This window comes from Nasonia vitripennis (genome assembly GCF_009193385.2).
Source record: "Nasonia vitripennis strain AsymCx chromosome 4 unlocalized genomic scaffold, Nvit_psr_1.1 chr4_random0007, whole genome shotgun sequence".
In the NCBI taxonomy this organism is placed as follows: Eukaryota; Metazoa; Arthropoda; class Insecta; order Hymenoptera; family Pteromalidae; genus Nasonia; species Nasonia vitripennis.
Window position 1 is genome coordinate 1,549,772 of NW_022279643.1, and position 144,179 is coordinate 1,693,950.

The following is a 144,179-nucleotide window of genomic DNA, read 5'->3' on the forward strand; positions in this document are numbered from 1 at the left end:
GCTGTAATTATTTGTTATACTACCTCCGTCTTAAAAAAAGGAATAATAGGTTTCTAACACGAGCACATAGTCGACAAAGTTCGTATTCCGCGATTTTCACCTTTTCTAGCACCCTCTAGATAAGGTTCCTCACCTTCGATTTTAACCAAACTTGCTGTAATTATTTGTTATACAACCTGTAACATTAATCCATCTTAAAAAAGGGATAATAGTTTTCTAACCCGAGCACTTAGTCGACAAATTTCGTATTCCGCGATTATCACCTCTTCGAGCGCCCTCAACTTAAGGTTCCTCACCTTCGATTTAGACGAAACTTGCTGTAATTATTTGTTGTACTACAAGTAATAATATACCGTCTTAAAAAAAGGGATAGGTTTCTTACCCGAGCACTTAGTCGACCAGTTTCAAAATCCGCGATTTTCACCTCTTCGAGTGCCCTCTAGATAAGGTTCCTCACCTTCGATTTTAACCAAACTTGCTGTAATTATTTGTCATACTACCTCCGTCTTAAAAAAAGGGATAACAGGTTTCTAACCCGAGCACTTAGTCGACCAGTTTCAAAATCCGCGATTTTCAATTCTTCGAGTGCCCTCTAGATAAGGTTCCTCACCTTCGATCATGACCAAAGTTGCTGTAATTATTTGTTGTACTACAAGTAATAATAAACCATCGCTAAATCAGGGATAATAGGTGTGTAACTCAAGCACATAGTCGACGAAGATGGAAATCCGCGATTTTCAACTCTTCGAGTGCCCTCTAGATAAGGTTCCTCACCTTCGATTTTAACCAAACTTGCTGTAATTATTTGTTATACTACCTCTGTCTTAAAAAAGGGATAATAGGTGTGTAATCCGAGAACTTAGTCGACAAAGTTCGAAATCCGCGATTTTCACCTCTTCGAGCGCCCTCCAGATAAGGTTCCTCAGCCTCGAATTTAACCAAACTTGCTGTAATTATTTGTTATAGGACCTGTAACAATAATCCATCTAAAAAAAGGGACAATAGGTTTCTAACCCGAGCACTTAGTCGACAATGTTCGTATTCCTCGATTTTCACCTCTTCGAGCGCCCTCTAGATAAGGTTCCTCACCTTCGATCATGACCAAACTTGCTGTAATTATTTGTTCTTCTACCAGTAACAATAATCAGTCTTAAAAAAAGGGATAGGTTTCTTACCCGAGCACTTAGTCGACGAAGATCGAAATCCGCGATTTTCAACTCCTCGAGTGCCCTCTAGATAAGGTTCCTCACCTTCGATCATGACCAAACTTGCTGTAATTATTTGTTGTACTACCTCCGTCTGAAAAAAAGGGATAATAGGTTTCTAACCCGAGCACATAGTCGACGAAGATCGAAATCCGCGATCTTCACCTCTTCGAGTGCCGTCTAGATAAGGTTCCTCACCTTCGATTTTAACCAAACTTGCTGTAATTATTTGTTGTACTACAAATAATAATTAACCATAGGAAAAGAAGCTATAATAGGTGTGTAAGCTGAGAATTTAGTCGACAAAGTTCGAAATCCGCGATTTTCACCTCTTCGAGCGCCCACTAGATAAGGTTCCTCACCTTCGATCACGACAAAACTTGCTGAAATTATTTGTTATACTACCAGTAACAATAATCCGTCGAAAAAAAAGTGATAAAAGGTTTGTTACCCGAGCACTTAGTCGATAAGTTTCAAAATCCTCGATTTTCACCTCTTCGTGCGCCCTCTAGGTAAGGTTCCTCAGCCTCGAATTTAACCAAACTTGCTGTAATTATTTGCTATACTACCAGTAACAATAATCCGTCTAAAAAAAAGTGGTAAAAGGTTTGTAACCCGAGCACTTAGTCGACAAGTTTCAAAATCCGCGATTTTCACCTCTTCGAGCGCCCTCCAGATAAGGTTCCTCAGCCTCGAATTTAACCAAACTTGCTGTAATTATTTGTTATACGACCTGTAACAATAATCCATCTAAAAAAAGGGATAATATGTTTCTAACCCGAGCACTTAGTCGACGAAGATCGAAATCCGCGATTTTCACCTCTTCGAGTGCCCTCTAGATAAGGTTCCTCACCTTCGATCATGACCAAACTTGCTGTAATTATTTGTTGTACTACAAGTAATAATAAACCATCGCTAAATAAGGGATAATAGGTGTGTAACCCGAGCACATAGTCGACGAAGATCGAAATCCGCGATCTTCACCTCTTCGAGTGCCCTCTAGATAAGGTTCCTCACCTTCGATTTTAAACAAACTTGCTGTAATTGGTTGCTATACTACCAGTAACAATAATCCGTCTTAAAAAAGGGATAATAGGTTTCTAACCTGAGCACTTTGTCGACAAAGTTCGTATTCCGCAATTTACACCTTTTCGAGCGCCCTCTAGATAAGGTTCCTCACCTTCGATCATGACCAAACTTGCTGTAATTATTTGTTATACTACCTCCGTCTTAAAAAAAGGAATAATAGGTTTCTAACACGAGCACATAGTCGACAAAGTTCGTATTCCGCGATTTTCACCTTTTCTAGCACCCTCTAGATAAGGTTCCTCACCTTCGATTTTATCCAAACTTGCTGTAATTATTTGCTATACTACCAGTAACAATAATTCGTCTTAAAAAAGGGATAATAGGTTTGTAAGCCGAGCACTTAGTCGACAAGGTTCAAAATCCGCGATTTTCACCTCTTCGAGCGCCCTCTAGTTAAGGTTCCTCACCTTCGCTTTTAACCACACTTGCTGTAATTATTTGTTATACTACCTCCGTCTTAAAAAAAGGAATAATAGGTTTCTAACACGAGCACATAGTCGACAAAGTTCGTATTCCGCGATTTTCACCTTTTCTAGCACCCTCTAGATAAGGTTCCTCACCTTCGATTTTAACCAAACTTGCTGTAATTATTTGTTATACAACCTGTAACATTAATCCATCTTAAAAAAGGGATAATAGTTTTCTAACCCGAGCACTTAGTCGACAAATTTCGTATTCCGCGATTATCACCTCTTCGAGCGCCCTCAACTTAAGGTTCCTCACCTTCGATTTAGACGAAACTTGCTGTAATTATTTGTTGTACTACAAGTAATAATATACCGTCTTAAAAAAAGGGATAGGTTTCTTACCCGAGCACTTAGTCGACCAGTTTCAAAATCCGCGATTTTCACCTCTTCGAGTGCCCTCTAGATAAGGTTCCTCACCTTCGATTTTAACCAAACTTGCTGTAATTATTTGTCATACTACCTCCGTCTTAAAAAAAGGGATAACAGGTTTCTAACCCGAGCACTTAGTCGACCAGTTTCAAAATCCGCGATTTTCAATTCTTCGAGTGCCCTCTAGATAAGGTTCCTCACCTTCGATCATGACCAAAGTTGCTGTAATTATTTGTTGTACTACAAGTAATAATAAACCATCGCTAAATCAGGGATAATAGGTGTGTAATCCGAGAACTTAGTCGACAAAGTTCGAAATCCGCGATTTTCACCTCTTCGAGCGCCCTCCAGATAAGGTTCCTCAGCCTCGAATTTAACCAAACTTGCTGTAATTATTTGTTATAGGACCTGTAACAATAATCCATCTAAAAAAAGGGACAATAGGTTTCTAACCCGAGCACTTAGTCGACAATGTTCGTATTCCTCGATTTTCACCTCTTCGAGCGCCCTCTAGATAAGGTTCCTCACCTTCGATCATGACCAAACTTGCTGTAATTATTTGTTCTTCTACCAGTAACAATAATCAGTCTTAAAAAAAGGGATAGGTTTCTTACCCGAGCACTTAGTCGACGAAGATCGAAATCCGCGATTTTCAACTCCTCGAGTGCCCTCTAGATAAGGTTCCTCACCTTCGATCATGACCAAACTTGCTGTAATTATTTGTTGTACTACCTCCGTCTGAAAAAAAGGGATAATAGGTTTCTAACCCGAGCACATAGTCGACGAAGATCGAAATCCGCGATCTTCACCTCTTCGAGTGCCGTCTAGATAAGGTTCCTCACCTTCGATTTTAACCAAACTTGCTGTAATTATTTGTTGTACTACAAATAATAATTAACCATAGGAAAAGAAGCTATAATAGGTGTGTAAGCTGAGAATTTAGTCGACAAAGTTCGAAATCCGCGATTTTCACCTCTTCGAGCGCCCACTAGATAAGGTTCCTCACCTTCGATCACGACAAAACTTGCTGAAATTATTTGTTATACTACCAGTAACAATAATCCGTCGAAAAAAAAGTGATAAAAGGTTTGTTACCCGAGCACTTAGTCGATAAGTTTCAAAATCCTCGATTTTCACCTCTTCGTGCGCCCTCTAGGTAAGGTTCCTCAGCCTCGAATTTAACCAAACTTGCTGTAATTATTTGCTATACTACCAGTAACAATAATCCGTCTAAAAAAAAGTGGTAAAAGGTTTGTAACCCGAGCACTTAGTCGACAAGTTTCAAAATCCGCGATTTTCACCTCTTCGAGCGCCCTCCAGATAAGGTTCCTCAGCCTCGAATTTAACCAAACTTGCTGTAATTATTTGTTATACGACCTGTAACAATAATCCATCTAAAAAAAGGGATAATAGGTTTCTAACCCGAGCACATAGTCGACGAAGATCGAAATCCGCGATCTTCACCTCTTCGAGTGCCCTCTAGATAAGGTTCCTCACCTTCCATTTTAACCAAGCTTGCAGTAATTATTTGTTGTACTACAAGTAATAATAAACCATCGCAAAATAAGGGATAATAGGTTTGTAACCCGAGCACTGAGTCGAAAAGGTTCAAATACCGCGATCTTCACCTCTTCGAGTGCCGTCTAGATAAGGTTCCTCACCTTCGATTTTAACCAAACTTGTTGTAATTATTTGTTATACTACCTCCGTCTAAAAAAAAGTGGTAAAAGGTTTGTAACCCGAGCACTTAGTCGACAAGTTTCAAAATCCGCGATTTTCACCTCTTCGAGCGCCCTCTAGATAAGGTTCCTCAGCCTCGAATTTAACCAAACTTGCTGTAATTATTTGCTATACTACCAGTAACAATAATCCGTCGAAAAAAAAGTGATAAAAGGTTTGTTACCCGAGCACTTAGTCGATAAGTTTCAAAATCCTCGATTTTCACCTCTTCGTGCGTCCTCTAGGTAAGGTTCCTCAGCCTCGAATTTAACCAAACTTGCTGTAATTATTTGCTATACTACCAGTAACAATAATCCGTCTAAAAAAAAGTGGTAAAAGGTTTGTAACCCGAGCACTTAGTCGACAAGTTTCAAAATCCGCGATTTTCACCTCTTCGAGTGCCCTCTAGATAAGGTTCCTCACCTTCGATCATGACCAAACTTGCTGTAATTATTTGTTGTACTACAAGTAATAATAAACCATCGCTAAATAAGGGATAATAGGTGTGTAACCCGAGCACATAGTCGACGAAGATCGAAATCCGCGATCTTCACCTCTTCGAGTGCCCTCTAGATAAGGTTCCTCACCTTCGATTTTAAACAAACTTGCTGTAATTGGTTGCTATACTACCAGTAACAATAATCCGTCTTAAAAAAGGGATAATAGGTTTCTAACCTGAGCACTTAGTCGACAAAGTTCGTATTCCGCAATTTACACCTTTTCGAGCGCCCTCTAGATAAGGTTCCTCACCTTTCCTCATGACCAAACTTGCTATAATTATTTGTTGTACTACAAGTAATAATATACCATAGCAAAAGAAGGGATAATAGGTTTCTAACCGAGCACTTAGTCGAGAAAGTTCGTATTCCGCGATTTTCACCTATTCGAGCGCCCTCTAGATAAGATTCCTCACCTTCTATTTTAACCGAACTTGCTGTAAGTATTTTTTGTACTACCAGTAGCAATATTCCGTCTTAAAGAAAGGGATAATAGGTGTGTAATCCGAGCACTTAGTCGACAAAGTTCGAAATCCGCGATTTTCACCTCTTCGAGCGCCCTCTTCTTAAGGTTCCTCACCTTCGATTTTAACCAAACTTACTGTAAGGATTTTTTTGTACTACCAGTAACAATATTCCGTCTTAAAAAAAGGGATAGGTTTCTTACCCGAGCACTTAGTCGACAAAGTTCGAAATCCTCGATTTTCACCTCTTCGAACGCCCTCTAGTTAAGGTTCCTCACCTTCGATTTTAACCAAACTTGCTGTCGACAATGTTCGAAATCCGCGATTTTCACCTCTTCGAGCGCCCTCTAGATAATGTTCCTCACCTTTCATCATGACCAAACTTGCTATAATTATTTGTTGTACTACAAGTAATAATAAACCATAGCAAAAGAAGGGATAATAGGTTTCTAACCGAGCACTTAGTCGAGAAAGTTCGTATTCCGCGATTTTCACCTATTCGAGCGCCCTCTAGATAAGATTTACTCACCTTCTATTTTAACCAAACTTGCTGTAAGTATTTTTTATACTACCAGTAGCAATATTCCGTCTTAAAAAAAGGGATAATAGGTTTCTAACCCGAGCACTTAGTTCTAGAGAGATATGGGGGTTATCACCTCTAGAACGGTGGACTCACCTGCGATCGGAACAGGATCCGAAGCGCGCGGGTTTAACATAACATTATGGCTCAAAAAAATCAAATCCGAACCAAAAGGGACTTAAGGGTCGGAACTTGGAATGTTCGCAGTCTATACAGAGCAGGTGCATTTAAAGAACTCGTAAAGGAAGCTGATAGGTACAATCTAGATTTGGTAGCAATACAGGAACCGCGGTGGCCAGATGGCGGAGTACTAGCATCGGGTAACTTCACGTACCTGTATGGGGCCGGGAGTGGGGGATCTCTAGGCACCGGATTTCTCGTAAGCAAAAGCATCATACATTCAGTTAAAAGTTTCAAATCCGTCAATAATAGGCTCTCATACATCATTATCGAAGGTGAATGGTATAGATATGTATTTATTAATGTACACTGTCCTACGGAGGACAAAGAAGAAGAAGCTAAGGATCTCTATTACGAAACTTTAGAGTACTATAGGTAAGGAAAGCCTGCACGAAGCCAGCAATGTTAACGGTATTAGGGTCATAAATTTCGCGGCGGCAAAAGATCTTATAATCAAAACTACGTGTTTTAAGCACAAGAACATACACAAGGCAACGTGGACATCGCCGGACGGGGCCACACAGAACCAAATTGATCATTTCCTCATTGAAAAAAGACGTCATACTAATGTTCTTGACGTAAGGACTTACAGAGGGGCAGATAGCGACTCGGACCACTTCCTAGTAGTAGCCAAATTAAGAGCTAGACTAGTAGCGAATCAAAATAGTAAGCGAGCAAACAAGGTAGAAAGCTTCGATATTAAGAAACTACAAGATAGAACAGAGCGAATTAGGTACCAGATAGAAAGTAATAATAGGTTTCAGGCACTTGAAGAAGCAAACACATCGCCGGAGGGGAATGACGAACCGAATAGCTTATGGGGGGACATCGAAAAAACGGTAAAAGAGGCCGCGAACAAAGTACTGGGTAAAAAGAAAAAGCCAAAGAGCAAACCATGGTTTGACGAAGAGTGCAAACTCTGGTTTGAAAGGCGCAAAAAGGCTAAATTAGATAGCTTACAAAATAGAAGCGATAGGACCGTAGAAGAGTATTCTAACGTAAGGAAACGGACGAGCGCGATCTACAGAAATAAGAAGCGGGAGTATCAAAAGAATCTTATTAGGAGAATAGAAACTAACAGTAAGGAAAATAACCCCCGCGAAATGTACAGAGGGATTAACGCCATCAGAAAGGGTTTTAGGAGTAAAGCGCAATTGATGAAGGACGGAAACGGGGACCTCGTAACAAATGACAACGAATTACTATCGCTGTGGAAAAATTATTTCGATAAATTATTAAACGTGCACGAAAATAGCGAAGAATTAGGGGACGAAATTCACACTGCTGAATCCCACGTGGAGGAACCGAGCTACCAAGAAGTAGAGGCCGCGATTAAAAAACTAAAAAACAACAAAGCCGCGGGAAATGACTCTATACAAGCTGAGTTACTCAAATATGGGGGCGTCGAGCTCACTTTCAAAATCTATAAACTAGTATGTGCCATCTGGAAAAATGAAACAATACCCGATAATTGGAAGGAATCTATCATTATACCGATTTTTAAAAAGGGGGATAAGACAGACTGCAATAACTATAGGGGTATTTCACTTTTAGCAACGTGCTACAAAGTTCTGTCAAACGTAATACAAGCTAGACTCACTCCATTCGCGGAAGATATAGTAGGAGATTATCAGTGCGGATTTCGGCGCAACAGATCGACGAGCGATCAAATGTTTACCATAAGACAGTTGTTAGAGAAAAAGTGGGAATTTTACGAAACCATACACCAACTATTTACAGATTTTAAAAAAGCGTACGACTCTATTAAGAGAAGCAAAATGTATCAAATTCTAGTACTTCTCGGTGTACCGAAAAAACTCGTGAGATTAATTCAAATATGTCTGAACGGAAGCACGGGAAAGGTCCGAGTAGGCGGTAATGTATCAGAACCCTTCATGATACGCGATGGTTTAAAACAAGGGGACGGGCTCTCTAAGGTGCTGTTCAACTTAACGTTAGAGTATGCCGTTAGAAAAATGCAGGTTAGCCATCTGGGCGCAACGCTTAATGGAACAACGCAGATACTAGGCTACGCAGATGATTTGGATATACTGGGGGATTGTAGGGAAATGGTAGCAAGAAACACGGAAATCCTCATAAAACCGGTGGAGTATACAGGGTTAGAAGTGAGTGAATCAAAAACAAAGTACATGATTGTGGATAAGCTGGGCCTCTGCAGAGGGGAGGAAGATCTCAGAGTTGGGAATTTTACTTTTGAAAAGGTTAGCGAATTCAGGTATCTGGGTGACCATAAATGATAGAAACGAGATTAATGTCGAAATAAATAAGAGACTCCATTCGGGTAATGCTTGCTTCTACGCCGTGAGTAATTTACTTAAGTCGAGGCTGTTGTCTAAAAACGTTAAAATAAGAATATACAGGACAATAATACTGCCGGTGGTTCTGTACGGGTGCGAAACGTGGGCTCTCACTAAGCAGGCGGACAACCGTTTTAGGGTATATGAAAATAAAGTCTTGCGAAAAATATACGGGCCGAAGAAAGATGAGGAAACCGGGGAATGGAGGAGACTACACAATGATGAGTTACACAATCTTTACGCGTCACCAAATATTAACAGAATAATAAAATCGCGCAGATTGGGATGGGCAGGGCACGTAGCGAGAATGGGAGACGACCGTATTTTAAACTACTTAAAGACGTCTAAGCGATTCACATGAATATAACTATTTAACTACTTTTTGTCATTAGATATAATTGTTAGATGATATCGAATAAACGAGATTATCAACCGTACTTCCACGACCTTCCTCATCATTGTTAGTAAATCATTGCATGTACACGATACTCATATAGGGAACTTTTGGGGAAACTAGTAGGGAACTATAAGGGAACTATAAGCAACTTCTGGGGACAGAATATGGTTTCTTGATAACATACAATAAACGAGCAACCAGAGCTAATTTCCACGACCTAGGTCAGGATTGGTAAACTACTATAGATAGCATGTAACATCCATCCGATATAATTTTGATATTATATCGAACAATGGGGCGATAAGTTCAAACTTCCACGATCTCAAACATGATCGGTTGAACATTTCATTAAAGCGATTCACAAAAACATAACTATTTAACTACTTTTTGTCATTGGTAATAATTTTCAGATATCAAATAAACTAGATTCTAAACCTAATTTTCACGACCTTTGTTATCATTGGTAGAAAATCATTGCATCTACACGATCATCATGTTAGGAACTATTCAACAATTTTTTGGGAAAGAATTTGATTTTTTGATTATGTTCGAAAATTAGTTTGATATGCGGAGCGAGAGCGAGAAGGTTCGAGAAGCTTATCATCTTAATTTCAAATTCGACAGTTTCCGCTAGCCCGCACGGCACCAATGAGGTTGCCATGGCAACGCGCTCTCGCTCGCTCCTACTCTGTCTCTTTCCGCTTTTTGTGTTGTTCAGTTTTCGTATTGCCGAAGCGCTGTGAGGACTCACCTCACAGTGTCGACCGTTAAACAATATCGTTTGTTAACGCGTCGGTGCTCTAACACTCTTCTAATACTCTTCAATTTTCCATAGTCAATACATTTGTAATCACACTCTTTTCTTTTCAACAAACATCAATAGTTTGACGGTATACATAGTACCTTTTACCTACATACCTTTTCATCTCAAATTTAAAGAGCGTGTTATTATGTTCACATTAATTGTTTTGATCCACAAGTCTCTATCTAATTCGAGAGACTTAAATATTATAAATATTGGTAGCAGAGCGTGTAGCATTGTGGTGAAGAATCGTGAAATCGTGTGTGGAAAGAAGTATCCTTGCGTTGTGCAAGCAGTGTTAGAGTTACTTCGGCAGCCGTTCGACTATTCAAAGTCGCAACGGTCAGAGCGTCCAGATACTTCCTGGAGTTCGCTCTCGCAGTTTGCTGCTTGGGCTAACTGCTTGTTGTTGTCGTGTAGTTTTTAGATGTTTAGACGGTTAGTTTTTTTTTGTTTAGAGGTTTAGATTGTTTTAGATTGTTTTAGAAGATTAGAGGCTAGAGGTTTAGAGGCTAGAGGTCACCGGTTTAGCATTGGACTTGGAGAGAAGCCACGAGATCGCCGTTTGGGGCACATCAAGTGGAAAACAGAAGAAGACGGCCATATTGGCGATCGTTTTTCCCGCATAACGGCTTCAGCGACAGTTAGCTCCCGCCAACTTCGGACAACGCGCGCAGTCCGGGAAATCAGCACGGGAGTCGACGGCGTCGGCAGTGCAGAGGTTTGGTTTTTTTTCTCTCTCGCTCATTCGCTCAAGCTCTGTCTCGCCTTCGCTCACTTGGCGTCGCGAAGCCACGTTGAGGCAGCGACAGTGCGGTGTTTGCTCTAGATTTTTTTTTCTCTCTCTCTCTCTCTCCCTCTCTCTCGCTCTCGTTAGTTTTTTTTTTAATTTTGCAATAATGGCAGATCCGGCTGGTGAATTGGCCAAGCAAAAACGTACGAGCGGGTTTATACTCAACTTTAAGCACAATACTGCAAAATTAGCGGCAACAGCTCGCACGCTGCCGCATATGCGCACGCGATTGAATTTGTTGGATGCATATTGGTCTGAGTATTCTCAGAGAGACCTGATTTTGCAGGCGAAAAAGGCGGCTTTCAAAGGCGAGTCGTATTTTGAAAAATATGAGTATCTTGAGGTTGAGACGGGTTTTGTTGAGGCTAAAGCGGATTTGTTACTATCGAGGAGTTAGAAGTCGCCGCAAATCCACCGGTAATCGCAGGCGCGCAGAATAGTCAGGTCGGACCCGCATCGCCCTTTCAGGGCTCGTCGGAATTCGCGAGTATGCCAAAGTGCCACATCCCTAAATTATCCGGGAAAGCCGAAGAATGTGAGACTTTTAAGGAGCAATTTTCGTCGTTGGTGAGGAACAAGGCCAATATGCCGAATGCAGTCAAGATGCAGTATTTAGTAGATTCGGTTGAGGCTCCTGCAGCGCTCAGAGTGAAGGGTCTCCCATTGACAGGTGCTAGTTTTGAGTTGGCTTGGCAAAAGTTGATGTGCAGGTACGATAACCCTAAGAGACGCATGCATACTTGGAATACACATACATGGAATTGTTGATCGATATGAAACCGGTTAAGCGGAAATCATCGGGAGAGTTGATCGAGTTACTGGATAAGGCGGAAGCCGCGCTTAAAACCTTCAAGGATGTAGGTTGCCCGTGCGCACATTGGGACAGTTGGCTTATCCATATGGTCGAGCGCAAGTTGGATAATGAGACGCGAGAAGGGTGGCGTATTTCGCAAGAGTCGGTAGTAGGTTTTTCGACATTTTCAGCTCTCACAAATTTTCTCGAGACTCGTGCATCCTCGCTTGATCAGGGTGCAGATGGTGATGCGGAGTCGCCTACCAAACAGTCTAGTCAGAAGGGTAATGGTTCGAATCGTTCGTCTCGGCGTGAGTCAGTCTCAGCCAACGCAACGAGCACGTTTTTTGCGAAAGGCAGTCGCAATGCCTCTGTAATATGCAGTTTATGTAGGGGTCCTCATCAGTTTCAAGCCTGTCCAAAATTCAATGGTATGTCCAGTTCTGTTCGCTTTGAATATTGCAAAAGGCAGAGATTGTGCCTTAATTGTTTGAGATCAGGTCATTTTTTGGCTGATTGTCCCTCGCAGAGTCGTTGTTTCAATTGTAATGGCAAACATCACACGAAGCTTCACACAGATCGACGTCAGGGAGGAGACGCTGCGGAATCTACACAGTCAACAGGTCAGAAGGGTTCTTCTAGCGCGCCTGGCAAATCAAGTATGCTGGAGGTCTCAGCAAGTACAACAGTGGTAGGCAGGACCCGGTTGATGGCCACAGCCAAGGTCTTACTTCAATCCGTTAATGGTAATTCGGTGTATGCCAGATGCTTGATTGATCCATGCGCAGAAGTTTCGTTGTCACTCAAAGAGTAGTGCAGTGTCTGTCTGCAAAAGTCAAGCCAGTTTCTGTGTCAATAGTTGGTGTTGGTGCAGGTTCCTCTGCGGTGTCGAAGGGTGAGGTTTTTCTCCAACTTAAGTCCAGATTGAACTCAGATTTTTGCTTGGAATTTTCGGCGTTGGTGTTGAAAGAGGTTACGGAATTATTGCCACGAGAGGAAGTCGAGGTATCCAATTGGGATCACATCAAGGGATTGCAACTTGCCGATCCAGATTTTGCTCGTTCAAGGCGTATAGACTGCGTGCTCAGCGCAGAGGTGTACGCTGCTATCATTCGGCCAGGGCTCAGAGTTGGTGCAACTGATACTCCTGTTGCTCAGGAGATCGTATTTGGGTGGATTTTGACGGGTAGAACGTCTTCTGCTCCTGAGTCTGATAGAGCTCAGAGCGCTCAGGCCTGTCACGTGGAAGTAGAGCCATCAATTTCGAAGTTATTAGAGAGGTTTTGGGAAATGGAGGAGATTTCCACCTCTAAAGTTTTGTCCGAGTAGGATCAGTATTGCGAAGATTATTTCGCAGATACTGTTTATCGGGATTCCAAGGGCAGATTTGTCGTACGCTTACCATTCTCTGAGAAGTTGTCAGAGGTTTCTTTTGCACACACGAGGCAAATTGTTGTGGCATGTTTGCTCCGCTCAGAGAAGCGTCGAGCGCAGGATTAGAGAGTAGATAGTGCCTATAGGAAGTTTATGGAGGAGTATCTAAATTTAGGTCATATGGAGCTTGTAAATAGTTCGCATCGAAGAGATAACACGTTCTATTTTACGCATCACCCAGTGTACTCGGCTGAGGTGGGGCCGGAAGGCAAATTTCGTGTGGTTTTTAATGGCTCTTTTGGAAAAATATCGCTGAACGACATTCTCTTGACTGGTCGCAAATTACAGTCGGATGTCACGATTATTATTTCGATGTGGAGATTTTCAAAGATTGTATTTACGGCTGATATCGTCAAGGAGTTTAGGCAGATCCTCATTCACCCAGATGACGTTGATTGGCAAAGAATAGTCTGGCGATCTGACGTTTCGAAGCCTACCGAAGATTATAGGTTGTTGACGGTTACGTATGGTACGCGCTCCGCTCTATACCTCTCAATTCGAACTCTTCTTCAGCTAGCGAGTGAGGGAAGTGTAGAGTTTCCCTTAGCTGCGTAGGTGCTCAGACACAATATGTATGTAGATGATGCGTTTGTAGGCGCTGACAATGAGTCTGAGGCCATTGAGATTCGGAATCAGCTGATCAAGCTTCTGTCATCAGCATGTATAGAGTTGGGTAAATGGGCGTCAAACAGTTCGGCTATCGTGGAGGATATCCAGGCGGAAAAGCAGAAAGAGTTCGCTGTCGAATGGGATGAGGCTATTTCTGCATTGGGCCTGAAATGGACGCCTTCAGGCGACTCGTTTCGTTTCGAGGTTAAGGTTCCAGTTGCTCCTAAAATTGTGTCAAAGAGATCGATTCTATCACAGATTTCGAAGTTGTTTGATCTACTTGGTTGGCTATCACCTGTAATAGTCAGGGCCAAACTCATGTTACAGGATTTGTGGATTAACGGTGTTGATTGGGATTCTCCTCTCACGGGGGAACTTCTAGAGCAGTGGCAAACGTTGAGGTCTGATCTTCCTGACTTGGCTCAATTGCGAATTCCTCGTTGGTTTGGCTCTTCCTCACAAACATCATGGGAGGTGCATAGATTTTCTGACGCATCGCAGAGGGCTTTCGTCGCTGCAGCGTATATGGTAATATCAGGGCAGAAATCGGCGTTGATTATGTCCAAGACGAAAGTAGCTCCTATTAAGACGGAGAGTTTGCCTCGATTGGAGTTGTGTGGCTCGGTGGCGTTAGTTAGATTGTTGAAGCACCTTTTAGATGGACTTTTATTGAAGCCTGTATCAGTGCACTGCTGGACAGACTCCAAGGTAGTTTTAGATGCGTTGAAGGGCCACCCATCGAGATGGCAGACTTTCGTGGCAAACAGAGTGAGTGAGGTGATCACTACTCTGCCTGGGGTGCAATGGCGTCATGTTAAGTCCGAAGACAATCCAGCCGCTTGCGCAACTCGAGGGTTTTCGTCGGAGCAGCTTCAGCAGTCTTCCCTGTGGTGGGAGGGACCTGAATGGATCAGGAATGATTGGAGGAAGGTAATTGATAGATTTCCCGTGGATGTTTCGCTAGATGTAGTAAATGCACAGGTTGCTGTTGAAAAGAAGGTTGACGAGAATCAAGAATCACAATCGCTGTCTTATTTGGAGAAGTTTTCGAGTTTTCCAAAGATGTTGCGGATTTTGGCTTGTGCTTACAGATGGCGTTCGAATGCGGTCAAGCCCAGAGGAAATCGCTGCACTGGTCATTTTACTGCTGAGGAGATGGAGGCTGCTCGAGTCGGTCTGATTCGTTATGTGCAAAGTCAGCACTACGAGGAGGAATTGCGGCGTCTCAGAAGTAAACAACGGTTGTCATCTCGCAGTCACTTACTGCGACTTGTACCATTTATATGTCCACAGGGTTTTTCTCCGAGTTGGAGGCCGATTACAGCATTCGTTTCTGCAGTACGATGAGAAGCACTCGATTATTCTGCCAGCGTCCAGTATCATAGTCCATAGGTTGATTGAGGAAGTACATCGTCAGACTCTTCATGGAGGCGTTTAGCTGATGCTCAGTTCCCTCAACAGGACGTATTGGATTTCACGTGGGTTAAGAGTTGTACAGGGAGTTTATCGGCGCTGCCATAGATGTATTCGCTACGCTTCCATCATATCGAGTTACTGCTCAGAGAGTTTTCGCATAAACCGGTCTGGACTATGCGGGACCGTTTCCAATATTGTTCTCCAAGGGCAGAGGTGCCAAGTCTACAAAGGGATATATAGCGATCTTTGTGTGTATGGTTGTTCGGGTAATTCACATTGAAGTGGTGTCTGATTTGTCCACTGCTGCGTTTCTAGCTGCGTTTCGCAGATTCACCGATCGGCGTAGACTTTGTAAGATGGTATTCAGCGACAACGGCACCAACTTCAAGGGCGCAGCCATAGAAATTGACAAGTTATTCCAACGGGCTTCATCAGTATCGCAGGAGGTGGCAGCTGCATTGGCGAAGGACGGTATAGTATGGTCTTTTATACCTCCTAGAGCTCCTCATTTCGGAGGACTATGGGAGTCGGCAGTGAGAAGTTTTAAACATCACTTCAAATGTGTCATTGGAGACACGTCATTAACGTTCGAGAAAATGTCGACAGTTGCTTCTCAGATCGAGGCATGCTTAAATAGTCGGCCGCTCTGCCCACTGAGCTCTGAGTCCACTGATTCGGTGGCGCTTACGCCTGGTCACTTTCTTGTGAACGCTCCTCTCAATGTATTACCCGAGCCCTTTGAAGACGTGAATCTAAAATCTCGCACTTGCAGGTGGAAGCTACTCTCGGTTATGAGAAACCATTTCTGGGAGCGATGGCGACTGGAGGTATTGCATCATTTACAGCAGAGAAACAAATGGCTGACTCCTGGACGACAGTCGCAGGACATCAAATCCCCACAACTAGCCGGTTGCCCATTGGTACAATGGCAACTTTATTGTAATATTACATAAAACTAAAATTAACTAGCGGTTTACAAATAATTTTGATCCTTAAAATTCTAACATATTTTAACAATAATTTTTTTTTCACTTAAAAATTCCAACTTATTTACTTTAAAATTTCAAGAATAGTTTTCTTTTATTAATTATTATTGTTTAAAATCATTAAATGCTTTTCTACATATAAAAATTTCGAATTAGCATATGTAAATAAATCTAAGTTTATGCTATTTATATTACTAATTTTATCGTTTTGAAAATTATACGCATTTAAATAACTACTCTTTTCTATGATTAGTAATTTTGGATGTTCTGTACGTATAAATTCTCTATTACAACGCATAATTTTATCCTTAATAGCTAAAGCGAACGTTACTTCATTTGAATTTAGTGCGTAAACAATTTCATGATTAGTATCGCTAAAATATTTAGTTGCTATCCCTTTGAAAAGAATATCAAAAGAGTTTCTAAAACGTTCCCCTTGCGGTAAAACTTCCCAAAACGTGTGTCCTCCTTCCATATCTATACAATGTTTTTCAGAAAATTTATAAACCGTTCCTGAGCTTAATCTTAATTTATCATTTTTTAAACTAACCTTAGCACTATTTTGAATTAACGTTATTTTAATTAAGCCATGAACAAATTTATTCCAGGATCCAAAACTATCAGCGTAAGATGCACCTGAGCAAGAGTTGCCCTCTGCACTTCCAGCAAAATCTATTCCTTTTGTAATTGTTGAATTTACCTTCAAATTTGCTATTGTGTGAATATTATCATACTTAAAAATTCCCGCATCATGAATAAGTTTACATTGTTCATGACTTATTTCATAAATCTATTCCTGCTCTCCATTTTCTGTAGGAATAAGATGTCCGAAGATTCCACAGCTTGATACTGTTCGGTGGATTTCTATTTTACATTGTATTACCGTGACTTCTCGCAATTTAGCGACTTGTATCAGCTCGATGTTGACGCTTGTTGAATTTACTTGTGTATTGTGGAAGTCGCATTCTCCTGAGTCCAGTAGAGAGAATGTTGTTATGTTTGGTGTTGTTGTACCGCAGTCGTATCCTATTATAGCGTGATTGTTTCGAAAAAGCGTAAAATAATCATTTGAATAATCATGTTGTCCATATTCCTAGAAAGAGAAATATTTTAGTATCAAGTATGGCAACGACTCAATTTATTTGTATGAACTGTTTTTGGTTTTCCATTGTAATTGATAGTTACATTACTATTTTCATGTACTTTCAGGATCTCATATGGACCCAAATTATGGTTTTTCTCCAATTTTCCTGGTTTTGGTTCTTTTATTAACCAGACCTTTTCACCAATTTTTCAGTCGATTGGATTTATAAACCGATCATAATATGCTTTTGATTTTAATTTTGAATCTATCAAATTTTCTCGAGCTAATTTTGCCATCTCTTGCATTTTTAATACAAGATTTTCTAAATATCCATTAAACATTGGCAATTGCTCTGATTTTTGTAATGTTTCGCTAGATGGAAGTCTAGCTGCATAACCAAAAACTAGTTCATGTGGTGTGAACTTATGGCTCGTATGAACGCTCGTGTTATAATGAAACTGTGCGAACTCTAACAACTCATCCCATTCGATTTTCTTTGATGTAAAATTTTTTATATATTCGCACAGAGGGTGATGAGCTCTCTCTAAAGAACCATTCGATTGGGATCAAAATGCCGTAGTTGCAATCTTTGTAAACTTGAATCTACGCGCTACTTGTTTTAATAGTTTACTTGTAAAATTTTCCCCTCTATCTGTTAGTACAAGCTTTGGTGACCCAAAAATACATATAAATTTCTTAACTAACGCGTCAGCTACGGATTCCGCCGTTTGATCTGCCATAAATGCTATAATTATAAATTTAGTTAGTTGATCCTGTATTGAAAGTATATATTTATTATTATTTTTAGTAACATTAAACGGACCTACTACATCCATACAGATTTTATCGAAAGTTTTTAAGGGTATATCCGTAATTACCATAGGTTGTTTAATTTTTATTCTTTTTAGCTTATTTCTCTGGCAATCCTTGCATGCATTTACTCTGTTTTGAATATCTACCTTAAGATTTTCCCAATAATACTTATCTTTTATTCTATTATATGTTCTATTTATACCCGAATGTCCTCCTATTTTAGTAGAGTGTAGCATTTCAAATATTTTATCTCTTTGCTTTTCCTCTACATATACTATATTATTTAGACAGATCACAACCTTTATATTTGTACCTTCAAATGTAGTTTTTAAAATTTCTTCAATTTCCTCCCAACTTATAATATTTATTATTTGAAATGCTAAATATTAAATAACATTTTTGCAAAAATATTGTTTTTAATAACTGAAAGAACTTAATGATGTTAGTTTTAACAGTAACTACTGATTCGGCTGTATATAAACATAAAACAAAAATTTTATTTTTACCCTTATTTAATATTTCAATTTCATTATCACTTAAGTTTTTATTCCAATGCATATTTTCCTTTTTTAATAATTCCCCTATATTGTCGTCTAATGACTCTCCTTTATTATTAACTATATGAATAATATTATCATTGCGAAATTGTACCGTATTCTTGGAATATACTATATTTTTCTGCTTATCATGTGGTTTTTCCTCCTCTGGTACACTTTTCTTTCTAGACTTTTGTACCTTGGCCTTTTTGCGTTTTTTTATCTGTAACTTCTTATTATGAAATTTTGATCTTTGTTCATTTGCAAGACCGGTACTGAATATAATGATTCTATGAGTTTATCAAATGCAGTTTGTTGCTCCAATCCCCACGCAGATGGCCTATACTTTTGTAGTAATATGGTTAGTGGCTTGGTAATTTCTACTAAATTTCTAATAAACCTTCTATAATAATTTACAAAACCTAAAAGCTGTCTAACCTTTTTAACGTTATTGGGAATTGGGAATTTCTTTACTGCGTGTATTTTTTTTTTTTCATCTGGTTTTATACCTGCTTCACTAATAACATGCCCTAAAAAACACACTTCTGTCTTGCTAAATTCACATTTTATCATTCGCTCGATTCTTTCGTCGTTTCTTTTACCTCCGTTTTTTAATTTCAAATTCTTTCGCAATATTTCCTTCCGACTCGGTTTTCTGGTTTTATTTTCTTGGTTTTTATTTCAAATTTCAGTTTCTATATTTAAAATTAATTTCTCATCAATATTAAGTTCTTCTACTACTTGAGCCCCTTCTGGTATATAATCGATGTCTATTGATATTTTTTTTCTTCAAAAATTATTGTTTTATCTGCTTTAGATAGTTTTACATTATTTTTCTTCATAATAGTTAATATTTCCTTATAATTCAGCCTTTTGGATTGGGTTGGCGCTTCTTCAGGCGTTACTTGCTCTTGTAATACTGTATTTACCTCAAGTATAACATTTTCTATATTTTTATCATCATTTTTAAAAAATTTTCCAAGTTCCTAGGCTTGTTTTCATTTATCTTTTTTTGTTGTAAACTTTGTAATTCTGATTTGTCATTTATTTCATGGATTTCCGATACTGTGTTTAAAATGGCGAAAACATCATTATTAAATGTGTTTTCTGTGACAATATCATTTTCTAGTAATGGTTCTGCCTCATTTATCTCAGTATTCTGTTTTTCATGTGATTGTTCAGTTTGCTTTAACTCATGCTCTATGTTACTGATTTTGCTAGTCCTACTCTCTTCACAAATCTCTTGATTTGCTTCAACTTGCATTCTGATTTTATCAATATTATTCTCATGATCCGTTTCTTTTAAAATATTTTGTTGTTCTATATTATATGCATCATTGTCGCGAATAATTTCTTTTAAAATTATATTCAGAGTTTCTTTTTGGCTTAACTTCATTCCGGTTTTTGTAATCGGACCTCTCTGTAATTTTAATTTTACATTATTGACCTCTAAGTACCCTTCATCTAAACGTAGTTTACTTCCTCTTAACAATTTAATTCCCAGTATTCCATCATATGGAATCACAAAATTATTAGGTGCTACGTGAAAATCAAAATTTTTACCATTTATCGGTAGTTCTACTATACCTAATGTTTTTATAGAATTATTTGCGATGCCGGATAATAATATTTTTTTATCTAGCAGTTGTGTTCCCATAGGAATTTGATTTTGTTTCATTATATTTATTTGTGCTCCACTATCGACAAGTAAATTGCATAATTTTTAGAATAGGGATTTATTACCTCAACATATTCTAATAAATCATTTAATTTTAAATGATATATTTCTAGTTTGATTTCTTTTTCCTCGAGCAATTGAACCTCCTGCTGATCATGATCTTCATAATTTGCCCTGTTCTGATTCTGAGATGCTGTTATGACTTGTTTTAACCGTGTTTGCTGTATTGCTGAGTGGATTTGTGTTGTAACTTCTCGGCCACTCGGTCCGAGAAGGCTTTATTCGTTTCCCGACTCTACGCTCGGCTGGTTTTGTAATTGGAAACATTCTTCTGTCATATGGTTTGTATTTTTGCAGAGACTGCAAAATTTGCTCGCAAGCATTTCCAATGATTTTACTTCGGTACAATTTTTTATGTTATGACCGCTTTTGTTACAATATGTACAGTTTTCCTCTCTTCTAGCAATATTTTCTAAATTCTTCAATTTTCTACACTTATATACAGGGTGACCACGCATTTCACAATAATCACACTTTATTTGGCTATTATTTGTATTTTGATAATTAGTATTTTGATTGTTATAGTTGCTATATTTTCTAAAGTTATTAGAGTTACTAAAATTTTGATATTTACTATTTGAATTATTAAAACTTTGTTGTTTATTACCTATTTGAGGACAGTTTTTAGCTGAGTGACCTTTTTCGTCACAGACTTCACATTGAATATTCGTTTGAAAAGATTTTGTCTTGTGTTGCGCTACTAATATTTGGACTTGTTCACATTCTATGGCTACATGGTCTTCTGCATTACAAATTGAGCACATTATAAATCTGTTATTTGCAATCGGACTTCTTATTAACGGGCAGTACTTTACTGGATGTCCAAGTTGATTGCATCGCTTGCATATAACCTCTGGGCATGCTTTTATCGTATGGCCCGCGCTATTGCTAACATCTGCCTTTTTTTGTACAGGCAGTTGGATCATGACCACTTTCTTTACACTTCCAACACAATTCATATTCTATTATAAATGCGCATTGAGTCACTGTACATGGGCCACCATAACCTGGCAATGTTGGCAATGATTGCCTTTAATTTTATTCAGTTTACACGCGTCTATAGAATGTCCTTAATTATTGCAAAATTTACAAATCAATTCAATTTTATCCTTGACTTTTTTGCAGTTGTTCGACAAATGCTCCCTTTTTTTAAAATATACACATCCCGAATTATGACAGAATAATGCTTCATGCCCATAACTGTCACAGATTTGACTCGCTTATATAGTAGCATTACTTGTATTGTGATTATGTGAATTGCTATATATATTATTTATTTTATGGCATAAAATTCCTCTTTTATTGAATGTTGATTCTATATCTGGTATATAATTTGGTTCAAAAAGAAAGCTTTGGTAATGGTTTCTGTTAAATTGGTTACTGCTCCCAATTCTATTCTGATTTCTTACTTTAATCCTTCCTTAAAACCTTGAAACGCATCATTATTTATTTTAGTTTCAAACGCGGCCTTTTCTGTTGCTGTGAGACCTTGTACTTCTTTGCTTCCTTAATCTTCAGCACTAACTCTTGCAATCTATTGGCAAAACTAAGAACCGATTCGTCTATTCATATCTTATCATTCCGTAGTTCGCTCTGGTGTTGTATCTTCCTGTGTCAAGTCCTTATTTTCTTTCAAAATTTCTTGAATTTCTAGATTCTGTTTACTTTGCTGATCTGTATCGGGTGTTACTATTTGTTGGCTATCTTCTAGCTTTTTATTATTTATATCAGATAATAGTACTTGCTGAGTATCTTTTATCCATCCGCTGTTTGTCGGCGGCGATCGAATTATTTTCTTACTTTTTGTGAATGGTTTTGGATAGTAGGGATTACTATGTCCTTTGTTAATGCTGGATTTTCACGAACAGCATTTCGAATTAATCTTGGCCTCCGAGTGTTGTTTTTATTTGCTTCTTTCTTATTATCACTCATTTGATAATCTCACTTTTGTTACCTTTTTATTTATTACAAAATCTTATTTAGTCCGAATTTTAGAATTTCAAATCGCTTACAAACAATTCAAACGAAATTTTACTGTCCTACTTATATTGTAACACACGACCTAGAATACCTATGCGCGTAATTAATTTCTTCATATATGTTTTGAATATTCTCGATTGACCTAGTGACACAAGCGCTACCAATTTGAAGCGCTTCTTTCAATCGCCATGCTGACACTGCAACGTCAACACTTTAACTTACTTTTGGGGTATGAATATTTATATATGTAATTTATATTTGTTTAAATTTACAAATGCAACTGTAGTTTGATTAATTTGTTAAAATTTTCCCTCTTTTTTTATATGTAACTTTTCTGTTAAGACTCTATAATTCGATTTGTATCGGAACCAATGTTAAGTCACAATTCCCACCTATAATTGATTATTGAATTTTTACTTACTTGGGTTTAACTGCTTCCAATAGAAAAACACTTGTAGTTGATTGATACTACAGTTAGCATGTGATCTCCATCTATTAAAATGAGATTTTTCACTATATTAAGGCATCTGATATATATATATATATATATATATATATATATATATATATATATAGATGCATGTGTAAATTTATGTCAATAACCCCTCCGCCCCCTCCGCTGGCCCCTCCGCTGACCCCTCCACTAGCCCCTCCGCTCCCCCTCCGCAAGCCCCTCCACACCTCTTCCGCATCCCTTCCGTTGGCCCCTCTTAAATCAATTTTATTAATATTAAAATGATTATTATCAATAAAACTTAGTCAAAAAGATTTCAAAAGTTCCATTTTTTTAATAATGGTATAATCATGTGTTATAATCAAATTAAGAAGATCGACAAAATTTCCTTTATTGGAAAAATGATATAATGATGGGTTAAAGTTTAAATTGAGAGGATAATAACGACAGATTTCCACACCACCCAAGAGGTACTGTGAGAAGCACATTATAATATGGATATACAGTGTGTTTCAGGCGCGTTGATTTTTTTTTTGTTTTTCTTAAATTATTATTTAAAAAATTCGTCAATTATTTTACGTAATTATATGACATGATATAATTATATAAAATAAAGGCTACTATGAACAATAGTTTCATTTAGTAAATAAAATTATACTTTATAATCATTTTAATATTTTTAATTTATGCATTTAATCTTAATAATATCTTGTTAAAAATAATGGATATTAATCAATTTGTTATCAAATCAGTTTTGTATTTAAATTATATTTTTCGCCTTTGAATTACGTAAAATATGATATAATTAATAAAAATTAACTTTTGTTAATTTTTATCAGTTAATTAATTTTACGTATTCATATTGAAAAAAGAAATTTAAATACGTAGTTAATTTGATAATAAATCTTGATTTTTTTCTATATTTTTTAACAGGACGAAATCTCAAATGGAAACTTTTTTTAAGTAAATATGTTAAATAATCTGTGAAGGAAAATTCCTCGAATTAGTTACCGTTATAGATTCACGCTTGTATATATGTGTATACGAATAAACAGAGATGACTACCGTTTACTCGTATTATGATCACGAGACAATACGCGTATAAATGCGTAGCGAGCGACGCGTCGGGCAGTCTGGTCCCGATCAAGCTCCGAGTTAGAAGGTGGAGAACTACGGAAGCCCGTGTTGCGATTATATAGTTAAGGTGGAGATTGCCGCTGCCCGAGGCATCTTCTCACGCTGTATAAGTCTAATAAACTAAACTTATTTCTTGATATCCACTGTGTTATCTGCTCTGCTCCTATAATTTCCTTAATAGGTTATGGGCCCAGGAGCGTAGAGTTATAGCGTGAGTAAAAAGGAAAAAGCCGATTGTGTTGAATTTTATTCTGAGTGATTTCGCGAGTCACGCGAAGACAATCGAGCATGGCGTCATATAACGAATCGCCAGTCCACCTTAACAAACTAGACGGGACAAACTACCAGTTATGGAAGTTTCAAATGCGCGTAACACTCATGGCAAACGGCGTGTTTGATATTGTAAATGGAACCACCAAGAAGCCAGACGACCTGACGACGCCCGATGGCAAGAAATGGGTAAGCGACAATGCCAAAGCTATGTGTATATTGGCGGGCTCGATGATGCCGACCCAGCTAGAAAACTGCATCACTAGTAACAGTTCCCACGAGATGTGGACGAAGGTAAAGCTTATTCACGAACAAAAATCGGCAGCGAATAAGTCAAGTCTGCTCCAGAAGTTTTATGCGTGCCGAATGGAGCCGACTGAGTCCGTAGTGCAGTTTTCCACGAAGATAATAAATATGGCTCGAATGCTAGAAGATCTGGAAGAGAAAATATCAGAGCTGGGAATCGTCTCCAAAATTCTAGGCAGTTTGCCGTCTAAATTCAACAATTTCGTAACGGCATGGGACAGTGTCAACGTCGCGGATCAGACCTTGGACAACCTTCAAGAGCGTCTTATTAAGGAGGAAAGGCGTCTGAGTGAACATGAAGAGGAGACGAGCGCGTTTATCGCAGCGAGGCATCAAATTCCTGGAAATCAAAAGGCAGGTGAGCAAGTTGCCAGAACTTACGACAAAACCAATCAAGGTAGAAAATCAACAACAAGAGTGACTTGCTTTTATTGCAAGAAGGTTGGGCACTATGCCAGAGGCTGTCCGAAGAAGAAGAAATCGTGCAAAGGTAAACAAACAAACGAGCAAAGCCCTGTAGCATTTGTGACGACAATCAATAACGATCGATCGTGGCACGATGGCACGGTAATCCAGCGGGAGATCGTGAAGCTAATGAGAGCCGATAGCGCGGATATTTGGATAACTGATAGTGGAGCCTCTAGACACCTGACATACCGGCGAGACTGGTATCAAGATTTTACGCCATGCAACGGCGATAGTGTCACTTTAGGCGATAATGATGTTTGCAAAATTGAAGGTATCGGAACAATTTTAATTGAGAAATTTATTGACGGTCAATGGGTATCCGGGAAAATCGACAACGTGCTATACGTTCCGCGTTTGCGAAAGAATCTGTTTTCGGTAGGAGTTTGCACCTCAAAAGGATATCGAGTTTGCTTTGGTGGCAAGAGTGTGAAATTTTTCTTCGGAGATACGAAAGTCGCAGAAGGTGTTAAGCAGTCCAACGAAATCTACCGAATGTTGTTCAAGGTCATTAAGCCGCACGAGGCAAATGTATCGACGACTGATCTCCAGCGGTGGCACGAGCGAATCGGCCACGTCAACGAAAGGACACTTCTGGCTATGGCGAAGAAAGGTGTAGTGAGAGGAGTTCATATCAAGAATGAGTCAACTCTCACGTGCGAGTCGTGTAAATTAGGAAAATCGCACCTTCACCCATTCAAGAAAGATCAAGAGCATCGCGAGTGGCAGCCTGGCGAACTACTTCACACTGACGTTTGCAGTCCTATAAATGTAACCTCGCTGGGTGGATCAAGATATTTTCTTACATTTATAGACGATGCTTCTGGTTATAGATTTGTATATTTTCTCAAGCATAAGTCGGACGTGTATGATCGATTCAAGATATTTGAACGGCTCATAAACAACAATTTCGGTCGTCCTATGAAGGTACTTAGAAGCGATAATGGCACCGAGTACTGCAACAGCTCTATGAGAAAGCTGCTTGAAGAAAGAGGTATCAAGCTCGAGACGTCTGCACCCTATACGCCACAACAAAATGGCAAATCGGAACGGGAAAATAGGACAATCGTTGAAAGTGCACGTACCATGCTGTTGAGAGCAAAGGCACCGAAGTTCCTGTGGGCCGAGGCAGTCAGTACGGCTGTATACCTGCTTAATATGACGTCCTCCTGTAGAAATCCTGAGTCTACGCCATTTGAAGTTTGGACGGGTCAGAAACCTGATTTCAGTCACCTTAGAGTGTTTGGATCTCCGGCTTTCGTCCACATACCCAAACAATTCCGCAAGAAGATGGACGAAAAATCGTATAAAGCAATGTTCGTTGGGTATCAAGGAGATTCCAGAAACTGGAGATTTTACAATCCAGCAACGAGAAAGGTGGCTGAATCCAGAGAAGCAGACTTCATCGAGGACCGAGTAGGAGAGGATCTGGCATATCTAGGCGAGCCAGAGGTTTGCGCCATCATGAAACTACGGAGTCAGCCTAACAGTGAAGTAGACGGAGAGAAGCTCATTGAAAAGGACACCTCTATGCATCGTACTGTAGACGAAAACCGGCACTCAGCATCAACTTCGCAGGAAGCAGACGGATATCAGTCTGAGCGTAGACCTTCTCAAGAAGCGGTACAACGAGCAACAGCGTCATCACTCCTGAAGCATACTGTTGGAGAGGCTACAGCACTGGAGTCCTCACCTCCAGAAGAGGACAAACGAAAGCCTCAGGTAGCGAAAGAAGAAGCCATTTCCAAGGGTCGTCAGCTGAGGGATCGGAGCACCATCAAAAAACCAAGCAAGTATGAAGTTAATTTAACTGAATATAGTGATCCCCAGACGTATCGAGAGGCGATCACAGGGCCCAATGCCGTGAAATGGATAGCAGCCATCCAGGAGGAGCTTCAAGCACACGAAAAGAACGGCACCTGGGAGATAGTACCAAGACCTGCTGGTCACGTCTCTATCGACTCTGTGTGGGTTCTCAAATACCAGGAAGCTAAGGCTGGAAAGCAGGATCGCTACAAGGCGCGCCTCTGTGCTCGAAGCTGCAAATAACAGTACGGAAGAGATTATTTTGAGACTTTTTCACCGGTGGTCAGGTATGACACCATACGACTGCTGCTGGCGATTGCTACACATGAGGACTTCGAAATTATCCAATTTGATGTCAAGACGGCCTTCCTATACGGCGTGCTTGAAGAGGAAGTTTACATGAAGATTCCGGAGGGACTTGCTGTAAATAGTGATAAGCGCGAAATGGTGTGTAGACTAAGAAAAGCTTTATATGGTCTAAAACAGGCATCCAGATGTTGGAACACTACCTTTAAGAATTTTATATCTGACTTTGATTTTAAACCCTGTAATTCAGAGAGTTCTGTTTTTGTAAGAGTGAATGATGGCGAGTGTGTTTATATTGTGTTGTTTGTTGACGATGGCCTCGTCATGGCCAAAAGCAGTAAAGTCTTGAATCGTGTGATGGATGCGCTGAGAGAAAAATTCGAAATTACTGTGTGTGAGCCGCGTTTATTTGTTGGAATGCAGATTGAGCGTGATCGAGTGAATCGAACCATGTTCCTTCATCAGACAGATTATACGTTGAAAATTTTGAAACGTTTTAACATGCTGGACGCCAAACCGGTGTGTACGCCCATTGAAAAGGGACTAGATCTGATCTCGATGAAGCAACATGATTCTGAGAGAGAAAAATTACCTTATCGAGAGCTTATAGGCTCGCTCATGTTTTTGTGTACAGTAACGCGTTTCGACATCTCATATGCGGTAAATTTACTGAGTAGATTTTTGGACAGCTACGATGAATCACATTGGGTAGCCGCGAAGCGCATTGTACGTTATTTAAAGGGCACTGTCGGCCATGGAATATTGTTTAGAGCGCAGCGGGAGTATTTGCGAACTGGTCGGATTTTGTGACTCCGATTATGCGGGAGACAAAGAAACGCGAAGATCCACGTCCGGTTACGTTTTTCAGTACTGCGGTGGCCCGATTTCATGGTGTGTGCAAAGGCAAAAATGTATAACACTTAGCAGTACTGAAGCCGAGTACGTCTCGGCTGGCAATGCTACGAGAGAAATTGTATGGTTGCGTAAACTGTTGGGTGATGTTGGATTTCCGTGTACCAAGCCTACTATACTGAATATTGATAATCAAGGTGCAATACAACTTGTAAAAAATCCTGTTTTACACAGACGAACAAAGCACATCGAGGTCCAGCATCATTTCATCAGGGAGAAGTACGAGGATGGAGTGATTGAGCCAAAGTATGTACCGACTGATCAGCAACTCGCTGATATTTTTACCAAGGCGTTGACTCGCGATCACTTTGTAAAATTATGCAAATACGTAGGTTTAAGTTCTGTAACTAATATCTCTGAAAGCGGGAGTGTGAAGGAAAATTCCTCGAATTGGTTACCGTTATAGATTCACGCTTGTATATATGTGTATACGAATAAACAGAGATGACTACCGTTTACTCGTATTATGATCACGAGACAATACGCGTATAAATGCGTAGCGAGCGACGCGTCGGGCAGTCTGGTCCCGATCAAGCTCCGAGTTAGAAGGTGGAGAACTACGGAAGCCCGTGTTGCGATTATATAGTTAAGGTGGAGATTGCCGCTGCCCGAGGCATCTTCTCACGCTGTATAAGTCTAATAAACTAAACTTATTTCTTGATATCCACTGTGTTATCTGCTCTGCTCCTATAATTTCCTTATAATCATTTATTATTTATAAATTAATTAGACATTATTATATCATGTCCTATAATAATATGAAATTAATTCATTATTGTTATTAAACGATCATTTATGTTTCTGTTTTGTTCTGTATTGTGTATATTGATGATTCTTGTAAAATAATTTTAAAAAGAATTATGTATGCATACTAATTTGAATGTCTACAAAATGATTTTAAAATTCGAAATTGAAAAGCAGCAAGAAGTTAATATAAATACATGTCTTTTATTTGAAAAAAATCTAAAAAAAAATTGAATAATAATTTATTCTATGATCGAAAACCCTAAGAATTGACTAAACAGTTTTGATTCAAATATTTAAAATTTCATTCCAAACAATATTTTGTATTGATTCACCTGACTCATTCTGAATACGTATATTATCAGGATTTCGACATCGAGATAATGCAACATATAATTGACCATGCGAAAACAATGGTCGTTTCAAAAAAATTCCTATTGAATCAAAACTTTGGCCTTGTGATTTATTTATCGTTATGGCAAATGCTAATATGATTGGGAATTGTTTTCTAAAAAGAGTAAATGGAAACGAAGATGAATTTTCGGTGTTTAGTGTTATTCTCGGTATAAAAACTTTCTGTCCAATGTTTTCGCCTGTAATTATTTCTGCTTCAATGTTATACTCATATAATTTGGTAATCTTTAAACGAGTGCCATTACATAAACCATCTGTAATACTTAAATTTCTAATTAACATCACTATTGCATTTACTTTCAAATTAAGTTTATGTGGTGGAAGACCTTCTCTGATATTATACAACATTTCAACTGGATGATTTAAATGAATATTTTCCTGTGTTTGATCTACTCCTTTATGTGTTGCATAATCTACACTATAATATGTCTTTGATTCGCCATGTAATAATTTTAGAACTTTGTTATTTAAAATTTTGATGTCTTCATTATGAGGAGCTAAGAACACGCTACTAACGGAAGCACCTAAATTAATATTTTTATAAATTTCATTGCAAACATCGGTAGTTTTCCATTTTTGAGGAATTTCAAATGTATCGACTTTACCTTCTCCTATTTCTAACAAAAAAGAGGAAAATTCTATATTATTCGAACGTATATTTTTATTGAGCTTCAAGATTTTAAAAAAAGGCCACAAAGTTAAATATTTAATTGTTTCTTCTATGATAGAGTTTCGGTATCCATGTTTAATTACTGGAAGAATTTGTCTGAAATCTCCTCCTAATACTATTAATTTTCCCGCAAAAGGAATATCGTTACAACATACATCTTGTAAAGTACGATTAATAATTTCTAAAGCTTTTTTAGGTATCATTGAAGCTTCATCCCAAATTATTAAATCTGCCTCTCTCAATCTTTTTTTGTCAGACTCTAATTTCAAAAAAGCACTTTCAATATTATTTAAATCTAAAGACAATCTGAAGATTCGATGACTTGTCAATCCCCTAGGTAACAAAATAGACGCGATACCAGTCCATGCCATTGATAAAACTTTTTTGTTTAATGACATGTAATAATAAATTATTGTTTTATATAAAAACGTTTTTCCCGAACCTCCAGGTCCATCAATGAAATAAATTTTGTGTTCATTGTCAACTAACTCTTCAAAAATATATATATGCATGTGACCTCCATCTATTAAAATGAGATTTTTCACTATATTAAGGCATCCGATATAATTTTGAGCTTATATCGCACAATGGGGCGATAAGTCCAAACTTCTACGATCTCCAACATAATCGGTAGATTAAAATTTCATTAAAGCGATTCACAAAGACATAACTATTTAACTACTTTTTGTCATTGTAAATAACATTTAGATAATATCAAATAAACGAAATTCCAAAACTTATTCCCACGACCTTCATCATCATTGGTAAAAATTCATTGCATGTACACTATCCTCTTATGAGGAACTATTCAACAACTTATTGGGAAAGAATTTGATTTTTGGATTATATACAATAAACAAGTCACCAGATCCAACTTCCACGACCTAGGTCAGAATTGGTAAACTACTACAGTTAGCATGTGACCTCCATCTATTCAAATGAGATTTTTCACTATATTAAGGATTTCGACATAATTTTGAGATTATATCAAACAATGGGGCGATAAGACCAAACTTCCACCACTTCGAAGATGATCGCTAGATTAACATTTCATTAAAGCGACTCACACAAACATAACGTAATGTTTGAGGTTGTGGAAATGCGGTCTTATCGCCCCTTCATTCGAAATAATTTCAAAATTATATCGGATGTCTTACAAATTTTACAAATGTTTCAAGAAGATGTTTGTACGCATATTCTATCAATAAATTTATCTGAAAAAATATAACTATGAGGAGTAACAATTTGAATGCCACAGATGGCATGACACGTTATGCACCCTTTGATAGTATTGATATTATGGTCTGCGTTATCAAAAACAAATTGAGTATATGCATCATAATGTTTCATATAATTCTTGTTAAAAATATTTACATGAAATTTTGCATAAAATTATATGTAAAGATTTTGAACTTTTACATGTTAAATTTCACATGTATCAATGGAATTGTAAAAGTGTACATCAAATTTTACAATTTCATTGTTACATGTAAAATTTTACATGTAAGTAAAGTTTGAAATCCTTACATATAATTTTATGTAAAATTCCATGATGATATTGTGAACAATATATTGTCGAAATTCACAAAATTTAGGGGCACAAACTAAGGGCATCAGGTAACTGAGATATTAAATTAAATTAAAAGCTCACTGGAGTTCAGGCGCATACAATTATCGTAAAAGTACAAACCAGAATAATCTAATAATTTTTTTTTATCTGAGTAACCACGACATGCGTGTTATCAAATATGGGCCGTTACAGCTAAAGAGACATAGAGCACAACACACAAGATTTGGATTGGTTAGTATATCTATAGATATAAAGCACAAGATCTTGTGTGTTGTGTGTTTGAGCTATATAGATATACTAACCAATGCTAATCTTGGGTGCTGTGCTCTGTGCCTTTTTAGCTGTCACGGCCCTAACTAGACACACGGAAAAACACGTCGGAGGCACATGAGGGAACATAGACACTGATTGTTCCTCCGCAATCCTCGCTGTGCCTTCATTCCTTTTTACGTGTGATAGCCAGTGCTAGGGTCACGATTATTATTTGAGACTCCCAATGATTAACTTCAGGGGGGCACTGCGGTAAAGACGATCTGCGGTGCCTCCTGAAGTTAGTCATTGGGAGCCCCAGCACCAAGTAGCTATGTTCGTGTTGCCGGTGACCGAGCCGTTCGAACATAACAAAATGCAAATCTAAAAATTAAATACAAAACCCCCACACCTTAAATCTATTTACCCGAAGATTTTCTAGATTTTTCTGTTTCTAGATTTTTCTGTTTCTAGATTTTCGCTGCATACAATAAGTCAGGTAGCCTATTTATACGATATAAAAACTGTACATTGGCATAAGAGTAGCACAAAACGTTTGCAATTTAATTGCGGATTCTAAAAATGCCTTAGGTTTTGCAAAATTCACAATGATTATGCGAATAATCATGTTGGTTTAAATGACGACCCCTTCACACTCTCAACGCTAAGCACATGAGTACGCAGCAGACTAGCACAGCAATGTATTCAGCTATGTTGTAGATGCGGCGGCCATGACAGCTGAGATGCGTACTGGCGCCATCTGGCTCCAGCTTGCAGGGCAAACATCCTCATAAAACGATAATATTAAACCAAAATCTCCTAAAACCACCTACACCAGGCGCAGCATGTAAATCTGATTTAAAAAATTATCGGCAATCTATATCGCAATGTAAGCAGAAGCAAGTTCTAAAGCTAAACCTACCTCATCTACAACAAATTGCAAATCTAAAACGTAAATACACTAACTCCTCCTCCAAGCCCCTAAATTAACTTACCCCATGCATAAATAGATAAAAATATTAAACAAAATTATCAAACCGTGAGATTTAGGCAAAAAATTTTGATCAAAAAAGAAATAGATGCTGAGGCAAACTTTACGTTCAATGTACTTGCCTTCTATCGGCTGCCTTTGACGTTAATCTCGATTTATTTTTTAAAACGCATTTGCATTATTTTTAATGAATGCAGATTCAAGGAGGTTGGGAGCCCCAAATAATAATCGTGACCCTAGATAGCCCTTAGTATATCAATATATATTACGGGCCTTCAACTTCAAAATTTATTCGCCAGGTTTGTGACAGTATAATAGAATTTAGCGTGTCTCGAGTTTCAGGGTAAGTGCCATATTTATTAGTAAAACGCATATCCTACTGATATGTAATAGATAATTAAAATTATAAAAAACAGAATTAAACTTTTACCTGTCAAAATATACTAACCCCATTTAAAAGCTCTTGGAATAAAAGTTATAAAAATGTATCTCTTTTTAAAGCCGCACATTATATTTTTAAAACAAAGATTAACTCCTATAGAAACTAATGATCCTTTATGCACTGAAATATAATCCTACCTAGAAAAAGCCAATTTTTCTCCCTGATTGCAGAATGCATTATTTTGTGTAAAATCAGAAAATAAATTCATATAAAATTTATCTTTTGGTCCAGAAAAATACGGGGTACTTTTCTGGAGGACCAGAAATAAATTTATATAAAATTTATCTTTAGGTCCAGAAACATACGGGAAACTTTTCTGGAGGACCAGAAAAATGTGATTAAAGATTCGGGGAGGCCAGAAAACTGTGTGACCAGAAACCTGCGTTGTACAAATATATATATATATATATATATATATATATATATATATATATTTGTATATAAATATATGTATATATATATATATATGTGTGTTTGAAGCATATCTATTAGTATAAAAGTGCCCTTCGAAGCCCAAATTTTAAGTAAGTCTACGGCAGCTGAAAAATGGAAATTCTGAATTTTTGCCTTCAAAGACATGTCATACCTTAGAATATGGCACATATAAACATTGTTTTATCTTTTTTACATTATACCTAAATATATTTATTAATTTAATTCATTATTTAAACAATTTAGGAAAAATATAAACAAAAAATTTGATTTTTTGACAATTAAAGGTGTATCGTCCCCTTAAGGTGGCTCTCTGATCGAAATATAATTTTTTTTATTTATTTGTTAATTGTACTCAAACTTTGTATATTTCTAGTTGTTTTGCTAAGCACAATGTTTTATTTATTTTTAATAAAAATCAGTTATATTGTAAATGGTCCATGCGCAAGCCATCATAATGTCCACCTTTTAAATTCATTGTGTGCGTACTAAAAAATAGAATTAGCAAATCTGCTTTTCCACTTTTTTGATTATTCGTTACCAGTTTTTTTACTAATATATTAACCTTATTTATTAATATATTAACAAACATTAAAATTTGTATAAAATTCATTTTAAAAAAGTGGAAAAGCTGATTCGTTTATTCTATTTATAAGTGCGCACACAATAAATTTGAAAGGTGAATATTATGATGGCTTGCGCATGGACCATTTTAAAGGTTGAATAATTAAATTGTGAGAAAACAAGCTTTTAATAAAAAAAGTATTTATTCTATAAACTAACTGATAACTCTTCCATATAAATTTATATTAATTTTTACGAAAATTATTTTTTCTATAATTAGAATCAGATATTTTCTTTGTTAATAAAAGTTGTATACATTACAATGTATAACCTCAAAGCAGGCGCTGTTATTGGTCTATTGCCAAAAATTCGGATATTATTAAAAAAATGTTAGCTATTACAAAACTAAATCTTTTAGGTTTAGGAATTCCTTGGCATCATGGCAATAGTTTATCTGGTTTAAAAAATACTTAAACTATATATTTAAGCAACAAAAATTTTTCGATTTTTTGGTCGAATTTTGACCTTAAGGGGGCACACCACCTTTGAAATTAAAATCAAAATTTTTCATTCAAAATTTATAAATACTTATACAAATAAACTACATTTTTTTACTATTGGTAGACATAATTACTATTATTTTAATGGTTTTATACCTTCTATATACCTCTATAATACCTACGTATAGTAGGGAGTCCATAATTCACTGACCGTAAGATTCCAAAGGAACGAATGGCCCAAATAAACTCAAACTCCAGGATATTGTTTAAAAGTACATTAGTTATGTTATGAATGAGAAGATTTGGTTTGAATTTCATAAAGCTAAGAATCTCTATTACGAAACTTTAGAGCAGGTACCCACACAGCATGAAAGATTTCAATGAAATATTTCGAAATATTTCAGTGAAATATATCCACGGAATATTTCTGAAACCTTCCAGTAATATTCCATAGAAGAGCTATCAACCGACTCAATGGAAATATTTCGTGAAATATTTCAGAAATATTCCATAAATATTTTGTTGGAATCTATGAAATTCCTTTTTAAATATTTCAATATGTTCTTTAGGAAATCTTACATAAATATTTCATAAAATATTGCTCAGAATTATTTACTTAATAATACACTGAAATATTTTGCGGAAGATTTTTGGAATCTTTTTTAAACAGAATGTTATTATTCCCATCCATATTTTTAGAATAAAGTTTTTGGACGGATAAAAGTGGTGGGATAACCCTGGACTCCAGGGTTATCCCACCACTTTTGTCCGTCCAAAAACTTTATACTTTTTTAAACATTTCTTTGGAACTTTTGTAACGAATTTTTAAACATTTATCAAAAAATTTATGAAATATTCCATAGATATATCTTGTAAACTTTTACATAATTATTTCTTCATTATTACAATGGAATATTTCTTAAAATATTTATGAAATAATTCTTTAATATTTTATTGGAACTTTTCAAATAAATTTTGGATATTCTTGAAATATTTCAGGATTATTCCATACATATATCTCGAAAACTATCATGTAATTAGTTCGGAAATATTCCAATGGAACATTTCTTGAAATACTTATGAAATAATTCTTTAATATTTTATTGGAACTTTTCAAATAAATTTTGGATATTTTTTGAAATATTTCAGGATTATTCCATACATATGTCTCGCAAACTATCATGTAATTATTTCGGAAATATTCCAATAGAATATTTCTTGAAATATTTCAGGATTATTCCATACATATGTCTCGCAAACTATCATGTAATTATTTCGGAAATATTCCAATGGAACATTTCTTGAAATACTTATGAAATAATTCTTTAATATTTTATTGGAACTCTTAAAATAAATTTTAACTCTAGCTGCCTATGCATGAATTCACACTGGATCAATTATGTGCTTGTACCTGCTGTCAAACTATGGAGTTATTCTTTATATTCAAAAACAAAAGGGGTTCGAATTAACGAATTAACAGTTTATCCGCTTACATGATTTCAATTATTTTTCGTTTAATTTGATCCAAAAGTTTAATATTACTAACATTAACTAGTTTACGAAAGCCGACGGCGTAAAAAGCAAAGATACAAACTGTTTGTGTTTTTACTATAATTATATATATAAAATAAGATATATTCACGGTGTCGTGATACAGTCGCCGTGCACAATAACTTTGCTTTACGCGCCACAACATGGCGGCGCGTCTCTTGTTGATTGGGCTTTCAGAACAAGGTGGCGCATCGGCTTCGCAGTCGCATAGACAGCGAACCACGGCCATAAAAAGAAGAAGAAGAAGAAGGTTAGGACGGTCATGACGTCAGATATCGCTTTCCTGACAGTCATGACCGATCTAAGGAGTCCAATTAATAAGAGACCCGCCGCCATGTTGTGGCGCGTAAAGCAAAGTTATTGTGTCCGGCGACTGTACCTTCAAGCAATTCGAGAACATTTGAAGAATATTTCACGGAAGATATGTGGAATATTTCTGAATTATTTCAGGTGCAATATTTTATTAAATTTTTCAGAAATATTTCTGAATCATCATTTCACTAGTAACTTATAGTGATTATTAAACTTAGAAACATTTCAGAAGTGTTTCTCAAATCTAGGAAAGAAATATTTTATGAAAGCTTTCTTGAATGTTCTGGAATTATTTTACTGCAAATTTTCCAGTAAATATTAAACACAGAAATAATTCTGAAAGAAATCAGAATTATTTTAAAGAAATATATTTTGGAAGCTTGCTTAAATATTTCAGAATTATTTCAAATACAAATTCCAGGAGACCACGGGCTAAGAAATAATTTTGAAATGTTGCTTAAATCTAGGAAAGAAATATTTTATGAAAGTTTTCTGGAATATTCCGGAATTATTATACTGAAAATTTTCCGGTGAAGATTAAACACTGAAAGGATTAGGAAATAATTCCGAAATATTTTAAAGAAATTTTTATGGAAGTTTTCTGGAATGTTCCGGAATTATTTTACTGCAAATTTTCCAGTAAATGTTAAACACTGAAATAATTCAGAAATAAATCAGAAATATTTTAAAGAAATATGTTACGGAAGCTTGCTTAAATATTCCAGAATTATTTCAAATACAAATCCCAGGAGACTGCGTGCCACAAAATAATTTAGAAACATTTCAGAAATATTTCAAGGAAATATTTCATGAGAGATTTGCAAGGCGGGGCATTATATGAAATGATATTATTGCAGTAATATTTCTGAAATATTTCATGAAAAATTTCAGAAATATTTCTGAATTCTTTAAAAAAATATTTCAATATAGGAATTCGAGGGACATAACATTATTTCAGAAATATTTCGTCGAAAGATTCCTGGAAGATTTCAAATATTTCGTTCCAATATTTCCGAAATATTTCGGAAATATTTCATGCTTTGTTAGCTTAATTAGGCCAGACTGAGTGCTGTGACCAGTGCGGAAGCCTGTTTGAAAATTATCTAGTAGGAGCCTTGATTCAAGGTATTCTGAGACTTGCCTGTGCACTAGCTACTCCAGGGCCTTAGATAGAAAGCAGAGAAGTGAAATCGGACGGTAGTCAGTCACGGCTGTTGGTGAACTGACTTTGTTGAGTGCGCGCACAAGTAACAATTTCCAGGCAGATGGGAAGCAGGGTTCGCTCAGGGACAGGTTAAAAATATGACTTAGTACGGGAGCGAGAACTGGCAGTGCTTTTGAGATAACAACCTGAGGGACGCCATCACTTCCCCTGGCCTGGGTGTCGAAGTGCGATACTGCAGCCAACACGTCCGATTCCGTTATGGTGCCAAACTCGAAATGTTCCGGGAGGTCAAGACTTTCCAGGGGTAGAAGATACTCCTCAACAGCAGGAGCTAATGGATCATTGGAGATCGAGCTGGAATGCTTATTGAGTTCATCTGTGCTAAAGCGAGATGGCAAAGGGGCCTTAGTGGCAGAAATTCCAAGTTTTTCCAGCTCTCTCCAGATCTCGGCAACGTCGGTCAAGGTAGACAGGCGTGAATAATAATAATTCAGCCTGGCTTCCTCGACTTGTTTGTGAGCATAGTCTCTAGCTAGTCTGTAAATGCGGACATCCGAATCGAGCCTAGAGTCCCTGAAACACCTGTAAAGTCTATCCCTCTCGGATACAAGGTCACGAAGAGCCGTGGTGTACCACGGGTGACGTTGTCGTCTTGGTGTCACAGTCCGCAATGGGGCGAGATGATTGATGGCGTGCGTTAGGTTAGCGTTAAGTATAGATATGCTTTCGTCGAGTGATGACGTGGTGAGAGATGACCAGTCACATATGCTAAGAAAGTCCCTTAGCTTCTTGGCGCTATTTCCTTTAAAGTTTCTGTAAGAGTATGTGTTAGGTACGTAGTGTGGAATCTGTACGTCGAGAGTGGCCGTGATAAGGTCGTGTCCGTTGATAAAAGGTGCGTCTGTCTTCCAGTATGACAGCAGGCGATCCTGCTAATCGATTAGAGACAAAGTCAAGCCAGGTGTCAGAACCCTGTTTGTGGTGCGTGGCACCATAGGGAACAGACGAAAGGGAGTTTTCATCAATGAAGGCCCTGATGAAATTGGCGTCTTGAGATAAGATACATCGTCTCTATAGAGATATGAAGCGTGAGGATAAGAGCGAGCGACGGATTAAACCACAAACTGAGCGCTCCGAGCGAGTGGCTATGAGCGAGAACTAAGCGAACCTTTTTATAAGTTTACAAGCGCGAGCGACGGCTGAGCGAGAGAGCCTTAGAGTATGGTTGACACGTATGCAAGGCCAGCTGAGGGCCTGAGAGCGAGTAACATACGAGAGAGGATATATGAGGGTGAATGGAAGGGCAGGTATAGCCGTGGCTATAACCAACAGCCCCGAGAGCGACAGATCTAAGCGAGACGCCCTAGAGTGCCGATGTAGTCTGACTAGAGTGAAGACTATAGAGACGATGTATCTTATAGTTTCAAATATATTTGACATTTCTTAAATATACACAAGGCTCATTTATGCAATCACCCTGTAATATTGTAATATCCTACACACACACACACACACACACACACACACACATATATATATATATATATATATATATATATATATATATATATATATATATATATATATATATATATATATATATATATATATATATATATATATATATATATATATATATACTAGTGGGGCTCCGCCCCCCTGCTCGCTTCGCTCGCCAACCCCCTATTGTAGTTTCTGTGTGATTTTATCTTCAAAATTTTATTTTCATGAACTGATAATTATGTTCTGGATGGTTGAAAATGATCGATCTTATTGTATAAGAAAACCTGTTACTGGAAGTAAAAGTATTGTTTAACATTGAACTTCTACTATTAATGGCATTTAAAATAGTTTTAGCTAGTTTTTGAAGTTTTCTGACGCTTGAAATTCATCATTTGAATTTATATATATATATTTTTTTAAATTAATTTTAATTTTTTTTAATGTTCTTAATGTTTAAATCTTTGTGCCGCAAAAGGCATCTATAAAATGATTGACTTTATAAAATTCGAGTTGCGCGCCATTGGGAGACGTGAGGTCCCATTCCAACTAAAACTACATTAACTATTCAATGTATTTTAAAATTTCGTAGAACACATGATCTTCTTCCGGATTCCTTGAAAAATGATGATGCAGCTTATGTTGAATATATAATTAATATAGCTAACATTCTCAACTATATCAATCAAAATTAATTGTGTAATTAATGAAAGTACGAATATTATTTCATAAATTATTTATGTAAATTCATAATTTTCTAAATAAGCAATTATTATCATAGATTCAATTCACAAAACAAAATCAATATTTTTTTTTTACAAATTATTCATTACAAATTATTATTTTTTATTACGATCATAAATATTATTCGAAAATATTGTATCAAAATTTCAGTCACAAAATATTTTTCATTTTTAAAATTCTTCTTTTTAAAAACCTTTTTCATACACCATAACACAAAAACAGCACAGAACAGACACACAAATAATCATTAATAGTAATACAGTAAGTTAATTTTGTATTATTATAGGACATGATGTAATAATACTTAGTTAACTTAAAAAATTTAGCGTTGTGAAAGTATGACGGTCTCAAGCCCGATAACGCAGAGAGCAGTCATGTTATTTGGTGGGGGGGTGGTGGGGGGGTTTTTGAGATTTTCGAAAATAACAGAAAAATGAAAGAATTTTACGTGTTTTGGTGGGGGGGGGCCAAGGTGGGGGGGGTGGTGGAGGGGTGGTGGGGGGGAGTCTTGCCAAAATGACTATATAATATAGGAAGATATAAACACATGTATCATAGGTATTTATTTTTATATTTAAACAATGCTGCAGAACAACATCAATTCCAACAGGTCCACATTAGAGTACGCAAAAAAATGTAATATTCAGATCTTGTCATCTTATACATATATACTCATATAATTATATCTTATTGAATACTTAACTCATAAACCAACGCTATAAATTTTATTATTTTATTATTTTTTATTAAATAATTTATTGCTATGTACTACAGGGGGTTCAAGCTCAACGCGTGCCGTCGATATAACGGCATCGTGCAGTAGCAATGTTTTGGCGCGTTGGCAGCGGGATATACATCACCAAAGCCAAAGTGTGCTGAATTGTGCTAAAGTGAGCGATACCGTGTCACACTATGCCATACTGTGCCATACCGTGTCACACTATGCCATACTGTGCCATACTGTGCCATAATGTGCCATACTGTGCCATACTATGCCATACTGTTCCACACTGTGCCACACTGTGCCATACTGTTCCACACTGTGCCATACTATGGCATACTGTGTCATACTGTGCCAAAATATAAATACATATTTTTTACTTTTGTAAAGCACGTGTCTTACACTGTGCCAAAGTGTGTAAAAGTATGCCAATGTGTACCATATTGTGCTATACTGTTTCTCTTATCCGAATTTGAATACTTAAGTACACTTTGGCACAAAATCTATTTCCACTAGGGTAAATCTGACAATCAGATTAAAAACAGTGTACAAAATAGCTTACTTATCCTCCCCTACATAGGATAGAATTATATTTCATCAGTGTTTTTGTAAAAGTGCCTATTCTTTTTTGCTTGTAACAAGTTTAACTAAAAAGTATCCCTCAAAAAAGAAAATAATTTAACAAATAAACAATAACAGAACGTTAATGAATTATGGTATAACCCACACAGCATGAAAGCTTTTTGAAAGCTTTAAGGAAGCTTCCTTGAAAGTGTTGGTATCTTAAAAGAAGCTTCCGTGTAATCTTCCCGGAAGCTGAGAATGTCCGCTTCAAATCCATGTCAGAAAGCTTTCCAACAACATTGCTTTTTGGTTCCGTGGAATATATTTGTAAGCTTTCTTGGAACATTGTAAAAACGTTGATGAAAGCTTCTGGAAGATTCCAGTAAGTTTCCAATATGTTTCAAAATTGTTGGAAAATTTCAGATAACGTTACGGTTTCAGCAAGATTTTTGGAATCTTTCCGAAAGAATTTGTGGAATCTTCCCATTATTTAATACTTCTTTAATTGATCTTTCGATTCGAAATACGGACTATCCAACTTAAAAAATGCATGGCGCCATTGTGTAACATATTCTATGTGATCTCCGATTGGCTATTCGTTTTCGTGCGCGATTCTGTGTATGTTTGAATTTCTAACCTCAAAAAGTAACCTGCTAGTATCTCATAACAGTTCATTGCATCCCGGCATCTCCGGAATATCGAAGGATTCGGACAGCGAAGAATACCACATTTTTTAAATGTACTTACCTTTTTGTAATTTCAAAGTAATAAATATGGACGATAAATATTTTATTTATTAAAAGGAGATATACGAATAGATTATATTTGAATTTAAATGTACTTTAATGAAAAATGGAAATAAGCAATAAGTTTTGAAGCAAAAGATTATGTTTTGAAGTCTCCTTTGTCAAAATGTTATAAGCAAGAGTTACACTCCCCTTAAAATTAGTTGATATTAGCTCAAAGAAACCTTCAAATCGAATGATTACATACCTTTATTTATTGAAAAAATGTATCAATTACAAATTAAGCTTGTGTTTTTAGTAAATTACTGATCTCTACTTTATTTATTAGAATAATTACTGGATAAGATTAGAATTAAAATAAGTATTTACGAATACTGAATAAAATAAGTAAATAATTATGGATCGGATTCTTCGCCACTGTTCAGGGTTTCGTCAATAACTATTGGCTGGAATGGCGCCCTTTTTGGACCTTTTCCACTGAAAAAAGTAGTCATAAAAATAATGCAAAATAGCTTTAGAATGGTAATATTTACTATGGCAAAAAACTTTAGAATCTAATAAAAAACAGAATAAGCTATGATTTTAATAAAAATGAGTATAATAGACGCAAATGAATTTGTTTATGATTGATTTTTGAAAACAAAAAAGACTACACAAAATCGCTTGTTTTATAGAAGGCAAAAATAATCAATTCATTAAAATATTTACCTTGCTTCTCTCTTTAGCCGCGTGTTTGCAGTATCCAGTCAAGAACTTATGCCATCTTTAATGTCATCGTCATTCGCATTTGGAAATGCAAGTTTGACAGCTTCTAAACAATAAAAAAAATATTTATGTATAAAGTGTACATTAGCAACAGTTGAAATTATTTTGTTCATCAAAACTGTTAATAATTAAAAATCCATGATTTCATAATTCGATAGAATGGTTTAGACGCTTAAAGATTACTTTCCATCTTAGGAAATTCCGTTATGATCGACAGAGGCTCTTAAAATTGCAAAAAGGTTTAAAATTTGAGTGTATTCTCTCCTTTGAAAAAAAAACAAACTTACGATACAACAAGTGCATAGCCGGAGGTCTTGATATCTCTCTCTCTCTCACACACACACTCTCTCTCTCTCTCTCTCTTTCTCTCTCTCTCTCTCTCTCTCTCTCTCTCTCTCTCTCTCTCTCTCTCTTTCTCACTTTTTCTTCTTCTCTACTTTTCTTTCTCTATCTCACTTAAAAAAATCGCGCCAGTATTCGCGTCATTACTTGCGCAATTTTTTTCAGCAGGGTATCTATCTACACTATATTAAAGTGCTTAAAGAGAATAATAATAATTTTGATCCCGTAGCGCATGCAACCACATACACCAAACAAAAATAACATTTCATAGTATATTCTTTATTGTAAATATCAAATTTAATCCAATTTGAAAGTTACACGCCTTTTATTATCCTACTGAAAAAAATTACATGATTAAACAATTCAATTTCGTATATAGATTTCTCGATCAATATTGACCTATATATGGACTTTTACCGAGTTATATCGGACTTTCTATTAAATTTTATTGCAAAGAATGTAATTAAAATGTATACAATTTACGTTAATAAGAAATCTTATCGACTTCTATCAACTGTTTATAACAAGGTATACTATCTTATTATGTTGCAAAACAATATATTAGCAAGGTATTTTATTATTTTAATAATAAAATAAGAAATTGCTAGGCTAGTTAATTATTAAAGAAGCATGGGTATAGGGTTAATGACCCAGTAAAAGTAGTTTTGAAATTAAATTGTGGGTAGTAATGACGATGGTTTGATTATAAGGTAAATCGAGGTCGAGAAAAACAATTCTGATATTTTTAGCTTCCTAGGTCAAGGGGTTCTATGCGAAAACAAGGTGCAAACATTATTTTTGCTTATATTTTGAGAACGATTTATCCTGCGATAAAATGGCTTGCACCAAACGAAAGGGCGTCAAATTTTACATTGGAAACGATTTTTTACTTGATTCCGATGAGTGCAAAGTTCCGAGATAATCAATGAAAAATAGATAATCTTAATGCTGCGTCGCGTCGCTCGCATGGTCGCCCGGACCCCCTCCCCCTTCTTCGAGCCCTATATCCTTGCTTCTTTAATAATCAATTACGAAAAATCCAAATGACTTTTTAATACTTTTTATATGTTGCTAAATTTACATTAGGATACGAAATATCATTTAAAATGATAAACTAAGGTAATCGAATAAATTATAATTTTTAAAAAAAGATTTATATTCTTGCGGATGCATTATAAAATTGCGTGCGGCACGTTACTTAATCCTTAAGCGTTCGACCCTAACCTCAAAAAACAGCCCACCCCCCCCCCCCCTTAACAAAAATTGCTGTTTCACTCCGTTGAGAAAGGTAAGTCTAGAGAAAAAATATTGACAGGGACTATTTTTGTGTATTTTGAGATCCTAAACCCGAAGATTTGCAAAATTAAAGGTGGCTTGCCAATACATGAAAATACTATCCGTCAATAATTTTCCACACATCGATCACAGGATATACCTCTCAACTGCGTGAAAAAGCGATTTTGGGGGGTGTTTTTTGAGGTTAGGGACGAACGCTTAAGGTATCGGTAAAAAATACCGTCGGATTCGTGTCCAACAGCTAAAAATACATGAAAATACTCGTTGCTTGGAATTTTTCTGAGCCCCTGTGATTTCTGACAGCTTGATCATTACGTAAAGTAGTATTTTTTTATGGTTAGGAAACGTGCAGCTCCGTCTATGAATGAAAATTTAAAAAAAGCTACGCACTAATCGAAAGTACACAAAAACTGCTAAATTTTCCATATTTTAAAAAATTTTTAAGTTGAAAGGAATTTTGGGTATTTAGGTGTTCTGGTTGACAAAGAACGTCCCACACATTTTTTGAAAAAGTTCTGGCCTTTTCAAAAATCCAATGTGGCGCATAAAATATGGAGCCTGAAACCCACGTTTTCATAGCACATTCAACAAAAACAATAGTAAAAATGTTCTAATTTGTGAAATATCCCACCAAAAAGCATGTACAACTCATGATAGGACATATTATTGACAATGCTGACGGAATTCCAAAATCAAAAATGGCGGAATCAAAATGGTGGACATTATACCTCCACCAAACCCATTTTACCGCAACAAATGATTTTTGATCAGTTTAAATTATCGATATGGGGGTTTTCAGGGTCACTGAATCTTATTTTAACCTCGACATTTCAAAATTCGAAATGGTGGATCCAAAATGGCGGACATTATACCACCACCAAACCAATTTTACCGCAACAAATGATTTTAGATCAGTTTAAAATATCGATATGGGATTTTCAGGGTCATTGAATCTTAGCTTGACCTCGAAATTTCAAAATTTTAAATGGTGGATCCAAAATGGCGGACATTATACCGCCACTAAACCAATTTTACCGCAACAAATGATTTTAGATCAATTTAAAGTATCGATATGGGTGTTTGTGAGGTAAATGGTTATAAATGTATTATCGGAATCAGTATTTGTGCACATTAATCTTATATTTTTCCGGTCTATTAGATTTAGAATTATCTGTCTGCGGTTTTTGCACTTACATTTTTCTATTGTTCTGTGTATATGTGTATGCCTGTGTGGATGAAAAAAGTATATAATTTAGCCAAATGAATCAATCTTTAATGACATTTTGTGCACTCTTATCAATTCTGGCTCCTCGTTCCTGGAGTTTTTACTGGTGATAAATGGCTTTCGCCGATATCATAAATTACTCTGTTCCTGGGTTCATTGGCATTTGAGTAATGCATGACTTTCAATGTTTCATTATTTTCTGGGATAAATCCATGCCCCATTTGTATGTTTGTGACAGGTGGACAGTTTTTAAATCTCTTTGTTAGGAATTGACGAGTTCGTTCGTGATCTTTTTTGGTGTATAAGAAAAATGTTATAATAATAAAGAGCTTTAACATCTAGAATTGCTTTATTTTTTGCAGCTTGTAAGATCGCTCTTGTAGCTTCTCTCTTTACTATCGCTCCAACTCCATCGCAACTACCTTTTCCGTGTGCTGTTGTAAAACAGTGCACTTCAGCATCAACGCCAAAATCTCTCTTATGACTCATTAAACTACTCATTTGATAACGATTTTTAAAATGCTGTTTAGCACCATCAGTAGCATATATTACCTTTTCTACTGTGGGGGACAAACCTTGCGAATTTCAGGTATAAGCTTTTGCTGCATTATGTATACTGCAGTGGAATCATGAGTAGTACAGTCGGACATAGATACTGTACTAAAATGCTTTAGCTTGCCTTCAGATTTATAATAAACAACAGCAGGAAAAATCGTACTTTGATCATTATTAAAATGAAATGCCTGTGTAGCATCTTGGGCTGTAAAAGCATAGTTCTCAGCAAAATCCAATTGAGCAAGAACCTCTTCATCTGAAAGATTATTTTTCTTCCCAGAAATAAACTTTGATTGTTCCTTAGCGATGAAGTGATGAGTTATCAACTTTTCTAGGCTAGAACATAAAGTTTCAATAAATTCTTGCGATGTTAGGCATTGTTGTATCAAAGTGTATCTATCGGTTGATTGCCACGTGCTGAAGATGACTTGATCAATATTGTGCTCATCCATAATGTTCTCAAAGTAATTAGAAAACTTTTGAATGTCCGGACAAAATTTGCATTCATTCAAATAATCATCGCCTTGAAATTTTGGTGCATCGTACATACACATACATTGTGTGTACCAGAGGATCCTGCAAAGACACAACATTTTGGTCTCAGTTCCGCAAACTTGGTAAGCCCAATCGGATGTTCAGGAAACTGTTCTTTAAATTGATTATGAAGGTTCTTAATATCAGTAAGTAATAATCTTTTCTGCATTTTTATTTTTTCACCATATAAATAAATACTGACGGTATCTTTTTTATTTGGCATAATTCTGCTGTTAAGATCATTTTCGTAAAAATCTTCAACTTTCTGAGTAGTTTCTGCAGGTAATGTTTTTCCACGTTTTGCAACAGGAGAAGCCAAAACTCCATCTGATTCTCTTCACTGTTTTGCTTTACGAGCCATTCTGTGAGACACACCAAATTGGTTCATAATTTTACGTATTGCCCAGTGTTCGGGCAAAATAGTAAGAATACTGACACGTAATGGATCGTTCTCCGGCAGGGATTGGAATTTGTTTTTAAGTCCAGTTAAAATATCTGTAATATCATCTTGCATAGGTGCATCCGTGTTTGAAACCGAAGGTGAATCAGTCTCTGATTCAAAATCAACACTCATACTGACGTTTGGAGATGACAAATCATGTAGTTTGTAAAAGGATTTTCTACATGTATCACAAATCAGTGAAGATGTTGGATAATCAAGATAGACATCTTGAAATTCTTTGAAGATCTTCCTAAGAGATTTGCTGTGTCCTGTATTAATATCAAATGGATTAACGCATCTATCGATACGATATTTTTTCGCAGGAGAAGACATTGTTGTAGGATATGAGAAAGTACAACCAAAACAAAAGAAATGTTAGAAATAACAAAATTACGGCTAGTACAGTTGAACAAGGAGTTGCCGATAAAGTAAGACTTACTCAACAACTGCCTTAAAAAGGATGTTGAAGAAGAAGTCGCCAATGTATCTATTAATGTACCTATTAACTATCCTAAAAAGGACTGTTGGAGAAAAAGTCGCCTATGAATAAAGCCGCTGATGGACTTACTCACCAACTATCCTGAAAAAGACTGTTGTAGAAAAAGTCGCCGATGAAGAAAGTATTCCTTGAAGAAAATATTCCTTTCTATAGGTTGCTAAACGTGGGAAGGGGTTGGGGGTGTAGGTAAAAAAGAGGGATGAAATAAATCACTTGAAAGCAATAAATTCCTTTGCCACAAAACAGTTTTATTTGCTGAAGTCTTTGCACAAGTTGTCATTGGATACGAGCCGTGTACTTGCAGCATTAGGCTGTTGGAAGAGGGGCGAGGTACAGCGCTGGACCCGGCCTCCTTATGTGCCCTCCGCGACGCTACTTCACTTGTGAGTAATGCGCAGCCGCCTAGCGGCGCGCCGCGGTACTAGCGCCGCGGTGATAAGCGCTGCAGCGTGCGTGGCATGTTCGGCGGGTTGCGCGTTAGCAGGAGCTTTACGCGAGAGAGCCTGCGGGTGGGTTATGACAAATATCCGCCAGTTTATATTGGCCATATTGAATTTTGAAATTTCGAGGTTAAAATAAGATTCAGCGGCTCCTTAAACTCCCATACCGATAGTTTAAACTGATTTAAAATCGTTCATTGCGGTAAAATAGTTTTGGTGGTTGTATAATGTCCGCCATTTTGGATTTTATAATTTCGAGGTTAAAATAAGGTGCAGTGGCCCCAAAAACCCTCATATCGATACTTTAAACTGATCTAAAATCATTTGTTGCGGTAAAATTGGTTTGGTGGTGGTATAATGTCCGCCATTTTGGATCCACCATTTCGAATTTTGAAATGTCGAGGTTAAAGTAAGATTCAGAAACCCTGAAAACCCCCATATCAATACTTTAAACTGATCAAAAATCATTTGTTGCGGTAAAATGGGTTTGGTGGAGGTATAATATCCACCATTTTGATTCCGCCATTTTTGATTTTGGAATTCCGTCAGCATTGTCAATAATATGTCCTATCATGAGTTGTACATGCTTTTTGGTGGGATATTTCACAAATTAGAACATTTTTACTATTGTTTTTGTTGAATGTGCTATGAAAACGTGGGTTTCAGGCTCCATATTTTATACGCCACATTGGATTTTTGAAAAGACCAGAACTTTTTCAAAAGCCCTTGACCAGACGATCATTTTGAGACCTCAAACGTCTTGTTAGGTTAACCCAAATTTTGGGTGCACTGATGGTCCGGTTGACGTGAAACGTCCCATATATATGTGTGGGAAGAACCGTTGCACGTTTCAATAATCTTTACCAGAATATTTCTGACGTCAAGTGTCGCGGAAATTTACGTCTTCCAGAAATATTCCATGAAAGCTTCCTAAAAGATTTCGAAACCTCCATGAAAGCTTCCTTAAAGATTCCCATACTTCCATGGAAGCTTTATAGAAGCTTGATCCCGTATCCTTCTATGCCAAGATATCTTGTGGTAAGTGAATAAATAAACTGGGATGAACTGGCCATAAATGTGCCCCCGCTCACGAATTCGTATTATGTATAACCTAAACCTACCAAAAAAATCAGATGATATTCAGCTGTTTATCAACTCATAATCAGCTTACAATCGTACCAAAACGGCATCTTATCATCAGGTGATAATAATCCGAATATTTTTTGTCTCTGTTGGAATTGTCGACTGAAGACCCATGTGAATTTTTGCCTTTGCCGGATAAAATTTCTTATAAGGGTAGTTTCGGAGGATCTACAAACTCTAGATAATTATATTAGGCGTTTGTAGTGCATTTTTTCATGCAGAAAGTTATAATAACTTAGTCTTTTTCCTTGATGCATTAACAAGAATTTTCACTCACAAGAATTACAGGAGATTTTGAATACGATGTCTATATTCAAATTTTTGTGTTTGCCTTCATTCGAAAACAAACACACATAACCAGGCATATTAAATTTTCTTTTCTGATTGTAAAACAATATTTTATATTAAATTAATCTCAAGTTATGTACTTGGAACTTTGACTCTGACTCTCATGATAATATATTATGCTATAACTGTAAAATATTATTATATAAGTTGGAGTTAAAATCAAAAATACATCACTCGAGGTTCATTCAATTTTAAATACTGTTTCACAATCAGAAATGATATTGTGACAGAAGTGTGTTAGTTTTCCAAGAGTGAAAACAAAAATTGGAATATAGACATCATATTCACAATCTCTTATAAAGTGCAATTAATTCTTGCTTAATGTATAGAGTAAAGAGGCAAAATTATTGTAACTTTCTATATCTACAAATACTCTACAAACCTGAAATATAATTGTTAAAAGTTAATAGATCCTCTCTAATCCATAACTAAATAACAATTTTAGAAAAAATAGTTTTTTTTTATAATGCAAAAATATAATTACTATAATAGAAAATACTTTTGTCTCAGTACAACTCACCTAAAGAAGAATTATTTTGAATGTAAATTCACAAAAAGAACCGTATACTCCTATACTATGCTTTCCACACAGACAATTGGTATATATGTGGCCCAAAATAAGTAGTCAAATTTGATCTCTAAAAAAAATAACTTTTAAAAAAGTAAAAAGTTAGGCAAGTTTAATATATTTCGCAACAAAATTACAGATTGAAAAGTACTAAGATCAATCAAACAAAGTCAAGTTTATTATATTTAATCGTGATGAAGCAAGGAACAACTCTCAAGATAATTACTACGTAACTTGCCATGCCCGTTTAATTTTGTTTATTGGTGAACAACTAAAATTTCCTTTTATGTATTAGAACGTCATACAAACACCATAAGTACAATCAACCTTACCTTTTCATGAAGAGTTTTCCCTCGCAAACTGATTTGCTATCTTGTAGCCATCTTTGATTCCGAATTCCAGCTGTGCAGACTGCATAAGCAGATTGGAAATTGGAATTGAAATCCATAAGATGATGCAAAACATAAATTTCGGCGCGAAAATTAAATTTAAATTCGAAATAAAGTAGTATATTCGTTAATATAATTAAAAATTTGTAATGATAATAAAAATAAAATCTGTTAATATAGTTACATTAGCAGTTATCAGAATATATATATATAATTATAATTTTGCTTGGAAGCAAAATTGTAATAAAGATTAATATTTCTACAAATTGAAATAATATCAATCTTAGAATATTGTTAAATAAGCGAAACTAGTTTACTTCATTTTTGAAAATAACCCAATTAAAATATGGGAATCGATTCAATTATTAATCCATTCTGCAATTATAAGCTGTATATATGTTTATCCCACTTTTTGTAAATATGCAAAACAACAATCAAAGTTGATAGTTAATAAATACTTTAAATTAACTAATATTATAATTATTTATAAATAGATTAAACCCTATTTAATCTTATTATAATATCGGCAGTCTTAATCGAATTTGATATACAGCTGTATATTTAAATAAAATTGTATATATATATATATAAAATAAAATCCTAACCTAAAAGTTCAACGCGCGCGGAGCGCGCATAAATGTACCTAGTTTATTATAAAATCTTGGTGACAGCTTGTAAGCCTTCTTACAGGAATCTTTCATGATAGATTCTCTTCATATTGCATTGAACCTTTCATGGAAGATTGCGGAAAGCTTTTGAAATATTCCCGCTTGGGTTTAAATTTGAACATTTTTTTAATATGCCAAGAAGCTTACTAAAGTCTTGCAGGTAAGCTTCCTGGAGCAATCCTACATATCTTTCTGATAGCTTGCAAGCCTTCTTACTGGAATCTTTCATGGCAGATTCTCACCATATTGCATTGAACCTTTCATGGAAGATTGTGGAAAGCTTTTGAAATATTCCCATTTGGGTTTAAATTTGAACATTTTTTTAATATGCCAAGAAGCTTACAAAAGTCTTGTAGGTAACCTTCCCGGAGCAATCCTACATATCTTTCTGATAGCTTGCAAGCCTTCTTACCTGAATCTTTCATGGCAGATTCTCACCATATTGCATTGAACCTTTCATGGAAGATTGCGGAAAGCTTTTGAAATATTCCCATTTGGGTTTAAATTTGAATATTTTTTTAATATGCCAAGAAGCTTACAAAAGTCTTGCAGGTAACCTTCCCGGAGCAATCCTACATATATTTTGAAAAGCATTTATGATTGCTTATAGTAACCTTCAATGAAATCTTTATGTAATGTTACTTCGAATCTTTCATGGAAGCTTAATAGAAGCTTGTTATAAGATAACATGTCATGTTTCAATAAATGAAAAATGAGATCTTCCAGTATTAGCTTTCAATAATCTTGCGGAAAGCTTTACTGGAATATTTCAAAGTAATATTAGAGAAAGTTTCAATTCACCTTCATGAAGCTTACAGGAAGCTTTTATGGTAATCTTTCTTGAAACTTTCAATTGGAACCTTTCATGCTGTGTGGGAACTGATAAATGATAAGCACGCATAAAACAAATTTATGTTATGGTTATTTACTTTCAGATAACTATATAAATTATTATTAGAGGGGTAAAAAAGGTGAGTTAAGTATTGAATAAGATATAATTATATGAGTATATATGTATAAGATGACAAGATCTGAATATTACATTTTTTTTGCGTACTCTAATGTGGACCTGTTGGAATTAATGTTGTCCTGCAGCATTGTGTTTAATTATAAAAGTAAATATCTATGATAAAAATTATTGCAAGTAAAGCATAAAAATGTTAAGCCATTAATGACTATTATATCAAGTATAAGAAGTCTGTGAAATTTTATAAACCCTGATTTTAACAAATGTCTTTAGATGTGCGTATTTTTAATCAAAAAAGGTTATTGTCCACATTCCAATCAAATTAGTAGAATTTTCAGAGATATTATTTCTGAATGTCCTAACCTACAGAGAAAGGGAATTACCTAGAAAAAAGGTAATTGTTATTTTGTGAGAAAATATCTAAAGAAGGTAAGCAATTATGAGAAATTGTGGCTTTTTTATCTTGAATCGGATTTCTGTGTATCTTTCCAGTTTATATAAATATAAAGTATAGTAGACAACGGATCCTTTCATAAAATAATATACACTTTTATGTGTTTGGTTATAAAAATGTGAGTAGTGATAGGTATATGGGTGTGACAAAGCATATTGATGAAAAAGTGACATTGTATTGGATTTATTGTTGAATATACTCAAAATTCGAAACTTTATATAGCTGTAACTTTTGATAGAAGACGTATTGGCCTAAAAGGCTTTATCTACCCTATTTTTTATTATAAAATGAGCCATCCCACCAAATTTCATCAAAATCCAAGACCCGAACTCCCCAATGCCTCCTGGTTAGAGGGGTTGGGCGCCCTACAATCGCACCAACTGGCTGTTCGATGGATTAGTTCTCGTCCACCATCCGTCACAATATCAAATCATATGATATCCATTAAAAAATTTAAACCTCAATATTTCAAATATCATGGGATTCTATCTCATAAAACTATGAATTTTTTCAAAACATATTCTGATCTTACGTTATCGAGTCGTAAGGTTTAATAATAATAATTTCCAGTTATACGGAGTACACAGGGTGAGAGACAAAGAATTAGAATCTTAATATCTTAAACTTATCGGTTTCATAAGCTGCAAAAATAACTTAGCCAAGGTAAGCATAAGATCCATCCTTTCCCAAAATTTCAATTTATTTGAAACCTTTTTACTCCCGTAATCGTACGACATCGAAAACCCATTTATTTTGGTTTTTGATTTTTAGATCGAAAACTAGTCGCCAAAATGGCTTAGATTTTTTACAGCAAAAAGATATTATCCTTTTTTTGTCATAAATTTTCTCAAAACTTTTGACAATTTAGTTTTACTAATATTACATTTTTTTAATAAATCATCTTTTTTATCATAATAATCGAACGAAACAGTAAATCTTGAAAATCTTGTGGGAAGAAGTAGGCAATTTAATGCTCTTGTAGAAACACTATTGCTTAATTTATTGTATAAATCATATCTAAAAAAAGCAAATATTTTTTTTAATTTTTAAATCGAAAAAAGGCCATAAAATGACCACCCTTACGAAGATATTCTGCAGAGATCTGCGCAGAAATCTATGCACAGATCTCTGCACATTATTTTCGTAAGGGCATAAAATGGTCAGAATCATAAATAGTAGATTGTACAACAATGGGCTTTCCAAGCGAGGATGATGTTTGAGCACGAGTGTGGCAAATTGTTGTTTGCCCGCCGGTTTGAAAAAAGTTACTCTAGTCTTGTTTAATGGGACAGAGAAACGCAAAAATCGTGCTTGTGTTACAAAAAAAAAAATTGCTTCCTCCTAAGAGGAAGCTTTGTAATAGTAAAATATTCAGTTTCACTGAAACTTCGGAGAAACGCATTTGGAGGTGTTTGGAGTACAAATCATGCGTTTTTAGAAAAAGTCCCTGCGGATGGCTGTGTGTGTGGAGGGGGGGGGGGGGGGTGTATCTACGTATACCGTCATAATTCTGGAACCGCGCGATCGATCGTAATAAAATTTGACATGCATATATGTTTTCTGATTCTGAATTAAGGACAATTTTTTATGATTCTGACCATTTTATGGCCACATTAAAGCTATTTTTTGATTTATCATATTTTTTTGTTTTTTTGATAATATGATCTATACAATATATTCAACAATAGTGCATCTAAAGAGTATAAAATTGCCTACTTTTTTCCGCAAGATTTTCCAGATTGATTGTTCCGTTCAATTTTTATGATAAAAAGGGGGAATAATAAAAATTTAATCTCTAACTAAATCGTCAAACGTTTTGAAAAAATTTATGACAATGAAAAACGATCTTATCTATTTGCTGTAAAAATTTTAAACCATTTTGATTACTAGTTTTCAAGCTAAAAATCGAAAACTAAAAAAATGTGTTTTCTATGTCGTACGATTACAGGAGTAAAAGGGCTTTAGTTTAAAAGATATCAGGATTAAAATTCTTTGTCTCTCACCCTGTATACCTGTATAACTGAAAATTACTATTTCTGTTAAACCTTATAACTCGCTAACTAAAGTTCAGAATGTTTTAAGACAATTCATGATTTTATGAGGTTATGAGGACCTTATGGTATTTAAAATATTGAGGTTAAAATTTTTTCATGAAAATTATATGATTTGATATTGTGACGGGTGTTATGTAAAATAATTAAGATTGAAAGTATTTTAAAAATCATTAATATACTGTATATTTGAACAATATTTTATTTATTTGAACTATAAATTTTGTTGGAGGAAGCTACGTGCCGAAGAATTGGCAGTGGTTTTTTTTTTTGTTGTCTGTTAACATAAGTTTTTTGCCCATCGGTTAAAAAAAACTCACATTAGTTCCAATTAATCGGTACAAAAAACGCAAAAATCGTTCGTATGTTACAACGATAAGTTTCTAATTTGTTTTTTCGTAACCAAAAATGTTAACTGATGCTAATGTTCTTGTGTTGCACCAAATAATCTTTGTTTGATGTTATGATGTATAAATAATTAAGAAAAACAATTTTGATACTTGTAATAAATAAACCTTTAAGAAATGTTGATGAACATTTGTATAATATGCAATTTATTTTTCGTAATAAAATTAATTTTCATTTCATGGCGTTATTAGCTAATCTAATAAAGCATGGTACAGAGTAATACTCTTAAATAGATAGCTCTTCAATTGACCTGTGTCCTCTTCCCCCATCTCGACGTTCTAGTTATCTGGTTTCTCTTGATTCACTCTTTAGGCTACTATCATTTGACTCAGATATACGCATCAAATATGACCTCTTCGTTAAAAAGAGTTTACATACTTTTCATAACTGTTGTGATGACAGTTAGTGCCGAAGTTATTGTATGGAAATCTTGCCCAAATGACTGTGAGTTTTTAACATATATATAAAATAAATTAAAATATTGTCGATTTACATAATATACGTTTTATATTATATACGTATGATTAAGGAAACAAATGCAACTTAAATTAATATATTCAATTATTTTATTAATTATATATATATATATACACATACACACGCACACACACATGTATAAAGGGGCTACTCTGATATATGTACTCTGTTAAATTATCAAAAACATGAAAACAACTTTTGTAAATGCCATATACCAGGATTACGAGTATGTAGCACATATGAAAATCATTTTGTATTTATTTTAATATAACTGAATAGATTTTATAGTGTAATCATTCTTTTAAATGATTTTGGGTACATATGTGACGATGAAAAGTAATTTTTTATTTTTGTTTAATTTTAAGCGTATCTGCCCCCTTTAGCTTCTCATTTCGTGTAGTTTTTTTTTAGAAATTATGCAACTTAAAATTTAACCATCGCTAATATTAAAAAAGTTATTTGTCATAATATTGTGTTTTCACTCACCTGGTTTTTGATAATTATATAAATAATTTGACAATTTAACGGGAATGAGTGACAAAAAAATCGATTTGTCGAAATTAATGAATAAATACTATTACCTAACGTAAAAATTGTATTGGTTCACAAATTATATGTTGAATTACAAGCATATAATCAATGGACTATAATAAATCTAATTCGATTCACATTTAAAGAATTTTTTATTTTTAAGACCATGGTTTTGGATTTAAATAAATTATGAAAATTAATCTTCAATTTTTATACCTGTATTGTCCCAAAAATAAAAATCTCAAAATAGTATCACTAAAGGCGATTACGATATGTATAAAAGATATAAAAAATGTAATCTCATTTTATTTCCGTAGCATAGAAGACTCGTCAAAAGTTCATACATACATAAGATGTCAAGATGTCAAGAGATGTCAAGAGTGAATGAATGAAGTTCCTTTTATATAGTACAATAAATACGAAAATACAATAGTGAAATAGTTCATAACTTCAATTTAATTAAAAATAAGTAAGACATTATACTTATAACTAACAGGTTTACGGGAAAAATATGCTACTTTTTTCCCGATTTTCAGGCGCAAAAAGTGGCTATTCCGATCGAGTATGGAATAATAACATTTACTTGACATTTTTATATTTATAGATTTAACTACTTTTTCTTGACAAGGTTTTTACTTTTGAAAACAGTTTTTTTTAGAGAGATTTCACATCTTTTACAAAGCTTTTTTTCTTCAAATGATCAATTTGATATACAATAATTTACTATTGTTTTAGACATTAATTCCATCGCGCATATAATAAATGTACATAAAATATAATAACACAATCGCGTGTCACCGAGTTGCAGACAAAAGTCGGTAAAGTAGATTATAACTGCTGTTACCACTGGCATATAATACATCTCATTGAAAGTCACGTGACCAGAGGAGACAAAATATCGGGAGCAGAAACTCTCACGAAAAGAAATTCACCAAGCAAATTTTCAACTTGCAATATTAAGTTAATAACGTAATATTTTCGAATAACTCTTTTTAAAGATAAAAGATTAGGTTAATAAATTTCAAATAGATACCAACAGATTGAGCATACAAGCAATACTAATTTATATGCAATCGAGATTTTTGTTAGATGTTAGAAAACCCAATTTTAAAGTACATAGGGTCGCCCTGCCCTGAACCGAACGTTCCTTTCTTTCCAGTGCGGAGCTATCGCGCTCCTTGATATATAAAACTAAATACTTTAAGGTACCATGTCAAAAAAATTACCTTAGTTCCGATTATACGCAAAAAAACGCGGAAATCGATACGTGCGTTACAAAAACTATAGTGTGCACCAAGGGCTACTTTACAATCTTGGTACACAATATACTATTTTGTCCGCTTAATAGGTAAAATATAGTATATCGTGCAAATAGAAGGGAAAATTAACTTTTTCTAGGAAGCCTACAGCGTCCTCGACTCCCACTCGTGCTCAAAACATCACCCGAGTCTGAAAAACCCACTCCATTTTTGTTGCATACTGAACTTCTTATGATGAGTGCATAATTAGGCCACTTTTCCATGCATCTGAAAGGAACAGAAAATTCAAGGACTTAACAAAGTATAAAAAATTGGTATTATTCTTGTTATTTAATTATATATTGTTTTAAAAAACAAAGTCAAAATGAAAATAATATTAATTTTAACTTTAAATTAAATAAAATTAACAGTATTATACATTTTGAAAATTTATAAATTGAAATAAAATATAAACATTTTAATGTTAAGTTTTAACAGTGATTTTTTATAATGTTCATTAATAATTTAACATGATATTTTGCTCCCTACTAAAGGAAGCTTTGTAATATTAAAATTTTGAGTTTTGTCAAAACTTTTAGAAAATACTTCTTGGTGTGTTAGAAGTTAAAATCAAGTATTTTTAGAAAATGTCCGTATGTGTGTGTGTGTGTGTATGTATACCGTAATATTTCTGGAACTACTCCGTCAATATCAGTAAAATTTGACATGCATATCTATTTTTGTATTCTGAATTCAGGAAAAACAGTTATTTTTTATTTACTCAGCTATTAATTTTTTATGGCCATTTTTTCATTTTTGAAAAACACTTTTTTGCGTTTTTTCAATCATCCCATTGTTTCAAACAATTCAGTTAAAATGGATTTGAATGAGAATAAAATTACCTACTTTTCCTCTTTTGGTCCTCGGGATCGACCGCTTTGTTCGGCAGATAAAATGAAATAGGTGATTTTTTTCAATTCATATCTCTAAAACTTATAACGGTGTACTGGATGCAGTTGCTCAGTTTCCAGTTCCGCTATAATCAAGGTCCGTAGACCTCGTTACTCTCGAGAAAGAGAGTCGTCGGGATAGCACCTAGTGCTGAATGGGTTCCGGCCAGGCCAGTTATGCTGCGATCTCGTACGTATGCGAGACGCAAGCCCGCGGAGGCGGCTGGGTCGGTGATGGAGCGAGGTACAAGTGTACGCGTAGGAACACGCAAAATAACGACTGTCGAGATTGTTGAGGGACTGTCACAGCGTTTATTGACAAACCATATACAGGGCTTGCATGCGAGCAAGCGAGGTCGCAGGTACGAGGGAGGATAAGGAGAGCCCTGGCGAGTGTAGCGTGAGAGAGAAAGAGCTGGCACTTACAATTAGCCGGTATCGCCCTGATGTTCGCTGTCAGCAGTCGGAACCCCGTCGGTGCAGTTCCGGATGCGGTAGCGAGACGCAATGTCGTATACGCACGCACACTCACACACTTCTACTTTCACTCTCCTAACAGCTATCTCCCGAAAGTACTGAGCGTCTCGCGAGGAGTCAGTTCAAAGGTCGGATCGTATCTGGCGGCACGCGTCTCAGTCGCGTGTCGCCGAATTTTCTATCTCCCTCTCTCTCCGCCTCTCTCGCGTCGTCCAGCGGCTCTCCCCGCCTTGCCAGCGCTGGTACCTGTAACAGTGTGAATTTAGTACAAGTCTTTCTTCTCGCGGCATGCTGAGCTTATGACGTGCTAATATCGCCCGTCATAAACTAAACATTATAACCTCACAAAACAATCATATCGATGAGTCACGTGTCAAACTATATCTTATTAAAATTTCAAGTGATTTGACCACTTATTTTTTCAGTAATAAATCGAAAACTGGAAAAAATGAGTTTTTTTGTGCCTCGATTACGGAGGTAAAAAGGCCCTATTAAACTTGAGATTTTGGGAAAAAGTAGATATTTTATGTATATAAGCTAAGTTCATTGCGCCGCTTTTAAACTCCTATGGTCCTATCAAGGTTTCAATTTTTTTTTTTAATTTTTCGATTCCTTATATCTCTGAAACAATGTAGTCAAATGCTTCAAAGTTTTATTTGGTGATTTAAAAGCTATCTGCTGCTAAAATTTCAAACGATTTTGTCAAGTGGTTCTCAAGTAAAGAGCTAAACTGTAAAAACCAATTTTTCTCATAACTTTTGCTTTCTCTTATAGGGGTGTCGTTGCACATCGTTAAAGTTCCTCCCTATGAATTCATGTCATACTGATATATATATAACTAGCAGAACCTCAGTATTTAAATAATCTTTCATAGCGATTGTCGCGATCAAGTTTCCTTGTTCATTCGATTCGATTCCTTATGAAAAATAGTATATTATGTACCAAGGGCGTAAAGTGGGCTTTTTTAGGTCGAGTGTGGAGTTTGCAGTACGAGTCAAAGCGAGTTAGCCCGAGTCGAAGGCGAGGGCGTTTACACGAACCGCAGACGAGTATTGCAACCCCACGAGACCAATAAGCCCGCTTAGCCCTTGGTGCATGCCATATTTTTTGTAACGCATGTACTGATTTTCGCGTTTCGAACGGCACTAGTTGAATTTCACGCGAGTTTAGAAGATTTGAACATTTTCAATAAACGGGCGAAAAAATTTTATTTTGCCCTCTTTTCTCCAGCTGATCAAAAAAAGTTCACTTTAAGCCCCCTTTTTGGGTCAAAGAAACGCAGAAATCGTGCATGTGTTACAAAAAATACATTTCGTGATAGTCGTATAAAAATGAAGATTATTTGAAAATAATGTGCAGAGATTTCTGCACAGATCTCTGCACGAAATTTGGACCGTATCGTTTCAATTTCCAGATAATTCTTAAAAGCAAAAAAACAATATAATGTGAGTCTATATGGGTGTTACCATCTGGATGATAACAAAAAAACTGTGGTTGTGAACTCTAAAATTTTTATTTTATAAGAGTTTAAGAAATTTTTGTTTAATTCAAATTATTAAAAAATAAAATTTTTAGAGTTCACAGCCATATTTTTTAGGCACGACCGCGACACGGAAGTGCCTTATAGTTTAGTCATCGAAAAATTTGTGAGATGCGATATCTCACGCAATTTTCGACCGATCGGGCTGAAATTTTGGAAGGAGTCTCCTCTTGCACAAACCTAAAAACTAATTTTTTTATCCCGATCGTATACGTTTTTTTAAAATGCGGGCACAATTTGTTCAATTTTTGCGTGTTTTTTGAATAAAAATGTTGGTGTTACACGATTATCTCTAAAAGTATCTCTAAGAGACTTTTATCAATCGGGCTAAAAATTGGTGTGCGAACTCCCCTCGTAATAGTAAGGTGCCAAATTTATTTTGGGCTCGATCCTGCATGTATACGCAAAATGCGGTCACATCCAAAAATCGCTAAAAACGGTTTTTTGGCTCTAACTCGAATTCTATGCATTCTACAAAAAAAAAAAGTTTTATAGAAAAGTTGTAGATCTCAAAGAAATACAACTTATTTCTATTTACTTTTAAGCGTGAAAATGCTTTTATTTCGAGTTAACAGGCCAAAATCGATTTTTTTATAGCAATAAACCAGTATTCATCATAAAACTTTGTGGATTTACGTTTCACATGAAAATGTTAAACATAAAAATTGTAGAAATTTTCAAAATACAACTTTCTACTGTAGCAAACATTTTTTTAAAACACTATTTGACAAACTACACCTTTAGAAGCGATTTTTGTCGTAATAGAGCATCTGAAAATTCTGAACATATCATTCAATATGGCGTATTGATAACGGTTGATATCTTAATTTAAGTTGCCGTATGGATAGTATTGCGAGTTTAGGAAAAGCTTCACGTTGTTTATATCGCAATGGTAGAATTGCCTGGCATTCTCAGCTTGCTGATTCTTACGATTTGTTTGAAATCCTAAGATTGCGAAGCGTGGTTTCTCCAACTGATTGGAAGTCTTTACAGTCCACACATTTTTAGTCGAGGTTGGAAGAACCTGGTATTTGTAACTCCTAACTGCAGAAACTCATACTAATCGGTCGATTCTTTTCTATGTAATTTAGAAGTCGGATTTTGTTAGTTTTGGATGCTACGACATACGGCATGAGCCATTCAATTTTTGTCAATTTTAATTTATATTCCTCGAAGGTAGCGACACCATCCGCAAGAGTCGTCGTCTGAATAATTGCATTTATATGAATTCGCGACCTAGTCAGTACAAGCTCATTTTTTACGATCTTTCTGTAATCTTCGGCAAACCCGAATATCATACTCAGCGATATGTTCACGCCGAAGTAGCCAGAGGCATTGGTCAGTGAGTTAGTCTCTGCAATGTCTAACGAGCCTGCATTTTTGATTATTAAACTTTGACTGGGATTGTGTGAAATCCAGTTTTTTATGACTGTGGTTAAACCGACATTTTTACACTTGTCGATTACTAAAGCATTAATTTCATATCTGATTTCTTCGAACATGTGACAGATAGCATTGTTTACTAGCTTAGTACATGCTAGAGCAGTGCCATTTGGTTTAGTTGATTTTAGATGCAATCAGATAGTAATAGTTTCGTCTCGTAAATTGACAAGATGTCCGTCTTGATCGACTATGCGTGTTTGTAAGTGATCTATGCTCTTGACTTGCGACGGTACTTCGATGTTTATGCGGTTTTTATTGTTTATGCGGTGATAATTCGATGGGCGGAAAATACTGAGCTTTGAGTATGGATGAACTGCCAGAAATAGTCAGAGTAAATGAATTCTCCATGCCTGTTGAATTGAGAATGAGTCGACTCAAACTTTTTGCATCTTTATATAGGAGTATTAAGCTTGTTGCTCACAAATTTAGGGCAGAAAATTAATTGAAAATGTGTACGTGTACTCCAAGTCGCTTAATTCGCCAAAGTATACATTTTTAAAACAACTATTGGAGCCTCTCAAGGATATGAAGTATTTTCCGTTCAGTAAACACGAAAAAGTTATAGCACCAGATAGCGCACTTTCTTATTCAATAATGATATTCGACGATATAGCTTGTGAAAAGCAGAATAACGTCAGAGCATTCTTTTGCATATGTAGGCATAAAAAAGTTGACTGCTTCTACCTTTGTCAGTCGTATGCACAAGTGTCTAAACATCTCGTGAGAGATAATGTCAATTTGTTGGTAGTATTTTGACAAAATGATGTGAATTGAAAGCACTTATCAAGTGGCGCGGTAGCGCTACGAAGGCGAGTTTGAGAAGCAGCCGAAGCCGCGGCGCCCGTGACACTATTTACTTCTAAATTGGTGTTCGGATTTTTCATTATACAAAAAAAATAAATACTTATCATTACTGTTGGTAAGGTTTTTTTTGGCTTTTTAGAATGTTTTCTGAGCTAAACTATGATTTCCAACAAAAATACTACTGAAAAGGTTGCTTATTTTTATAATATGTGAGTGTATAATGCTAAAATCACGTTTTTTTTCTTCAGCCCGAAATGTGTTAGGATCGTGAAGTTGGCCGCACAGCTATGCTTTCTCAAGAAAATATAATAATATATTACGATATTTAGAATTAAGTGGTTGCCAATGCATACTCTGCGTTCCGGAGCAGTAACAGTAACTAGCTTGCCAGTTACAGATAGCAAAAAACTGAGATCAATCAAACAAAGTTTCTTATGTTTAATCGTAATGAAGCGAGGAACAGCTCTCAAGATAATTACTACGTAACTTGCTATGCCTGTTTCATTGGTAAACAACTACAATTTTCTGTTTATGTATTAGAACGTCATACAAACAATATAAGTACAATGAAACGGGCATGGCAAGTTACGTAGTAATTATCTTGAAAGCTGTTCCTCGCTTCATTACGATTAAATATAATAAACTTGACTTTGTTTGATTGACCTCAGTTTTTTTCTATCTGTAATTTTGTTGCAGAATATATCAAACTCGCCTAACCTTTTACTTTTGAAAAGTTATTTTTTTTATATACGACGATCATATAAATTCTGACATGACATACGCACGCTTCAAGGATTTATGCGCGCAATGTTGATATCGGAAGGGGTTCGAGCAGTAGTTTGCTATAAATATAGCTCATACTTAGCACTGTGTATTTAGTCTGACATTAAAAGCTAAAGTACTAGCATGTCTGATTTTGATCAAGAGAAAAACGTACTTCATCAGCTGGTCAAAGCGCGAAACGCTGTCAAGCGCAGATACAGCTTATTGAAATTTGGAAAAGATAATTTTGAGAAAGTCGTTGCAGAAACTTTTAGACCAATCGTTGATCCAGTTCAAAAACTAGTTGAATCGGAAAATAAGAAATCTATCACTGCTGCTACGTCACCAGTAGACAACTCGCATAAAAATCCTTTCAAACGAAAAGTAAAAAGATCAAATTTGAACGACCCATTGACGATAATGATGAGACTTACAAATTTGACGAGGATAATGAATCGTATTGGGCGAATTCTACTATGCAAGATTAATGAGCTGAGACAGCTTATGATACAGCTGATGGTGAGAATAAACATCAATTAGTAAACCCAGTTTACCTTTTCTCAATCAGGCGAAAAATACATGTACGGAAACTCAATAGTAAAGTTCGAAGATAAGAAGATAGTAGTGGACAATGTTGAGTATACGAAAACTGCTGGGTTAATAGACTTGATCGCTTACAGAAATCCTGACAAAAAAAATCGTCGGTTCTGATTATATGAAAAATTATCGCAGCATTTTAGAAGCAATGAGTGTTAATGTGAAGCTTAACCCTAAGGCAGATATTCGATCTTCAAATACCAAAAAATATACAGACTTCATCGCTCCTTTTTTCTTCGGAAAGAGAGAAAAGGAAGATGGAGCACTGCCTCGATACAAAATTGCTAGAACAAACACGCGTATGGATTACGTATATTGGGACGATCCAAATGAACTGGTCGACCGTCTACGTTTGCTTATCGCTGAACAATCGGCTGGCAATTCCAGTCACGTAAACGAGATTTACTCGATCATAGAAAAACTTCGCGAAGGTGGTTATATACGCTGAGCATTGCCTGTAAACGGCATTATCAAAATGAGCGTCGACGTGTTCGGACATAATTTGAAAAAGAACGAGGGGGACCGTGGCCCTCCTGATTTGGTTTCAAAATCACAAAAGATGGACAGTATGACTTGATAACAAGAGACTATGCAATGTAGCAGAGCCTCATAAACTCAACGAAGCTGTCGACTTGGGTACACTCCATACTATACACCAAATGGAACATAAAATGGTGCGAGACGTCACAGATAAATTGAGAGAGCAATTGAAGGATTTGGATTCTCTAATTGAAGTACACAGAGATGAAATGGATCGGCAAATTTTGGAACTACAAGCAGACATGAAAGCTATAAAAGTCGCTCTCAAAGAAATGGCCGAAGCTAATGCTATATCTGCCTTCAAAGCGACAACATATTCTGATGTATATCTAGTTGAAAAAGTCTTAAAGAGAAAAGGAAATCAAGTATTTGTAAAATGGCTGCAGGGTTTCGACAGCTATCATAATAGCTGGATAAATAAAGCTAACAATGTAAAATATCATAAATATTTTTTAAATAATAAAATAAATATATAAGTAAACAGAATAATTCATTAAATTATTTATAACTGCCGCGCGCCTAGGTACAAACTTTTAACTATCTTATTATATACAGGGTGAGTCATTTTAATCTTTAGTCTCAATTATCTCGTTGGCAAAGCATGCCAGCGAAAAAAGTTTCGGGTAAAAGTTTTAGGATTTTTCCCTGGCTATCTGATGATGACCTTGACAATGTCATTGAGCATGACCTTCAAGGTCATTTGAAGGTCAAGTCGATTTTTTCAAATAGAAACCCCTACTTTTGGCACCAGAAATGGAAAGAGCGGGAAATTTTACGTTCGAACATGTGATTTTGGAAACAAATCATCTTTTGTGCGGAAATTACCTTTGACATCAGCCGAACCCAGGATGCACCATCGAGGAGGTTGTCAAAAGGATTTAGCATCCCATTTTTTGATTTATTTTTTTTTGTATTTTTTTTTATTTGTTTTTTTTTGTTTTTTCCCTTTTTGTTATTTTTTTTTGTATTTTTATGGAATGTTAACTGGAGTTAACCATTGATTAATTGTTCGAAATTACCGCCGTTTTGTTGGATGCAAAGATCAAGTCGAGCTCTGAATTGTCTTATGGTTCTAAGTAGAACATCTCGAGGGATTGCTGCACAAGCTGTACGAATGCGTTCGATCATATTATCTCGCGTTGTTGGCCGTTGAGCATAAACAACATTCTTAAGATATCCCCATAAGTAAAAATCGGGAGGGGTTAAATCAGGTGAACGAGGGGGCCAGGCAACTGGACCACCTCGCCCAATCCACCTGCCATTGTAGCGGGTGTTTAAATAATCACGAACAATGCGTGCATAATGTGGTGGTGCTCCATCTAATTGGATCCACATTCTTAGCCATGTGGCTAGGTCTACATTTTCTAGTAATTCAGGTAAAATGTCTCGAAGTAATCTCAAAAAGTTTACCCCATTCACGTTCTCTTCAAAGATATAAGGACCAATCAAATAGCCATTGATGATTCCACACCAGACCATAACACTCCAGCGGTGTTGATTGTCTATGGGCCTGAACCAATGAGGATTTTCATCTGACCAATAATGGCAATTATGTCTATTCAATTCTCCAGTGTTTCTGAATGTTGATTCATCTGAAAAAAGAACGTGCCTGAAAAAGTCTTGATCTTGTTAAATCATTCGTATTGCCCATCGACAAAAACGTACTCGCAAAATCATATCATTTGGAGTTAACTGTTGTGTTAATGTTATGTGATAAGGATGATATCTTCTCGCTCTCAATATTCGGGATGCTGTTGATTGAGGTATACCTATTTCTCTTTCTATTTGTCGAGTACTAATGTGAGGCTCAAGATGAATAATCGCTAGAATGGTAATAACACGAGGATCGTTTTCGTCGTATTCATGATGACGGCGCTGACGAACAAAAGCTCCATTTCGAGCTCTCTGAGTTAAGGTTTGAATAGTAACATTACTTGGGTGTCTCCTATTGGGATAGCGTTCAGCATAAAGTCTGGCAGCTGCTGCATAATTATTTCGACTTTCTCCCAAAATCATGATCATATCAACGATTTCGTTGGGACCATAATCAGCCATGATCAAAATCAAAATAATTTGTTACAGACCAGTAAACAGGGAAACAGATTTTTTTCAATAATAATTATCGATTTACAAGAAGTAAAAAACACGATTAACCTTTTCTGCACTAATTTGCTATCTACATAACTGTTAAGAGTAGTTCACTCTCAAAAATTGACACTAATACAAAATAATGGAATGACTTAACTACATCAAGAATTTTGAAAATTGACACTAATACAAAATAATGGAATGACTTACGAAAAAATTACGAAAATTTTAGAAAATATTGAAAATTTCTGGAAATATTGAAAATTTTTTCATTTTTGAACGCATGTCACTCTCTTTTCATTTATGGGGCTAAAAGTAGGGGTTTCCATTTCAAAAAATCAACTTGACCTTGAAATGCCCTTGAAGATCCTGTTTAACGACAGGGTCAAGATGACCATTCGTCAGCCGGGGTGAAAACTGAAAACTTTTGTGGGTAACATTATCTCCTTGAATGCATTCGAGTTCAGCTAACCAGTTGTACTGTTATCGGCATGACCAATGACGTTGACCATTGAATTCAAGGTCAAGGCAAGGTCATATTCAAACGTAAAATTTCCCGCTCTTTCCATTTCTCGAGCAAGTTTCTCTCTCTCTCTCTCTCTCTCTCTCTCTCTCTCTCTCGGCAGCTTTAGCGAGGTTACTTTGCTGCTGCTTATCCTCGACGCCGTAATCGTCGTCGTCATCGTCACTGCTAGAAAAAAATACACTACCGCGACAGCTTTGTATTCGTTCCGGCTGAAACCGGTACACTGCCGCATAAAAAAAAAGAAATAGCCTTAAAATGTTACTCCGCCCAGTTGTTGCTGCTTCTTGAGATTTCGATCCTTTTTGCTGGTGCCGTGGACGTAGTGGTTTGGACGATGCAGCTTGGGGTTGATTTTGACCTTCGTCAAAGCCTCTTTCACGGCGGCGGCGAAGTTTACTGACACCGTAGACGTAGTAGCTTGGACGAAATTGATCAATAGCATACAATAAATTATAATTGAAAATATAATCGAGGAGATTTTATTTAATCGACATCCTGCTTTCATCTCTTACGAAAATAATCTGTCTGTGATGCGCGATTTCGCGACTCGGTCCTACAGACCGACATAATTTTACGAATGCTAAGCCAACGAATCTTACTTTTTCCGATACGCTTTGCCTCAATTAAACCTCTAGATGAACTTCTTGTTTTACTACGTTTAACAGTGACACACGACTTCTCGTCAAATAAGATAAACCATACTGATAAACCAATACACGGTACGATACTCGAATCTTAAGCGTAGACACACCGCACTGTATTAAAATCACCAAGATAGACCACGCGTCCGAACAAAGGAAAACCACCGATGCGAGAAAGAAATACTCAAAATTTTTCACAACGACAAACGCGCACTACATAAAACTCTCCGGACCGCAGCCCGCTCGCGTCACGTCGACCAACATCTCCTAACGTGTCTGACCGCGGAAAAGATGTTCTCAGACGGAAACAATTACTGTCTTGTGTGATTGAGAGCATTGAGAGACACGTCTGTCCAAGAGCAGATTTGGCAAGCAAGAAAGCGAGCTCTGCTGCATGCTTAGACTCGCAGCCCGCCGCGGCGGCAATGAAGGCCGCTGATTGGCTGTGTAGCGCCATCACTATCCGCAAACATCCGTGAATCTTTTTCGAGCCCCGTTAGCGCGCACTTTTAGACGAATTCAAACTCAGTCTCATTCAAACATGCAAATATAAGCCAAATCTCAAAAAAAAATTAAATTTTGAAAAAGTAAAAGGTACACCTAGACACCAATAACCACAGGGCGAACTACCTAGACGTCGACATCCGCCACCCTGTACACTTGGACACCGCCCTTGAATGTTTTTTATACCTAGACACCAAAAACCACGGAGCGCACAACCTAGATCTCGTCATTGGCCACCCTGTATACCTGGATACCGCGTTCAAATGATTTTTACACTTAGACACCAAAAACCACGGGGCGAACTACCTAGACCTCGTCACCGGCAACCTTGTACACCTAGACACTGCTCTTGAATGATTTTTATACCTATAATATGAACTCTTAATTTAATAGGACGCCGCAGTAATATTTTTTTTGTGTGTAACCCCGCAATGTTATGAGGAATGTGAGGATATGTAGAAAAGGTGGAAAAGCAATTCCCTATCATTTTTGATGCGCAGCTAACTTCACCGTCCTTTCACACTGGAGGCGGCTAACTTCACCGTCCTTTAACACTGGAGAAAAAGATGATGATTTGAGCAAATCATATACAAGATTATATTATATAAATTACAGCATTTTTTTTAACAACTTCTATTTAAAAATCACTGATTAGCACACAAATGTAATAATATATAAAAATTACTTAGAAACAATTATAGAAAGTATCGTTTTTCTTAAAAGTGAAATCTCAGAAGTGAAACCTGCTCAAGGCATAAGTTGCTCAAGAGCAGGAACTAGGCGCATAAGTTGCGCTTCGGTTAGTGAGCTCGGATAGCCCGTATGAGTCTTTATAAAGGCAGCGGAGAGAGCGGGTATCGCGCCGCCGATCACATTTATACTTGCTCACATACATTTACACCTATATACAAAAATCATTCACACAAGCATATTCTAATGCGCGCGCTGCGCCGCCGCTGCGTCGAACTTCTTCTCTCGCGCCGCTGCGCTCGCCGTTCGCTATATACAGGTATATACAGCGTGTTGCGCGCTCTTCCCGCTTTCTCGCTGCTGCCAGCTGCTGCCGCTCGCTGGCTCGTGACGCTGCTGGTATTATGCTGCTGTGAGCTCAGCTGACCCGGAGCGTTTAAATGAAGAGTGGGAAAGCACGATATACTCGCGTAGAATCTAAAAAGTTATTTAGCAAATTTTAGTTTTTATTTTTCATAATTTTTTGCAATTTCCTGCGGAGCTTGCACGGGGTGTTACAATTCTACACAATCAAACTGCTCGGCCTGGGGACGCCCTACTGCCACCCTGGTCTAGGACTCGCACGTCTTAGAATCTTGATAATCGATCTTTTTGAATTTTCAAAGAAATACAATAAAAAATGTTTTATTGAAAATTTGGATTCGGGCATATTTTCTAGTTATCTTAATTTTCAACTAGCAGGGTCACCTCACTCCTAACATCGCTCGGTTGATGTTAGGTATAAATGTTCATAGCTCCAAGAAAAATTTAAAGAAAATATTATTGTAATGATATACACAAAAAATTAAAAAGATGCGCGAGTTTGATTATTTTTCTAAAAATAAAGTGAGATTAATTAAAGTAAGTCGAGTTTATAACAATATTTTTGCAAACATAATATAACACAAACTTAAAATTGTTATATTCAATGATGGGGTCAGTTTAATATTTATGAAACAGGCATGGTAAAATACGAAGTAAGTACCCAAGAATGGTTTGTATCTGATCAATATATTTTTTAAGTTTTTAGTTAGTTATTATTTGATTCAGAACTTAATTGATCCCAAAAATTCTGTGTTTGTTATATTATGAATAAAATAATATTGTAATATTAGTGTAATATTGTAGCCTATTGAAAAACCTCAGATGAAAATCAGATGTGCTTTTGGCGTGATTTTCAGATAAGAGTCAAGCGAGTCTCGTTTAAATCTTACCTGATTCTCATATTCCCATCTGATTCTCATCTCATTCTTATCTGAGGTTTCTCAATAAGGTATAACTTATATTATTTAATATACTATAATTTACTTTATTCGATTGATCATATTTCTTTTTAGATCTGTAATTTTGTTTCATTCGAAATTATTATGTTACATACTATTATTGACATGCACAGTAATATAGAATAAATCAAACTCGACTAACCGTTTACTTTTGTTGAAAGTTAATATTTTTGAGACATTAGATTTTTTTATCAAACTTATTAGAAGTATCTGAAATATAGTCTAGAAATAAAATTTATGTCTTATAAACAGTTTCAATTACAAACAAAACAGTTAATGGACTCGACGTTGACAATTTTTGAATCATAATTGATTTTATGTAATCGAACTATGTAAAAAATGTAGTTCGATTGATGAAAAAAAAAAACATTAATTGAAGTTTCTCATTAAGTTATTTTTTATATATTGCAACTGCAGAAAATTCTAAAATTTTCAGTTTACGGACTCTGCCTCAATCAGGTCAGTGACGTAAGCTCGCGGCGCGTAATTAGATTATATGCACTATTATATTATTTGCACGAAAATATAATAATTATAGGGAACAGACATGATTTTTAAAACCTTTTTTAAAATAAAGTTAAGGTTAAATTTTACATAAAAGTACAAGACTGACGATTTTTACTGCAATATTTGTTACGTAATGTTGTTTTGAAAATTTTGCTAATGATACGTTTGAACGATTGAGAGCTAAAGTGATTATTAGGACGACGGTGTACACACGTCACGGGTTTATATTGTAAGGTTCAATAATGATTCTGTTTGTATGTTTTAATAATAATTTAGACGTATATTTAGTATCAAAATCAACAACGTGGGTGTTAGATGTTAGAAAGATTTCGCCTGTACAACCGGAGTAATTGAAACTGGCGCAATTACAATATCTTCAGAGCTACTATAAAATTACGGTGTGGTTACGACTATACGCTTGCAGCGTCGGTAAATCGGCTCGACGTCGGAGAACGGAACAATGATGGATTTTGAGGTTAGGATTGCATTCGAAAAGAGGAAATCAAAGGGATTCTATAGAAGATAAAAAAATATAAAAAGGGAAGAGAAGTGTAAAAGCAGGGAAATACAAGTAGGGGAGTCCAAGAAAAACGGAACGAGGTCTGAGGCGGGAAAGAATAGAAAACGGATGGAAGAAGTAGAATGGAGAATTGAGGACGAAGAAAGAGATAGGGAAATGAATAACATAATAATATCGGGTTGGAAGGAAGAGCAGTGGAATAAGAAGACGGTGGAAAATTGGATAAAAAAAATTTAGAGATAGAGATAAAATTAAAGAGGATGTGGATAAAGAAAGGGAGAATTCGCAGGATAGGAGCAGAATGTAGAAACTGGAAAGAAAAAGGGTCAATTATGAGGGAAAAGTAAGGTTGCAAGGATCAGACATATTCATAGACCAAGACCCTAACATTGAAGAAAATATATAACAAGGAGAAACTAAGAGAATACGCGTCAAGGGAAAGGAAACAGGGAAAAGAAGTTAAGAAAGGTTACAGCAAGTTATGGATTGAAGGGGTAGAATACATATGAAAAGAAAGGGAAGAGAAACAGGAGCTTTTTCGGAGAAAAAAAGGACGAGAGATTTTAGATTTAGATTTATTTGTTCTTTAGAGTTCTTTTTAGAGAGGGAGAGAAAAGGAGATCAGAAGGACTTAAGGATAATTAGTTGGAATGTTTAAGGAATAAAGGGAGCGAATAAGAGGACATGGGCTTACTTAATAGGGTTTGATGTAATTTGTCTACAGGAAACGTGGCTAAATGACAAAGAGGGAAAATTCTGGAAAAAGAAACTAGAAGGTTTTGAAGCCAGAGTAAGAGACGCAAAAAAAGGGAAGAAAGAGGGAGAATGAAAGGTAGAATGGCGATGACTATAAAATTAGGAGAGAAAACAGAGAAAATAAAGTGGATAGAAGAAAAGACGAATGAATTCGTAGAAGCAAGAATAAAGAGAGGGGGGATACATAGTGTACAGAAACAGTATACACGAGAGAGAAAAAACAAGAAAACTTTAAGGAAATAGAAGAGATGGTGGAGAATGCCAGAGGTGAGAAGATGATATGGTACGGAGACATGAATGCGAGAACGGGATGCGAAGGAGGTGGAATAGACAAAGAAGGAAACAAAGAGACAAGCAAATCGAAAGACAAAAAGAAAAATAGAGAAGGGGAAGAATTACTAGAAAAGATAAGAGAGATGGGCCTAAGCATAATAAACAAGAATACAGAAGGAGACAAAGCAGGAGAATACACGTACATAGGAGGGACAGGCTGCTCAGTGATAGACTACGTAATAGCCAATACGATAAAATTAAGATAGAGGGGGATAAGATAAATGTGTTTGAGCTGCACAAAGGGATTGGGCAAGGGTGTCCGCTGAACCCGACACTTTTCAACGTAGCGACACGGATAAAGAATCAAGCGAAGAAGAAGAAGAAACGCTCGAACACATATTCTTGAGGTGCAATAGAACAGCTAATAATGAGAATAACTGGAAAAACATTTTGAACGGGGGAAAGAAGTTAGCAAAATTATGCAGAGTCATATTGGTAAGGGAGGAGAAAGAGAAAAGAGAAGCAATTTAAAAACCGCTGCTTATTCATTGGCACGTAGCTTTCTCCAAATAAATTTATAGGTCCAACTCAATTTATACATAAAATATTGTTTTAATATAGAGTATATTTATGCTTTTTAAATGTTAACAAATCAATTTTTCTTAAATGCCAGCAAAACCGCGTTTGAAGGTATGGTTTAATTTAAATAATCTATATTCCAAAGAGTAAGTGAGAAAAATCGGTTTTTACATTTCAGCTCTCTACTTGAGAACCGATCAACGAAATCGTCTGAAATTTTAACAGCGGATAGCTATTTTATGGTTAATCGCCAAATAAAATTTTGAAGCATTTGACTACATTGTTTTAGAGATATAAGAAATCGAAGAATTTTCAAAAAAAATTCAAACCTTAATAACTTATTAACCATAGGGGTTTGAAAGCTGCGCAATAAACTTAGCCAAAACACATAAAATATCTACCTTTTTCCGAAATCTCAAGTGCAATAAGGCTTTTTTACGCCGGTAATCAAGGCACAAAAAAACTCATTTTTTCGATTTATAACTGAAAACATAAGTAGTTAAATCACTTGAAATTTTAATGAAATATAGTTTGACACGTGACCCATAAACATGATTTTTTTGTGTGGCTCCGATGTTTTGTTTAAGAGATATTCATTTAAAAAAAAAACACCTTTTTCATTTTATCTGTTGAACAGAGCGGTCAATCGCGAGGACCAAACGAGGAAAAGTAGGCAATTTTATTCTCTTTTAAATGCATTATAGCTGAATTGTTTGTAACGATGGGATGATTGAGAAAAAACGCAAAAAAATAAAGAAAAATAGTGAAGAAAATAAAAAATAACTGTTTTTCCCGAATAAGGAATCTAAAAATAGATATGCATGTCAAATTGTATTGATATTCACGGAGTGGTTCCAGAAATATTACAGTATACACACACACATTTATACGGACATTTTCTGAAAACACTAGATTTGAACTTCTAACACACCAAAAAGTATTTTCTAGAAGTGAAAGGTACTTGAAGGTACTAAAAATGTTACTATTACAAAGCTTCTTTTAGGAGAAAGCAAAAGAAAATAGGCAAAAGAGAGAAGGAGCAAACAGAAGAACAGAAAGAGCAATCGAAAAGAAACAATAGCAAAAAGGAAGAAGAAGAAAATTCAGGAAAAAGTAATAAGGATTGAAAGAAAGTGGAGAAAAGACATAGAAGCAAAAGCCACTAGGAAAGAGCTGGAAAACGATGCAGGTGGAAAAAGGAACATCGACAGGAACTAAGGAAATGGAATCAACTAGAATAGCAAAACACGTGGTGCAACACAGTTGTAAAGAGGTTAGCTAAACCAAAATAGTCACAAAAAGGAGAAAATAAGTAGAAAAGGAGAAGATGTCGTTCAGAGTAAGGAAAAAGGAAAAAGAGATGAGAGAATTAAAGGATGAGGTTGAAGGCTTAAAGATCAAGGCAAGATTTAAGAGAGAAAGAAGAGAGGCGCTGGAAAATAAAATGCAGGAGGTAAGACAGGACGTAGAATTAATGAAGAGGAATATTACAAAGTATGCAAAGAGAGATAGATGAAATATGAGAAGTTATGATAGAAAAGAAGAATAAAGTCGAGGCAGTCAAGAAGAGGCAAACGATGGGAAGGGGGAAAAGAGTAGCAGAAAGAAGAGACGGACAAATTTTGAGAGAGAGAGAGAGAGAGAGAGAGAGAGAGAGAGAGAGAGAGAGAGAGAGAGAGAGAGAGAGAGAGAGAGAGAGAGAGAGAGAGAGAGAGAGATTAGATTAGATTTAGATTAATTAATTTTTATTATTGTACATTATGTTGTACATATATCAATATAAAGAAGTAAAATAAAAAGTATAAGGTATTCAGTGTGTGAGTTTGGTGTAGGCGTGTGTGAGTTTGGTGATAGCACGAGTGACGAGTGTGAAATGAAATGGTATGAGGTGAGATGAGATGAAAGTGGAAGTGTGGATGTTTGTGTGATGTTTAAGTGTTTTCCATATTGAAAAAGTAATTTTTCGCTAGTATTTTAAAGTTAGATATGGATTGTGTGTTACGTATTTGAGATGGCAGGCTATTCCAGAGGTAAGAGGCGCTGATGAAAAATGAGTTCCTTAGTGTCTCCGTTTTGAAGGGCGGAATGTCCAGTGGAGTCACCTCACCCCTCACAGGCCTGAGCGCGACGTGGAAATCAAAATAGGCAACTAGATAAGATGGTGTAGAGGTGTTGAAAATTTTCCTTAGAAAACAGGCCATAAAATATTTCCTACGTCCGGCGGTGGTGAGCCATTGCAGCTCACGCCTGTAAGGGGAGATGTGCTCGTCCCTCCTTACACCATAGATGTAGCGGATCCCCGTATTGACAAGTCTCTGTAGTTTTAGGTCAAGTTCTTGTGATAAGTCACAGTAAACAAGTGAGCAGTAGTCAATGAGAGGGAAAAGGAGTGCCTGCACCAGATGTTTGCGCAGCCTGAGGCTGGTGCTCTTCCGAAAGAAATAGAGGCGATACATTAAAGAGTGAGCACGTTTACAAATTTGCGTAACGTGCTCTTTCCATGTGAGCTTGGAGTCTAGCACCAGCCCCAGATTACGCACAGATGATTCAAAATTGACCTGGGCTCCCCCTATATTTATATAGGTGTTAGCGGTATTAGGTAAAGCATTTATATAATAGGGGGAACCCAGGACAATAGCCTTGGTTTTAGTAACATTCAGTTTAAGCCTGTTCAAAGCAGCCCAGCTACTAATCCTCTCGGCGTTAGCACTCATCCTGACAGAGCAGGAGTCGAGCTCCTCGAGGTGGCATTGGCTGTAGATCTGCAGATCATCCGCATAGATGAGATGGGACATATCTGCATCAAGGCAATAGCCAATGTCATTGATGTACAACGAGAACAGCAGGGGTCCTAAGACAGACCCCTGTGGAACACCGGTGTTAAGTGGTAGAAATGCAGAGATTTCATTGTTGTCACCAATGACTGCTTGCTCTCTTCCCGATAGATATGATGCAAGCCAGCGGATAACCTGCTTAGAAAAGCCGAAAGAGGGTAGCTTTCTGAGTAGCCTGACGTGACACACCGTATCAAACGCCTTGCTAAAGTCAAAAAGAAGTAGAAGGGTGACCTTCTTTCTGTCCATCCCAAGCCTGACATCGTCAGTCAGCTTAATTAAGCCGGACTGCGTGCTGTGGCCAGTGCGAAAACCAGTTTCGAAGTTGTCGAGGTAGAGTCTTGACTCTAGGTATTCAGATATCTGGTTGTGCACCAGCCACTCCAGCGCCTTGGATAGAAAACAAAGTAGAGAGATCGGACGATAGTCTGTTACAGCAGTTGGAGAGTTGATCTTATTTAATGCTCTTACGAGCGATGATTTCCAGGCCGAGGGAAAGCAAGCCTCGCTCAATGACAGGTTAAAAATTTGACAGAGTAGAGGAGCGAGTATTGGCAATGCTTTAGTAATTACAACCTGTGGGATGCCGTCACTCCCCCTGGCCTGGGTATTAAAGTGCGATACTGCAGCAGACACGTCCGACTCAGTGATTTCCCTAAAGATGAAGTGTTTAGGGAGGTCTAGACTCTCGAGGGTTCGCAGATATTCCTCAACTGATGGAGCTTGAGGATCATTTGAGATGGAACTAAAGTGATGGTTGAGAGCATCTGGAGAGAACCGAGAAGGTGGAGAAGATTTAGAGGTAGAAATACCGAGTTTTTGTAGTTCCCTCCATATCTCTGCAACGTCGGTCAGGGTTGATAGGCGTGAATAATAATAATCCAGCCTAGCTTCCTCAATCCGTTTGTGGGCGTCATCTCTGGCAACTCTATAAAAATATAGGTCCCAAAGTAGACGACTTCTGCGAAAACGCCTGTAGAGCCTATTCCTTTCAGTTAAAAGGTCACGAAGAGCCGCGGTGAACCACGGGTGACGTTTGCGTCCGGGAGTCACAGTTTTTAATGGGGCGAGAATGTTGATGGCGTTTGAGATGTTAGTGTTGAGAATAGTGATGCATTCGTCTAGTGATGGCGTGGCGAAGGATGACCAGTCACATGCGCTAAGGAAGTCCCTTAGCTTCTCAGCACAGATTCCTTTATAGTTTCTGTAGGTGTATGTGGTAGGTACGTAGCGTGGAATCTGTACGTCGAGTGTGGCCGTGATCAGGTCATGTCCGTTTATGAAAGGGGTGTCAGTCTTCCAATATGAGAGCAGTCTATCCTGCTCATCAATTAAACAGAGGTCTAGCCAGGTGTCGGAGTCCGGTCTGTGGTGAGTTGCACCAAATGGCACAGACATAAGGGAGTTCTCGTCGATAAACGCCTTGATGAAATTGGCGTCTTCAGACGAGGAAAGTTGGTCAGCGTTGAAATCACCCATGATGACCTTCGTGGAGTAGTTATGCATATGAAGTGTTAGTTGGTCAATAAAATTAGATCCCTGGATAAAGGGAGAATGAGGAGGGCGATACACAACCCCCACGAAGATGGGTGATATTCCCTTAGCCGTGACTTCACAGAACAGGTACTCCGGCTTACCTGGTTTGCCCGACCATTCACCATCAGATGACGAGATAATAGAAGCTGTTAATGAATGATGGATGTAGAGGGCCACACCTCCACCGTTCCTGTTTCTGTCCCGTCTGTAAAGAGTGTAGTCATCCAGTGAAGGGATGGATGATATCTTGTCACTTAACCAGGTTTCAGTCACAGCCATTACGTGAAAGGGGGCACGAGTGGACAAGAAGAATCTGATCATCTCAATGTGACCCGTGAGAGAGTTCGCATTAAAATGACAGACTCGTAGGCCTTCAGACAGAGACGCTTTGGAAATAGATGCGAGTGATTTAGATGTGGATGTGTTAGATGGAGGTTTTGGTGGGATGATGTGTAGCTGTTTTAGTGTGTTTGTGTGTTGTCCGTGTTGGCTGTAGTCGATGTTCGGGCTAAAAAAGCCTGTAGATTTTCTTCAGATGATATGATGGTGGCCCGTTCATTGTCTTCGCCAGAACGGATATAGATTCTCCCGTCTCTCACGTACGACCGGCAGCCTTTCCTCTTTTTAGCCTCCAGCCTGGCCCTGATGCACAGCTTGTGGATGTCTGGAGGAAGCAGCTCGTTGATGTTAACGAGTCCTTGGTGGTCTGGATATAGAGCTTTCGCTTCCTCCAGTAGTCCAGCATCGAGTTCGGTGGTGTGTAACTTGCGCTTCCTGGCCTTGGCCGCTATGATTGAGCGGGCCAGGGCACTGGATGATAATGTGACAGCAAGGGGTGGAGATCTGCTGTCACCTTGCGTATTGATGTTGTTTGCGTCTAGTCTTCCCATTGTCCTGACGGTTGCCACATCACGTCTTAGGACAGTGGGATCCAGTGCAGCCAGGACAGCGTGAGCCAGGAGCGGTAACGACGACTCCTTGGTGTAGGCCAGGCCAGAGATTACCACCACATTATTGGCAGAGCGCTCCTGCCTCCTTTTAACCTCAGCCAGCTCGCTGCGGAGGTTGATGATCTCCTCTGAGGCAGGGGCGATGCTGATGTTCTGAAGCTCTGCAGTGCTCCTCGACGATAGCTGATGGTATTGTTCCTGCAGTTGGGTGATAGATGACTCGACAGTATTTAGTCGAGTCTTAAGTGCAGGAATGTCATCGAGGGCTTTGAGGCGGTTTTCTAAGGGGACTAGCCTCTTCTCTATTTGTGAGACCCTTTCAGACATGGTGTTTTGCGCCTGAAGGGCCTCACTCTGGATTTTTCTTATGTCATCCAGTGCTGTAAAGATGTCCTTAAGGGACGATGCAATGGTAGTAGCTTGTGGTCGTACAGGCGACTGGGCTCTGGAGCCCGCAAGGGAGGGGGGTGCCGATTTGTTCTTATTGTTCTTATTGTTGTGCACGGCGGTTGTAGGTGTGCCCTTGCCCGAGATGTTCGATGCTGCTGCTGCTGCCGTTTTCGCCCTCGTCTGCGTGGTTTTAGGAGTGACGATGACGTAGTCCTCCGCACAGACTGCACAGGCGAGCGTGGCGGCATCCCTCACCATTATGGATCGGAGGTTGATACACATTGAGTGAAAATGCTTTTCGCACAGCTCGCATATCTTCATCTTCCCCTTAGCCGATTTGTTGCATTGTGCACACGTAGGGAGCGATTCGGTACTCTTTCCACTATTCCCGCTCATTTTTAAAATTTTTGAGTCTCCGTCGATAACTTACTTCGATTGATGATGTTGCTGATGGTGTTCGATGAGTCCAACAGGTGGCTCCACGTGGATCGCTTTGAGGAAGAAAAGACGCCGTGCAAAGAGGAGAGAAGCCAAGCGAGTTTGCAGGTTAGGTTCCAGCGAGAGATGTTTGTGCAGGAAATTAGCGTTGAAGAGAATTGCAGCCTCCAGTGATTATTATATCACGACGAAGGTTGCAAAAAGCGCATGCAACTAACTACAAAAACAAAAGGCCCGAAGGCAGCGTGCGGCAGTAAGAGTTCTAAGAAAGATGTGCAAACAAAAGCAGAACAGCTGTACTCACCAGAGAGAGAGGGAGAGAGAGAGAGAGAGAGAGAGAGAGAGAGAGTAAGTTAGTACTTAGTAAAGGACTTGTTGGAGGATATTATGGGGGAAGTTAAATGGGAGTTAGAGGACGCCAGGACAGATGACACCAAAAAAGTAATTGTCAAAAGAAAGAAAGATATGGAAATGATTTGGGAGGAGAGAGATGAAATTAGAAAAAGAACCAAGATTAGGCTAGATCAATAGCTATCCTTCGAAGAGAGAAGGGCCAAAGCTCTCATAATGAGAGGGAAGGGGTGGAGAAAAGAAGAGGCGAATGAAGAGGGAGATGACTGCTACAGAATAGAATGGGTGGTGTTCAGGGAGAAGATGATAGGTATAGGAAATGAAGGGAGAGTCAGAGGAAGAAGAGGAGACATAGACGATAAAGAAAGAGAAGACATAAAAAATGTACACACGCACGCGCGAACACACGAAACGCGGGAGAGCACAAACACTCATACTTACAAAAACACACGCACATAACCTACAAAGGCTAAAACAAAGACATGCACACACCATGACTTGAATAATACAGAGAAAAGATGTTGAAGGAGTTCAATATTGTAAACACTGGTACAAAAGTAAAACAATAAAGTTATTATTATTAATATCAAGTGGCGCGGTAGCGCTACGTAGGCGGATTTGAGAAGCAGACGAAGCCGCGGCGCCCGTGACACTATTTACTTCTATATTGCTAAATCTAAATCGCTTATTGTTACTGCTCGTGAGTTTTCTTGGCTTATCAGTATGTTTTTCGAACTCAACCAAGATTTCGAACAAAAATATTTGTAAAAAAGCCGTTTTGTTTCATAATAAACGAGTTTATATATCACGAACGCTCAAAACAGTATCTCTACTTTTTTTTCCAATGTGTTAGGACCGTGAAGTTGGCTTTCTAGCCCAAAAGTGGTAGGACCGTGAAAATGACCGCACAAGCTATTATGTGCAATACATCGCTTTCCCACAGATTTCTATAAGCTGCGCAGAGTAAATGTGTTTACATTGTCTGCTTGAATTAAAGGTTATGTTTTTAAATAGCTGCTGTACTGTCGCTGCACAAACTTTCTGAGTGTTTGGGGTCACTGATGACGGGGCCCAGAAAGTGGATTTCGTAACTTTGGCTGCAATTGAAAATTGCGTTTGAGGTTACGAAGTGTATCGCTACCTATGAAACCGTATGGTGCACCAGAATCTAATTCCGTATTTAATTTGTGGCCTTCAATGAGCACTTGAAGTATTTTCTTACCAGAAGAATCAATAACGTGGATTTCTCCGACCACGTTGAAACATTTCAATGTGTCTATTTGTTGTGCAGGCTCTTCAGAACTTTGTATTTGAGAAGTAGAAAGCAAAGATGAAGCTCTGCAAACTTTTGCTAAGTGCCCACGTTCTTTGCACTCACGACACTCAGAAGTACGAAATGGGCACTCACTGCGTACTGACCTTGTTGTTCACTATGATCTTGCTTCCGAAAACCACTGCGCGATGTATGGGAAGCATTCCGTTTATGCACGAAATGCATCGTTGATTAAGATAGTGCATGTTTATTAGAAATAGAGGTAACCTTATCCGCTGTTTGGCGAGTTAACTTCAATGTATGTGCTATTTCGTAAGCGTCCTTGAATGTTGTAGGTTTCTTGGCGATTATTTCGTCGCGCATATCACGATCGGTGAGACCTTGTAGAAGCTGCTCAATCAGCATATTTGTACGTATTTGCAGAACGTAGCTCCTTGCTTTAATCGTAGTGAGAAATTATCAATGGATTCATTCTGTAGCTGTACAATTTATCGGAACTTAACACTTTCTGCATATTCATTTTTCTTGACGTCAAAATGTGCAATTAAAATAGTGCAAATTTGTTGATACGTACGACTTCCTGGTGTATCAGGAGCAACAAGAATTTTCAGATTATTTTTAAGTTCTGCACCCATATATACTCAAGCGAAATCACCGTATTCTTCTTCCGAAAATTTACTTAGTTTTAATTAGTTTAGGCCTTAGTTTAAGCCCACTCGAATCTCTTGAAATAATCGTCGACTGTTGTTTCGTCGGACGAACGATATTCTTGATACTTGAACGGAGGAGCTTTAGGTTAAGCTTGAGAAGTAGATGCAGTCTGGTTTGTAACAGAAGTGGTAACTTGTGGAATAGCAATCCCCAGAGCATCCGCCAACAGCTTCGTCACAGCAGCAATCAATGCGGCGGTAAAAGGTGCCTTTACATCCGACATAGTTATGATAGCTTGTAATGAAAATATGCACTTTTCACTATTTCTCTTTGCGTGTTATTGTAATAGAATATAGAAAATCAAGTAATTGGCGTATTTTCGAAACCAATTCTGACACCGAAATATTGTGTATGTATACAGTAAACTTAGAGAAAGTGTAAAAATGTCTACTTAGAGATAGGTTTATTTAGAATGACAGTTAATATTTACGATCTATAATATGAAGTTTCATGAAAAACAATAGAAGTTAAAAGAATGTTAATTGAAATATACTACACCTATGTTAATTTTTTCTAAAGTATGCTGAAGTTAGTTCTAATTCGTGCTAAATAAGGTTAAGCAACAAAGGTTTTATTATGTATTTAAAAATATGTGTATATAAACGGTAATAATTTATTATGCTTATGTCAGTCTCTGCTAAAACTGTACCAACACTATGCCACAAATGTACCAAATGTCCGAAATGTATATGGTTTGGCACAGTTTAGTCCAATTTTTGAACAGTTTTAGTCATTTTTCATTTCCACCGGGGTAGTACTATATTAGGGATAGTAAGAATGAACTATGAAACTTTTTGAGTTTTATCAGAAAGGGCTATCAAGAAGGGATTATAGTAGTTTTTGAACGGTGCTAGTAAAAATAACGTAAATTCGGGTACAATTAAACATTAAAAATAGAATTGGCTTTTGAGAGAAGCGCCTTGATCTAGCGATAATAGAATATAAAACAATATACAAATTTTAAAACATTACCTCATCAATTAAAATAACAATATATAACAAAAATTAACTTAATCATCAAAAATACTTACTGTTAGGAATTTTGACTGATAATCAGCTGATAATCATGCCAAAACGCCAGCTGATTATCAGGTGATTTTGGCTCAGTATTTTTAATAAAGCTGATAGTTATAAATATCCGTTTATGTGAGATAAAATGTTGTTTAAAATAAGTAAAATTTATAAATTTCAAATAATGAGGGCCAGTACTGGTGTTACCATCAGGATGATAACACGAAAACTCTAGCTGTGAGCTCCAAAATTTTTATTTTTCAATAATTTAATTTAAACAAATTTTTTTTATTTGTTAAAAAATAAAAATTTTGGAGCTCACAGCTAGAGTTTTCGTGTTATCATCCTGATGGTAACACCAGTACTGGCCCTCATTATTTGAAATTTATAAATTTTACTTATTTTAAACAACTTACAATAAATATATTAAAGGTTACAATTTTTGAATGATTATCACCTGATTATCATCAACATTTTATCTCACATAAACGCATATTTATAACTATAAGCTTGATTAAAAATACTGAGCCGAAATCACCTGATAATCAGCTGACGTTTTGGCATGATTATCAGCTGATTATCAGCTGATTATCAGTTGATTGTCATCTGATTTTTTTCAGTAGGGTACATTTGTATAGCATTTATATTTTTTTAACAATTATATAAGACCTCATAGAATTATCAACCAATTTTTTTGAACTATTTTTATTTTTATTTTTATAAGTATGACGATCATACAAAAGATTTTTGAGAATTTATATAACATTTTTCTGTATCTTTTTGTATCTTTTCAGTAATATGGAGATGATTTAGTATGCAGTCCATAAAGCATATGTTTTATAACTAACTTTTGTAATTCTTTATCTTTAATTGGTACTTCAGCAGAAACATGTTTGTTAATAGATTCAGGTGTCATTCATTTAGAATTTGTGTACAATGTAACAAGAATATGAGCATGAGGTAATCCTGTTTTTTGAAACTCAATTGTGTATACGTAAGCAAGTTTCACCAAAAATGTTATTTTTTGTTATATTTTTAATAATACTTATTAATTTTGAGTAAAATAAACTAACTGTAATATTAAGTATATCATTTGGAGCAGTTTCTATTGGAAAATTTTGCAATACTTCTTTAAGCTATTACCATTTAGGATTGCATGTAATTGTAATAAATAAATCTAGTCGACCTTTCTCATGATTGCCATTGCATCTTGGTAATGTTGTTGCATATATTGTGGGCTACCAATATATGTTGCTGGTAATATAAAAATTTATCTTTGATTTTATAATATAATTTTAGACAGATATTTTACTTTCCTTTGCTTTACGAAAATTTCATAACTATATGAAATATTCGGAATTTTTCTAAGTTTTTATCTACTCAAGGCATAAATTGCTCTTGTCCGCGCATGGCCTTACAAGGGCTCCGGAGAAAGTAGGGATCGAGCCACCGTAAAAGCCATCACATTGATACATCCAGTGATGCGCGCGCCGCGCCGTCGCTGCGTCATCGAAGTGACGACGCAGCGTATATAGTTGTACGTTCGCCACTCCACCGTAGCTCCTGCTGTTACTGCTACTAGCTAGCGGCACTGCTGATGTTGCGCTGCTGCTCGCTGTTTAGCTGTGGCCTGGAGCGGAAAAAGTGGGAAAGCGAAAAAAGCGTGTATATTAGCTAAAAGAAAGTCGAAAGACTTTAGTTTTTTTAAATTAAATAAATGTGTACATTGTGGAGCTAGTGTGAGGTATTACAGCTTTATGGCAATATTACTGAACAGTAATCGGAAAGTTATTTTACCATCCTGCAATATTTTTGAATCTGATAAATCTGTCGAAGCAACCCACTATAGGTTTTATATAGGATATTTCACGGGCTTGCCTTACAGACATACTTCCAGGTGAACACATAGTTACAGAATGAGTCTTAAAACCAGATGTGTCTAAATTCAAGTCGTTTCATGTTTAATAAAATGTTGCCATATAAGATGCCACCGTTTGCCTATTAAACTGAAAATACCTTACTGGCGCTATCTAAAATTTAGTGCATGTGCAGGAAAAAATTGTAAAATCCAAAATTGCCGCAGTACGAATCAACCATAATTTCCCCTAATTATGTAATAGAATGCGTAAAAAATCATATCATATCATATTTCATTATATATCTAATAAAATTTTTTTTTTCACAGCAAGTACGCCAAAAGTCTGTACGATTCATGAAGTTCGCGTACTCCCATGTAAAGAAGCAGTTCAAGGAAAAGCATGTAATTTAAAAAAAGGAGAAGATGCTAAAATCAGCTTCGACTTTACCCCAAGTAAGCTATAATAAACTTAAATATCATATCAGATAATCAGCCTTTAATGCAGAAAACATAAAAATCTATAAAAAATCATTAATACTATAAAGAGTAAAAAAATCTAATAATATTATAAAGATTGATGAAACTTATAGCATCTGCGGACATAACAAAATGAAAAACGTCCACCGGGCAAAAAAAAGTAAAAACGCCCGCTGCTTCAAATAGTGGGCGTTTTTCAATTTTTTTTTTGCCCATTGGTCTGAAAAAAAGTTACTTTAGTCCCGTTTAAATGGCTAGAAAAACGCGAAAATCGTGCTTGTGTTACAAAAAATTACTAAGAAAGTAATAGTTGCTTTGAGGGTTGCTCGGATAAGTAAGCTGAAAGGCACCGCCGCAACTTTCAAGCGGTGTTCATACATTAGCGAAGTCCGTTCAGCTCTTGGTGCATACCATAGTTTTTGTAATGCATGTATTGATTTCCGCGTTTTTTGTGCCTATAAGCGGTACTAAGGTGACTTATTTTTGACACAGCATCTTAAAAGGTGTATTTAATGTAATAAAGTAATATATGGGAAAGCAATATGTGCGGCTAAATTCACGGTCTGAACATGTTGGGCTGAAGAATTCCAAACGGATTTTAGCATTTTTGTTGAGACATGCTTGTTTATTGTAAAAAAAGCTGCTTTCTTGCCAATATTTCAATTGAAAATCATAGTTAAGCATACAAATATGATTATACGCCAAAAAAATTTAGATACAATAATGTAAATATTTGTATTTATTGAATTGAAAATTTGAAAACCCAATATAGAAGTAAAAAGTATCGCGGTCGCCGCGGGCTTCTTAAACTCGCCTTCGTGGCGCTAACGCACCACTTGATTAAGTACTCGTCTTCGTCTCGTAAACGCTCCCACCTTTGGCTCAGGCAACTCGTCTCCACTCATACTACAATATCCACACATACAATAAGGATGGCTCATTTTATAGTTAAAATAGGGTGGATAAAGTCTTTCAGGCCAATACGTCTTCTCTCAAAAGTTACAGCTATATAAAGTTCAAATTTTGAGTATATTCAACAATAAATCTAATACAATGTCACTTTTTCATTAATACGATTCGTCACACCCTTATACCTATCACTACTCACTTTTTTGTAACTAAATACATAAAAGTGTACATTATTTCATGAACGGATCCGTTGTCTACTATACTTTATATTTATATAAACTGGAAAGATACACAGAAATCCGATTCAAGATAAAAAAAGCCACAATTTCTCATAATCGCTTACCTTATTTAGATATTTTCTTACAAAATAACAATTACCTTTTTTCTAGGTAATTCCCTTTCTCTGTAGGTTAGAGAAATTGTGGCTTTTTTACATGAATCGGATTTCTGTGTATCTTTCCAGTTTATATAAATATAAAGTATAGTAGACAACGGATCCTTTCATGAAATAATATACACTTTTATGTGGTTGATTACAAAAAAGTGAGTAGTGATAGGTATAAGGGTGTGACAAAGCGTATTAATGAAAAAGTGACATTGTATTAGATTTATTGATAGAAGAGGTATTGGTCTGAAAGGCTTTATCCACCCTGTTTTAACTATACAATGAGTTATCCCACCAAGTTTTATCAAAATTCAAGACCCGGACTCCCCAATGTCTCCTTGTTAGTCTAAAGAAGCCTACTTTGCACCTTGGCCCTTGCCCTTTTAAGCAGGCAAAAACGTTTTTTCGCCCTCTTTTCAAAAAGGCGTTGATTTTGATGTGCTTGCATTATTTATTTATTATTTGCGAACAAATTAAATTTTCCTTTTCTATAATGTTCGAACAAGTGCCGGGTCAAAAAATATAAACGTCAGCCCTGTTTAACATCTGCGCGTTACAAAAAATATCGTGTGCATCAAGGGCTAAGTAGGTTTCTAAACTTGTGTAGATATTACAGTAGTTGTCTTTGGCTTTGAGACGCATTCGCCTTTGGCACGTGCTACCTCGCATCGACTCGTACTGTGAACTCCATACTCGGTCTGAAAAAGGCCACTTTATTCCCTTGGTACACAATATACTATTTTTTAATACACAAACATTTTTTGCGTTTTTCGTACCTAGAACTTTTTTGACCGCTTTTTAAAAAAATGCCGTTTTTGATGTATGTAATGTCATAAACTTATGATTAAAAGGACTTACCTTTGTTATTTGTTGACGTCTGCAATACTTGTTTCCCTCCTAGGTTTATTTGACCCTTGGACTATGGATGGACCTCGTGCAATTATTTTCTCGAGCGGGATTTTCGTTTGAAATTTAGCAGGATAGTTTTAAAAGGTGAGTTTTTTGAAAAATTTTCTACACGAATCAAGGTTATTAACTTAAACGATTTATTCACTTTTGAACACACAGCTTTGCACAGCTATGACTTGTGGCTTGAAAAATATAGAGTTAACTCAAATTATAATATGGAGAACTAATTTTAATATGGACTTTACCTTCTCTCTATGCCCTTTTTCTAAATTCTAGCGCCTATTATGCAAATAGGAGATGAGTTGCGGCGCTAGCCGAGTTGCCTAGCTCTCCATGTCCTTTCCTATTGTCTATATGCAGTTAAGCGGGCCCGATTATGCTCCTGCAGAGAAACGTCGCGACGACTCTTGAATCCTGACGAAAATAAGAAGACTATAATTTCCGTGAAATGAAAACGCGATTACGCGGATGGGACTCTGCTCACACAGAGCTTTATGCGCTACGACTTTTTCGGTGACTGCCTCGTTTGGGCCTTGTGGTCCGGACCTTTTATATCAAAAAGCAACCTTACCGTCACTCCTATCGTACGTATATCTACTAGTAAGTGCGAGAAGATAGAGCGGCGAATCAGAGAGCTAAGATGCATCATGTTTCCTTATATGGCGTTTGCTTCTCTCTCTCTCTCTCTCTCTCTCTCTCTCTCTCTCTCTCTCTCTCTCTCTCTCTCTCTCTAGCTTTGTCTCTTATTTGTTCCAAGTATCCTTACAGCTACCCTTAATGTGCGTGTATTAGTAACTATGAAATTACCGCTTGACCACTGAGAAGGCTTCGACTCTCGAGCTCTCCTATGCGGAGTATTTTCTCTTATCTATTGTTTTGGCTGCTACTGATGACTTCTACATCTTCTCTCTCTTTCTAGATAAGTGCAGGTGTACTATGACCATCTCTCATCAACAAGCCTTTTTTCACTGATATTGTGTGTGTGTGTAAAATAGCACCTAGATACTTTTAATACTGCTTCCTTATGGTATTTACTCTTGCAGCGTTAAGTTTTATCCTCGCAAGATTTTAAATTGGCAATGATTGTTTAATATTTTCCTGATCTGTGCAATGATTATGGTAACGCAGCTTTTTCTTATTTTATTCATGCGTTGCTTCCTATAGTCACTCGCATCATCTTTCCTCTCGTTTCCCTAATTATTCGAGGGGCTTCAGCTTCAAAGTTTTCCTATGATCTATATTGTATGGTCGCGGCTATCTGCCCTCTCTCTCTCTCTCTCTCTCTCTCTCTCTCTCTCTCTCTCTAAGCCTGACTGTTGATGCAGACGCCTATCTAATCACTAGACAGCCAAAACTCGCAGATAGCCCAGAGTTTTACTCCCTGTGATACGGGACATGTGACAGTTATGTGTCACTGACATCAGGGCCCTTGATTTAGTTATTAATCTCGAGCGCGATACGCAGCAGTTTTTGTATTCGTACCCCAGCTGTTTCAGATGTCAGCGCTGTCAAACTCCGCCGACGCTTCACCTGCGTACGACGCCTTACGATACGGAGGCCGTTCCTTGAGCGCCCTGTCAAGTTGTTGACCCTCTTTTAATTGCGCTACCTTGTCCCTCGTCCTCTCTTGTTCGACGACAACCGGAGTTCTATTTGTCTTTAGTAAGCGACTCTTTCTCTTCGGCATCGTTTACTCAAAATAAAATAAGCTCATAAAAAACACGAGACGTGCGTACTTCTTTAGTGTGAACGTAAGAGCCGAGTAATGAGGTCCATTTCGCTGAAAAAGTATTTTCCGAAGAGTGTGGAGAACATTAATAAATTGTTAAGTACCAGACGACGGTATTCAGTAAGTACTAGATGCGAATGATTTGTTGGTAGCTAGAATCAAGTGTAAATATCGTTAAAACACGGTTGCCCGATGTAACCGACGGTTGTCAGTAATAGAAGCAAGTGCAACGCATTTATATTTATAAATATTTATTTTGATAAGTATCAGTTTAAGCAAACGTTTCTCCTTCACTTGATTCTCATTGCGTGACTGCCCTTGACCTCGATTGGGAGTTTTTTCACGTGTAACGGTTCGGTTTTCCTCCGGGTGTTGAGTGGCCAGTCGGATCCAGAATTTGGTTAGGGGAAAGGTTTAATAATAACTCTGTTTGTTTGTTTTAATAATAATAAATACGTATATTTAGTATCAAAATCAACAACGTGGGTGTTAGATGTTAAAGCCCACCTGTAACAGAAATCAAATAACGCAATTCGTTAGGAAGATTTCGCCTGTACAATCGGAGTAATTTAAACTAGCGTGATTACAATATTTTTAGAGCGACTATAAAATTACGGTGCGGTTATGACTATACGCTTGCGGCATCGGTGAATCGGCTCGGCGTCGGAATTACGAAGTGGTGACGGATTTTGAGGTTAGCATTGCATTTGGTTGCGACAGAGTCGTACTCGCACGGCTACGTCGATCCAAATGCGCCGTGGAATAACGGTTTCGATCGCCCTGTGTGCGCACAGTGACAGTTGGAACGGTTTTACGGTATTTTGAGGTTATCCTCGGACTCATAGAGTCGTGTGCGCACGGCTTTGCGGATCCTTGTTTCTAGCCTCATTCTTCCTTTTGCCATGTGTGCGCACAGTGACAAGAAGAGTCGGGAGACGTCAGCGTAAAGGTGATTTCGGAAGTTAGAGGTTAACCTCAAATTCACCAGGACGTGAGCGCACGTCTCGGTGAACCGTCAGTGAGCGTACTACTACCCCCTCAACCCTGTGTGCGCACAGTGGCAGAGGATGCAGCAATACGTTAAAATGTAAACTACGGGTTTCGGCAACTCTGAGTATCGTGCACGTGTGCTGATGAGGACGAGAATCGTTGTCGTTCGGATTTTCCTGATTATCTCGTGTGCTCACGACGATAATGCGAAGAATCGGGATACGGTATTGCTAACTAGTCGTCACGTGTGCTTACGAGACGATTTTGTCGACGTGGTCTACCTCTGGCTCCCCTTGCAGTATCGTGTGCTCACGGTAATGCCCGGATCGAAAGCTCGAGTAGAACTGCCAGCGATGCCGCGCGGTCGACCGAGTCGCTTGTCGAGCCGCCGCGGCCGACGCTCATGCGGACTCGCCTTTCGGTTAGTGCGCGCTCGCTCATTTCGCGTCGTATGGATTCACCTTTTGATTATTGTGCGCGCGCGCTCGCATCGCATCGCGTGGCACACTTCGCGTCAAGCCTATTGCGGCCGCCTTCACGTTTATTTGTCAACAAGACTCGTGTCTTGTTGCACACGCTACATGAAAGTCAATACAGTGCGGAGAAGCCGTCAAGCTGATCTGTGACTACTAGGTTAGAGAGTCAAGTAGTAGAATGCATTTGCACAGGATTAATGAATCTGTTTTTTAGCTATATATAAAGGAGCGTTGGCACTGCTTTAAGTCCTACGGTAGTAGTTTACAAAAATCTAACGGTTTTTAATTGGTACAATAGATATTTACATTCACCTGTGAAAGAAAAGAAAACAACCAAATTATCTCCCTTGATATTGAAATTATGCTCGAACCTGACAACAAATCTCTAACAAATTTGTACAGGAAAAATACAGCATTTAACAGATACATAAATTATAACTCACATCACAAAAAATAGCCATTGTATACAACATCATAGACTAAACAATTTTAATATCCGATCCTTTATTTCACACTGATAATATTGCAATAATTGAAAATTCCTTATAGCTCATGATTATCACAAAATATCATATAAAAATATTGTAATAAACGATTATATTATACCTATAGCTAAACAAATAATAAGACCATTAACTCTGACGCTAATAAAACCTCGAAATACAACAAACATAAAACTTGTGATTCTATTGCTTCCTCCTAGAGGAAACTTTGTAATAGTAAAATTTTCAATTTCACGAACCATGCGTTTTTAGAAAATGTCCGTGCGGATGGCTGTGTGTGGGTGTGTGTAATTCTGGAACCACGCAATCGATCATGATAAAATTTGGCATGCATGTATGTTTTCTGATTCTGAATTTGAGAAAATTCTTTTTTTTATGATTCTGACCATTTTATTGCCATATTATAGCCATTTTTAGATTTTTGAAAAAATATTTTTGCTTTTTTTTTATTATATGATCTATTTAATATATTTAACAATAGTGTATCTAAAAGAGCATAAAATTGCATACTTTTTCCCGCAAGATTTTCCAGATTGACTGTTCCGTTCAATTTTTATGATAAAATAGGTGATTTTAAAAATATTTTTAATGTCTCGAAAACTAAACCATCAAACGTTTTGAACAAAATGATGACAATAACACTTTATGATAATAATATGATATATGATAATAATAACACTTTATACTTATCTATTCTTTTGGTCACTGTGTAGAATCTTCAAGTTAAAACTGCAGAAAATTACCCAACCTCCAAATGTTGGAACCGGGTGCTCCAATCTCTGTAGTGACTTTTTCTTCTATCACTACAGCCTTCATAGAGTCCTTGGCAACTTTCTCGCATACTTCACTAAATTGTTCGTTGATTGTATCATATGCAGACTGAGCTATGGGTTTCAAGCAGTCCATCAACCCACAAAATGTTGATAGACCAGCGTGTCTAAGTCCAAGAGCACGAAAAGTAACCACTGCTCTTCTGTTATTCTCCCAAGCATGGTTCTAGACGCCAACTTTTCTGCATGACTTGATACCTGCCACCTGACCACACTCAATGTACACTACTTTAATCTTGAATCCTAATGATTGAGCTTCAGATTCGCCAAGTTTAACTTGACCATAACATTGTTTGCAAATCAAAAGTTTCTCGAGAGCAGGAAATAGAATGTAGATATCAATCAATCTATTCCTGACCACAGAGGTTCCTTCCGCTGCTAGAGTTTGTATCTTTCTTGCTGAACTTGAAGGTCTTGTCCTGTTGGCAGGTTCATCCTCGCATGTTGCTCCTAGAAATCTGCTTGGCCTCTTCTTGGCTCTTCCTCGAGAGTACTTCTTGTCAGGATGGGTACTCGCAAATCTTCCCTTGGCATATCGATAATCACACATACTTTTAAAATCACTACACTTCACACCTTTTTAAATAACTTCACTGTTCTGCTTTTACACTAACACTTCACTTTTTTTCTTTTTAGGGTTATAAGCTATAAGCTATGACCCTAAAAACACTACAAACACTACTTAGATAATTTGAAAACACTTTTAAGAAATATCAGCTACTTTTATGTATTAAGACATCAGCTGTGTTTACTCGGTGTAAAACACATCTCAGGACTATATCAGCTGTGTTTTGAAATATTTGCTGTCTGCTAGCAGCAGAATAACAGCAGAACTCCCTACGTATCCATCGGAGCCTTATATAAGAAGCGAAACTAGAAATTTATCCCAAAAATAACGCAAAAAAAATCTTATTAATACGCACTAATTTATTTACTAAAATATGTATGCGGAGCATAATATACGTATATACTACGGTAAAAAAATAGTATTTTCAACATTTACAATAAAAATTTTATTCAGATTGAATTTATAAAACTTCAAATTAAAATTATTAGTCGTATTAGACAAAAAATGAAAAATACGCAATTTTACGAAAAAACGATAAAAATTTTGTTTTAGTATTTTGCTTGTAACTTTGCGGGAATTTATTTATTTTTTTATAAACGGGTTTCAGAAGTTTAAAGGTGTTGTGTCCCCTTAAATAGTCGAAAAATGAAAAATTCAATTTTTTGTTTATATTTTTCCCAAATTGTTTAAAAAATGAATTAAACTATTAAATATATTCAGGTATAATGTAAGAATTCTAGTACTTCTCAGTGTACCAACAAAACTCGTGAGATTGATCCAAATATGTCTGAACGGAAGCACGGGAGAGGTCCAAGTAGGCGGTCAGAACCCTTCACGATACGCGATGGTTTGAAACAAGAGCTGTTCAACTTAACGTTAAAGTATGTTGTTAGAAAAATGCAGGTTAGCCAGCTGGGCGTAACGCTTAATGGAACAACGCAGATACTAGGCTACGCAGATGATTTGGGTATACTGGGGGATAGTAGGGAAACGGAAGTAAGTGAATCAAAAACAAAGTACATGATTGTGGATAAACTAGGCATCTGCAGAGGGAAGGGAGATCTCAGAGTTAGGAATTTTACTTTTGAAAAGGTTAGCGAATTCAGGTATCTGGGTACGAGCATAAATGATAGAAACGAGATTAATGTCGAAATAAACAAGAGACTTCGGGTAATACTTGCCTCTACGCCGTGAGTAATTTACTTAAGTCGAGACTATTGTCTAAAAACGTTAAAATAAGAATATACAGGACAATAATACTGCCGGTGGTTCTGTACGGGTGCGAAACGTGGGCTCTCACTAAGCAGGCGGACAACCATTTTAGGGTATTTGAAAACATATCTATTAGTATAAAAGTGCCCTTCGAAGCCCAAATATAATATAATAGCCCCATATAAACATGGTTTTATGTTTCTTACATTATTACTGAATATATTTAACAGTTTATTCATTTTTTAAACAATTTGGAAAAAAATATATACAAAAAATTGAATTTTTCATTTTTTGACAATTTAAGGTGTATCCGTCCCCTTACACCATTCTAATGACTAGTCTTCAAGCTAAAAATCAAAAACCAAAAAAAAATGTTTTTCTATATCGTACGATGACGGGAGTAAAAAGGCTTTAATTAAATTGAAATTTTGTGAAAATATAGATCTTTTGATCACTACGGCTAGGTTCTTTTCGCAGCTTATAAAACCCTTTTGTTTAAAAGATATCAGGGTTCAAATTCTTTGTCTCTCACCCTGTATACCTTGTATAAGTGAAAATTACTATTTTTGTAAAACCTTATAACTCGCTAACTAAATTTCAGAATGTTTTAAGACAATTCATGATTTTATGAGGTTATGAGGACCCTTTGGTATTTAAAATATTGAGGTTTAAATTTTTTCATAAAAATTATATGATTTGATATTATACAGGTGCTCCTTTAGAAAAATAATTAAGATTGAGAGTATTTTAAAAATCATTAATATACTGTATATTTATAATTTTATCTATTGAAACTATACAGTTTTTGAAGGAATCTTTGTTTCAAAGAATTAGTAGCGTTTTTTTTACTCCGTATTATCACTATAACTTATTATACTGTTCAGCCGATACGTTAAGTCATTGCTTTATTTAATATAGAATAAACTTTAAAACAATTATCTTATAAAATTATTATGTTCCAGAATTTGATGCTTCGAAAGTTGAATCGCGAGCTTACTGGCCAAATCAGCTTGTTGATTTGCCATTGATGGGCATGGAATCCGATGCTTGTAAGGAAGGAACAACATGTCCTTTAGCAAGAGATACAAAATATACTTACAATATTAATCTGCCTATCTCAAAAAAATTCCCAACAGTAAGTATTTTTGATGATTAAGTTAATTTTAGTTATATATTGTTATTTTAATTGATGAGGTAATGTTTTAAAATTTGTATATTGTTTTATATTCTATTATCGCTAGATCAAGGCGCTTCTCTCGAAAGTCAATTCTATTTTTAATGTTTAATTGTACCCGAATTTACGTTATTTTTACTAGCACCGTCCAAAAACTACTATAAGCCCTTCTTGATAGCCCTTTCTGATAAAACTCAAAAAGTTTCATAGTTCATTCTTACTATCCCTAATATAGTACTACCCCGGTGGAAATGAAAAATGACTAAAACTGTTCAAAAATTGGACTAAACTGTGCCAAACCATATACATTTCGGACATTTGGTACATTTGTGGCATAGTGTTGGTACAGTTTTAGCAGAGACTGACATAAGCATAATAAATTATTACCGTTTATATACACATATTTTTAAATACATAATAAAACCTTTGTTGCTTAACCTTATTTAGCACGAATTAGAACTAACTTCAGCATACTTTAGAAAAAATTAACATAGGTGTAGTATATTTCAATTAACATTCTTTTAACTTCTATTGTTTTTCATGAAACTTCATATTATAGATCGTAAATATTAACTGTCATTCTAAATAAACCTATCTCTAAGTAGACATTTTTACACTTTCTCTAAGTTTACTGTATACATACACAATATTTCGGTGTCAGAATTGGTTTCGAAAATACGCCAATTACTTGATTTTCTATATTCTATTACAATAACACGCAAAGAGAAATAGTGAAAAGTGCATATTTTCATTACAAGCTATCATAACTATGTCGGATGTAAAGGCACCTTTTACCGCCGCATTGATTGCTGCTGTGACGAAGCTGTTGGCGGATGCTCTGGGGATTGCTATTCCACAAGTTACCACTTCTGTTACAAACCAGACTGCATCTACTTCTCAAGCTTAACCTAAAGCTCCTCCGTTCAAGTATCAAGAATATCGTTCGTCCGACGAAACAACAGTCGACGATTATTTCAAGAGATTCGAGTGGGCTTAAACTAAGGCCTAAACTAATTAAAACTAAGTAAATTTTCGGAAGAAGAATACGGTGATTTCGCTTGAGTATATATGGGTGCAGAACTTAAAAATAATCTGAAAATTCTTGTTGCTCCTGATACACCAGGAAGTCGTACGTATCAACAAATTTGCACTATTTTAATTGCACATTTTGACGTCAAGAAAAATGAATATGCAGAAAGTGTTAAGTTCCGATAAATTGTACAGCTACAGAATGAATCCATTGATAATTTCTCACTACGATTAAAGCAAGGAGCTACGTTCTGCAAATACGTACAAATATGCTGATTGAGCAGCTTCTACAAGGTCTCACCGATCGTGATATGCGCGACGAAATAATCGCCAAGAAACCTACAACATTCAAGGACGCTTACGAAATAGCACATACATTGAAGTTAACTCGCCAAACAGCGGATAAGGTTACCTCTATTTCTAATAAACATGCACTATCTTAATCAACGATGCATTTCGTGCATAAACGGAATGCTTCCCATACATCGCGCAGTGGTTTTCGGAAGCAAGATCATAGTGAACAACAAGGTCAGTACGCAGTGAGTGCCCATTTCGTACTTCTGAGTGTCGTGAGTGCAAAGAACGTGGGCACTTAGCAAAAGTTTGCAGAGCTTCATCTTTGCTTTCTACTTCTCAAATACAAAGTTCTGAAGAGCCTGCACAACAAATAGACACATTGAAATGTTTCAACGTGGTCGGAGAAATCCACGTTATTGATTCTTCTGGTAAGAAAATACTTCAAGTGCTCATTGAAGGCCACAAATTAAATACGGAATTAGATTCTGGTGCACCATACGGTTTCATAGGTAGCGATACACTTCGTAACCTCAAACGCAATTTTCAATTGCAGCCAAAGTTACGAAATCCACTTTCTGGGCCCCGTCATCAGTGACCCCAAACACTCAGAAAGTTTGTGCAGCGACAGTACAGCAGCTATTTAAAAACATAACCTTTAATTCAAGCAGACAATGTAAACACATTTACTCTGCGCAGCTTATAGAAATCTGTGGGAAAGCGATGTATTGCACATAATAGCTTGTGCGGTCATTTTCACGGTCCTACCACTTTTGGGCTAGAAAGCCAACTTCACGGTCCTAACACATTGGAAAAAAAAGTAGAGATACTGTTTTGAGCGTTCGTGATATATAAACTCGTTTATTATGAAACAAAACGGCTTTTTTACAAATATTTTTGTTCGAAATCTTGGTTGAGTTCGAAAAACATACTGATAAGCCAAGAAAACTCACGAGCAGTAACAATAAGCGATTTAGATTTAGCAATATAGAAGTAAATAGTGTCACGGGCGCCGCGGCTTCGTCTGCTTCTCAAATCCGCCTACGTGGCGCTACCGCGCCACTTGATATTAATAATAATAACTTTATTGTTTTACTTTTGTACCAGTGTTTACAATATTGAACTCCTTCAACATCTTTTCTCTGTATTATTCAAGTCATGGTGTGTGCATGTCTTTGTTTTAGCCTTTGTAGGTTATGTGCGTGTGTTTTTGTAAGTATGAGTGTTTGTGCTCTCCCGCGTTTCGTGTGTTCGCGCGTGTGTGTGTGTGTGCGTGTATGTGTGAGTGCTCAGCTGCTTTGTTTCTGTGTGCATGTGTACATTTTTTATGTCTTCTCCTTTTTTCCAAGGATCTAACTTTATTAACGAACTAACAACTCACATGCACAACTACTCCACGAAGGTTATAATGGGGGACTTTAACTCTGACCAACTATCCTCATCTGAAGATGCCAATTTCATCAGGGCCTTCATTGATGAGAACTCCCTTTCGTCCGTTCCCTATGGTGCCACACACCATAAACAGGGTTCTGACACCTGGCTTGATTTGTGCCTAATCGACGAGCAGGATCGCCTGCAGTCATACTGGAAGACAGACGCACCTTTCATCAACGGACACGACCTTATTACGGCCACTCTCGACGTACAGATTCCACGCTACGTACCAAATACATACTCATACAGAAACTTTAAAGGAATCAGCGCTGAGAAGCTGAGAGACTTTCTTAGCGACTGTGACTGGTCATCTCTCACCACCTCATCACTTGACGACTGCATATCTTTATTCAACGCTAACCTCACTAACGCCATCAACCACCTCGCTCCATTGCGGACTGTGACTCCCGGACGACAACGTCACCCGTGGTAGACTGCGGCTCTTCGTGGCCTTGTATCCGAGAGCAATAGACTTTACAGGCGTTTCAGGGACTCCAGGCTCGAATCAGATCGACGCGCTTACAGATTAGCTAGAGACTATGCTCACAAACAAGTCGAGGAGGCCAGGCTGAATTATTACTATTCACGCCTGTCCACCTTGACTGATATTGCTGAGATCTGGAAAGAGCTGGAGAAACTTGGTATTTCTGCCACCAAGGCCCCCTTACCATCTAGATTCACCACAGATGAACTCAACACGCATTTCAGCGCGATCTCAAATGATCCGCTGGCTCCTGCTGTTGAGGATTATCTTGTTACCCTGGAAAGTCTTGACCTCCCGGAACATTTCGAATTCAAACCTATAACGGAATCAGACGTGTTGGCTGCGGTATCGCACAGGCCAGGGGGAACGACGGCATCCCACAGGTTGTCATCTCAAAAGCTTTGCCGGTTCTTGCTCCCTTACTAAGTCATATTTTCAACCTGTCCCTTAGTGAACCCTGCTTCCCATCTGCCTGGAAAATGTCACTTGTGCGCGCACTCAACAAAGTCAGCTCACCAACAGCCCTGACTGATTACCGTCCGATTTCACTTCTCTGCTTTTTCTCCAAGGCTCTGGAGTGGCTAGTGCATAGGCAAGTCTCAGAATACCTTGAATCAAGGCTATTACTAGATAACCTTCAAACAGGCTTCCGCACTGGTCACAGCACTCAGTCTGGCCTAATTAAGCTAACTGATGATGCCAGAGCTGGGATAAACAAAAAGAAAGTAACACTACTCCTTCTCTTTGACTTTAGCAAGGCGTTTGACACTGTGTGTCACGTCAGGCTCCTGAGAAAGCTATCCACCTTCGGCTTCTCAAAGCAAGTCATCCGCTGGTTTGCCTCCTACCTCTCTGGTAGAGAGCAGGCCGTCGGTGGTGACAATAACGAACGTTCTTCTCCTCGGCGTCTCAACATCGGCGTTCCGCAGGGGTCCGTTCTGGGTCCACTGCTGTTTGCATTGTACATCAATGACATCGGTTTCTGCCTTGATACCGATGTTTTCCATCTCATCTACGCGGATGACTTGCAAATTTACATTCAATGCCACCTCGAAGAGCTCGATTCTTTATCAAACAAGATGAGTGCCAATGCTGAGAGGATTACTGGTTGGGCTGCACAGAATAAACTAAAACTTAATGTTGCTAAAACTAAAGCAATTGTCCTGGGCTCTCCCTACTACATAAACGCATTACCCTCAACAGCTAACACTTTCATTAACATAGGGGGTGCCCAGTTCAGCTTTGAATCTTCCGTGCGTAATCTGGGATTGGTGCTCGACTCTAAGCTTACGTGGAGGGAGCATATTACACAAGTCTGTAAGCGTGCTCACACACTAATGTACAGGCTTTACTTTTTCAGGAAAAGCACCAATCTCAGGTTGCGCAAGCACTTAGTGCAGGCCCTCCTGTTTCCTCTTATAGACTACTGTTCCCTCGTATACTGTGACCTGACGCAGGAACTCGACCTAAAACTTCAGAGGCTCGTGAATACAGGAATTCGGTACATCTATGGTGTAAGAAGAGATGAGCACATTTCCCCATACAGGCGGGAGTTGCAGTGGCTAACCACTGCCGGACGCAGGAAGTATTTCACTGTTTGTTTCCCAAGAAAAATGTTTAACACAGCCGTACCATCATACGTACTGGCATACTTTGACTTCCGCGTGACACTTCGGCCTGTTAGGGGGGAGGTGATACCTCTAGATATTCCGACATTCGCTGAGGAACTCGTTTCATATCAGTGCCTCATACCTATGGAACAACCTACCATCTCACATTCGTAACACTACATCTGTCTTAGGTTTCAAGAGACTAGCTAAAGAGCACTTTCTTGAGCTTGAAAACACAAACACTTGAATTCGCTTGTACACATTCACTCAAACGCACACACACACACACCTGTACTCACTCACGCAAACGCAACACTCACACACTCTCGCTTGACCCATCTTCACATTATCATACTTTCACAATACACATTTTTGCTGTACTACTATTGCTGCTGTATACAATTTATCGTACAACATATTGTACGTCAAATAAATCTAATCTAATCTAATCTAATCTAATCTCTCTCTCTCTCTCTCTCTCTCTCTCTCTCTCTCTCTCTCTCTCTCTCTCTCTCTCTCACAAAATTTGTCCGTCTCTTCTTTCTGCTACTCTTTTCCCCCTTCCCATCTTTTACCTCTTCTTGACTGCCTCGACTTTATTCTTCTTTTCTAACATAACTTCTCATATTTCATCTATCTCTCTTTGCATACTTTGTAATATTCCTCTTCATCAATTCTACGTCCTGTCTTACCTCCTGCATTTTCTTTTCCAGCGCCTCTCTTCTTTCTCTCTTACATCTTGCCTTGATCTTTAAGCCTTCAACCTCATCCTTTAATTCTCTCATCTCTTTTTCCTTTTTCCTTACTCCGAACGACATCTTCTCCTTTTCTACTTATTTTCTCCTTTTTGTGACTATTTTGGTTTAGCTAACCTCTTTACAACTGTGTTGCACCACGTGTTTTGCTATTCTAGTTGATTCCATTTCCTTAGTTCCTGTCGATGTTCTTTTTTCCACCTGCATCGTTTTCCAGCTCTTTCCTAGTGGCTTTTGCTTCTATGTCTTTTCTCCGCTTTCTTTCAATCCTTATTACTTTTTCCTGAATTTTCTTCTTCTTCCTTTTTGCTATTGTTTCTTTTCGATTGCTCTTTCTGTTCTTCTGTTTGCTCCTTCTCTCTTTTGCCTATTTTCTTTTGCTTTCTCCTAAAAGAAGCTTTGTAATAGTAACATTTTTAGTACCTTCAAGTACACTTTCACTTCTAGAAAATACTTTTTGGTGTGTTAGAAGTTCAAATCTAGTGTTTTCAGAAAATGTCCGTATAAATGTGTGTGTATACTGTAATATTTCTGGAACCACTCCGTGAATATCAATACAATTTGACATGCATATCTATTTTTAGATTCCTTATTCGGGAAAAACAGTTCACTATTTTTCTTTATTTTTTTGCGTTTTTTCTCCATCATCCCATCGTTACAAACAATTCAGCTATAATGCATTTAAAAGAGCATAAAATTGCCTACTTTTCCTCGTTTGGTCCTCGCGATTGACCGCTCTGTTCAACAGATAAAATGAAAAAGGTTTTTTTTTTTTAATGAATATCTCTTAAACAAAACATCGGAGCCACACAAAAAAATCATGTTGATGGGTCACGTGTCAAACTATATTTCATTAAAATTTCAAGTGATTTAACTACTTATGTTTTCAGTTATAAATCGAAAAAATGAGTTTTTTTGTGCCTTGATTACCGGCGTAAAAAAGCCTTATTGCACTTGAGATTTCGGAAAAAGGTAGATATTTTATGTGTTTTGGCTAAGTTTATTGCGCAGCTTTCAAACCCCTATGGTTAATAAGTTATTAAGGTTTGAATTTTTTTTGAAAATTCTTCGATTTCTTATATCTCTAAAACAATGTAGTCAAATGCTTCAAAATTTTATTTGGCGATTAACCATAAAATAGCTATCCGCTGTTACAATTTCAGACGATTTCGTTGATCGGTTCTCAAGTAGAGAGCTGAAATGTAAAAACCGATTTTTCTCACTTACTCTTTGGAATATAGGTTATTTAAATTAAAACATACCTTCAAACGCGGTTTTGCTGGCATTTAAGAAAAATTGATTTGTTAACATTTAAAAAGCATAAATATACTCTATATTAAAACAATATTTTATGTATAAATTGAGTTGGACCTATAAATTTATTTGGAGAAAGCTACGTGCCAATGAATAAGCAGCGGTTTTTAAATTGCTTCTCTTTTCTCTTTCTCCTCCCTTACCGATATGACTCTGTATAATTTTGCCAACTTCTTTCCCCCGTTCAAAATGTTTTTCCAGTTATTCTCATTATTAGCTGTTCTATTGCACCTCAAGAATATGTGTTCGAGCGTTTCTTCTTCTTCTTCGCTTGATTCTTTATCCGTGTCGCTACGTTGAAAAGTGTCGGGTTCAGCGGGCACCCTTGCCCAATCCCTTTGTGCAGCTCAAACACATTTATCTTATCCCCCTCTATCTTAATTTTACTCCTATATACAACTCTTTTACCCTATTTCTTATTCTAACCCCTGACCCTAGCTTCCCTATCATCTTCCACACCTCTCTTCTATTCACCTCTTCAAAAGCCGCTGTCCGCAAAAAACGCATAGATTTTACCTCCCTTCTTTTTTAACCCTGTTTCTATTGCTTTCCTCAAAGTGTAAATCGCGTCTGCCGCGCCTCTCCTTTTTCTGAAGCTTATTTGGATTTCCTCTAGCATCTCTTTTCCTTCTAGCTCCCTTTTCATCTTTTCCTTCATTATTCATTATTTTCGCGTTTAATTTGTAACCTGTGTCCGTAAGAGTTATCCCTTTGTAATTTTTTGCGTCCTCCCCTTTCCCCTTCTTGAATAACCGAGTTATTAATCCTGTTTTTCATTCCTCTGGTACCATTCCCCCTTTCAATATGTTATCCAGAATCTTAGTTATTTCTCCTATTACTTGTTCCTCCCCGTGTATCCATACCTTAATTTAAAGCCCGTCTGCACCTGACGTCTTCCCTTCTTCATTTTCCTAATTGCTTTCCTCACCTCGTTTTCGGTAATGTGCTCTTCTTCTCCCGTATTCTCTCCTTTCTCCGTTGTCCCTTGTACGATTGTTTTTCCTTCTCTCTCGTCTCATCCCCTAGTTGTTTTTTTAAATGTTTTATCCATTCATGATTCCTTATTGCACTGCTACATCTTGTTGTGCTCTTTCTTCTTTTACATTTTACCACTTGAATTTTCTCCCACCAAGAACCAAGAAACCACCAAGAATTTTCTCCCAATTTTATCTTCTCCCGCTTCACTTATCCTCTTTTCCATTTCCGTCTCCTTTATCTTTTTCTCTAATACTCTCCAATCTTTTTTCGCTTTGACGTACTCTTTTCTTCCTGCTCCTTTCATTAAAGCCTTATCTAGCTTTCTTACCACGGTTTTCTTGATTCTACATTCCTCACCCCACCACTTGTTTTACTTTACATTCTTGCCGTTTTCCTTTTTCTTTCTGATTGCTGACTGTCCATATTACCTATTCTGTACTTTTTTCCTCCTCTTTTTGGTTTCCCCAGTTCGTTTTGCCCGTCTCCATCTCCACTGCGTTGTGATCCGATTTCAACGTAAATAATATTTATTTTACTTACCCCTCTTTTTCCTTGCGTATTGGCTATTACGTAGTCTATCACTGAGCAGCCTGTCCCTCCTATGTACGTGTATTCTCCTGCTTTGTCTCCTTCTGTATTCTTGTTTATTATGCTTAGGCCCATCTCTCTTATCTTTTCTAGTAATTCTTCCCCTTCTCTATTTTTCTTTTTGTCTTTCGATTTGCTTGTCTCTTTGTTTCCTTCTTAGTCTATTCCACCTCCTTCGCATCCCGTTCTCGCATTCATGTCTCCGCACCATATCATCTTCTCACCTCTGGCATTCTCCACCATCTCTTCTATTTCTTTAAAGTTTTCTTGTTTTTTCTCTCTCATGTATACTCTTTCTGTACACTATGTATCCCCCCTCTCTTTATTCTTGCTTCTACGAATTCATTCGTCTTTTCTTCTATCCACTTTATTTTCTCTGCTTTCTCTCCTAATTTTATAGTCATCGCCATTCTACCTTTCATTCTCCCTCTTTCTTCCCCTTTTTTGCGTCTCTTACTCTGGCTTCAAAACCTTCTAGTTTCTTTTTCCAGAATTTTCCCTCTTTGTCATTTAGCCACGTTTCCTGTAGACAAATTACATCAAACCCTATTAAGTAAGCCCATGTCCTCTTATTCGCTCCCTTTATTCCTTAAACATTCCAACTAATTATCCTTAAGTCCTTCTGATCTCCTTTTCTCTCCCTCTCTAAAAAGAACTCTAAAGAACAAATAAATCTAAATCTAAAATCTCTCGTCCTTTTTTTCTCCGAAAAAGCTCCTGTTTCTCTTCCCTTTCTTTTCATATGTATTCTACCCCTTCAATCCATAACTTGCTGTAACCTTTCTTAACTTCTTTTCCCTGTTTCCTTTCCCTTGACGCGTATTCTCTTAGTTTCTCCTTGTTATATATTTTCTTCAATGTTAGGGTCTTGGTCTATGAATATGTCTGATCCTTGCAACCTTACTTTTCTCTCATAATTGACCCTTTTTCTTCCCAGTTTCTGCATTCTGCTCCTATCCTGTGAATTCTCCCTTTCTGTATCCACGTCCTCTTTAATTTTATCTCTATCTCTAAATTTTTTTTATCCAATTTTCCACCGTCTTCTTATTCCACTGCTCTTCCTTCCAAACCGATATTATTATGTTATTCATTTCCCTATCTCTTTCTTCGTCCTCAATTCTCCATTCTAGTAATTCCATCCGTTTTCTATTCTTTTCCGCCTCAGACCCCGTTCCGTTTTTCTTGGACTCCCCTACTTGTATTTCCCTGCTTTTACACTTCTCTTCCCTTTTTATATTTTTTTATCTTCTATAGAATCCCTTTGATTTCCTCTTTTCGAATGCAATCCTAACCTCAAAATCCATCATTGCTCCGTTCTCCGACGCCGAGCCGATTTACCGACGCTGCAAGCGTATAGTCGTAACCACACCGTAATTTTATAATAGCTCTGAAGATATTGTAATTGCGCCAGTTTCAATTACTCCGGTTGTACAGGCGAAATCTTTCTAACGAATCGCGTTATTTTATTTCTGTTACAGGTGGGCTTTAACATCTAACACCCACGTTGTTGATTTTGATACTAAATATACGTCTAAATTATTATTAAAACATACAAACAGAATCATTATTGAACCTTACAATAGAAACCCGTGACGTGTGTACACCGTCGTCCTAATAATCACTTTAGCTCTCAATCGTTCTAACGTATCATTAGCAAAATTTTCAAAACAACATTACGTAACAAATATTGCAGTAAAAATCGTCAGTCTTGTACTTTTATGTAAAATTTAACCTTAACTTTATTTTAAAAAAGGTTTTAAAAATCATGTCTGTTCCCTATAATTATTATATTTTCATGCAAATAATATAATAGTGCGTATAATCTAATCACGCGCCGCGAGCTTACGTCACTGACCTGATTGAGGCAGAGTCCGTAAACTGAAAATTTTAGAATTTTCTGCAGTTGCAATATATAAAAAATAACTTAATGAGAAACTTCAATTAATGGTTTTTTTTTTTCATCAATCGAACTACATTTTTTACATAGTTCGATTACATAAAATCAATTATGATTCAAAAATTGTCAACGTCGAGTCCATTAACTGTGTTTTGTTTGTAATTGAAACTGTTTATAAGACATAAATTTTATTTCTAGACTATATTTCAGATACTTCTAATAAGTTTGATAAAAAAAAAATCTAATGTCTCAAAAATATTAACTTTCAACAAAAGTAAACGGTTAGTCGAGTTTGATTTATTCTATATTACTGTGCATGTCAATAATAAGTTATACCTTATTGAAAAACCTCAGATAAGAATGAGATGAGAATCAGATGGGAATATGAGAATCAGGTAAGATTTAAAGGAGACTCACTTGACTCTTATCTGAAAATCACGACAAAAGCACATCTGATTTTCATCTGAGGTTTTTCAATAGGCTACAATATTACAGTAATATTACAATATTATTTTATTCATAATATAACAAACACCGAATTGTTGGGATCAATTAAGTTCTGAATCAAATAATAACTAACTAAAAACTTAAAAAATATATTGATCAGATACAAACCATTCTTGGGTACTTACTTCGTATTTTACCATGCCTGTTTCATAAATATTAAACTGACCCCATCATTGAATATAACAATTTTAAGTTTGTGTTATATTATGTTTGCAAAAATATTGTTATAAACTCGACTTACTTTAATTAATCTCACTTTATTTTTAGAAAAATAATCAAGTTTAAAACAAGGGGATGGGCTCTCTAAGGTGCTGTTCAACTTAACGTTAGAGTATGCCGTTAGAAAAATGCAGGTTAGCCAGCTGGGCGCAATGCTTAATGGAACAACGCAGATACTAGGCTACGCAGATGATTTGGATATACTGGGGGATTGTAGGGAAACGGTAGCAAGAAACGCGGAAATCCTCATAAAAGCGGTGGAGTATACAGGGCTAGAAGTGAGTGAATCAAAAACAAAGTACATGATTGTGGATAAGCTAGGCATCTGCAGAGGGGAGGAAGATCTCAGAGTTGGGAATTTTACTTTTGAAAAGGTTAGCGAATTCAGGTATCTGGGTACGACCATAAATGATAGAAACGAGATTAATGTCGAAATAAATAAGAGACTCCATTCGGGTAATGCTTGCTTCTACGCCGTGAGTAATTTACTTAAGTCGAGGCTGTTGTCTAAAAACGTTAAAATAAGAATATACAAGACAATAATACTGCCGGTGGTTCTGTACGGGTGCGAAACGTGGGCTCTCACTAAGCAGGCGGACAACCGTTTTAGGGTATTTGAAAATAAAGTCTTGCGAAAAATATACGGGCCGAAGAAAGATGAGGAAACCGGGGAATGGAGGAGACTACACAATGATGAGTTACACAATCTGTACGCGTCACCAAATATTAACAGAATAATAAAATCGCGCAGATTGGGATGGGCAGGGCACGTAGCGAGAATGGGAGACGACCGTACGGCAGCGCGTGTCATGAAGGGCAGGCCGATGGTAACGCGACCTCTAGGTAGACCTAGACGTAGATGGGAGGACAACGTAAAAGCGGATCTAGTAGAAATAGGACGGGTGGGTGTCGATCGGAAAGGTGCATCTTGGGTGGGGTTGACACAAGATAGGGCAGCGTGGAAGGCTTGCGTAGATGAGGCGATGAACTTTCGAGTTCCAAATGCCATGTAAAAAAAAAAAAAAAAATTGGGAGTTTAAACTTGGTTCGCGCGCTTGAAGGTTAACAAAGATGGCGGCCAGAAAGTCTCCGAAATACACAGGGCTCTTGTGGATCCTCATTTAAAAATGTAGAAATATAAACTTTTACACGATAAACAATTTTGTTAGTGTCCGTACACACTCCGTGTGAATAGAGTGAGGCTACACCGTCATAAAAAAAACATGAACAGAACCTTATAAATTCTAGCATGATTAACATGTTTGGTGCTCCGTAAAAGCTCCAGAAAAATTAAGCTATATTTATTAGTTTTACAGACAAATTATTCGAAATCTAAGCCTTATTTGGTTACAGGGATTTTGTTATTAAAATGAAAACAATATAAATTTTTTAAAGTCAATTAGTAGTAAATATCGTTCCTTTGCTGAGAACTAAGTAAAAACTCAGTGACAAAATTTTTGCATTTTGGAATTACAGTCCTTGAGGAACGAATTAGTGCAGCAGACTCGTTTTTTAGTAAGTTTTCTGTATTCAGTACAAAAATACACTTTGCCCTAGATAATAGTCAACTCTAGAAGTTGATTTAATGAGTTCACATACAATTTATAATAATTGTTATTTAAAAATTGACTGAAAATACTGAACTCCCATATACCACCAATGTAAAAAGAGCATTTCAATCTAACTACTAACAGTTAATTTTAATCCAGTTCTTAATCATTTTAATTTGCACATGTTTTTCTATATTTATGGCTTTCAAATCATTTGGTAGCGCATTGAAAACTGCAATGGCTTTTTTAAAACTGTTATTATTACTAATTCTTTTCCTGTTTCTGGATATAATAATACTTTTGTTTCTGGTTACACTGTCCGATGTAATAAATTGCATTTTAAGGTCATCATAGTGTAGTCTCAATGCTTCAAAACAAAAAAGTTGTTTATTATTAAGAGGAAATGTTAAATAATATAAAATTATAACATTAAAATCCATATGAAATCTAATGATCACGAACAGTAACGATAAGCATTTTTTTCTGTATCATGAAAAATCCGAACACCAATATAGAAGTAAATAGCGTCACGGGCGTCGCGACTTCGTCTGCTTGATGGATTTTAATCTTTCCGACACCCTTTTTTGTTATTTTTTCATACCAATACGTAAAAATAAAAATTTTTATTCTCGCATGTGTGTTTTTTTTCATAGCGATTTTTCCATTACTAGCAATTTTAGCCACATTCCACGAACTATTTTAATCGTTTCAACTCGGCAGCTGAATTTTGAACTTTTAAAAAAAAAAATGTTCATGATTATCGAAGGTTATTAGAACTATACACTACTTTCATTTTAAGTTATTACATGGAGCAGATCCTGACAAAAACACGAGGAACTGATGAAAGTCGTTATTTTATAGAGTGCAAGAAAAGAAAGAGGAATTATAATTGATTATGTAAAGAGTGCAAGGTTTACATTCACGGAGACGTAATAACCGACACCTTTTCATAAGTGTAACCTTGCACTTTTTCTCGACAGTGAACCGAAGTGAGCAGCGAGTTGAATCGCTGGTGCAACTCCTTCGATTCAATACGAAACAGAAGATCCCGTTGACATACGCTAGGAAGTTCACCTAGCTTTCGTCGCGTTTAGACTTACTCTCCCGTGGTGCACTAACTATAGGTTTTTCTGTGAGCCTCAAACTGAGTAGTTTTATTTAGGGTAAATAAAAACACGGAGATGTAAATAACAAAGGATAAACTGTATTGTAAAGCCAATACTTACAAAAAGAAATACGAATCTGAGACTGGTCGCCAAATGCGACAGCGTACAATTAACAATACGACTGTGAGAGTGACGCAACAGCTGGCGCGAATCGGACCAGAGCTTGCTGGCGACGAGCATTGGTCAGCAACAATTTGTGCGGGCTTGTTCGTAGCAAATACACGCGAGCCTTACGCCGGTGCGAGGAGTCCGCCTCGACTCGCACCACTTGTTTTGGGGATACAATCCCGGGCGTCAGGAAGCGTGTATCCTCGAACGATGGAGGCGTCCCTCCAGATCCACGTCGCCGCTCTCGTTGCAGATACCTCACAGACACGGATTGGAACGATCCCAATAGCGGGCTTCTCGCGGCTATGGAGATGATTTGATTTCCCGTGCGGCGCCCTCGACTCCCACTCATGCTGATTGATCATCGTCGTTTGAGAAAGCAAACTCTTGCCCCTAGTTGTGTAATGTACTATTTTTAATTTTTGAAAAAATTCAATTTTTAGAAATTGATGATTTTGAAAAATTTATAAAATTTGACAATCTAGATTATATGAATAATGGATGAGGTCCCCCTTTTCATGAATGAAGTTCTATATGCAAAACGAGACTATAGTCGATTACTTCCTCGGGTGATTACAGCCCTTACTTCACTTAGACAGTGACTCCACTCGCCGGAATAATCTACAAATTTAGTTCCTTGTTGAAAAAAGTAATATTATCTTTCAAACGAAAAAGTACGAAAATTTCATAAAATTATATATGAAGTAAACCAATTTTAATATTGAAGCAATACATAATTTTGAAGGAAGCTTCAGGCCAAAGAATTGGCAGTGTCTTTTTTTAAGTATCTAATATATGTACATTTTAAAATATTTAAAATTAAAAATAATAAATATTTATGTATTTTTCAGAGGCCGTTTGACGTCAAATGGAAACTATGGAATACTGAAAAGGAAGACGAATTATGCTGTTTTCTATTTCAAATTAATTTATTAAAGTAAAATTGGTGTATCAAGAAACATTTTTTTTTATTTTCATACCATATGTATTTTCACATTTTTTGAGTCTTGAATGTATAAAAAACGTTAAAATAAATTTGTCGAAATAATATACATTTATGTAGTTTATTTTTTTTTTCTAACAATAAAATGTTTTTCACACGTTATAAAAAGAATGTTACATCTCGTATTAAATACTATATTTTTTAATATTCATGTATGCTTACCTTCCCTGTTGAAAATAATGACGTCAGTAAAAGACGTTGAATGATGTCATTAAATGACGTTATTTGATGTCACAAATTGGAACCTTTTATGACGTTATTATTTTCAACAGGTTATACTTCTAAATCTTATACTCTTAAACAATTTAAAACTGATAAAATGGTTGCCTACATAGGTGCTACCATCCGGATGGTAGTACGGAAAAAGGGGACTAATATCCAAAAAATTAATAGTTTTTATAATTTAACTAAACAATAAATAATTAAAAAAACAAAATTTCTTTGGCATTAGCACCCATTTTTCGTACTACCACCCGGAGGGTAGCACCTATATAGGCAATCATTTATCAATTTTAAAGTATTTATAAATATAAGTATTTAGAAGTACCCTATTGATAAATCTCAGGTGAGATCTCACCTGAGATCTCATGACAAAATCTCATTTGACCAAGTGCGTAAATTAACTAAGTTTCGCAGCTGAAAAAATTGTAAGTTTGGTAGAAAAAAAATTATTTTTAGAACTATATTTTTTATGCGTTTTAGACGGTTTCCGATCGGTCTAGATTGTTCTCAAAGTTTTTTTAAAGATTTGCAAAACCCGACTAAGTTCAGCAGCTGAAAAATTCAAAGTTTGGTGGAGAAAAAATTACTCTTAAGACCATGTTTTTTATGCGTTACAGACGATTTTTGATCGTTCTAGATAGTTCCCAAGTGTAGCATTGAATTTTTTTTATTTTGGAAGATTTGCAAAATCCGACTAAGTCTCACAACTGCAAAAATTCTAAGTTCCATGGGAAAAAATCTACTTGTAGAACCGAGTTTTTTTATGCGTTTCAGACGATTATGATTAATAAAAAATTTACTTATAATGAACTATACATATAATTTGTATACAAATATTCTACAAATTGTGTAGAAGCGTGCTACTATAACAGATTTTACTGAACTGCTTTAGTTCACACTTTTGCAGTGGATTCTATGGCTGTGGTGGCTTAAAAGTCACATACATAATGCCAAGAGCTTCTTTTTCATAGATTGTAGATTTAAGTTCTGCCGACTGCAGTACTCTTGATGCATAAGCTATTGGTCTGTCTTCGTCTGTCTCGCTTTGATAAATTACTTGAGAAATTGTGGATATTGTAAGATCCAAGCATTTTTCCGGCTCTAATTTTAGCCCTGCTTCTAATAATACTTGAGCTATTAGACCGCTGGTCCATTTAACGTTACTGTTGTTTTTTTGATTGCTTTAGTTTCTATTAGTTAATCCATTTCCTTCGAAGTTTTTTCTTTCGAATTGTGCTCCAAAGGATATTGCTCAACGTATATTGGATTGTCAGTGGTTAGATTGATTTCATGTTGCTTTACGCTACATGTACCTAATTTGTCGCCTTCTATCCAAACAACATCTGGATATTTATTTATCATACGCTCAATTCTTTGATCATTTCTTTTTTCGCCGTTCTTTAATTGCAATTTCTTTCGTAATATACTTCCTTTCGACGTGGTTTTCTGATTTTATTTTCCCGATTTGTATTTGAAAATTCACTTCCGTTGTTTAGAATAAATTTCTCATCAATATTAAGTTCTGCTACAACTTGAACCCTTGCTGGTATATAATCAATGCCAATTGAAATGTATTAATATTCTTTTCCTTGAAACATCAATTTCTCTCCAGTCTCCTTCATTATTGTTAATATCTCCTTGAAATCACATCTTTTTGCTTCAGCATTGATCTTTTCTGAGTTTTGCTTCTCTTGAGATTCTATGTTATTATTGTTCATAAAGTTTATATCATTAGTTTTAAAAAATACTATAAAATTTTCTGGCTTGTTTTCATCTTTACTATTTTCGTTCATTATTTCCTCCTCAGTATCTTTACACACTTTATATTCTTTAGTTATTGTATTTAAGACTGTTTCCACGTCATAATAGAATGTATTCTCCAACATCGTTTGATTTTTATTGAAATACTTATCGGTATTCTAACGATCCCTAAAATGTTTGTAGACTTGCTTGTGATTCCTGTCAACAATATCATTTTATCTTATAATTGCGCCTCTGAAGAAATCTGCCCTAATTTAATTATATTGTTATGATCGGGTTCGGATAATAAAATTAACAACACGTTATTTATAGAAAATCACTCGACGAAGTCGGACTCTTTATTCAAACGTAAACACAACTGTTCTCAACAGCTGACGGAACCAGACTGACCAAAATAATAACATCCGCGACGTCGTTGATCTCGTTGCTAAGGTCGCTATCCGCGATTCTTGGTGTTCGAATCGCGCAACGTTCAGGCTCGGTCACAAGAATATTTATCTGTGCACCACTATCCACAAGTAAGCTGTATGATTGTATTGGATATGAATTTGCAATTTCAATATATTCTAATTGATCATCTATTTTTAAATGATATACTTCTAGTTTCTCGATAAATCGATTCTCATTTTTCATAAATATAATAACTACTATAGATGATCTATTCGTAGACGGTCATCATACGACTAAAGATGTAACAGTAGATACGTAAGTATACTTTAAAAGTATAGAACAATTATTGGATGGTTATATCACTATTTACTTCTATATTGGTGTTCGGATTTTTCATTATACAAAAAAAATACTTATCATTACTGTTGGTAAGGTTTTTTGGCTTATTAGAATGTTTTCTGAGCTAAACTACGATTTCCAACAAAAATATTTGTAAAAAAGCCGTTTCGTTTCATAATAAATGAGTTAATATATCACGAATGCTCAAAACAGTATTTCTACTTTTTTCTCCAGTTTGTTAGAACCGTTAAGTTAGCCGCAAGAAGTGTTAGGACCGTGAAGTTGGCCGCACAGCTATATACAAATGGAAATCGCTTTCTCAAGAAAATATAATAGTAATATATTACGATATTTAGTATCCGTAGTTTTTTGTTCTAGCTGTAAAAATCATTTGAGGAAGTTGTCCAGGTGTACGGGGAAGCCGACGACGAGGTCAGAGTAACTCACACCGTGGTTTTTGGTGTCTAGGTGTAGAAATAATTCGAGGGTGGTGTATATCAAAACAATCAGTAATTTCATGTAAGTGATACAAATTTTATAAAAAAGCTGTGGTCGAAAGATGCTAAAGATGCTTATATTTTATTTTTAGGAGAAATATGAAATACGCGAAATAATTTACTTTAAAGGACTGAAATCTTTAAAAAAATTGACTTATAAAAAAGTAAAAGGTTTAGCGAGTTTGATATATTTCGTAACGTAATTACAGATAAAAAAGAAGTAAGATCAATTGAACAAAGTCAAGTTAATTATATTTAATCATAATCAAGTTAATAACTTAATAGAGTTAACTTATATGTTGATCCATTAGAAACAACTCTCAAGATACCTACTACGTAACTTGCCATGCCCGTTCTATTTTGTTTTCTGGCAAACAACTAAAAATTTTTTTATGTTGTTACGAGTGAAGAGTGCAACGAAAATTGACGGATCCCGGGCTTGAACCAAGATCCTTTGGCTTGCACGGCAGACATTCTGTCGTCGCGCCACGGCCGCCATACATTGCACTCTTCTACTCGCTCTCTTATAGTAATTAGACACCCGTGACGTGTCCACACGTGACAATGTATTAGACAACGTGATACAGACACCATGAAAAACTTATCTTATAGCGGCAACAGACTTACACTGGGAGATAGTGCCGGGCTCTCATTTTTTACTCCTTTGCAGTTTACTAAAAAAACACTTGAGAAGTTACCAGCAGTGTAGAAAATTACAACAAACATTTGGACTACGGGTACGAACAACAATCACTGCACTTTGTTGTCGATAACTTAGTTGCGAATACGCAACGCAACGCAGGTGAGAGGTTAGCCACAGCAGCATAACAGTGGATGCTATGCATGAGTGTGTTTGTGCTGCCAGAGATCAGTAGACGCAGTGTCTTGGACTCTCGGTCGAGTAAAAATTCCAAAAGCAGGGAGAGCAGGCTGCGACCATTTTGAATGCGCGCGGGGTTTTAATAGAATTCTATGTTTTGAGACTTTGATAAACTTTGATAAAATATTTTTTTGCGATTAAGAGACTTTCAAGGCATAAAATATTAATAAAAGAATTAGTTAAATCAATCATTTATTTGAGAACATCTTTTATCTTCGGTTATTTATTTGTAATTATTCATAATTATTACTTAATTAAAAACCCGTTTATTGAAGTCTTAAAACAGATCTACACTATATTTAAACACTAAAATGAGCAATTATGTAAAAATTCACCGGAAATAGTGAATCATTCTGGGATGATGATTATTTTATGATAGATATGTGGTACAAACATGAATACATAATCCTACTAAAAAAAAAAAAAAAAAAAAAAATAGAATTAGGTACACTTTTTCGATAAAGAATGGTTCACAAAAAGTGATCAAGTTATAAAACATTTCACATAAATTACTTATAGGTATACAATAATGATAAATATTTATATTTATGTGATTTTTTTTAGTTGATAAGAAACAAAGTATATGTATAAATATATCACAGTAAGATTGGTCCAGATGTGTCGGATGCTGTAAATGATAATCTTTCTAGAGAAATATGGCGAATATGTTTATTTGTATTTATAATCTGGATTATTTTTTAAATCATATAAGCCACATAGATACATATGTATGTTTTACATAAGTGATCTTGAGATTTGGTCCAGATGAAAGGGATACTGTGAATAATCATCTGTGCAGAAATGATCTGGTTTTCTAAAGATATTTGTTTGTGAATAAGAAATGACGACTGCCCTATGTATTTATGCATATCACAAGACGTAATCTGCAGATTTGGTCTGGATGAAAGGGATGCTACGAATAATCATCTGTGCAGATACAATCTTTTTTTTTTGAAGATATTTGCTTGTGAATGTGAAATTACGCATGCTCTATGGATTTACGTATTTCAGAAGACGTAATCTGCAGATTTGATCCGTATGAAAAGGATGCTGCGAATAATTATTTGTACAGATATGATCTTGTTTCATGCCTGTTTCTGTAAAGAAGTCTGGAAATGATACTGTGATAATTGATTATTTATATTTTTATTAGTTGTAAATTTGCTCTCTGCGTTTCACTCATTTTTTATAATAACGACCGCATTACAAATTATTTAGAAATGTGTCAGCAGCTTCAATATATATAAATTATGATAGTGTTAATATATTGCTACAAAATAAATTTAACGATTACGTATTTAATATTTATACAATTTATTATTAAGTATATCTAACATTTGGATTTAGAATATAGTTTCTGTGGAGATTATTTGGCCAATATTTTACATTTCTAATTTCAATATAATTATGTTGAATTCACATTTTATTTACAATTATCAATATGACATATGATATTATTTTCAAGTGATAACTTAGTTATTCAATGTGTAATTTTAATTTTATTAATGTACTATTAGTGGAGATAATTTAGCCGATCAATAGAAAAGTAATATTTCAACAATTTATAATTAATGGTGATTACTCAGTCAATCATTATAAATTTAATGTTTCGATAATGTATTACTCAGCTAATTAATAAATAACTTAAATTTTAGTAATTTACTATTAGTGGAGATAACACAGCTGATTAATACATAATTTGTATTTTAGTAAAGTACCATTAGTAAAAATACCTTAGTCAATAAATATATTTTTTGAATTTTGGTAATGTATAATTATAATGGCGATTACTTAGACAATAAAAAATACTTTAAATTTGAGTAATATAATGTACTATTAGTGGAGATGACTTAACCAATCAATATAAAATTAATGTTTTGATAATGTATTATTTGTGGCGATTACTTAGCTAATCAATTTATAATTTATATTTTAGTTATCTATAATTAATGGCGATGATAATTAACTAATACCTAAGTTAGATTTTAGTAATGTACCATTAGTAAAGATACCTCAGCCAATCAATATATTATTCAAATTTTGGTAATGTATAAATAGTGGCAATTATTCGACCAATCAAAAAATAAGTTAAATTTAAGTAATGTACTATTAGTGGAGATGACGCAGATTTCAGTACTGTACTAATAGTGAAGAGTTTTCAGCAAGTCAATATATAATTTATACTTTAGTATTGTTGTATTAGTGGGGATTACTCAATCAATCAAAAGATACTCCATATTTTAGTAATGTTTCATAATTAATATAATTAATTTCTAAATATTTCAGAATAAACTATGTTTCTTGTGTAAATTTTCATTTTGTCGTTTAATTTTCGTTTTTTACATTCATTATTTGTAATATTTTTATTATTTTTATATGCAGATTCATCATTTAAAATTTTTAATTTCTCTTTTGATGTTGTTCTTGATAATGCAACATATAACTGACCGTAACTAAATACTGGAGTAGATAAATATAAACCAACTTTGTCAAACGATTGGTCTTGAGATTTATTTACTGTCATAGCAAAGCTAAGTCTTATTGGAAATTGCCTTCTAACCATACTAAATGGTATTTCATCTAGTGATGGAGCTAAATCGATACGAGGCAATAATAGTTGTTTACCGGAATATTTTCTAGTAATAATTTCTGCTGTAAGAACATATTGTTTCATATATTTTATTATCAATCTTGTACCATTACAAAGACCACCATCAATGTCTAAATTTCTTAAAAAACCTCATATTACACTTCATACTTTTTTAAACGAACTTTTTGCGCTCAAACTCACTATATATATTTAATATATTATATTCTACACTACGCCCAGCCTAAATTTCTTAAAAAACCTTATATTACACTTCATACTTTTCTAAACGAACTTTTTGCGCTCAAATTCACTATATATATTGAATATACTATATTCTACACTACGCCTAGCCTACATTTCTTAAAATCCTTATATTCACTTCATATTTTTCTAAACGAATTTTTTGCGCTCAAACTCACTATATATATATTGAATATATTATATTCTACACTACGCCTAGCCTAAATTTCTTAAAAAACCTTATATTACACTTCATACTTTTCTAAACGAACTTTTTGCACTTACACTCACTATATATACTGAATATACAATATTTTGCACAACGCCTCCCTGTTAAAAATAAATACATTTTTTTGTATTTATCTTTAGTACGTACTAAAAACATGTAATTTGCCTAGTAATACGTATTAAAAATATGTACTGATTTGGGACTGACTATTTAAAATGTATTAAATATAAATATAAGTATTTGATGTGGCCATAAATGGAAATTCCATAAGGATAATAACACCATTTATGGCCACATCAAATACTTATATTTATATTTAATATATTTTAAATAGTCAGTCCCAAATCAGTACATATTTTTAATACGTATTACCAGGCAAATTACATGTTTTTAGTATGTACTAAAGATAAATACAAAAAATATGTATTTATTTTTAACAGGGCTAGACTAAATTATTACGGGTAACTTGTAATGAGACTAAGTATGATCCCTACTGGGGGTTGCAGAATATACGATTATTGTTATTCAGAATAAACATTGTGTAATAAGCTTTATTTCGACACCTCTGCCACGCCAGGCATACCTACACGTTGTCCCCTTCTGTAGATGTAAGAGTCCGCGGTACGGAGATTGAAGTAAAAACTAGTGTAAACTGATTGTTTGCATCACCGGAATCGGTTATAAAAAGCGCAACATCACACATTGAAGTACTACAAAGCCCACATAATAGAATATAATTAGAATTTAAGATACTGCAATCTTCTTCAAATGCTCTACTTCCCCCATTGATATATTTCATTAACTCAAAAATTTCAACAATTGCACTGGCCATTGCGAACTACCAAATTGCAACTAAATAAAGAAAATGATAAATAGAAAGTAAGCAAATTTGTCACCGTAAAAAGCAGTGTTTTAAGAATAACTTCAACTTTTATCTTCAACATTTTCATGTAAAGCGTAGAGCCGCAAAGTATTATGATGAATAATTGATTTTTTTTTGCTACAGGAAACCGTTTAGCTACGAACTTGAGCATATTCATGATATCATGTCAATAGAAAATAGTTGTATTTTTCAAAGATCTACAACTTCTTAATTTAACTTTTTTTGTAGAATACTTAGTATTCAACATATGGATCTAAAAAAACATTTTTGACCATTTTTGAAGATAACCGCATTCTACGTATATATTAAAAAAAAAACGCGCGGAGCGCATCTAAACTTGCTAGTGTACTAAAAAATACATATTTTCATGTAAAACTCAGTCATACATATTTTTTTTTTATTTTTATTTTTTATTTTAATACATAGAGTTATAAGTTACAAGTTATATAATTATTGTTGTTTATTGTAATAGTGATATATAAATATTATAAAAATTCCTCCTCTTCCCTTGCCTCTTATTCTGCCTCTTCCTCTGCCTCTGCCTTTTCCTCTGCCATTTCCTCCTGCTCGATTATTGTTTCCTCTATTCTTACCTGCAATCATTTTTAATAAATTTTTATTATTTTCAATTCTTTATTTGAAATACTAAAGTTTAATTAATACAAAATAATAATTCAATAATTCACCTCGCTTATTTTGCTGCAATTCACGCAACGTTTCTCCTTCTTGGCGAAGATTGTCCTGGAATCTTTGCAACTCCTCGAAAACGTTGCTTAAAACTATCTAGCTACTATAATTATCTCTCTGGTATATTACATTTTTTAATAATAATACTTTGTTAAAAATATTTACACCGAATTTCACATCAAATTTTAGGTAATAATTTAGAACGTTTACGTGTACAATTTTACATAAATCAATTAAATTGTAAAACTTTACGTAAAATTTTAAATAAAATTGTACGTAAAGAACAATATGTAAAATTTTATGTGAAATATTACATAAAGTCTTACAATTTTATTCGTCCATGTGAAATTTTATATCTAATGGTTTAAAATCTTTACATAAAATTTTATGTAAAATTTGATGTAAATATTTTTGACAACATAACTTTTTATTGTCTTGATATTTTCCTAGTAAAATTTTAATCAATCTGGCTGGCATATTTTCTATGATGAAAACTACTTATACAAACTAACCAGTTTCGCTTATATACATATAAAGCGCTTTGCATGTATACTTAACCTTTTGAGGTTAATATCATATAGTATAATAACACTTATTCAATATAAGAAGAAAATGATTTATTAATGAAGGCTTGTATTGTTGATTATTTTTGAATTAAATCATACTTAACATTATTTTACATCTTACAAAGTTATAATGGTAGATTAAGTAACTATAAACTAGTAAATAAAAGCCATATAATTTTAATAGCCGATATCCAAATCCATTAACCTTTGCCACCTGCACTATATTGAAGCTACATATCTGGATTTTTGCACAAATATTTTTTCAAATGTTTAGAATTAAATTACAGTACCTGTTAAGATTTTCAGCTCATGACCTATAAAATATTTGCTAACAGCCGAGTCAAATTTCTCATAAAAATTATTACAAAAGATCTACTAACTCTTACCAATTATATTTTTGGTTTCCAGTGTATTTTTACATTCAGAAGGATACAATAACTTTGTCTCTTTTCTCAATGCAATAATGAAAATCTTCACTTTTAAAAATTGCAATTGAATTTATCTCAAATAATACACTTTTAATTTAATACCTGTACAAAAATACACACTTACGTACAATTCTATACACTTTTGTATATTTATATACATTTTTTGTCTATACCAGAAATACTGCACGATTTCCACATTTTGCAATAAACCATAATATTCACATGAGTGTCCAAATAAAAATTTTAAATATGTCATCTGAGATCAATTTAACCGATCTAAGGAGTCCAATTAACAAGAGACCCGCCGCCATGTTGTGGCGCGTAAAGCAAAGTTATTGTGTCCGGCGACTGTACCTTCAAGCAATTCGGGAACATTTGAAGAATATTTCACGGAAGATATGTGGAATATTTCTGAATTATTTCAGGTGAAATATTTTATTAAATTTTTCAGAAATATTTCTGAATCATCATTTCACTAGCAACTTATAGTGATTATTAAACTTAGAAACATTACAGAAGTGTTTCTCAAATCTAGGAAAGAAATATTTTATTAAAGCTTTCTTGAATGTTCCGGAATTATTTTACTGCAAATTTTCCAGTAAATATTAAACACAGAAATAATTCTGAAAGAAATCAGAGTTATTTTAAAGAAATATATTTTGGAAGCTTGCTTAAATATTCCAGAATTGTTATACTGAAAATTTTCCGGTGAAGATTAAACACTGAAAGAATTACGAAATAATTCAGAAATATTTTAAAGAAATTTTTATAGAAATTTTCTGGAATATTCCGGAATTATTATACTGAAAATTTTCAGGTGAATATTGAACACTAAAATAATTAGGAAATAATTCCGGAATATTTTAAAGAAATATGTTACGGAAGTTTGCTTAAATATTCCAGAATTATTTCAAATACAAATCCCAGGAGACTGCGTGCCACAAAATAATTTAGAAACATTTCAGAAATATTTCAAGGAAATATTTCATGAGAGATTTGCAAGGCGGGGCATTTTATGAAATGATATTATTGCAGTAATATTTCTGAAATATTTCGTGAAAAATTTCAGAAATATTTCTGAATTCTTTCAAAAAATATTTCAATATAGGAATTCGAGGGACATAACATTATTTCAGAAATATTTCGTCGAAAGATTCCTGGAAGATTTCAAATATTTCGTTCCAATATTTCCGAAATATTTCCGAAGTATTAAATAATCAATATGAACTCTTCTAATCCAATTATTGTTTAATATTAACAATAGCCAAATACCAAAATGGAAAAAAAAATTCCAGATGGTAACTGCTTATTTAGAAGTTTTTTATTTGCATTATTTAATACTCAGGACCAACATGAACAAATTAGAAATATAATTGTCGATTATGTATTTAACAATTGGGAAGAAGTACAATATACTCTGTCAGCAACCGATATTTTTTATAGATACAAAAATAAATATGATTATCGTCAGAGAATGAGTAGATTTGGTACAATGGGAACAGATTTTGAAATAGGAATGTTTGTGAGAATTTACAACAGAACTGTGTTTCTATATGAACTTGAAAATGACCAAATAAATTTAATATTTAGAATCAATAACAATGAGAACAGTGACATAGATACTGTACAATTACTATTTTCAAGAGATAGAACTGCAGGACACTTCGATTGTATAATAAACAATTTACCTATTAACACAACATCTTCAACTACAAATATTCGGCATACAAAACTTGAACAAATGATAGAAAAATCACAATTAATATCTTCAAATGAATTGAATATAAAATGCAAAAAAATTAAATCAAAAAATATCCTTGTTAAATCATTAAATGATGAAAAAGAACAAGCAAAAATTAAAGAAATAAATCTTACAAAAAAATGATATAAATAACTGCTTTAATAAAAAAGGACTTATTGAAAACAATCATAAACTTGAAAAAAATAACAATTCTCCTATAAAAACCAACCATATCACAACTATTGATTTAATAAGTATAACAGATGACATGAGTCTGTTACAATGCCGCTACCCTAAGCGGGTCTTGGGCGTTGTCGTCCAGATCGGACGGGTGGGTGCCTATCACCACTACACAGCGCGTCCTTAGGTTGCGGATAGAGGAACAGCCCCTGAGAAAGAGGTTAGCTGGGAATAAATTGAATAAGCAGCCGCGGACAGCCGATAGGAACAGGCGTGGGTGTGATGAGCCCACACTGTCGAACGCATTCATCTAGAAACACTACGCAAGCACCACAACAACAAAAACACTTCACATTATCTCTTATCTCTCAATCTATCTCTTTCATCACACATTACAAAAATGGGCAAAAATCCTGCTGCCGAGGAGGATGCGGGAGCGATGACAACTGCCCCGAAAGGGGATGTGTAGAATGATTCGTCACCTGGTCTTACGCGGTAACGATGCCAGCGAAGGCGCGCTGCCTTGCAGGGGGGCGTTAGGATGCGAGAATGAAACCGTAGTGTGTCTGACGACGAATTGACACTGTCCTCGTCAAAGTCGGAAAGCTCTCATACTTAGTTCTAGAGAGGTATGGGGGTTATCACCTCTAGAACGGTGGACTCACCTGCGATCGGAACAGGATCCGAAGCACGCGGGCTTAACATCATGGCTCAAAAAAATCAAATCCGAACCAAAAGGGACTTAAGGGTCGGAACTTGGAATATTCGCAGTCTATACAGAGCAGGTGCGTTTAAAGAACTCGTAAAGGAAGCTGATAGGTACAATCTAGATTTGGTAGCAATACAGGAATCGCGGTGGCCAGATGGCGGAGTACTAGCATCGGGTAACTTCACGTACCTGTATGGGGCCGGGAGTGGGGGATCTCTAGGCACCGGATTTCTCGTAAGCAAAAGCATCATACATTCGGTTAAAAGTTTCAAATCCGACAATGATAGGCTCTCGTACATCATTATCGAAGGTGAATGGTATAGATATGTATTTATTAATGTACACTGTCCTACGGAGGACAAAGAAGAAGAAGCTAAGGATCTCTATTACGAAACTTTAGAGCAGGTAATCGACCAGTTCGCGTCTTACGACACAAGAATAGTATTAGGCGATTTCAATGCTAAAATAGGTAGGGAGGAAATGTTTAGGCCTACTATAGGTAAGGAAAGCCTGCACGAAGCCAGCAATGATAACGGTATTAGGGTCATAAATTTCGCGGCGGCAAAAGATTTTATAATCAAAACTACGTGTTTTAAGCACAAGAACATACACAAGGCAACGTGGACATCGCCGGACGGGGCCACACAGAACCAAATTGATCATTTCCTCATTGAAAAAAGACGTCATACTAATGTTCTTGACGTAAGGGCTTACAGAGGGGCAGATAGCGACTCGGACCACTTCCTAGTAGTAGTCAAATTAAGAGCTAGACTAGTAGCGAATCAAAATGGTAAGAGAGCAAACAAGGTAGAAAGCTTCGATATTGAGAAACTACGAGATAGAACAGAGCGAATGAGGTGCCAGATAGAATTTAATAACAGGTTTCAGGCACTTGAAGAAGCAAATACATCGCCGGAGGGGAATGACGAACCGAATAGCTTATGGGGGGACATCGAAAAAACGGTAAAAGAAGCCGCGAACAAAGTACTGGGTAAAAAGAAAAAGCCAAAGAGCAAACCATGGTTTGACGAAGAGTGCGAACTCTGGTTTGAAAGGCGCAAAAAGGCTAAATTAGATAGCTTACAAAATAGAAGCGATAGGACCGTAGAAGAGTATTCTAACGTAAGGAAACAGACGAGCGCGATCTACAGAAATAAGAAGCGGGAGTATCAAAAGAATCTTATTAGGATAATAGAAACTAACAGTAAGGAAAATAACCCCCGCGAAATGTACAGAGGGATTAACACCATCAGAAAGGGTTTTAGAAGTAGAGCGCAATTGATGAAGGACGAAAACGGGGACCTCGTAACAAATGACAACGAATTACTGTCGCTGTGGAAAAATTATTTCGATAAATTATTAAACGTGCACGAAAATAGCGAAGAATTAGGGGACGAAATTCACACTGCTGAACCACACGTGAAGGAACCGAGCTACCAAGAAGTAGAGGCCGCGATTAAAAAACTAAAAAACAATAAAGCCGCGGGAAATGACTCTATACCAGCTAAGTTACTCAAATATGGGGGCGTCGAGCTCACTTTCAAAATCTATAAACTAGTATGTGCCACCTGGAAAAATGAAACAATACCCGAAAATTGGAAGGAATCTATCATTATACCGATTTTTAAAAAGGGGGATAAGACAGACTGCAATAACTATAGGGGTATTTCACTTTTAGCAACGTGCTACAAAGTTCTGTCAAACTTAATACAAGCTAGACTCACTCCATTCGCGGAAGATATAGTAGGAGATTATCAGTGCGGATTTCGGCGCAACAGATCGACGAGCGATCAAATGTTTACCATAAGACAGTTGTTAGAGAAAAAGTGGGAATTTTGCGAAACCATACACCAACTATTTATAGATTTTAAAAAAGCGTACGACTCTATTAAGCGAAGCAAAATGTATCAAATTCTAGTACTTCTCGGTGTACCGAAAAAACTCGTGAGATTAATTCAAATATGTCTGAACGGAAGCACGGGAAAGGTCCGAGTAGGCGGTAATGTATCAGAACCCTTCATGATACGCGATGGTTTAAAACAAGGGGATGGGCTCTCTAAGGTGCTGTTCAACTTAACGTTAGAGTATGCCGTTAGAAAAATGCAGGTTAGCCAGCTGGGCGCAATGCTTAATGGAACAACGCAGATACTAGGCTACGCAGATGATTTGGATATACTGGGGGATTGTAGGGAAACGGTAGCAAGAAACGCGGAAATCCTCATAAAAGCGGTGGAGTATACAGGGCTAGAAGTGAGTGAATCAAAAACAAAGTACATGATTGTGGATAAGCTAGGCATCTGCAGAGGGGAGGAAGATCTCAGAGTTGGGAATTTTACTTTTGAAAAGGTTAGCGAATTCAGGTATCTGGGTACGACCATAAATGATAGAAACGAGATTAATGTCGAAATAAATAAGAGACTCCATTCGGGTAATGCTTGCTTCTACGCCGTGAGTAATTTACTTAAGTCGAGGCTGTTGTCTAAAAACGTTAAAATAAGAATATACAAGACAATAATACTGCCGGTGGTTCTGTACGGGTGCGAAACGTGGGCTCTCACTAAGCAGGCGGACAACCGTTTTAGGGTATTTGAAAATAAAGTCTTGCGAAAAATATATGGGCCGAAGAAAGATGAGGAAACCGGGGAATAGAGGAGACTACACAATGATGAGTTACACAATCTGTACGCTTCACCAAATATTAACAGAATAATAAAATCGCGCAGATTGGGATGGGCAGGGCACGTAGCGAGAATGGGAGACGACCGTACGGCAGCGCGTGTCATGAAGGGCAGGCCGATGGTAACGCGACCTCTAGGTAGACCTAGACGTAGATGGGAGGACAACGTAAAAGCGGATCTAGTAGAAATAGGACGGGTGGGTGTCGATCGGAGAGGTGCATCTTGGGTGGGGTTGACACAAGATAGGGCAGCGTGGAAGGCTTGCGTAGATGAGGCGATGAACTTTCGAGTTCCAAATGCCATGTAAAAAAAAAAAAAACCAGCGCTTCTGGACTATTTCTAGAAGGAGAATATATACCACTACAAAAACACCCTGATAAAGTTGAAAACGAAATGCATCGTTTGAATCATGAAAGTCCTTTATTACTTTCATTAAACCTTATAAAAAATCATAGAAATTTAAATACTATAACTTATATTTATCAAAATGTAAGAAGTTTGAATAAAAATATTAATTATATAAGATATGATAGAAATTTCATTAAGAGCGATATAATATCACTTGTTGAAACATGGACATTAAGTAAAGACGTAATAGATATCGATGATTTTGAAATTATTTCTAGACAAAACTGTATAGGATTCATAAGGAAACCATATGGTTATGTAACATACTTTAACAAAAAAATTAACTACGAATCCATAAAATGTTTTTACGAAAGATCGATTTCTGCAAATAAATGTTATGTATCATTTACGGGAATTAACATCGATAGGTATAGCATAATTACTATTTATAAATCATCCAAATATCCATATTTTCATTTTACAATGAATTTAATAAATATTTTCGAAGAAATTAAAAAACAAAATACATCAGGTGTTATTTTTATAGGAGATTTTAATATTAATGTTAGAAATATTCATGACAGTGAAAGACTCTGTAACAACAGATTACTATACGACAATTGATTTGTGCTTTAGTAATATTCCTTTAAATGTTAACATTTATGAAAGTATTTACAGTGATCACAAGCCATTATGGTTTAAATTACAAATAAATAATATATGAATGAATAATTAAATTCGAATACAACAATTCTTTGATTTTAAAGTAACCATTTTATTAATGATACGATACAACGAGATGAATAATGAAACACTTTATGAAATCATATTAATTACAATAATTACAATAATTATTCGTATTTATATACTAGATAACATTTAAAATTCAAAAAGTAAAATCAACTGAATTTATAGCCCAAGCATTATTCCTTCTAAAAAAAACAGGCTAAACTTGCCTGATATATGTTGCATTGCAGGATTTAAATACATACAGAACAAATTAGCAACTATAAATTCAGTTGATAATATTTTATATGATTTCATAAAAAAAAATATATATTAGATTCTTATTTTAAAAATAAAATATAAAATGTATTAATCAATTAATAATAATTAAGATAAAATTTTAGTAATCAAACAAAATATATTTTATTTAATATACTTCTATTCAATAAAATACTGTACTTGAATAATAATAGTCTGTTTTTTAGCTGGAATAATGCTATTACGAGAAAAGTCTCGTAGATTATTATTGTCTAATCGTATCATTCATGTTTACATTTCATATGTTATTATTATTACAATCCCTAAAATCTTTTATACACAAATCAATTGTCATTAAAATTTAACATTCTTTTTTACTGCAGTAAATCAATAAAAGTATTCGAATGAAACTGGGTGGTTTTATTTAGATTGTGCAATTGACGAATCTGAAAAAATTTATCTGTTTCATAAGAAAACGAATTTCTTCTATACAATATAGTCAGGTGTTGTATAATATCAACGTATACGTATGGTTTAGTGAGTATATTGTTTATATAAAATATATATTTTTGCAGCAAGGAAGAACGTCTCTCGCCACGTCACAACCGGTAATCAGAACAGCAAAAAAAGACGATGTCGGGTGCGTTTGATTTAGAGTACGTATGTTAGGGTAATAATAAATTTACCGAACTAACAAAGTAATGTTGTATGATTATGCGGATGATAGCTTACTCTCCCATACGGGGGAGATCAGTACTTCGCACTGATTGTTGCGGAGGTGCTGTTTGCGTGATAATAAAACACCAAGAAAAATAAAATTATTAACGAGAGCGACTTACTTGTGTTTGTTGACGGGGATGACCCAAAGGTTGACGATCAAAACTCTCAAATCAAGTAATCTCTTAGACTCAATTATTTCAGAAATTCCTTTATTTGTTTCTGGAGACTTCAAATAATTTTTAAATGGAATAAGACACAATTTCGGTAAATGATGATCAAGACGGAATCATAATTAAGACTAAACTCCAACTTAAAGACTCAGAAATATAACTATAAAATCGAACTCTTGAATAGCGTCCTTACTCTTGGATCGCACACACAGGAATGAAAAATCGGGGGAGGCGAAGCTTGAAGAAAGCGTCATAGTTTTCTCCCACGCAGGGTCTTTACTTCTCCTTCGCACTTCAATTTAGCCGCGCTCTCTTTCTTACTCATTAGGCTTTATGGGCCTAAGTACGGTCAACGGCTAATCTGCAGCGTCGACTGTGCACGCGCGCTTTCAGCCGAGGGAGGAGAAGTTTGTTTTGGTTTAGGGTTACTTCTTACGCTCGTTAAGCATCGAAGTTTCTGGATTTTTCCTGCTGTCTTTGTTTCATTTAATTTAATGTTTCTGAATGTTCATCCAGAAACTTCGTCACTTAACATCCTCCCCCTCTTCAAATGTTTGTCGCCCCCGACAAACGATTATACCTAAGGGCGAGTGGTCTGACAAGGGTGACACGCAGGCGAGCCAAATTTAGACGTTTTTCTCTTATCTTTAATGGTGTAAGGTGCTATTTGGAAAATTGTGGATTTAGGGTAGGATCAAGCTTCAGCTGTCAGGCTTCTTCGGTACTATCCATATTGGTGAATTGCATGGTGAATTTGACTCTCTAATAATTCTATCTCGTAACTTCTCTTCTACACTTTCTCTAACCAATTGTTTGTGTTTCGGTGGATGCCTGTATTGTTTGTGCATTGTAGCTTGTCTCCAGGCAATAGGAATCTGTCTAGATAATCCTCTATGATGCGATCTATAATCTTTAGTTCTTCTTTATTTAGGTGGCTTCTTCTAGTAGCTTCTTTCACTCTCTCTAATCGTTTGATTTTATCGACTATAATTTCGCCATTAAAATCACTATCTGCCTCTTCTAAGAATTCTGGTTCAGTCTCGAACGGTATGAGTTCCTTGGCATCGACTTCTATGGTAACATCATGTTCACTTGTATTTATTGCTAGCATTTTGCAGGTATTATTGTCATTGACTACTACTCCTTCTCCCAGGAATACGTCTTTGTTTCTTACATCTATTCTTGGTATGTATCCTTCTTTTAATTCAGTTTTAATCAAGTTGATTCTGACGACTTGTCTCGTTCTGGATTTTATAATGTGTTTTGTTTTCATGGGTACAACTGCATTTTCTGAAGCGTTCATGTTTCATGATTCTTTGTCATTAATTCTCTCCTCAACTTGTAGTATGACATTCGATTTGTAAGGGTTGTGTGATCTTTTTCTTTGCTCTCTGTATTCCTTTTCTCGCCCCAAAAATGGCATTGGATGAATTACGTCTCCGCTCACCATCAGAGCGTTGTTGTGATAAGAGATGACACTTCTTCCTTCTTTAAGTAATTTCTTCCTAATAATCCATCGTGTGGTGTTGGAAAGTCGTCTCTAACTATGTGAAATTTCACTGGACTATTCTTCATGAGTAGATAAACAGATCCTAGAGTTGGTACCGTCTCTGCAGTAATCCCTCCAAGCCATCGTACATCTTGCATATTTATTGGCATATTGTCGTCTATGAAGCCTAATTTAACTAAATTCACCGTTGCTCCATTGTCTATCATGAATGTCATCCATGGTTTGGTGGTCCCTTCTGGCACTCTTATTTTCAGTGCTGTTGGTTCATCATTTTCCCAATTAAACTCTTCAGGTCCCGTGCAGTTGGCTGAACACATTCTTGAAACTCGGGCTGTTTTGTCAGGATAGTCATTACCGGTGCTCTCTGTGGTCCGTAGTTGTTCTGGCTGTTCTGATTTGGGTTCTGCTTCCCTCGGTTGTAGTTCTGCATTTGTTGTTGGTATTTGTGTTGATCTGGATCCTGCTGTTGTCTCTGGCTCTGGTTTTGTTCCTGGCTCGTCATTCTTTCTCCATGACGAGCCCCTCGAGAGTTTAAATTCTCTCTTTCGTTTTCATTTTGTTGGTAGTTTCTTCCGTTGACGCCTCTCCAATTATTTGGATAATTATTATAATTCTCTCGTCTATCTGGACCACTGGGTTGATAATGGCGCTCGAAGAGGTAAAAATTGCGGGTTTCGAACTTTGTCGATTAAGTGCTCGGCTTAAAAACCTATTATTCCTTTTTTTAGACGGATTATTGTTGCTGGTAGTATAACAAATAATTATAGCAAGTTTGGTTAAAATCGAAGGTGAGGAACCTTAAGTAGAGGGCGCTCGAAGAGGTGAAAATCGCGGATTTCGATCTTCGTCGACTATGTCCTCGGGTTAGAAACCTATTATCCCTTTTTTTAAGACGGAGATAGTATAACAAATAATTACAGCAAGTTTGGTTAAAATCGAAGGTGAGGAACCTTATCTAGAGGGCGCTCGAAGAGGTGAAAATCGCGGAATACGAATTTTGTCGACTAAGTGCTCGGGTTAGAAACCTATGATCCCTTTATTTAAGACGTTTTATTGTTACTGGTAGTATAACAAATAATTACAGCAAGTTTGGTCATGATCGAAGGTGAGGAAACTTATCTATAGGGCGCTCGAAGAGGTGAAGATCGCGGATTTCGATCTTCGTCGACTATGTGCTCGGGTTAGAAACCAATTATCCCTTTTTTTAAGACGGAGGTAGTATAACAAATAATTACAGCAAGTTTGGTTAAAATCGAAGTTGAGGAACCTTATCTAGAAGGTGCTAGAAGAGGTGAAAATCGCGGAATACGAACTTTGTCGACTAAGTGCTCGGGTTAGAAACCTATTATCCTTTTTTTTTAAGAAGGATGATTGTTACTGGTAGTATAACAAATAATTACAGCAAGTTTGGTCATGATCGAAGGTGAGGAACCTTATCTAGAGGGCGCTCGAAGAGTTGAAAATCGCGGAATACGAACTTTGTCGACTAAGTGCTCGGGTTAGAAACCTATTATCCCTTTTTTTAAGACGGAGTATTGTTACTGGTAGTACAAAAAATACTTACAGCAAGTTTGGTTAAAATCGAAGGTGAGAAACCTTATTTAGAGAGCGCTCGAAGAGGTGAAAATCGCGGATTTCGAACTTTGTCGACTAAGTTCTCGGCTTACACACCTATTATCCCTTCTTTTGCTATGGTTTATTATTACTTGTAGTACAACAAATAATTACTGCAAGTTTGGTCATGATGAAAGGTGAGGAACATTATCTAGAGGGCGCTCGAAGAGGTGAAAATCGAGGATTTCGAACTTTGTCGACTAAGTGCTCGGGTTAGAAACATATTATCCCTTTTTTTAAGACGGAATTTTGTTACTGGTAGTACAACAAATACTTACAGCAAGTTTGGTTAAAATCGAAGGTGAGCAACCTTAAGTAGAGGGCGCTCGAAGAGGTGAAAATCGAGGATTTCGATCTTCGTTGACTATGTGCTCGGGTTAGAAACCTATTATCCCTTTTTTTAAGACGGAGATAGTATAACAGATAATTACAGCAAGTTTGGTTAAAATCGAAGGTGAGGAACCTTATCTAGAGGGCGCTCGAAGAGGTGAAAATCGCGGAATACGAACTTTGTCGATTAAGTTCTCGGCTTACACACCTATTATCCCTTATTTTGCGATGGTTTATTATTACTTGTAGTACAACAAATAATCACAGCAAGTTTGGTCATGATCGAAGTTGAGGAACCTTATCTAGAGAGCGCTCGAAGAGGTGAAAATCGCGGAATACGAACTTTGTCGACTAAGTTCTCGGCTTACACACCTATTATCCCTTCTTTTGCTATGGTTTATTATTACTTGTAGTACAACAAATAATTATAGCAAGTTTGGTCATGATGAAAGGTGAGGAACATTATCTAGAGGGCGCTCGAAGAGGTGAAAATCGAGGATTTCGATCTTTGTCGACTAAGTGCTCGGGTAAGAAACATATTATCCCTACTTTTGCTATGGTTTATTATTACTTGTAGTACAACAAATAATTAAAGCAAGTTTGGTCATGATGAAAGGTGAGGAACATTATCTAGAGGGCGCTCGAAGAGGTGAAAATCGAGGATTTCGATCTTCGTCGACTATGTGCTCGGGTTAGAAACCTATTATCCCATTTTTTAAGACGGAGATAGTATAACAAATAATTACAGCAAGTTTGGTTAAAATCGAAGGTGAGGAACCTTATCTAGAGGGCACTCGAAGAGGTGAAAATCGCGGATTTCGAACTTTGTCGACTAAGTTCTCGGCTTACACACCTATTATCCCTTCTTTTGCTATGGTTTATTATTACTTGTAGTACAACAAATAATTACTGCAAGTTTGGTCATGATCGAAGGTGAGGAACCTTATCTAGAGGGCGCTCGAAGAGTTGAAAATCGCGGAATACGAACTTTGTCGACTAAGTGCTCGGGTTAGAAACCTATTATCCCTTTTTTTAAGACGGAGTATTGTTACTGGTAGTACAAAAAATACTTACAGCAAGTTTGGTCATGATCGAAGGTGAGGAACCTTATCTATAGGGCGCTCGAAGAGGTGAAAATCGCGGAATATGAACTTTGTCGACTACGTTCTCGGCTTACACACCTATTATCCCTTATTTTGCGATGGTTTATTATTACTTGTAGTACACCAAATAATTACAGCAAGCTTGGTCATGATCGAAGGTGAGGAACCTTATCTAGAGAGCGCTCGAAGAGGTGAAAATCGCGGATTTCGAACTTTATCGACTAAGTTCTCGGCTTACACACTTATTATCCCTTATTTTGCGATGGTTTATTATTACTTGTAGAACAACAAATAATTACAGCAAGTTTGGTCATGATCGAAGGTGAGGAACCTTATCTAGAGAGCGCTCGAAGAGGTGAAAATCGCGGATTTCGAACTTTGTCGACCAAGTGCTCGGGTTAGAAACATATTATCCCTTTTTTTAAGACGGAATTTTGTTACTGGTAGTACAACAAATACTTACAGCAAGTTTGGTTAAAATCGAAGGTAAGGAACCTTAACTAGAGGGCGCTCGAAGAGGTGAAAATCGCGGAATACGAACTTTGTCGATTAAGTTCTCGGCTTACACACCTATTATCCCTTATTTTGCGATGGTTTATTATTACTTGTAGTACAACAAATAATTATAGCAAGTTTGGTCATGATGAAAGGTGAGGAACCTTATCTAGAGGGTGCTCGAAGAGGTGAAAATCGCGGAATACGAACTTTGTCGACTAAGTGCTCGGGTTAAAAACATATTATCCCTTTTTTTAAGACGGAATATTGTTACTGGTAGGACAACAAATACTTACAGCAAGTCTGGTTAAAATCGAAGGTGAGGAACCTTATCTATAGGGCGCTCGAAGAGGTGAAGATCGCTGATTTCGATCTTCATCGACTATCTGCTCGGGTTAGAAACCTATTATCCCTTTTTTTAAGACGGAATATTGTTACTGGTAGTACAACAAATACTTACAGCAAGTTTGGTTAAAATCGATGGTGAGGAAACTTATCTATAGGGCGCTCGAAGAGGTGAAGATAGCGGATTTCGATCTTCGTCGACTATGTACTCGGGTTAGAAACCTATTATCCCTTTTTTAAGACGGATTATTGTTACTGGTAGTATAACAAACTATTACAGCAAGTTTGGTCATGATCGAAGGTGAGGAACCTTATCTATAGGGCGCTCGAAGAGGTGAAGATCGCGGATTTCGATCTTCGTCGACTATGTGCTCGGGGTAGAAACCTATTATCCCTTTTTTTAAGACGGAGATAGTATAACAAATACTTACAGCAAGTTTCGTTAAAATCGAAGGTGAGGAAACTTATCTATAGGGCGCTCGAAGAGGTGAAGATCGCGGATTTCGATCTTCGTCGACTATGTGCTCGGATTAGAAACCTATTATCCCTTTTTTTAGACGGAGGTAGTATAACAAATACTTACAGCAAGTTTCGTTAAAATCGAAGGTCCGGAACCTTATCTATAGGGCGCTCGAAGAGGTGAAGATCGCGGATTTCGATCTTCGTCGACTATGTGCTCGGGTTAGAAACCTATTATCCCTTTTTTTAAGACGGAGATAGTATAACAAATAATTACAGCAAGTTTGGTTAAAATCGAAGGTGAGGAACCTTAAATAGAGGGCGCTCGAAGAGGTGAAAATCGCGGAATACGAACTTTGTCGACGAAGTGCTCGGGTTAGAAACCTATTATCCCTTTTTGAAGACGGATTTTTGTTACTGGTAGTATAGCAAATACTAACAGCATGTTTGGTCATGATCGTAGGTGAGGAACCTTATCTAGAGGGCGCTCGAAGAGGTGAAAATCGCGGAATACGAAATTTGTCGACTAAGTGCTAGGGTTAGAAACCTATGATCCCTTTTTTTAGAGGGAGGTAGTATAACAAATAATTACAGCAAGTTTGGTTAAAATCGAAGGTGAGGATCCTTATCTAGAGGGCGCTCGAAGAGGTGAAAATCGCGGATTTCGAAAATTTCTCGACTATGTGCTCGGGTTAAAAACATATTATCGCTTTTTCTAAGACGGAATATTGTTACTGGTAGTACAACAAATACTTACAGCAAGTTTCGTTAAAATCGAAGGTGAGGAACCTTAGCTATAGGGCGCTCGAAGAGGTGAAGATCGCGGATTTCGATCTTCGTCGACTATGTGCTCGGGGTAGAAACATATTATCCCTTTTTTAAGACGGATTATTGTTACTGGTAGTATAGCAAATAATAACAGCAAGTTTGGTAATGATCGAAGGTGAGGAACCTTATCTAGAGGGCGCTCGAAGATGTGAAAATTCGGAATACGAACTTTGTCGACTATGTGCTCGGGTTAGAAACCTATTATCCCTTTGTTTAGACGGAGGTAGTATAACAAATAATTACAGCAAGTCTGGTTAAAATCGAAGGTGAGGACCCTTATCTAGAGGGCACTCGAAGCGGTGAAAATCGCGGAATACGAACTTTGTCGACGAAGTGCTCGGGTTAGAAACCTATTATCCCATTTTTAAGACGGATTATTGTTACTGGTAGTATAGCAAATAATAACAGCAAGTTTGGTAATGATCGAAGGTGAGGAACCTTATCTATAGGGCACTCGAAGAGGTGAAAATCGCGGAATGCGAACTTTGTCGACTAAGTGCTCTGGTTAGAAACCTATGATCCCTTTTTTTAAGACGAATTATTGTTACTGGTTGTATAACAAATAATTATAGCAAGTTTGGTCACGATGAAAGGTGAGGAACATTATATAGAGGGCGCTCGAAGAGGTGAAAATCGCGGATTTTGAACATTGTCGACTAAGTGCTCGGGTTAGAAACCTATTATCCCTTTTTTAAGACGGATTATTGTTACTGGTAGTATAACAAACTATTACAGCAAGTTTGGTCATGATCAAAGGTGAGGAACCTTATCTATAGGGCGCTCGAATAGGTGAAGATCGCGGATTTCGATCTTCGTCGACTATGTGCTCGGATTAGAAACCTATTATCCCTTTTTGTAGACGGAGGTAGTATAACAAATAATTACAGCAAGTTTGGTTAAAATCGAAGGTGAGGAACCTTATCTAGAGGGCGCTCGAAGAGGTGAAAATCCCGGATTTCGAAAATTTCTCGACTATGTGCTCGGGTTAAAAACATATTATCCCTTTTTTTAAGACGGAATATTGTTACTGGTAGTACAACAAATACTTACAGCAAGTTTCGTTAAAATCGAAGGTGAGGAACCTTATCTATAGGGCGCTCGAAGAGGTGAAGATCGCGGATTTCGATCTTCGTCGACTATGTGCTCGGGTTAGAAACCTATTATCCCTTTTTTTAAGACGGAGATAGTATAACAAATAATTACAGCAAGTTTGGTTAAAATCGAATGTGAGGAACCTTATCTAGAAGGCGCTCGAAGAGGTGAAAATCGCGGATTTCGAACTTTGTCGACTAAGTTCTCGGCTTACACACCTATTATCCCTTATTTTGCGATGGTTTATTATTACTTGTAGTACAACAAATAATTACAGCAAGTTTGGTCATGATCGAAGGTGAGGAACCTTATCTAGAGGGCGCTCGAATAGGTGAAAATCGAGGATTTCGAACTTTGTCGACCAAGTGCTCGGGTTAGAAACATATTATCCCTTTTTTTAAGACGGAATTTTGTTACTGGTAGTACAACAAATACTTACAGCAAGTTTGGTTAAAATCGAAGGTGAGGAACCTTAACTAGAGGGCGCTCGAAGAGGTGAAAATCGCGGAATACGAACTTTGTCGATTAAGTTCTCGGCTTACACACCTATTATCCCTTATTTTGCGATGGTTTATTATTACTTGTAGTACAACAAATAATTACAGCAAGTTTGGTCATGATCGAAGGTGAGGAACCTTATCTAGAGGGCGCTCGAATAGGTGAAAATCGAGGATTTCGAACTTTGTCGACCAAGTGCTCGGGTTAGAAACATATTATCCCTTTTTTTAAGACGGAATTTTGTTACTGGTAGTACAACAAATACTTACAGCAAGTTTGGTTAAAATCGAAGGTGAGGAACCTTAACTAGAGGGCGCTCGAAGAGGTGAAAATCGCGGAATACGAACTTTGTCGATTAAGTTCTCGGCTTACACACCTATTATCCCTTATTTTGCGATGGTTTATTATTACTTGTAGTACAACAAATAATTATAGCAAGTTTGGTCATGATGAAAGGTGAGGAACCTTATCTATAGGGCGCTCGAAGAGGTGAAGATCGCTGATTTCGATCTTCATCGACTATCTGCTCGGGTTAGAAACCTATTATCCCTTTTTTTAAGACGGAATATTGTTACTGGTAGTACAACAAATACTTACAGCAAGTTTGGTTAAAATCGATGGTGAGGAAACTTATCTATAGGGCGCTCGAAGAGGTGAAGATCGCGGATTTCGATCTTCGTCGACTATGTACTCGGGTTAGAAACCTATTATCCCTTTTTTAAGACGGATTATTGTTACTGGTAGTATAACAAACTATTACAGCAAGTTTGGTCATGATCGAAGGTGAGGAACCTTATCTATAGGGCGCTCGAAGAGGTGAAGATCGCGGATTTCGATCTTCGTCGACTATGTGCTCGGGTTAGAAACCTATTATCCCTTTTTTTAAGACGGAGATAGTATAACAAATACTTACAGCAAGTTTCGTTAAAATCGAAGGTGAGGAACCTTATCTAGAGGGCGCTCGAAGAGGTGAAAATCGCGGATTTCGATCTTCGTCGACTATGTGCTCGGGTTAGAAACCTATTATCCCTTTTTTTAAGACGGAGATAGTATAACAAATAATTACAGCAAGTTTGGTTAAAATCGAATGTGAGGAACCTTATCTAGAAGGCGCTCGAAGAGGTGAAAATCGCGGATTTCGAACTTTGTCGACTAAGTTCTCGGCTTACACACCTATTATCCCTTATTTTGCGATGGTTTATTATTACTTGTAGTACAACAAATAATTACAGCAAGTTTGGTCATGATCGAAGGTGAGGAACCTTGTCTAGAGGGCGCTCGAATAGGTGAAAATCGAGGATTTCGAACTTTGTCGAACAAGTGCTCGGGTTAGAAACATATTATCCCTTTTTTTAAGACGGAATTTTGTTACTGGTAGTACAGCAAATACTTACAGCAAGTTTGGTTGAAATCGAAGGTGAGGAACCTTAACTAGAGGGCGCTCGAAGAGGTGAAAATCGCGGAATACGAACTTTGTCGATTAAGTTCTCGGCTTACACACCTATTATCCCTTATTTTGCGATGGTTTATTATTACTTGTAGTACAACAAATAATTATAGCAAGTTTGGTCATGATGAAAGGTGAGGAACCTTATCTAGAGGGTGCTCGAAGAGGTGAAAATCGCGGAATACGAACTTTGTCGACTAAGTGCTCGGGTTAAAAACATATTATCCCTTTTTTTAAGACGGAATATTGTTACTGGTAGGACAACAAATACTTACAGCAAGTCTGGTTAAAATCGAAGGTGAGGAACCTTATCTATAGGGCGCTCGAAGAGGTGAAGATCGCTGATTTCGATCTTCATCGACTATCTGACCGGGTTAGAAACCTATTATCCCTTTTTTTAAGACGGAATATTGTTACTGGTAGTACAACAAATACTTACAGCAAGTTTGGTTAAAATCGATGGTGAGGAAACTTATCTATAGGGCGCTCGAAGAGGTGAAGATCGCGGATTTCGATCTTCGTCGACTATGTACTCGGGTTAGAAACCTATTATCCATTTTTTAAGACGGATTATTGTTACTGGTAGTATAACAAACTATTACAGCAAGTTTGGTCATGATCGAAGGTGAGGAACCTTATCTATAGGGCGCTCGAAGAGGTGAAGATCGCGGATTTCGATCTTCGTCGACTATGTGCTCGGGTTATAAACCTATTATCCCTTTTTTTAAGACGGAGATAGTATAACAAATAATTACAGCAAGTATGGTTAAAATCGAAGGTGAGGAACCTTATCTAGAGGGCGCTCGAAGAGGTGAAAATCGCGGATTTCGATCTTCGTCGACTATGTGCTCGGGTTAGAAACATATTATCCCTTTTTTTAAAACGGAATTTTGTTACTGGTAGTATAACAAATAATTATAGCAAGTTTGGTCATGATGAAAGGTGAGGAACATTCTCTAGAGGGCGCTCGAAGAGGTGAAAATCGCGGATTTCGAACTTTGTCGACTATGTACTCGGGTTAGAAACCTATTATCCCTTTTTTTAAGACGGAATATTGTTACTGGTAGTACAACAAATACTTACAGCAAGTTTGGTTAAAATCGAAGGTGAGGAACCTTATCTAAAGGGCGCCCGAAGAGGTGAAGATCGCGGATTTGGATCTTCGTCGACTATGTGCTCGGGTTAGAAACCGATTATCCCTTTTTTTAAGACGGAGGTAGTATAACAAATAATTACAGCAAGTTTGGTTAAAATCGAAGGTGAGGAACCTTATCTAGAGGGTGCTCGAACAGGTGAAAATCGCGGAATACGAACTTTGTAGACTAAGTGCTCGGGTTGGAAACATAGTATCCCTTTTTTTAAGTCGGAATATTGTTACTGGTAGTACAACAAATACTTACAGCAAGTTTCGTTAAAATCGAAGGTGAGGAACCTTAGCTATAGGGCGCTCGAAGAGGTGAAGATCGCGGATTTCGATCTTCGTCGACTATGTGCTCGGGGTAGAAACATATTATCCCTTTTTTTAAGACGGAGATAGTATAACAAATAATTACAGCAAGTTTGGTTAAAATCGAAGGTGAGGAACCTTATCTAGAGGGCGCTCGAAGATGTGAAAATTCGGAATACGAACTTTGTCGACTATGTGCTCGGGTTAGAAACCTATTATCCCTTTGTTTAGACGGAGGTAGTATAACAAATAATTACAGCAAGTCTGGTTAAAATCGAAGGTGAGGAACCTTATCTAGAGGGCACTCGAAGCGGTGAAAATCGCGGAATACGAACTTTGTCGACGAAGTGCTCGGGTTAGAAACCTATTATCCCATTTTTAAGACGGATTATTGTTACTGGTAGTATAGCAAATAATAACAGCAAGTTTGGTCATGATCGAAGGTGAGGAACCTTATCTATAGGGCACTCGAAGAGGTGAAAATCGCGGAATGCGAACTTTGTCGACTAAGTGCTCTGGTTAGAAACCTATGATCCCTTTTTTTAAGACGAATTATTGTTACTGGTTGTATAACAAATAATTATAGCAAGTTTGGTCACGATGAAAGGTGAGGAACATTATATAGAGGGCGCTCGAAGAGGTGAAAATCGCGGATTTTGAACATTGTCGACTAAGTGCTCGGGTTAGAAACCTATTATCCCTTTTTTAAGACGGATTATTGTTACTGGTAGTATAACAAACTATTACAGCAAGTTTGGTCATGATCAAAGGTGAGGAACCTTATCTATAGGGCGCTCGAATAGGTGAAGATCGCGGATTTCGATCTTCGTCGACTATGTGCTCGGATTAGAAACCTATTATCCCTTTTTGTAGACGGAGGTAGTATAACAAATAATTACAGCAAGTTTGGTTAAAATCGAAGGTGAGGAACCTTATCTAGAGGGCGCTCGAAGAGGTGAAAATCCCGGATTTCGAAAATTTCTCGACTATGTGCTCGGGTTAAAAACATATTATCCCTTTTTTTAAGACGGAATATTGTTACTGGTAGTACAACAAATACTTACAGCAAGTTTCGTTAAAATCGAAGGTGAGGAACCTTATCTATAGGGCGCTCGAAGAGGTGAAGATCGCGGATTTCGATCTTCGTCGACTATGTGCTCGGGTTAGAAACTTATTATCCCTTTTTTTAAGACGGAGATAGTATAACAAATAATTACAGCAAGTTTGGTTAAAATCGAATGTGAGGAACCTTATCTAGAAGGCGCTCGAAGAGGTGAAAATCGCGGATTTCGAACTTTGTCGACTAAGTTCTCGGCTTACACACCTATTATCCCTTATTTTGCGATGGTTTATTATTACTTGTAGTACAACAAATAATTACAGCAAGTTTGGTCATGATCGAAGGTGAGGAACCTTATCTAGAGGGCGCTCGAATAGGTGAAAATCGAGGATTTCGAACTTTGTCGACCAAGTGCTCGGGTTAGAAACATATTATCCCTTTTTTTAAGACGGAATTTTGTTACTGGTAGTACAACAAATACTTACAGCAAGTTTGGTTAAAATCGAAGGTGAGGAACCTTAACTAGAGGGCGCTCGAAGAGGTGAAAATCGCGGAATACGAACTTTGTCGATTAAGTTCTCGGCTTACACACCTATTATCCCTTATTTTGCGATGGTTTATTATTACTTGTAGTACAACAAATAATTATAGCAAGTTTGGTCATGATGAAAGGTGAGGAACCTTATCTAGAGGGTGCTCGAAGAGGTGAAAATCGCGGAATACGAACTTTGTCGACTAAGTGCTCGGGTTAAAAACATATTATCCCTTTTTTTAAGACGGAATATTGTTACTGGTAGGACAACAAATACTTACAGCAAGTCTGGTTAAAATCGAAGGTGAGGAACCTTATCTATAGGGCGCTCGAAGAGGTGAAGATCGCTGATTTCGATCTTCATCGACTATCTGCTCGGGTTAGAAACCTATTATCCCTTTTTTTAAGACGGAATATTGTTACTGGTAGTACAACAAATACTTACAGCAAGTTTGGTTAAAATCGATGGTGAGGAAACTTATCTATAGGGCGCTCGAAGAGGTGAAGATCGCGGATTTCGATCTTCGTCGACTATGTACTCGGGTTAGAAACCTATTATCCCTTTTTTAAGACGGATTATTGTTACTGGTAGTATAACAAACTATTACAGCAAGTTTGGTCATGATCGAAGGTGAGGAACCTTATCTATAGGGCGCTCGAAGAGGTGAAGATCGCGGATTTCGATCTTCGTCGACTATGTGCTCGGGTTAGAAACCTATTATCCCTTTTTTTAAGACGGAGATAGTATAACAAATACTTACAGCAAGTTTGGTTAAAATCGAAGGTGAGGAACCTTATCTAGAGGGCGCTCGAAGATGTGAAAATTCGGAATACGAACTTTGTCGACTATGTGCTCGGGTTAGAAACCTATTATCCCTTTGTTTAGACGGAGGTAGTATAACAAATAATTACAGCAAGTCTGGTTAAAATCGAAGGTGAGGAACCTTATCTAGAGGGCACTCGAAGCGGTGAAAATCGCGGAATACGAACTTTGTCGACGAAGTGCTCGGGTTAGAAACCTATTATCCCATTTTTAAGACGGATTATTGTTACTGGTAGTATAGCAAATAATAACAGCAAGTTTGGTCATGATCGAAGGTGAGGAACCTTATCTATAGGGCACTCGAAGAGGTGAAAATCGCGGAATGCGAACTTTGTCGACTAAGTGCTCTGGTTAGAAACCTATGATCCCTTTTTTTAAGACGAATTATTGTTACTGGTTGTATAACAAATAATTATAGCAAGTTTGGTCACGATGAAAGGTGAGGAACATTATATAGAGGGCGCTCGAAGAGGTGAAAATCGCGGATTTTGAACATTGTCGACTAAGTGCTCGGGTTAGAAACCTATTATCCCTTTTTTAAGACGGATTATTGTTACTGGTAGTATAACAAACTATTACAGCAAGTTTGGTCATGATCAAAGGTGAGGAACCTTATCTATAGGGCGCTCGAATAGGTGAAGATCGCGGATTTCGATCTTCGTCGACTATGTGCTCGGATTAGAAACCTATTATCCCTTTTTGTAGACGGAGGTAGTATAACAAATAATTACAGGAAGTTTGGTTAAAATCGAAGGTGAGGAACCTTATCTAGAGGGCGCTCGAAGTGGTGAAAATCCCGGATTTCGAAAATTTCTCGACTATGTGCTCGGGTTAAAAACATATTATCCCTTTTTTTAAGACGGAATATTGTTACTGGTAGTACAACAAATACTTACAGCAAGTTTCGTTAAAATCGAAGGTGAGGAACCTTATCTATAGGGCGCTCGAAGAGGTGAAGATCGCGGATTTCGATCTTCGTCGACTATGTGCTCGGGTTAGAAACCTATTATCCCTTTTTTTAAGACGGAGATAGTATAACAAATAATTACAGCAAGTTTGGTTAAAATCGAATGTGAGGAACCTTATCTAGAAGGCGCTCGAAGAGGTGAAAATCGCGGATTTCGAACTTTGTCGACTAAGTTCTCGGCTTACACACCTATTATCCCTTATTTTGCGATGGTTTATTATTACTTGTAGTACAACAAATAATTACAGCAAGTTTGGTCATGATCGAAGGTGAGGAACCTTATCTAGAGGGCGCTCGAATAGGTGAAAATCGAGGATTTCGAACTTTGTCGACCAAGTGCTCGGGTTAGAAACATATTATCCCTTTTTTTAAGACGGAATTTTGTTACTGGTAGTACAACAAATACTTACAGCAAGTTTGGTTAAAATCGAAGGTGAGGAACCTTAACTAGAGGGCGCTCGAAGAGGTGAAAATCGCGGAATACGAACTTTGTCGATTAAGTTCTCGGCTTACACACCTATTATCCCTTATTTTGCGATGGTTTATTATTACTTGTAGTACAACAAATAATTATAGCAAGTTTGGTCATGATGAAAGGTGAGGAACATTCTCTAGAAGGCGCTCGAAGAGGTGAAAATCGCGGATTTCGAACTTTGTCGACTAAGTGCTCGGGTTAAAAACATATTATCCCTTTTTTTAAGACGGAATATTGTTACTGGTAGTACAACAAATACTTACAGCAAGTTTCGTTAAAATCGAAGGTGAGGAACCTTATCTATAGGGCTCTCGAAGAGGTGAAGATCGCGGATTTCGATCTTCGTCGACTATGTGCTCGGGTTAGAAACCTATTATCCCTTTTTTTAGACGGAGGTAGTATAACAAATAATTACAGCAAGTTTGGTTAAAATCGAAGGTGAGGAACCTTAAATAGAGGGTGCTAGAAGAGGTGAAAATCGCGGAATACGAACTTTGACGACTAAGTTCTCGGCTTACACACCTATTATCCCTTATTTTGCGATGGTTTATTATTACTTGTAGTACAACAAATAATTACAGCAAGTTTGGTTAAAATCGAAGGTGAGGAACCTTATGTAGAGGGTGCTCGAAGAGGTGAAAATCGCGGAATACGAACTTTGTCGACTATGTGCTCGGGTTAGAAACCTATTATCCCTTTTTTAAGACGGATTATTGTTACTGGTAGGATAACAAACTATTACAGCAAGTTTGGTCATGATCGAAGGTGAGGAACCTTATCTATAGGGCGCTCGAAGAGGTGAAGATCGCGGATTTCGATCTTCGTCGACTATGTGCTCGGGTTAGAAACCTATTATCCCTTTTTTTAAGACGGAGATCGTATAACAAATAATTACAGCAAGTTTGGTTAAAATCGAAGGTGAGGAACCTTATCTAGAGGGCGCTCGAAGAGGTGAAAATCGCGGATTTCGATCTTCGTCGACTATGTGCTCGGGTTAGAAACCGATTATCCCTTTTTTTAAGACGGAGATAGTATAACAAATAATTACAGCAAGTTTGGTTAAAATAGAAGGTGAGGAACCTTATCTAGAGGGCGCTCGAAGAGGTGAAAATCGCGGATTTAGATCTTCGTCGACTATGTGCTCGGGTTAGAAACCGATTATCCCTTTTTTTAAGACGGAGGTAGTATAACAAATAATTACAGCAAGTTTGGTTAAAATCGAAGGTGAGGAACCTTATCTATAGGGCGCTCGAAGAGGTGAAGATCGCGGATTTCGATCTTCGTCGACTATGTGCTCGGGTTAGAAACCTATTATCCCATTTTTTAAGACGGAGATAGTATAAAGACGGTGAAGATCACCTATTATCCCTTATTTTGCGATGGTTTATTATTACTTGTAGTACAACAAATAATTACAGCAAGTTTGGTTAAAATCGAATGTGAGGAACCTTAAGTAGAGGGCGCTCGAAGAGGTGAAAATCGCGGATTTAGATCTTCGTCGACTATGTGCTCGGGTTAGAAACCTATTATCCCTCTTTTTAAGACGGAGATAGTATAACAAATAATTACTGCAAGTTTGGTTAAAATCGAAGGTGAGGAACCTTATCTAGAGGACACTCGAAGAGGTGAAAATCGCGGAATACGAACTTTGTCGACGAAGTGCTCGGGTTAGAAACCTATGATCCCTTTTTTTAAGACGTTTTATTATTACTGGTAGTATAACAAATAATTACAGCAAGTCTGGTCATGATCGAAGGTGAGGAACCTTATCTATAGGGCGCTCGAAGAGGTTTAGATCGCGGATTTCGATCTTCGTCGACTATGTGCTCGAGTTAAAAAACTATTATCCCTTTTTTTAAGACGGAGGTAGTATAACAAATAATTACAGCAAGTTTGGTTAAAATCGAAGGTGAGGAACCTTATCTAGAGGGTGCTAGAAGAGGTGAAAATCGCGGAATACGAACTTTGACGACTAAGTTCTCGGCTTACACATCTATTATCCCTTATTTTGCGATGGTTTATTATTACTTGTAGTACAACAAATAATTACAGCAAGTCTGGTTAAAATCGAAGGTGAGGAACCTTATCTATAGGGCGCTCGAAGAGGTGAAGATCGCGGATTTCGATATTCGTCGACTATGTGCTCGGGTTAGAAACCTATTATCCCTTTTTTTAAGACGGCATATTGTTACTGGTAGTACAACAAATACTTACAGCAAGTTTGGTTAAAATCGAAGGTGAGCAACCTTAAGTAGAGGGCGCTCGAAGAGGTGAAAATCGCGGATTTCGATCTTCGTCGACTATGTGCTCGGGTTAGAAACCTATTATCCCTTTTTTTAAGACGGAGATAATATAACAGATAATTACAGCAAGTTTGGTTAAAATCGAAGGTGAGGAACCTTAGCTATAGGGCGCTCGAAGAGGTGAGGATCGCGGATTTCGATCTTCGTCGACTATGTGCTCGGGTTAGAAACCTATTATCCCTTTTTTTAAGACGAATTATTGTTACTGGTAGTATCACAAATAATTATAGCAAGTTTGGTCATGATGAAAGGTGAGGAACATTATACAGGGTGACCCAATATAAACGGGCACCGCTCATAACTCGTCAGGGACAGCCACAATCCAAAAAATGGTAGAGACCAAAGTTGTAGGATATCGAAGGGGCAACCCGATGGTGACCTTGGATTTGACCTTGAACGCGTTTTTCAAGGTCATGTGAAGGTCAACTTTGGATTTTTAAATAGGAACCCCATTCTGTTATTGCGGGAATGGAAAGAGCGGTAAATTTTACGTTCA

At 36.5% G+C, this 144,179-nt stretch overlaps 3 protein-coding genes and 1 long non-coding RNA gene across 8 annotated transcripts; 3 read left to right on the top strand and 1 right to left on the bottom strand.

The window, feature by feature from the left end:
- The first annotated feature begins 13,677 nt into the window (after window positions 1-13,677).
- Window positions 13,678-15,101, top strand: LOC116417341. The gene is made up of 2 exons (XM_031930061.1): window positions 13,678-14,947; window positions 15,010-15,101. The coding sequence occupies exons 1-2, from the start codon at window positions 13,678-13,680 to the stop codon at window positions 15,099-15,101; spliced, it is 1,362 nt and encodes a 453-aa protein (XP_031785921.1).
- A 387-nt stretch (window positions 15,102-15,488) lies between these two features.
- On the top strand, window positions 15,489-16,085 carry LOC103315807. The gene has a single exon (XM_008206465.2). The coding sequence runs from the start codon at window positions 15,489-15,491 to the stop codon at window positions 16,083-16,085; it is 597 nt and encodes a 198-aa protein (XP_008204687.2).
- Window positions 16,086-42,035: 25,950 nt separating this feature from the next.
- LOC116738460 lies at window positions 42,036-83,569 on the bottom strand. Of its 5 annotated transcripts, none has more exons than XR_004227620.1 (4): window positions 83,344-83,569; window positions 57,296-57,432; window positions 42,513-42,615; window positions 42,036-42,281 (listed from the first exon to the last, which is right to left on the bottom strand). It is a non-coding gene; the product is annotated as an uncharacterized LOC116738460 (long non-coding RNA). The 5 variants fall into 5 exon arrangements; XR_004227619.1 differs by having other exon boundaries at window positions 83,301-83,569; XR_004227624.1 differs by lacking the exon at window positions 57,296-57,432 and having other exon boundaries at window positions 83,344-83,547.
- LOC100116044 (MD-2-related lipid-recognition protein) lies at window positions 54,865-109,161 on the top strand. The gene is made up of 4 exons (XM_031930052.2): window positions 54,865-55,342; window positions 84,343-84,468; window positions 93,966-94,138; window positions 108,962-109,161. The coding sequence occupies exons 1-4, from the start codon at window positions 55,246-55,248 to the stop codon at window positions 109,049-109,051; spliced, it is 486 nt and encodes a 161-aa protein (XP_031785912.1). The 5' UTR covers window positions 54,865-55,245; the 3' UTR covers window positions 109,052-109,161.
- Window positions 109,162-144,179: the final 35,018 nt, after the last annotated feature.

Excerpts from the sequence above, each read along its gene's own strand:
- LOC116417341 (XM_031930061.1), top strand. The coding sequence starts at position 13,678 with ATGTATGTAGATGATGCGTTTGTAGGCGCTGACAATGAGTCTGAGGCC. Across the intron at positions 14,948-15,009 it reads GGAATTGCGGCGTCTCAGAA|GGTTTTTCTCCGAGTTGGAG; the intron begins GTAAACAACGGT and ends ATATGTCCACAG.
- LOC103315807 (XM_008206465.2), top strand. The coding sequence starts at position 15,489 with ATGGTATTCAGCGACAACGGCACCAACTTCAAGGGCGCAGCCATAGAA.
- LOC100116044 (XM_031930052.2), top strand. The coding sequence starts at position 55,246 with ATGACCTCTTCGTTAAAAAGAGTTTACATACTTTTCATAACTGTTGTG. Across the intron at positions 55,343-84,342 it reads GAAATCTTGCCCAAATGACT|CAAGTACGCCAAAAGTCTGT; the intron begins GTGAGTTTTTAA and ends TTTTTTTCACAG. Across the intron at positions 84,469-93,965 it reads CAGCTTCGACTTTACCCCAA|AATTTGATGCTTCGAAAGTT; the intron begins GTAAGCTATAAT and ends ATTATGTTCCAG.